Genomic DNA, 144,179 nt, shown 5'->3' with positions numbered 1-144,179 from the left:
ACACACACACACACACACACACACACACACACACACACACACACACACACACACACACACACACACACACACACACACACACACACACACACACACACACACACACACACACACTCTGCTCCACAGGTTCAGACTGAAGCTAGTGTGCAGTGCGATCTCAACCAGCTATTTTCTGAACACATCCAAGATAACCTACTTATTTGACTTATTCAGCACAGATTGTTTGTATCATGTTTTAGAAAGCAACATGTGACCCTCCCAGATCAGATTAGTGCTCATAAAAGGAAACATTAAAGACCCTATCTGTGTTGTGTAAATCTTGATCTTTAAAGACTTGAGACAAAAGAGCACAAGCTTCCTCCCTCAGGACAGCAGAGCTCAAACAAAACTCAAAATATTCAGACACACAGAAACAAACACGTACGGGTTGACAGCAATTGGATTCAAAGGAACTATTTTCCAATAAAGGTCAAAGCAGCAATTACATTCACACAATGATGTCTTTTCCGCGCTGAGCAGTTTGACCTCTGCTCGTACAGAGGCACCAGTGTGTGTTTGAAAGAGGTTGAGTTGTTGCTCTTTCACGGCTGAGACGCAGAGATCAGTCAAACATGCACATGACGACTGAAAGGTCAATATGCAAGTGAGCTTCCAGTAAATCCCCTACTTATGTGTGTGTGTGTGTGTGTGTGTGTGTGTGTGTGTTTAACAGGTGTAAAACTGTGTCAAACTTCACATCTGAAATGGTTTGATCTGGTGGATGTTTGGTTGCCTCGAGTGTAAAAAGATTATTGTGAATTTACTGAAATAAAATTAACTTTTTGTTGTCCAATCAGAAGCAGGGTTTATTTGAACTGAATGGTCTTATAATTTTCCTTACTTATTGTGGTAGTCTGTTGATTGAAAACTGAAGCCAATGTTTAAGTGCAAAAAAACTGCAGTTCCTCAAGTGCCCACTGCACGCTCAAAGTGATTGAGTCAGTCCCTCACTTTACAGCATTAATAAACATGTTGACAGTCAGGTTCAGAAAACGAGAAAATTGTGTGTGTGTGTGTGTGTGTGAGGGAGAGTGTGTGTGTACATGTTTTACTTGTATTAAGTCTAAAGTTATGGAGCTTGATCTCTCACAGCCTCTGGTGGATCATGCTGGCTTTCCGCTATAAATCAACACAGCCAATAAGTCACCAAACTTCCCCTCTCAGCCGTGCCCTTGTTCTTGGTGGTGTTTTTGCATCCAAAAGTAAGATGGTTTTATGTGTGGTCTGGTGTACACAATCTATGATTGAGCACAAATAACCAGCGCATCCACGAGACACTTGATACATCATGCAATACATTGCTCCGAGAGGCACATTTTAGTTAGCCTTTTATTTGTCGCTTTTGTTGCTTTTTTCCTGTTGAACCAAACTCGTACTTAACTGTAACGAGGTACAACCTGAACTGGGACCTCTGTGAGCTGTCACACCCCTTTAGAGGTGAAGAATGTTGTTGGCTTCTCAATGGAGAGATCACAGCGGAGGGTAGTGATGAGAAGACTGGTTATTCATTCTATCTGTCAGTGTTGGATGCTCACTTGAATGAGAAGCAATGAAATATTGATATATTGAAAATATGTTTATCAACCTGATTGAGGATGCCACATAACAAACGTGGCAACCATGTCACCGAGAGTCCCCACCAGTGGGTCTCTTTAACACCTTACACCAGGCATGGGCAAACTACGGCCCGCGGACCATATACGGCCCGGTGGGCTTTTTAATCCGGCCCGCCGAACTTGTCCAAATTATATTATTATTAAATAAAATTTTATTATAATTAAACCTCGTTCGTTTTCCCCTGTAATGCCCGCGTTTCCCCAATAGATGGTGCACTTCAGAGTGTGGTGTATTACGCTCTTCTTCACTTTTTCGCTTTGCCCTATGAACCCGTATGAGCCCTTCTGGAAAAATGAGCGGATCAAAGAAAAGAAAAGTGGACAGTGAATGCCGAGTGTTTAATACAGAGTGGACAACTAAATATTTTTTCACTGAAGTCCGATCAAAGGCTGTATGCCTGATATGCCAAGAAACTGTCGCAGTTAAGAGTACAGTATCAGCCGTCACTTTGCTACGAAGCATGCTAACTACGCTAGCAAGCAGTCCCCGCAAGAACGGGCGGCTGCGGCTCAGAGGTTGAAGGATAATTTACAGACTCAGCAACATTTTTTTCACCAACAAACTGCGATTCAAGAGTCAACTACCAAGGCAAGTTTTTTGCTGGCATTCAAATTAGCAAAGGCTAGCAAGCCTTTCTCCGAAGGCGAGTTTTTAAAAGAATGCGTGGTAGAGACAGCAGGTCTCTTGTGTCCGGAGAGCCAAGGCCAGTTTGAAAAAATCAGTTTATCACACAGGACTGTGACTCGCCGTGTGGAACTGATTGATGAAGATATAGCCAGCAAATTAAACAAAAAGGCTGATTCCTTTAAGTTATATTCACTGGCGCTGGATGAAAGTAATGACGTGAAAGACACTGCTCAGCTCCTCATTTTTATCCGAGGGATTAATGACAGTTTTGAGATAACGGAGGAGTTTTTGACCATGGAGTCCCTGAAAGGAAAAACGCGAGGAGAGGACTTGTATAACCAGGTGTCTGCTGTCATCCAGAGAATGAAGCTACCTTGGAGTAAACTTGCCAGTGTCACAACGGATGGATCGCCAAATTTAACTGGAAAACATGTTGGTCTGCTGAAAAGAATCCAGGATAAAGTGAAAGAGGAAAACCCTGACCAGGATGTTATTTTCCTTCACTGCATCATCCATCAGGAATCTCTGTGTAAGTCTGTATTGCAGCTTAATCATGTCGTGAATCCAGTTGTAAAACTTGTTAACTTTATACGAGCAAGGGGACTTCAGCATCGTCAGTTTATTATGTTCCTGGAGGAAACTGATGCGGATCATCAGGACTTACTGTACCACTCTCGTGTCCGCTGGTTAAGTTTGGGCAAAGTGTTTCAACGAGTGTGGGAGCTGAAAGAGGAGATCAGCGTATTTTTGGAGTTAATGGGGAAATCCGACAAATTTTCTGAGCTAAGCGATATACCTACGTATGTGAGCAGACATTCAGCGTCATGAACATCAACAAAGCCCCTCACAGATCCAAGTTAACTGACCAACACCTCGGATCTATCCTGAGAATTACCACTACAAAACTAACTCCAGACTTTAATGCACTGGCAAAAAAGGGAGATCAACAACACTGTTCCCACTGAAACTGAACGTGAGTTTCTCTACTGTGTTTATTAAAATGTAATTTAATTAAATTAATGCATTTGGAAATCAATTTGTACAATGAGCCTTGCATATTCATGCTTTGCTACCTGTTAAAGGCCAAATCCTTTCATGTAATGGCTTTTACATGTCATTTATATTAGTTCACACAAACACTCCATCCATCTGTTCCTGGCCCGGCCCCTCTGTCAAATTTTAGAACCCATTGTGGCCCGCGAGTCAAAAAGTTTGCCCACCCCTGCCTTACACAGTCATCCCTTCTGCATGAGGCATTTTAAAATAATAGCTTTAGTGATAAAATGACATAGGAAATGATAACAGGCCTCCCGAAAGAGGTCTATTTACCAAGAAAATGCTGAACTGAAACAAAACAGCATTAAAGGAAAAAAATCTTTTGAGATAATAAAAGAAAAGCCCTTTAAATGTTCTCTCTGTAGGATAAAGGTCAGATTTGTTATGTTCTTGTTCCTACTGCTGCTACCCACACACACACACACACACAGAGATGCAAACATTAGATCAGTGAAACAATATTGATCTTTATCCTTCCCACTCTGCACTCTCAAAAGTCTACATTGTACATGTGTAAGTACTAGAGCTTGTTTTGACCCTTCTCATACTGGTGTTAATTTACAGTAAATTACAACACAGACACCCCCTCTCTCACACACACGCACACACACACACACACACACACACACACACACACACACACACACACACACACACACACACACACACACACACACACACACACACACACACACACACACACACACACACACACACACACACACACACACACACACACACACACACACACACACACACACACACACACACACACACACACACACACACACACACACACACACACACACACACACACACACACACACACACACACACACAGAGTCACTCCCGGGTTGGATTCTTGTGTTCATGGGGAGAAGCTGTAATGGGAGGCATGCATCACCATTCATGGTATTAAGATCTCATTCCAGCGTTAATCTACTTATAAGTGAGTCTCTCTATATCTCTCTTCTTGCAGCCTGCTAAGATCAGAATGACATAAAACTTTTCTACTGACTTATGACTCCTTTGTAGGCAGACTGTAAAAGACAAATCAGCTGAGCATGGGCAACACTAAGGGCATGCTATAAACTACTTGAAAGTTTAAAGTATGCCTATAATTTTAAATGTCCATCCAGTATCTTCTGCTTATCCGAGATCAGGTCGTGGTGGCAGCAAGCGAAGTAAGTCAACCTACACTTCCTTCTACCCACCAACGTTTTCCAGCTCCTCCTCTGGGATTTCAAGGCTCTTCCAGGCCAGACGAGATATATAATCCCTCTAGCAAACTCTGGGTCTACTCTGGGGTCTCCTCCAAGTTGGGCGTACCCTGAAAAACAGGCAGGCGTCCTAATCAGATGCCCAAACCACCTCAACTGACTTCTCTCGAAGCGAAGGAATAGCGGCTGTAGTCCGAGCTCCCCCCAAATGTCTGAATTTAAAAAGTGTTTCCAAATGATCTACATGTTCAAAGTGACACAGTGCAGTTCTAGTTGTTCGATGTAAGACAGGAGACATCCAACAAACATCACCTCACCACACTTTTGTGGAAGGTCTGGCATGTCATGGTAAAAATGTGTTCCTTAAATAGAATTTGGACTTTGATTCAGGATCTACATTCTTCTCAGTGTGCATACACAGGAACAGACAAGTTTACAGTCCAGTTACAACTATAAAATCAAGGATTTCTCTGTCTTTGATAACTGAAAATATCTGATGTAATGTAAGCACTCAATAACAAAATGTAACGTAGTTTTAGTCATTCATTTAGATATTTTAATGTAAACATTGTAATAAAATTCTACATATTGTACCTTTAATGTCAAGGAGGCAACATTATAAAATTAATGAAACTAGTGGAATACTAATACCAATACTATTGTACTAGAGTGTTTAAGTGCTTGAAAGGCCTAATGCAGTACTAACAGGTAACCATGCCTGATGTGTGTGGGGGGGGGGGGGGTTTCTCCTTTAATTAGAACCCAGCTCAAGAGCGCCATAAAACATGGCAAGAATAACTTTTTTCAGACTAGCAGAAATCTCCTTAAAAACTCAGGAGTTTCTCCTGCCAGACCACCTAGTAATTTTTCCGCAGCAAGTCCAAGTGGGCTGATGTGAGAATGCGGCAGAATATTCTCTGGAGAATTCACCTTGAGCCAATAGGAGGAGGAGTGACGTTTCTATACTGTTACTGCTGCACGGTTTAAAGAGTGTCTGCACGCGACCACTACGATCTCAGTGCACGTAATTAAATGTAATTAAACGTAATGTAATGAACATCCCTTACGCCTGTGATGACAAGGCTTTCCATAGGTGCCTGCTGTCTGCCTAACAGCTGACAGTAATTAATCAATTATTATTTATTCATCATTAAGAGCATGAGAAAGAGTCCTGTCTGACAGGGTCAACCCAGTCCCCACATGCTCTCTGAGTGTGTGAGCGTTGGGAGGCGGGGTGCTCCGCTGAGTGAAAGGAGCAGTGTGCCACAGACTTCTTTGCTTGATAAATATTAGCAAAGGAATTAAAGACAAGGAGCACCGTATTTAACTGCACAGAGAAATGTCATCATTATTGCGACACACCCCTACCTGTTGGTATATTTCAGCTGAATAAACCCCTGCCATTCTATATGCTCTGTAACAAAACTAAACTGAACTGCAGCTCACATCTGTATCCTGGAAAGTGTCAACATGGTGGAGAGGGGCTTTGCTAACCAAGGAAAAAGGTACGTCAGCCTTTTTAAATTCTATTTTTGTATTCATGAAGTGTTTCTGTCAGGAAGAAAGGTGCTGTAAATGGTTAACAAAGCATCTCAGAGGGGCACTGGTGTGGCTCATTGGTAGAGTGGTTACAGCACAGCACTGGTCACAGGCTTGACTCTTGATCCCAATGATATTTGGTGGATATCATCCCCCACTCTCTCTCCCCACATTGTCCATCATTCTATACAACAGAGGCCAAAAAGCCCCCCAAAAATCTTGAAGAAGTCATCCCAGTTTCTAAAGTGAAAAGGAGCAAGTTGAATGTGTTATCAGTGAAACATATGGAGAGCCTTTGATTATGCTTCACAACCTATGCTGCTAATCATCATCATCATCATCATAATAATAATAATACGTTTAAACGATAAAAACTGCTTTTATGTTATTGTACATCAACTTTCATGCACAAACATCTTGACAGAACAACATCATATAAATCACCTTCAAAATGTTAAAAAAAAAAAAAGAAGCCTAAACAGCTCAAAACAAGAGCGTGTGTCAGTATTATATCATCCTGGGTTTCAAATAATTTCATGTATTAAATATTCAGGTATGAATAATGAGGCTAATCATTTTATTGTGTTTTCTTAGAATGGCTAAAGAAATGATGATCAAGATCTTAAATAGTTCCAAGAACCGTCATTTATTTTGATTTAAGGTTTTTGTTTTGTTCAGCTGTTCTGTTTCCAGAGCTAACGATAATCCAAGGTTTGGAAAATGCCTCCTTATCAAAACGTTTACTCATGTAAAGGTTAATATACTTGGGTCATGAAAGTTGTGTATCATTGGCTTAACGATTCTTGTTATATTGTGAATTTTATGTTTATCATTTGATCTCATATAATGATTATATGTAATTTCTTCTCCATCAACACGCTCCACAGTGTCCCTCTCGGGTGGAGAACAGTTGATGTTTTGAAACTCTCAACTAAGAGATGGTGCAAATCTTCCAGACGTGTCCTCATCTGTTCCATCCTGGTCAATTCGTTGTTTTTTTTTTTCCTCTACACAAAGATACAGGATATTTATATACCATTTAAAAGACCAATACCATCTGATGAAGATTTTACAAATCAGGGCATCTTACCGTCATCAGGAGTGACGACCTTGACGAGTTCAAAAGCTCCAGAGACCACAACTGAGCCCCAAACACCGGTTCCTTATAAAGCTCGAGGACCCTACTGGGTGGAGTATCCCCATGAGTACCACTTCACCATAAATGAGCCGAACAAATGTGAGCTGCAAAAACCCTTTCTCGTGCTGATGGTTCCTGTAGCACCACGCAACAGGTTGCACCGCAACATCATCCGCAGTACCTGGGGAAATGAAAGGCTGGTCCTGGGTAAAGTGGTTACGCTGTTCTTTGTTCTGGGGCAGCACATCGGGGAGGAAGCGGAACAGATCCAGAAGCAGCTGCTGGAGGAGAGCGAAAAGCATCACGATCTTATCCAGGGCAACTTCATGGACTGCTACAACAACCTGACTATCAAGACCATGGTGATGATGGAGTGGCTGAACTTGCAGTGCCCTAACATCTCCTACGCCATGAAGATCGATTCTGACATGTTTCTTAATGTGCCCAAACTCATCAGCATGCTTTTAAATGCTCCAAAGACAAACTACATGACTGGAAGTGTGATAATAGGAGCCCGTGTCTTCAGGGACAGAGAATCTAAATGGTTCCTACCAGAGTCTTCATACCCCGATCCATATTTCCCACCCTATGCTAATGGCGTGGGCTACGTTTTTACTCAGGACCTCCCTAAAAAGTTGGTGGAGGCCTCCAGACATGTTAAAGCCTTGTTCCTTGAAGATGTGTATATAGGGATGTGTATGCTGCACTTGAAACTCCACTTCACTAACCCCCCAGTTCCGACTTATTTTCATACTGGTGATTTGAATTACAGTCGCTGTGGATACTCCAGGCTGATATACACCCAGACAAGTGATCTCATGGATCGTATATGGATTTGGAAAGACTTTAAAAAACCTGGATCATACTGCTGATCCCGTACACAGCATACGACAGCAAACAAACAGCATTATGTGGATAACTTTTGCCATTGTTGGATTTGTTTAAAGGTCACATATTATTCAAAATACACTTTACCATGTTGTTCTAACACTAACATGTGTTCCTAGTCTGTCTACAAGCCCCCAATGATGAGAAAAGTCCATCCACTCTGTCTTTTGCCTGCCTCACTATTCAGAAAATGTGTGCTCAAACAGGCCGTTTGGAGATTTTTTCCCCTCATGACATCATAAAGGGCAATGACCCCTCCCCACATGGGTGACACTCCCACAGCTAGGTGTTTGTTCTTCTCTCTGAGTCTGCTCTATCACTGTAAACATTCGAGCATGGGGCGAGAAAGCCCAAGCCACCCAAGCCCTTCCAGAAACAGCTCATATTACATTTAAAGGTACAGACACAGAAACAGCCTGTTCTGAGCAGGGCTGAAATAGAGGAGTTTATAGGCATGATCAAATACAGGATCAGAGTGGATTTAGAACAAGAAATTTCACAGACATGTTTTGGGAAACTCTGACACTTATTTAGACTGGTTGAAAAGCAGGATAATATGTGACCTTTAATGGGAAACAGGAAATATCAAACACTTACAACAATATCAATCAAAAATCATTAATCAATTAACCAATCCTTCCATTCGATACATTTCTTTATCATAGCCAGAATCATAACAAAAGCTATCTCAGGCACTTTACATAATGAAAAACAGGAATTAGCATAAGTGCAGCAGCCTTTGCAGCACCATCACACCTTAAACTTCTTTTTCTGTCCTAAAACTTCGACACTCTGGGAGCATTTAACACGCTAATTTAGGGGCTAACCCCCGTCACTTTAACTCATCAGCAGCAAATTCAGACAGCTTAAACCATACATTGTTCCTGCTATGTCTAACAACTCCTAATCGCTCTGTTGCTCCAGTTCTGACGAAAAAGTAACACATCAGACTCCCAGCTGGAAAAAAAGGAATGCCACAAGACTTTTAAAGCGTACCTTGCTTATCATAGGAGAACAGTAGTGCACAAGCACTTGAAGAAAGGGCACGTCAGATGTCCTTTCAAAATCATCTTTGACATTAAACCTCACAGTCTAAAGTTACAGCCATGCAGTGATCTGCTCTCTGCCTTTACTTGATCAGATTTTTTTCTCCTATCTTGGGGTTTTTGCCTCCTTTGTCTTGCTTTAGTGTGATGGACCAGTGTGTCAAAAAACATCTAAAAAAACGTGTGGAGTATTAAGAAGTCTGATTGCATGGGCGATGAACACAGCTAAGAAGTGATTTAAAAGCTCACCAACAAGTTTTAAAGGTCAAACAGCGCTGCTCCACAAACTTTATTTTAAGTAAACATTGATACAAGACTTCAGTCTGCATCAGAACCCAGATATGGTCCCACTTGATAACTTATCTCAAGTCTTTATCAAAGGTGACATTTGATTGGTAGTTATTAAATAGCTCTGTCATGGTAATTGTCACTGTTGGTGTATATATATCACTTCAACTTGTATAAAGAGGTTATCACTGTATTAGTTAGAAGACAATGTTTCTGTAATATTGAAGGAATGGTCCAACTCTACAACTCTTTAATAAAGCACTTTCCATACATAAAAGCACAAAGCCCAAAGTGCTTCACAAAAGAACCGACAGGAAATAAAAAACAGATACTGACAACAATATATCAAATTCTAAAAGACTAAAAACAAAAAAGACGGTAATAAATTAATTAAAACATGAAAAGTGAATACAGTAGGAAATAATTAAGTGTAAAAACAATGGACAAATGTTGACCAAGGCTATTAAACTACTCTAAATTAAAATATTTTTTAAAGCACCCAGTGAGTTTGCCGTTTTAATGTCCAAAGGCAGTGAGTTTACATTTTTGGAGCATAAAAACAGAAAGCTCTCTCCTCAGTGCTTCTGTGGGGAACATGTAAAAGGGAAGAATTTGAGGACTTTAGAGATCTTACTGGAACATACTGTAAAAGGAAAGAAGATCATTAATGTATGGAGGAGCAAGGCCGTGTGAAGCTTAAAAAAACTTTAAATCAATTCTAAAAGAAACAGGGAACCAGTGCAGAGTTTTTAAAAGTGGGGTTATGTGATTGGGTGACTGTTTTCTTCTTAAGACCCTGATAGCAGCATTTTGAATGAGTTGTATTTTTCAGAGATTGTTTTTTTTATTGTTTCTTGTGAAAAGCTTTTGAACCCAGGATTGAAACAGTTTGGTTGGGGTCTAAAGCACATGTAGAAGTTTTCATCCTGCTCACTACACCGCCAAAGGCATCTTCTGTCGTCAACAGAAAAGATGACATTGTGGCTGGGAGCTGAAGGGCCGGGAGATCCCAAGGAGTATGGAGAGGCCACATTCAGTGTGATATCTCTAACAGAGACAACTTTTTATTTTGAAAAACTGAGCAAATTCTTCACATTTAAGCATTGAGTTATTATTGAAACTTTGAACTAGTAATGGTTTGGATTTAAAAGTCTGACAATTGGGTCTGACAGGGCAGCTGTGGCTCAGTTGGTAGAGTTGTCGCCTCTCAACCAGAAGGTTGAGGGTTCAATCCCCAGCTGAGCAACATGTCTGATGTGTCCTTGGGCAAGACACTTAACCCTGCATTGCTCCCGCTGCTTCGGTAGCGATGTATGAATGGATTAGTGTTGTACTTACTCTCTGATGTACGTCGCTTTGGATAAAAGCGTCTGCCAAGTGAATTGTAACTATTGTAATTGTAATTGTGGAAAAAACCACTTTGGGTTTATTTTGAATTTCTACACTGAGCTTTGAGAAATGGCGTTGGCTCTCTTTCCTGACTGCTTGACCTTTGAAGTGTGCTCTTCCTCCATCACCTCTCAGCTTCACCACAGTTTCTTTGGAGTTCACAGATCACAGTGGTTTTCCGTGGTAGTTTGTGGATTGATGCTTTTCGTGATTTGTGCAGGAGCGACTGTGTCTCGTGAGAAAAAATCATTAACAAGGACATCAAGTGAGCTGGATGTGGCTCATTAATCATCATCATTAATTGTGTCTGCTAACAATAAAAGTGTCTGTGCAGACATTAAAAGCAGATAAATGCAAAAATGATCAGAGACAGGAACATAGTAAAGTGTGTTTCGTTGAATTAGATGTATTTTGAGAATCCTGTTTTTTTTTTTTTTTTAAGCAGGTCAGTCAGGTTGTCGGGGAGAGTAGCCTTTTCTTTTGATTCATCTTTTCTCCGGTTTTTCTGATGTCTGTATTTTCTTTCTTTTTTTAACTTTATTTGAGGTAAGGTAGTTTGGGGTTTTTGACTTAGATGTTATGTTTATTATTTTTCAGGTACTCTCCCTGAAGTTTGATTCATTTTCTGTTTATTGTTAATAAATAACTTATTGTGGACTGGAAACTTGTTGAATTGAGCCTCATCATTTGGAGAGAGGAAGGAGAGGGCCAATTTTATGCTATGACTGGTTTTCCCTAGACTGGTCGTAACAATATCAACGCCTTTAGTAATCAATCAATAAAGGCTATTATCCTGTGGGTGGCTCCCTGTACATGAATGTGATAAAGACAAGCCGTAAGATTGAGAAAACCGTGAGTGATAAGAACAATAATAATAATAATAATAATAATAATAATAATAATAATAATAAATTGGTTTTAAATAGTGCTTTTCTAGGAACTCAAAGACGCTTTGCAGGAAGTTAGCATCAGTGGACCTGAGTGTGCCAGTGGAGGAGCTCAGACAGGTAGGGGGGAGCCAGGTTGTGTAGGGCTTTGTAAGCGAGGATGGGGAGAAGTTTAAAATCCTCAAATGCAGTTATAACATGATAGCAAAAGTTGCTATCATGTTTCATGCTACCAGAAATGGTGAGTACATGTGTTCTGAAAACCATTGGCAGGTATTCAAATGTATGATCTGCAGTTTAAACAACTAGAATAAATATTTGCAATTCCACGCCCTCTTCTGTTTTGTCTATTTGAATATGAAAGGGTTAAACGAGGTGGAGTAGAGGTCAATTAAAAAGTAAATGTCAGTAAAAAGAAAAAGTTAAGATCATATTCAATAAGAAAATCATTGATGTGAAAAGTTTTGTTTGAGAGGGATTTGATGTTAAAGCGCCATCTTAATGTCCATATGCTGCCTGTACCTGGCTGTCTTAGGGTAACTGCTATAATTTGTGCTGCAGAAGCATCACAAGGACTCCACTGGTTGCGACATAGAAAATAAAAAACAGCAGGAGGGGGGGGCATATACGCTCGTCTGTAGGTTGAGTGGAAACTAAAGGAGAAGAGGCGGGACTTTCAGGTGGCATTGATTGAGCGGTAAACAGTCAATCACGTGCCTGAGTTTGCACAGCATGCTGCAGATTTGCAGCCAGCGCCTGCGTGCACGGATAGTTTGGGTGAAGGCCTTTCTTCTTTTTCAAAAGGACACACAATTCCAGGATAGATTAACATTGTCAATAAAAGCCACATTATGCGCCGTGCACACAGATAATATTCAGGAATGGAGATGAAAGAAACGGCAGAAACGAGAGCCAGAGCCGGGACCTATGGTTGGATGAGAATGAGACAGACTTCCCGCTGTGCTTCAGTAAATTAAAAAGACAGTTAAAATCAGATGTTCCAACGTGGACTTTTATCCTGCAGAGTGAGGAGGAGGGCAGAATGTCCAGGAGCTTATTGGGAACGTCGGGATAATTCACAGCAGCACCAGGAAAACACTGAGTAATGTGTTCAAGAAACGCATATAATTGATTATGGAGTCCCCGATAATCAGAGTTGAGGGGACGAAAGTAGTGTAGGGGGTAGTAGTTTGGACATTTTCAAAAGAAAATGGAGGGTGGGGAGGTCTGTAAGGGCTGCTGGACAACTCCGACCTGTTTGTCTTGGATTGATATGTGAAACAGACTCTGGTCATGGTGGTGAAGCAATCTTGTTATAATTTCTAACTCAAACGTAACACATTCATCTTATAATCATATCCAGGAACATACATTATAAGGGACACACACACACACATCTGATTGATCATAAAAGATAAAAGAAAGCTGTCTTCCTGTTCTAATTACTTTAAATTAAATCAATCCCAAGAAAAACAAAAAGTACCATATTAGTCATAGAGTTCTTTCAAACAACTGTGATGCATCTGCTGTGGCACAGTCAAATAAACATCACAACTCCCCGAAAAGGAACACAAACATTTTGTCTTATTTTTCCCTTTAAAACCTCAAGAAGAGAAACGTCTGTGGGGTTAACAACACAACTCTTAAATGTCAGTGTTCCCTCCAACACCCTGGGCTCAATGTTTGAACAGCTAGAGGGAAGATTTCTGTGGCTTTTTCTCCAAACAAACATCAGTGTCTCTCAAAAGCTTAGCTAATGACATTAAAGATCCAAGGAGACTAATCCAGAGCCACCACGAGGTTCACATGTGTGAAAAATTGGCTAAAAAAGGCAAATCATCAAAGCATCAGCGAAAATCAATACTGGTATCGTTTTTTCGTTGGGTATCATCAGTGGTTCCTTTGAAAGCTAACAAAGAAACAACTAATTTCTTTGTGTAATGTTAGCAGAGCGACTTTAGATATGGCCATGTTTATCTGACTTAAATATCTGAGAAACACTGCTGCGTGGATGACCATGGAGTCTTTTGCAAAAATATTTGATCTTCAGATGGTAATCCCTAATGACTTTCGTGTTACCATGACGTTTGTGGTTTGAACAAAATGACATGATGATGTGTATCAGGTCTGTCTGATCATGCCGGAACTTTACCCACTTGCCAATTCATGGAATCTGATCGTTATCTATTCTGCCTATTCCTTGACGGTCAGGGGGGCTGGATCTGATCCAAGCTGTCACTGGGCCAGAGGCAGAGTACAAGCAGGCACAGGGAGAAATATGAAAGTACACAAAGAGAGGCCCCAGCAAGCTTGGAAGTTATACAAAACCTCCTTACACTGAAGTGAAAGTGCCAACCACTGTAGCACCATGCCGCCCACAAGCACAATCATTCAGTCATATAACTAATGTAACTATTTAGATCAGTTTTTTCATTGGTCTTTGCAAAACAAATGGCTCACCCAAAGCTCCTGTGAGGAACTTTTGGTTTACATTGATTTTGGCGCGGAACACATTTTGCTCTTCTGGTGATGTCAAAGTGGGATTCTGGTAAAAAAAAAAAAATTCCCTCCCCTTCCCAGATATTTCCACCCATGGACTCCACCCCCAGCCTAGAGAAAAACTTTTGCGCAGGTCTGCCATTTTTATTCTTGCTAGCGAAGGAGTGATGTCTACCAGGAAAACTCGGAAAAAAAGGGGGGGCTCATTACATTTAAAGAGACACACACACCAAAACGGAGCGTTCTGAGAGAGCTGGTTTATACAGGGTCACAAACCTCCTCTGGTGCTTGATTCATGTTATATTTTGACCAAAGCACAGCACAGATGTTTCATTTAGACCACAGGAGACTGTTTGAAAAGGTGGAAAAGTGGGATAATATGTCCTCTTTAACTCAGCAGGTATATTTTGTGTTTTATGCTACCTAAAACGGTAAATAAAAGGTTAAAATATGACCATATTACACAAAAAGACCAGCTGTCAAATCAAGGTTTAAAAACTCTTGGTAAACAAGGTAAATGGTAAACAAGTTTGTCTTGTGCTTGGTTCTTGTGAGCATGTTAGCATGCAGATATTACCATTTCAATGCAAACCTATAAGATTTATATAGCTGCTGGTACGAGTGCAGATTCCTGTTCTTGTTTACTTTAATGATATTTTATTAAATAAAGCTCACTCTGTGCCACATACCAGAATAAGAAAAAAAACTTCCAATTTGAAGCAATAAATTCCTCTGCGTGCTACACTAATTGGAAAATAAGAAATCTTCTACCATTGCATCTGAAGCCGCAGCCTCCCTCTGCAGTGTATCTGACTCAGCCAAACCTCGGTCAAATATAACCTTGTTTATTACATCATCCACGTGTAGATTTTGGGATGTGATATGCACAGCTCATAGCTTGCAAATAAACAAAAGCAGCAGATATTGTCTGTATTTGTCTAAAGCAACAAACTACTATTATTCCGCGATTGCTGGAAGAACTAAAGACTTGTTTGCTGCATGAGGCTCCACCCCAGGGACACAGAAGACAGGAATTGCAGTAATCCATCATATTGAGGAGTAATATGAGGCTGATAATTGGTTTACATTTCTTAAATAGTAACATGCTCTGTTTTGCTTTTAGTGGATTTCAACTTGGCCAAAAGATAAATCACAACAAGATAAGAGGAAAAATGGATTGTAGGATTTAAAGAAGCTGTGATGATTGTGGGAACATCTGGAAAAGTTGTTTCTCTATAAGCAAAAGTAATGGTCTGATGACTTACAGAAGAGAATGTTTAAAGAGAGTGACAGGGAGGATCTGCTCTGTGACACATTGCATGCACTAAGCTCTGTCACCATGTGAAGCCTATCATGTGGTGAGTTTTACTGCTGGGAGAATGAACAGTGTAAAAATTCAGTTTGAATCGGTTGGATTACTGTGATGGTCTCACTAAAGGGCAAGAATCAAGAGAGGAGGATGGATGATAAAGATTGAATCAGGAGAAGTTACAGTTTCCCCGTTAGAGAATCCTTCATAACGATCTCTTCCCAACATGTTAACACTGAAGTGAACTTACTTTTCCTCTGTGCCCTCCCCCGCCCCTCCCCCGCCCCCCCCCCGCCCCCCCGGATCAGACTCCGTTATTGTCTTTTGCAAAGATAAGCACTGCTTCGCTGGTGATCCTGACCCCGTCTGAGGTGAAAGTGTGTGCTTAAATGGATTCATTCGTTGATGATGCTGTGAGGTGGCCACATGTCAAATAAACACAGCCGCTCCTCTTGGAAAAGGAGGAAAACAGCAGAGGCAGTTAAGATTCATCTTTTCGTCCAGAAGGGAGGGAGAGAAGAAGAAATAATATACGCATCAGGGAGGCTGTTGGGTAATATCTCTATGGTGAGAGAGTCCAAAGACGGTTGAAGAAAAGCAAAGAGTGCAGGAGTTCATGTGCGGAGGAGAGGATGGGGAGAGGCTTGTGCAAGTCTTGCAGACAGTTATAACCACTGTGGACGAGCTTTATAGGGTCAAATGGATAAATAACATCTGTTAAACAGCTGTTAAATGTTACTCAAGCACAACACGAATACCATATCATGTGAGAGCTGATAACACCAACATAACTTTCTAGTCCCAGTTTTGTCCATTTTCTGAGTTTTCCTGCTCCTGTGCAATCTGACATGTGTTTGTACTCTCTGCAGCTTTGCATGCCAGCCAACAGCACCCTTTCTTGTGCAATATGTGGAATATTTCAGCTGGCACACCAAAATCTGCTAAGAAGAAGAAGAACAACAACAACACATGTATCCAAGCAACAGCAAAATATTTCAGATATGTCACACTTCTCTCTCTCTCTTTTCTTCTCTCTCTGAGTTTGAGAAACAATCAGCAGGTTCTCTCCTAATTAGCCATGTGTCTTCTCTAACTTGGGAATATTTGCCCTTCTGAAAAAAATTGGAAGACCTTTTTACACTCTATACACACACATAGGAGTGTATTGTGTTGACGTCAAGAAGGTCCCGGTGCTAAAAGAAGTATTTTATCACAGGAGGACCGAGACGGAAAGAGTGAATAGAAGATGGCCTGAGGGGGAATACATGCACACACTGAGCTGCGTCCATGGGTTCAGGGTTAGCCCGAGGGTTGCAGTGTAGCCGTGTCATCTATGTGTCAGAGGCACACAGACTCCTGTTTTTGCCTCTAAACAGAGGAGAAATCAAACCCTGGAGATGGTTAGAGGCAGGGTTAGAGGAAAAGACAGTAGAGGGGAGAATGTGGAGAGACAGGGTGACGATAAAAGGGGAGTGAAAAAAAAATGAAGGAGAAAAAGAAGAAGCAACAGGACACAACTGACTCCGATCTGTGTAACAAAGCTGTTCTGTCAACAGTATCAGCACTACATTGGTGTGAAAGAACCCAATAATTAAAACATGTCAAGGTGTATTTATGAGTATAAATGTGCCCCAAGTTTGTTGAGCATTCCTGGATCATCTAGTTGCAAACAGTCCTCCAGCTTGTCAGATTGTCTAACATGACTGAGGTACCACACCTGACACCTGAATTAGCCACATTCTGATCATTTCTGCAACTTTCAGAAAATAACAATCTGACATTCAGGTCCACTTTTTTCAAGCTCTCTTCTTTCCGTCTTTACACAACATTTTCTGGTTTCTTTCATGTATGCAACATGCCTTTCAGGAAAGACTGTGTGTACGTTGTTATCTGCATACACTCTTAGAAATTCCCCCTGTAAAAAAACGGTAAACAACTGGCAGTAGGGTTGCCAGGAAGTTACTGTAAAATTAACGGTATATTGCTGTAGCTGAAATTTACAGTTTGCTACTGTTTTTATAAATAGAGCAAAAAGCTGTGATTTTAAACCTCAACAGGAACATACTGTTGAGAAGATTAGCAGTTTATTACCGTTTATTTACAATTCTTCATAAGAGGTATATTTGCAGATTTTTACTGTGAATTCTAGCAAAATACTACACCTTGCTGTTAATTCATTTCCTTCTAGCAAAATTTACACAATATATTTATTTTTCTAAACCTAGTGATTTGATAAATTACTCCTTGCATGTCATGTTATAAACACCATGTTTTAATGTGATAAATAAACATGGCCTTTGAAACTGCAACTTAAAATGTTAAGACAAATAATAAATCTTCAAAGTGTCTTCTCAAACCATGTCTGTCTTTATTGAAATTGACAAACTTAAAAAAACATTTTTGTAAATAGAAATAAATAAAATAAATGACCCTTACGAACATGAAAGTTAGGTTAAATAGGCAAGAATTTAAAAAATAAAAATACTTTAATATTTACTTTAAGGCATCTAACAGAGGCCAATTCCAAAGCAATTTATATAAAGTGCAAAACATTTAAATTCAAGTATCAGCAACAACAAGCCGTTATCTTAGTAAGTAAAGAAGTGCTTCCACAGAGGCTGCCATGTTTTATATCTATGGGTTTTCAGTTGGATGCAGTCTGCAACCTCACAGTATCCACAGCATTTTCCATCCAACTGAAAACCCATAGATATAAAACATGGCAGCCTCTTTGGAAGAGGACCCACTCCCTATATGCAGATATAAAGGGCTCCTTTTAAAGTAACGAAAACACAATGATTCACATGGTATTATACACTAAAACAGACTTATGAATAATATATTGCACTTCTGCCACGTCTGTACCGCAATGTGCCAGCACAGCTTACACACTGCACCTTTAGGTACTGTATGTATTAAGTATCGCTGCTGTCGTGCCAAAACCTTCTGCAAAAAGGTAAACTTTTCAAGGTTTAACAAAAACTGCCAAATTTTAAATTTGTTATATTGGGTTTTTAAGGAGTTTGATGGTTCTTAGGATCATCAAACTTTCTCATAACATAGAGAATAACTTAAAACTTAAATTCTACTCAAAACACTAAAATAACAAAACAAAAAAGTTGGTTTAGGCCTGACAACAGTAGTCTGTTTCAAGTGTTGCTGTCTAAGAACATTAGAACACAAACAATAAATATCAAAAAATGTGGTTGTAAAAAAAATTGTATCAACTATAAACTTAAGTATCTCCAACAAGTAAATTGACACGACAAAACGTTTGGCCCTTCAAAGAGTTCCAGAGAGTTGAAAGATTTAAGTCTTTTTTAGTGCAATTTTCATTCATTTTCAGGTTTTATTAAGACCTAAGAACTATTTAACTCATTATATTAGTCAAATTATCGACTTCAACTTCAAAAAGTATGACTTCATCTCTTCACATCAAAAAGTTTGGACAGCTCTCTAACTGACTTAAAAGTGGAGCCAGCCAAGAGAACATCAACTAGGCTATGTGCTATGAAAGGGGTTCATGAAGTAAGGATGCTTCAGAGGAACCATTTAGCCCACTGAGGTTTGCCCGATTTGACTTAGATCTGGGTGTTCATACTGCACAGTCATCTCTCTGTTTCTCAAGTTTCCCAGCATAATTACATTGCATTTAAATTATTGACGCTCCGTGCTGTTATTGTGTATGTGTGTGTGTGTGTGTGTGTGTGTGTGTGTGCGTGCGTGTGTCTGTTTGTTTGTGTGTGTACCCCGCCGGGGTATGAATTGAATTGTGGTTATTAAATTGAGTCTGAACCAAATCGTGGATTTGGAGAATCGTTACTCTCCTACATATAAGGTTACTGTTTAAAACTTCGTTGAAGAAAATAAGCATGTCAATAGGCTCAGGGGTGAGATGTGAGCGCAGTCTGGTTACAGTCAGTCCAGGGGCAGAAAACAGCTGCTCTGAAGTAACTGAAGTTGCAATGTGCAGAGGTTTGCCAGACTTTGATACCAAGGTCTGATAAATCAAATTTCATGTGATTGACGAAAGTCTTAAACATCATAATCGATCATCAATTAATCATTCCCATCCCTAATTTAAGCATCTAACCTTTGAATGAACTCCAGGGTGGCTGCCGCACCATCGTCATACTGTAGATTAAATATATAAAATGTGGAAAAGAGAGCAGCTAGCCCGGAGACGAAAGATGGCTGGATGCCTTCGCAGATTATGTGCCCCTCGATGCTGATCATCCAGCCGTGACTGCAGTGACCTGGTGGTTCGCCTGAAACTTGACAAAAAAAAGTAAGAGCAACCACGCTCTTAATCAACCTCTTGTTTAGCTTAAGCAAACACACTCTTCTAATTGTGGAAACAGGATAGGAGACACTGTATGCAGTGAGAGGAGAGCAAGAACGCTGCCATCATTGATACAATACTCACAAGGCTACAAGTGAGGGGCTTAGCCCTTAGTTTAGGCTATAACAGTAGTGAGCTGATCGCAAAAGATGAAAAAGGAAACGACACGAGATGACACAACACAGATAAAATACATTCTGCTGTCACATCATTTGTCTTAATTGTCTAAATTGGTATAAATACTTGACCCGAGTTTGAGCGAGAGGAAAGATATCTAGAGCTAATGTGGTCAGAGGATGAAATAGGACTAACACAATAACAGTTTTTTAATGTGTTTTGAAGTGATGAAATGTTAAGAAAAACACTTGGTGAATTACAAGAAACACTTTAGTGGCTCATCTAAACATAAAAAGAATAAGAATATTTCATACATACCACGGAGTATCAGTCGAGGAGTTGCGGGAAGTGGGAGGGTTCTCTCCATATCAGCTGCTGATTCCTAGGACAGTTCAAATTGTAAATAATTTTATGATTGGTAGTTTGAAAATAAGTTTTTATACAGTATGACAAGGACAAAATAAACAGTAGCAAAAAATGCAAAAATTATTCTCTATATTGTATTATTGATACTATTATCAGTGTGTCCCTTTTTGAATAAAGAAAGAGGAGGCCTGTATTGCTTTTCAGGGCAATCTTTGGCATCATAAAGAATAATAAACAGAAAAAGTAACTTACATTTGCAATTAGGATCAACCCTTCTGAATGCTCAGAGAAGTGAGCCATCAAAAGCTGGATCACACAGAATGACAGCTCAAGGTTTGGACCAGGTTACGGTCACATGCCGATCTACCCTTAGTTACTTAGCGCCCATCTGTCAATCATGTCAGCTATACGCACCTAACTATGGATAACACATATCGTTCACACAATCCAAACAGAGCCATTAAAAAAACATTCAGCCCTGTACACTGTGTGCCCGTGATGACAATAACTAATCAGACCTATTTGGTTTTATTTACAAGGCTATGAACAACACACACAATAAATGCTGCAAGAACGGCCTTTTTGGAGGTTGCCGCTTTTTATTAATATGTCTCAACTCATTGCAGACCCATATAACAACCCCTACCAACGTTTGAAATTACAAGAAAATGTTTTGTGGGGTTTTCCCATTTAGCAATTGTTAAGATCAAGCTAATGTTAGCTGGCAAATAATTTACTCACTGTGTGTGCCTGCAGTGTTTGTGTGTCATTTCAAACTCTAGCTAATACTAATCTTACAAATGACTTCAAACTTAGTAAGTGATGGTTTTTGTCTATTCTAACTAGCAAAGCAGGAAGGCACTCACCTGTTTATTGTCAGGATGGAGATGGATGACAGTCTGGCAAAGCCAACTCCACTGTCCTTTCAACCATGTGGTCTCAGCTTCTTTTTCCCAAAATGCAATGCAAAAAATACGAGAAATTACTGTTTTCTTTCCTTCACGCAATAATACAGTAAAATATTGTTATAAACCGTTATAATACAGGGTTGTCCTGTATTTAAACATAACAGGATTTTACCGTTGAAAATTCCTTGTAAATTTACAGCAATTCCTTAGAGTGTATCTTAATCATTTCCCCAAGCATTTTATTTTCTGTAAATGGACTTGAGCTTGTATAGCACATTTCTTCTTACTACTCAAAGCACTTTTAACACCACAGGTCACACCTACTCATTCACACACTGATGGTAGAGGTTGCTATGTAAAGTGTCCATCAGTGTCAGCTAACCCATTAATACACATTCACAAGCAATTTGGGATTAAGTGTAGAGGTGAGAAAACATGATTTATATCAAGATTCTTATCCTCTGAGATTTCAAAAAGATTCATGACTTCCAAAAATCAATTTTCTTTGGCTAATCAGTCACTCCCTGCTAAGAGCTAATGCTAGCTCTTTAACTCAGTAGAATGCCAAATGGAGCATCAATAAATTCAGCCAGTCTCACAGATGACTGGAGTAGATCCTGATTCAAAAATAGACTTTGAATCATGAATCATTCATCCAGAATCGTTTTGAATCGAAAATATTTTCTGGATTGAATCGTGACCCCAGGAATCAAAATCGAATCGTGAGACACCCAAAGATTCCCAGCCCTAGTCAAGTGTATTGCCCAAGGACAAGACAGACATGTGGCTGAAGCTGAACGAACCCTCTACCACTGATCCATAGCCGCCCCCTCCCCTTCCTCTTAGCTCCCCTTAGATGGTGAGTTAAAAGTTTTAAAAATAAAATGTGAAATAACAGTCAGTTGGCTTGCTTTGTAAGCACTGTCAAGGTGGTACCATAACCAGCCCCCCAAGCTTCCCTAATTCCCCTTAGTGATTTAAAGCTTTAATGATCTGACATTTAAGACTCTTGTAAATGATTCTGTTAGATTTTTGTCAGGTGTAGTTGTCTGGCCTTACATGTTGTGTTGTGTCTTCTTGTTTTGTGGTGTTCTGATTTTTGTTCTCAGGTATCTGATGAACAAGAGATTTTAAAATAAGAGCTCTGGGAAACACCTTGACGACATTTACTTACAAAATGCCTTAATGTAATGATTTTAATACACTGTAAAACCTGCATAAGTCATTCCCAGAAGAATTTCCCTGCAGCTCTACTGTCTTTGAAAAAGTGACTTAACAGCCCTTTGAATTAAACAGACGAGTGCAGCAGCAGATGAGGGAGTGAAATGAGCGAGTGAAACAAGCTGTAAATCTCACTGTGATGTTCAAATAAAGTACAGAACTCCGTGAAAAGTCCAGGATCAGAGGGAATCTGGAGTTCAAAAGAATTTAAATATTAATTTGATAGGAACAGAAGCTCCTTTTTTTCAGAGGAACTTCAATATGCAAATCCAGTTTGTAAGAAGGATCCGGTAGAAATGAAAGGACAAAGAAGACACTTGAGGAGAAACGGAAAGAACAAAAGATTGATGGAGAGAAGAAAGGACTGCAGCAGGAGGAGCTGCTTTTATAGATGTAATAAAGAGGCAGCTAATTACTCTCCATCAGCCCAACATCCAGTTCACAGACCTGCGGGGCAGAGGCCATTTAGTGGGTCAGACTCTGAGAGGACAGACACACACAAGATATATATATATGTGTGTTACTACGTACCTGTGGGCACTATTCAGCTGTAAAGTCAGTACTTCCTGCTTCTAACAGAGTCACATCTGAGGTGGCATTGTGTGTTCAGTAAGGTGCCCTCTCGTTGACACTGAGGGAAATGAATTCCCGCTTGTTCAAAACAAGTCGGCCCATTGTTTCTGTTGAAGTGGGATATGTGAAGACGCTTTTCTGCTGTTAAAGAAAAAAGATTTAAAAGGATTCAGGGAGGGGGGATGGGGTTGGGGGGAGTGGTAATCCTCATGTTACCAATTGAGGCCAAGTGCTCCCATAAAAATGATAGACGATGTTGAAAAGGAACAGTGAACACCTCGTTGCTTTATATTTTCTGTTTGGGACATTAATCGCTGTCAGACAAGAGCGTTAAGAGTCTGTCAGTAATATAAAGGAGAGTTTAACATTAGTTTCAGTGACAGCTACATTATTCACCCACTGATGACAGGGCTTCTTTGGAGGTCTCTAGAGGGGTCACAAGAACAGATGAAGCACTGAAAAGTTTGGAAAGTAACTTGAATAATATAATCAACAAAATCTAATATTTCTTCACTGCTATGCAACGAGAGTCATTGTTAGGACAGGAAAGGCATGTTTTTGTTATTGTATAAAAGAATACTATGAAACTTTTCTGGGCAGCATTCCTTTACAGCAGCATTACAAAATCAGCTGACTCGGTGAATAATAAACTGGATTAAATGTTAAGTAATAGATCAAATATGATTGACACATTAGGAAATGGAGGTCACAAAGACTTCAGCTTTGACTTGAACATAACAGAAAAAAGAAGACAGAAAATCATAAAATTGTAACAAGCCTTCAGAAAATCTAATTTGATAGTTTTAAGAGATGGATTCATGATGTTGGGTCCACTTAGATTTGATTTGTACTGACAAAGGGACCAGCCACTGACACGTTCTCATATTTATTCTATTTGAGACATCAGATTTTATCCAGCATTTGGAGAGTGGTGGGCACTAACATTGGACCCAGAATGTACATAAATTATATGAATACGTTTTTGCGCGTCTTTTACAATAACTACGAAAATGTAGATGTCAAACTTGACCATTTTTCTCCCACAGAACTCAAACTGTGTCCATCTTCCCCACTACAACTAAGGATCCTAATTCACTCATTTTAACACGTCGAGTGCCACCATCGATTCACGCACTGCTAAGTACGCATTACTGTCCAACAGTGTTCCTGAAAACATAAAAAACTGAGGTCTTGATACTGGAGGAACCTTATCAAATATCTGAAAGGTTTTCAGAAGTCTTTTAGTGCTATATATTTACTTCACAGGGTCTTATTACTTTTAGCTAAATATATAACACTTCATACGGTTACATTTGTCCAAACTCATTTAGATCTCTTTAACACACAAAGTCTTGTTAATTTCCTGTTTTCATTTGGAGTTTGGTGGGGGGTTTCTAACTTTTCATGTGATAAGTTTTATTCTTGAGTCATAAAAGAGGAAATTTCACTCTTTGTTCGAGGCTACAGTAAGTCAGTCATGTAGGGCTCGAGTGTTTGACGCTATTTGCCTCCGGGTCTTGAACCTGAGCCAGACGACTGACTCTGTGCTCGCACTGCTCCTAACATCTGAGGCGTGATATTGTGATCGCATGTAGAAGATTTCACAGTTTCAGACATGAACATAGCTGCAAGCGGTAGAAAAGGGAGAGGGGGAACACATGCTCAAATGATGATAATGTTGTTTGAGGACAAAAGAGTAGAGGGAAACTTTGGGATGAACATTTGGGTTGTAGAAAAAGTGAAAAATAAATGTGGAATAGAATGAACTTATGATGGAGAGGACATTATTACCAAAACAAGACAACTTTTTACTTATTAAAAGGGGCCCTTACATAAGAAGCCTATTGACGAAAAAAAGCACAAGTGGAAAAAGTGATAAGGCAATACTTCAGTCACTTGACCAACGTTAATCTGTTTCCAAACTCAATTCTGTAGTGACAAAGAGGTTGTATGACCTCAGATGTTTCCAGTTATAAATGATTTACTCTCTTCAAAAACGGAATACTTCTGTGGGCTACAAAAGTAGGCTTGGAAAAACTAGTATATGAAAGCTCTCTTTGAGGAACTTTTTAGAGCTTTCAGTTGTATATCTCGCCTTCATCAAGCAGCAGAAATGACCATGTAGTAATGGATATCTTTCAGTTCTTCATTAATTAATCATAAATGATATACTGCTGTGATTTGCATTTTTTACTACTGGTTCCTTAATGTGAGGGTAGTTTTGTTTGAGGTTTGATGCTGCAGTTGTTAGTAAACCTGAACACACTCTGAGCACACTCTATTACTGCTATATTTATTTTCTATAAAACAAAACTGTGACAACGGCAGATCCTGTCTTAAATTCTTTTTGAAGTTGACTTGACTTACGCTTGTATAGCGCTTTTCTAGTGTTCTGACTACTCAAAGCGCCTTTACACCGCAGGTCACACCTACACATTCACACACTGACGGCATTTCTTTCCCCGTCTCTGTTGTTGAGTTGCAGTCTTTGGCAGACACAGATACATTTGAAGGCATATGATTGGTGAGCAAAAAAGGGCATCTGAATCTGTCAAACTAAATATGTTGCAGACTAGATTCAAGTTCAATAACGGTATATAGTATTGATTACATTGCTCCCAATATGTGTCAGGCAGTTGTTTTCAAGGTTTATTATCTGGCTACCTGTGGTTAATCTGAGATTTGATGTTGTATATAACGTGAGTGCGCTAGCTGTCATCCTCTCTCTCTTACTCCCCCAGTTACTGTGATCTCATGTACGTGGGAATCTAGAACATAAAAGTGTCCAACACGCACTTGAATAGTTTTTGTCCGTACTACAGGCGGTGTTTATTTTAAGCACATTATATGTCTTGTGTAATTTAAACGATAATTTAAATTTTTTACGCACAGTGGCATTTTCTCCCGGAAACCAAGGAAAGCCAGGCCTAACCAGTTTCAGACTGATTTATTAATATTAATTTATATTGAATTAAACACTATGTGTCACAGTTTAGGTGTTTCTTCTCTGCTGCCATCTCTGATATTATCCATTTCTAATTTTACGAGTGAAACAGCACCCATATATGTGTTACGTGGTCTATGTTTTGTGAAACTTACCTGGCTGTGAACCAACGCTTCTGTCACGTCTCCGAGGAAACCAGTGGAAGTTGGCGTTCCTTGGTGGGGAAAAAAAAAAATCAAGAATTAACCAATGAGATGAGGCTATGGTCATGCCACAGCCAAAGAGTGATTAGTCAAGGTTCTGCCAAGAGACGCCAGCGGTCCCTGGGCTTCACACCAATCAAATCAAATCAAAGCATTGCATCAACGTGACTGAAATAAATGACAGGAGACCCTCAGGCCGCCGTTATTAGCAAGTGTACTAATGGAGGAAGGAGATATAGAGTTTACAGTAAAAAGATGACTTTACTAAACTCTAACACTAAAGCAAAATCACTGGAATACTAAACTGCTGCTAACGTTTAGCAAAGCCAGCTAGCCACTCTGTAAGGTTAATAAAGATGACGTTTCCTCACCATGAACGACAGAAGAGTATCTCTCTTTAAATAGGGTGAGTGATACACTTCCCCTTCTCTCTCTGTCTGTGGCTTAACTGTCGACTAAACTGCTCATTTGGCTATGTGTGCATTGTTTTGATTTGGTTATATCACTTAATTTGTGTTAATATGAATTTACCGGCTTGGTTTAATCAGTTTAGTGAAATAGTTATAAGTTAGTGGTTTATAGCCTCTGCAGTTGCGTATAGGTAACTGGGTTGGTAGTTTTAAGGCCATGCTGTAAGATGGATATTCATCCCCTATATGTAACCTGCTGAGAGAGAGAGAGAGAGAAAGAGACAGCTTGTCTGGGTAAGCCTATCTGGTGTGTTTCAGTTCTGCATAGCACATCTGGCTACGACAGAGAGAAACAAACATGTTACAAGTAAAAAGCCCCAATGAAAAAGACTACACACAGACACACACTCCCTGTTCTCAGATCTGGTCGTAAAGAAGTCTCTGCAGTTTTAGTGGCTACAATACAAAGATAAACATCTCTGTGTCTTGAACTCTTACGCTGAAGTGCACACGCAGAAACCGTACGAAAAACACACGAAGCTTCCCTATTACAGGTTCTTAAGAGTTCCACTGAGATGTTAATCTGTCAGCACAGAAACACATCTGGAGCTGAGCGCTGTCTGGCCTGAGAGCAACTCCCAGGGAAGATCAACAAAGGGCCAGTACAGGTGCTGTATAGACTGTGCCAGAGACACATTTAAGGTCACTAAATTACAATAGGTAAAATCATCTATCACATTCATTTTATGATAAATGACTGAAAATACTCACCATCATCAGGAAGTCCTGAGTGAATAAACCTTATGTATGGTTAAAAAAAAGGGGCAGATGAAAGAAACCTCCCTCTGTGAAAAGAACCAACGGGTTGAGGAAAGATGTTAAAGATAACAAATACCAGTGGTTTGTAGTAAAAGCTATGTGCCACTTTGATCATGGGACAATTAGTCAAACAAAACAGATCAAAAGTAATTCATTGTCTGTTAAGAATATGTAAAAAAAAAAAAAATCATGTTTAAAAGTTGTTGAGTACTTTATGTTTAGTGTTTCCTTGTTTTGGCAAATCTCTGGTACATTTTCATTGTTAAAGGAGAAATATGTACGATATCTAATTAATTAAATCATAATAGACCTTATTATATCAGCAGACATTAAGGAAACATGCTTTGTTGAAGTGCTGGCTCCTCTGGCAACAATGCAGCAGCCAGTATGTCCTCCTTCATTTTCTATTCTGATGCGGAATGGTCTATTTTTGTTTTGACCCGAGATGTAGGCAGTCTTAAGACACCCCCACGCGGCCCTTTTGCCCCTCACCCTTCAGTTTGCCAGGCAAACGGCAAACCAATGGTGTTCCAGCGATGGAGGTGGGAAAGCAAACAGATATAACTGATTCTTCCCAACCTAAATAGCCTTTTTATAATAAGCTCCATGGCTAGAAACGTGGTGAAACTAGGATAAATATCGGAGATGCTTTTAAAAAATGGAGAGGTTGGAGCGCAGAAAGGTTCCGATGTAGAGCTAGCTAAACACTGAAGCTTCAGTGTCAACGACACGGCAACCAGCATGCACATGTACTCTAGGGAGGCTGAAGTGGAGGGACACAGCTATCTCCAATGTTTTGAATTTGGACTGTAGTGCCCATTTTAAACATTAGGTGTCAGAGTTACATATTGCTCCTTTAAGTGATCACAAATGCAACAAACAGTTTCCTAAATAGGTTGTGTAAGTTGTGTTCTGAGCAGCCTAGCAGTGTTTCTCTCCCTTTAGAGTCTGGTGTCAGTTCTTGGGTCCACCTCTTTGGTTTGGACTGAATTATTGAAACATTGTGGTTGATTGATAAAATGTACAAAAATTAATGGTCCTTAGAGTATGCAGTTGCACATCGTACAAGCCCATCGTACACAACAAAAGTTGTGTCACGGCACTTCCAACCGTCTTGAAAGTGACCCTTAAGTCTGTTTTAAAGTCTGTTTTAAATTTACCTTAATTCTGAATATTTGCTTATATTATTTGTCATATGTTACAAGAAAAACGTAAAAACAATGGAAATGATTCAAGTTCTGGTATAGACCTGGAAATTGTAGATTTAGATTTCTCCCCATTGCCATTTTTTAAATTAAGTTGATAATGGATCCAGCCACTTCTTGATTTTGATAGGTCAGTGAGGGAGAAGCTACATTGAAGAACGTGGCTCTAGTCCAAAGGTTGAACTATTTTCAGGGCTTTTTTGCACTAAGGATATCCACTGTGGAAACACTTAACTGCATAGATTTGAACTGAAAGTAGGTGCTACCAGCGCAAAAAAACACCATTAGACACAGACCCATAGTTAGACAACTTGATACTTACTCTGAAGCACATATACCAAGCCAAGGCTTTGTTTTTTATGTATGTGTTAGTCAAATCAGAGACACTATGATTGGGTTATTTACGACTTAAAAGTTATTTTTTCATGTGTCCCTCCAAATCAGGTTTGCTGACAATAACAAGAAAATCTTCTGTCTGGCAAAGACAGACAGCAGCACAGACACAAAGTTTAATTAGTCAGGGACTGTTGTGTCTTCTGCATCTGTCATTGTAGTCTCCCATCAGTAAGTTACAGTTTAGCTAACACAAGTTCAGTTTTCTACAGTTTAACTCCACATTGACGGCCTGATAAGGTCCATTTGATAGGACTATTGCGGGTGCAGATTGGATGAAATGGCTTATTATCAAATGTTTTACAGAAGGGAACACCAGCAGGGTCAAACTAAAATATTTCAATGAGATAAATTAAACAGCGATACTCAACAACTTGAGTAATGAATTACACTAAGGGGAGAAACTTCATCAGAAAAAACAAGAAATAAACCTGAACGTATCCCTGAATACCCCCAAAAAACCCTTATATACTCTGTGAAGTGATTAATGGTTGTATCCTTTATCTAAATAACTGGCACTGTGATGAACACTAAATGACTTGTGAACATCCCGTCTGCCTTCCCGGGTCTTCCCCACCCTCCAATCCTCCTCTATTTCAGAGGAGGAGGAGGGGTTGGAGGGCAGGGATCAACTCAGCAGATTCTTCAGACTGGGAACACTGAGACTCAGTACTGGAGAGGAGTGAACCACAGGAGGAGCAGACTGGAGCCTCTGGATCAGACGGGTCTGGAGCTTTTTCCTTTTGACCGATTATATAGCTGCTATTTGAGATGACTGGAAGGTCACTGCAGGACCAGAAACCATTAAGTTTGGGAATTTCCTCTTTCCAAAGAGCAAGACAGTTACTGGGAAGGTTTGATCCAAGAGGGACAAATATTGGAGGATTTTTACCTCAGTAAAGAGTTAGGTAAGTACCAGTTTTAACAGCAGGATTTACAGAAGATCTTTGACTTACTAAGGGACTGTATACTAATTGCTGAATTTGTTTTTTAAATCAAAATCATATTAAATGTGTTGACTACCCTAGCTAACTTACTGCATCTGGAAGTTGAAGTTATTGTTTCATGCGACTGTTTGAGTAACTTATTGACTTTATTGCAAAGGAATGCTTTAATAAATCTAATAAAAGATTCTCTACTGAACTCCCAGAAAGGTTAGACTTTACTATCTTTATAATATTTTGCCCATTTTTGACCCCTCTCCCTCAAATCATTTCTGTCACTAAACTTAAATTTGAAGTTTTCTGCAGGGTGTGTTTGCTGATCTTATTTATGAGTCTTTAGCGAGTTCAGAAATGACAGCTGAGAAAACTTAATTCACATCAACAAATCATGCAGACTACTAAACTGCACGACAGTGAGGTGATTTGTATTTTCACATGGGTTTGGAACAGACCTAAATACAGTATTCTCTCTCAATTTGTGCTTCAGCAGCTCTCAAAGCGGATAATTTCAGTCAACCTTTTTGAATAAAAGCCATAAATATTCCAAGATGAAGACTCATACATTCAGCATGGGAATACTCCTCTTGGTGGGCCACATCCTTGTAGCCAGTGGGCAACCAGAGCCAGTGCAGCAATCTCCCCAGGACCCTCAGAGTATCACCCAGAGACTTGGACTCGTAGAGCGGGATGTGCAGGGTCCAGTGAGGCCGAACATCACGATGCCCCGTCGCCGGCTTCCTCCAATGTGCACCGGACCCACAGAAATCAGAGACACCTTCAAGTACATCAACACGGTGGTGTCCTGCCTAGTGTTTGTCGTGGGTATTATCGGTAATTCAACTCTGCTGAGGATCATTTATAAGGATAAATGCATGAGAAACGGACCAAACATCCTGATCGGCAGCTTGGCTCTCGGAGACCTGCTGCACATCATCATTGGCATACCCATTAATGTTTACAAGGTGAGTAAACTATTTGAAAAAAGTAAATAAAAAGTTATGTTTTTATAACTTCATGGTGAGGCTAAAAGTGCATGGTTATTTTTGTTTTAATGTTTCACAGGCATAATCCAGCATCCAAATTCTTACAAAAAACATCATCTACTAATTTGAGTAGTAGAAAGAAGTATAAACATTGGCAATTAATGTGGCATGTACCTACGTCAGTAACCGATGATGTGTATTTGCTGTTTCGCACCAATTGAATGCTTGCTAGCTTGTATACCTAACTGATGATTGAAAACTAAGAGAATAGTTTTTAGTGGGCAAGAAGTTCCCTCTTGGACTAACTTTGATTTGTTTTCATGGTCAAACGTGAAAGAAAATGTCGGCAGTATCAAAGTCTTAGAGCGTCTCTCAGAAAGTTCAGCGACAGGCAGTTTGTAAGAAATGTTCCAGTGTCACTTCAAGAGGAGGGACCACAGATAGCAATTTAAATACACAGAATTCCACAGCTGATTTGAAAAACAGATTCAAACAATTACAAAGAACTGATCAAATAAACATCAGGCCTGATTTTCACTCGCCTAGCCCTGATGGTTTCTAAAACTTAAAGGCTAATTATGGTCTCTTTGGTCAAACCAACTTTCCATTTCAGGTCAATTCAAAACTCTTTTTTTCAATAATGTTGGATATGATATTCCTTATTTTTTATTTTAAATAGAACAAATTTCTAAGCTCTAATACTCTAAGACCTAATATTCTTTACACACACACACACACACACACACACACACACACACACACACACACACACACACACACACACACACACACACACACACACACACACACACACACACACACACACACACACACACACACACACACACACACACACACACACACACACACACACACACACAGTTATACCACAAGTGCACATGCAAGCACAGACACACACATTTCAGTAGGGATCTAATATTTTTTTTTTTACCTGTTATTACTTTCCTGATCCGGATCCTGAGCCTCTTTTTATCCCCTGACTCTGCCGGCATGTTATAATTTCTTGGGCTTATTGTGTGTGTGTGTGTGTGTGTGTGTGTGTGTGTGTGTGTGTGTGTGTGTGTGTGTGTGTGTGTGTGTGTGTGTGTGTGTGTGTGTGTGTGTGTGTGTGGGGGTGGGTGTGAGTGTGGGGGTGGGTGTTGTGCAGAGACAGAGTTTCTGTGTATTTTGGTAAGGGGGCAAGCATGTAAAAACAACTGGTCCTGGCTGCATACCAGAGCAGAGACAGGAGAGAGAGAGAGAGAGAGAGAGAGAGAGGGTGGTATGGAGAGAAACAGGGCTACATATGACTTCAATTGAACAGGCTACACATTGGACTTTACCGTCAGAGGCAGACATTCATATAGGTTAAGCAGAGTTTTTGTTGTTCTAAGAAGAGCTACTTTAGCGCTCTGGGTTGAGCTGTATAGAAGTCGAAAAGAGGTCTCACTATGGTTTTTTTTTTTAAGAGAGGTGAAAAAAGTACTGGATATTAACAGAAAACAATCAGTTCAGGTTCATGCTTATCTGGATGCCTGACGCTGGGAAAAGAAACAAACACGGGGCCAGACGATTTGCTCCACTCCCTGTCATGGATTAACTCAGTCATCACCTGTTTCTCTCTCTCTCTCTCTCAGCTCCTGGCAGAGGACTGGCCTTTCGGAGTGACTCTGTGCAAGCTGGTGCCGTTCGTCCAGAAGGCCTCAGTGGGGATCACAGTGCTGAGTTTGTGTGCTCTGAGTATTGACAGGTAAACTCGACAGGCCACAACCAATGAACGACAGCTTTCCTGTCATGTTAGCTCCAGTTTGCTTGTCAGGGATTACAGAAACATTATGGAGGGCTTGACTTTTTGACCTGACCTTTAACCTCCTTCCTTTTTGCTTATTTTTACATTGTTATCTGCTTACTGATGTGTTGATCAACCATTGCTGCTGTGCCTTAGATTGTCTGGAGATGACTGTTAACTTTAAGTTCGGAATAAGAAGGAAACGCATGATTTTTTTTACAAACATGATTATTTTCATGTTCACTGTCTTCACATGTTCATGTATACCTTTATAGCCTATAGGAACATAACACTAGCCAATAAGGAAGCAACCTGATTGAAACAGGAAGCACAACTGACATAACCATGGCGACGACAGCAAACGCAAATCATAAAGTTAGTTGGATAACCATAGCAACGACAGCAAACGCAAAGCTTAAAGTTAGGTGGGCGTTGGAAATTGACGCGCATGATGATTAGTGGCAACAACAAAAACACACAATTGAACTGACAAGGAAAGGTGATTGACTGACATTGCAACCACAATGAATGTACCAGCTAGCTAAAAGCTACTGTAGCCATATTTAGCTTGATCATCATCGTTCGTTTACTCAGTCTCGTTTGACCACACGAGATTAGGAGTTTTGAGAGTCGAGACTCTGCTTGTTAGGGAATGAATCTGTTAGTGTGTGGTGTGCTGAGTTGGTGGTCTCGATGCACACCACACACCATGAGAACAAAACTGTGAAATCTGTCATTACTTGTCTTCATGTGTGACGTCTCTCAAATTTTCAAAACTTAAAAGTCTTTAAGTGTGTGCCAGGCTTAAGCTAACTGTCGTACCAAATCTTGAAATTATTACTGAACTGACATGAGAGTGGTATTAATCTTCTCTCTCTAAAAAAATCCATTTGTTTTTTTTTCAAAACATCGAACCATTCCAATACATTTTGCTCACTTATCGACTGGCTGCTGTGTTGCTGGATGTTCCAGGTATCGTGCCGTGGCCTCGTGGAGCCGCATCAAAGGGATCGGCATACCAAAGTGGATGGCTATTGAAATAGCGCTCATATGGATATTATCCATCATCTTAGCTGTTCCAGAGGCAATAGCCTTCGACATGATCACCATGGACTACAAAGGAGAACACTTGAGGATTTGTTTACTACACCCCATGCAGAAATCGGGCTTCATGAGGGTGAGCTGTGACACACATGTGACACACACATGACACTGAACACTGTTCTCTGTTCAGAGAAATATGGTGATGCAGATGTTAGCAGACATACTCCTATATTATGCATAAATAAGACAATGCTAAACATTAAAGCACACACAGTCAGATTCCTACTGTGAAAGCTTCCTGGATCAGGGTTAGACAGATACCCTTCAGAATAAAAAACATTGCAATTGCTGGAGTTATCACTCTTTACTGACAGAAAAACAACTGCCCATCTGTGTGTACTATACAGTCACATGTCTTCCATCAACCGTAAAACAAAGAATTGAACAGTTTTAACTCCACTGAGATTCTATGATGAATGGACTTTTAAGTCAACCTGTCTGAATTGCAGAGACACTCTGGAGCCCCTCGCTCCAGTCCAGACTACACTGGGAATACTCTCCACTAAATTACTCCGACATGTTTCACCTTTCACTGAACACTCTCTCCTACAGATGTTTCTGCATAATCCAGTGCTGTTCTTGGCTTTCTCTCTGTGTAGTTTTATAAAACAGCGAAGGATTGGTGGCTGTTCAGCGTGTATTTCTGCCTGCCTTTGGCCATCACTGCCGTTTTCTACACCCTGATGACCTGTGAGATGCTGAGGAAGAAGAACGGCGTCCAGATCGCTCTCAGTGACCACCTCAAACAGGTTAAATCATGGCTTTCATCATTTTTTATTCTACTGTTCTTTTTCTTAAAAGAGATGGCCTCCTTACTGAGCAGTTGAATTTAAAACTCAATTTGACTTACCAAACACAAAAATGAGTCACAAGAGCTATAAAATGTACAGTTAAGACTTTACTACCTACTTAGGTTTGGCCTAAAGCAACATGACACTCTGACTAAATTTGTTTTTATTTGCAGAGAAACTTTGATTAAAAAAAGTACCCAATGAAACAAGATTCATTTGTGTCAAATGTAATAAGGTTAAAATCTGTTGGCAGATTCTATTGCAGTAATTTATTTATTTGTGTGTTTGCGTGTGTTAAGAGGAGGGAGGTGGCTAAGACTGTCTTCTGTCTGGTTCTGGTCTTCGCTCTGTGCTGGCTGCCGCTTCACCTCAGTCGTATCCTGAAGCTCACTATCTATGATGAGAAAGATCCAAACCGCTGTGAACTGCTCAGGTATGGGGGGAAAAAATGAACGTCCAGCAGTACAAAACAAAAATCTAAGCTAGAATAGAAGAAGTTTGAAAACACGACGAACCATACTGCAGGACAGGAAAGGCAGAAGACTAATTCTTCTCTGTGACTTTTTTTTTTAAGTTTCTTTTTGGTGTTGGACTACATTGGCATCAACATGGCATCTGTCAACTCCTGCATCAACCCAATAGCCCTCTACATGGTCAGCAAGCGCTTCAAAAGCTGCTTCAGGGTAAGAAGAAGAATCCATAGATTATACATGGAATGCCAAAAACAAGCTTTTTTGAAAAGCCGGGCATTTTGGAAATGAAATGTATTTGCTCTATTGATCAGTTTAATTTACATAAGATTAATATGGGGGGGGGGGGAGTCCATCCCACTGTGACATCACAAGGAGAGCAAATTTGAAACAGAGCATTTCTCTCTGTGTTGTAAGACTTATGCAGACCACAAACAAAGGACTGGATGGATTTATTTCACATTTTGTGGGTCGGTAGACACTCAGGTTACCCAGATATATGTTCAAACACACAGTGAAAGTGGATTTTTCTCAATATGTCCCCTTTAATCAGTTTAAGAATATACATAACAGTCAGTGCATATATTGTTTTTGTGCAATTTGACTGTATGTTGGGCAGGCCCAGTAAGTTAACTGTCTGTTGACTCCAGCTCCATAGTGAACATTCAGACATCGGAGTTTCATCAATAGTTTTTGTCCATATTTTCAAAATGTTCTTTTATAAAGTTGTGAATGCTTAAAAACACTGTTATGTTTCATCAGTCTGTGCCACAAAAACGTATACCACTTCTCTTACTTCTGCAGTCCTGCCTGTGCTGCTGGTGCCTTACAGCCGAGATGCTGATGGGTGACAAGCAGTTGTGCAAGATGAAAGTCACCGAACGAGCCTCCGACCAGAGCAACTCGCGTTTGACCAACAAGTCCACCACTGCCTGAGGAGAGGCCTCGGAGTGAGATTGGATGCCAAAAGTAAAAGATGCAAAATATTGAAGTATGGATGAATGAATGGGGACAAGTGCCCATTCTTGATTCATCTAGAATCTTCTGCAGTTTTTTCCCCTGATTGCAACAGTGCAAACTGTCAGTGTCTGAAAGCACTATGGCACCAGCAAGCGTGCCTGTTTAATGCGTCTTCCCCCTCCTCACTAAAGATATGAACGAGAGAAACGTTGTCAGAAAATAGCTGCAGACCTACAGCTGACATGGAGTTGGATGTCTTGTGATTTAGCATGCTAGCTAGCGTGTGTTTGATGGTGATACTCAGAGTGTTCATGTGAGAATGCGAGAGCATTTTTTGCAAGTGTTTGTATTTTAGCTGTGCATAAAAAAGAGCTGAAATACACACAAATCTAAACTCAACCTCTATTCGTGGCAGTTTTCATAGGAAACTCTTTAGAAGGAACATAGAAAATAGTTATTATTATTTAACAGCTTTTATATTAACCCTGTACAGATGTGATATTTTTTCTTTCATCGTGAATGGCCTGGCTCAGTACAGTGAAGGAATACTAATCTGAAATTAGGCTGAGCTAATGTTCGCTGATTGCAGTCTCTCTTAGCTGCCTTTCTCTGAGGATTGTCAGAGAAACCTTGATTTTTTCTTTACATTGTTTTGAAATTTTACTGGGTTTGAATATCTGAACTTTAAAGAAAATTACAGCCTTTCACTGTGTTACAGGAAAAACTGATTGCTGATTTTGCAAGTTTCGACCAATGTTACGCTCCCTGCTAGGGGTTGGAGTCACCAGAGTCAACGCGATACGATATTATCGCGATACTCGAGACACGATTCTATTGCAATTTGACGATTTGCTGAGAATTGTGATACAATATATTGCTTTTAAGCTTTTTAACTGCATATTATTTCCACTACACTTAACTAAATCAAGAACTGTTTTGTAAAGTAAGAAAACATTCTTAGTCTATTCATCTCACTTACACAATGTGAGTCGAGCCCACAGACTGACCAACACTGTGATCAAAGTAAAACCCCGTAAAGGCTGCATGCACCTCACAATCTGAACTGTTGGTACTTCAGTCTAATCAAACTTTAACATGAATTCTTAACAATGCAACTTGTTCAAATACATTTGTGCAACCCCTTCAGCAGTTAAAAATGTAAAAAGCATATCTAAAATATCATATTAAAAATATGAGTATTTGGCCGCCATGAGACAATATAATATCACCACACAAAATATCGCACTACTATATTGTAGCGATTTTACCTCCAATCTCTACTCCCTGCTATCTTTGACGCTCTAAAACAGTAGTTGCTGGTGGCAGCCAATATTTATATTATTATTGTGTAGGCTCTTATATTTGGAGAAGAAACAATATTTTTTTTGGTGTCATGGTATGTGAGAAGTCCATTGATCAACATCCTCAATGATAACTGATAACACTTTGCAGTCAGTGTTGGAGGATTCCTCAAACTGGCATTGGTCAATATTACTCATTAAATTTAGTATGTATGTATGTAAAAATGGATTGACTATTTCTTCATACTTGATTACTCTTAGACTGTTTTTAGTGCCTTTACATGTATTGTCTACATACCATTTTACCACTTATTATTGAACTACTGATGATGTATGATTTCAGCTGTATGACTATTAAGCTATTGTTTACTGTTCAATTCTGGGCCTGTTATTGAGGCTTTTTATATGCTGCTGTGACATATTTGCTATGAATGATCTTATGACGACCTCTGACATTTGCTGATATGACAGTAGGAAGGGGTCTCTTTTTGCATTAATAAATAAAATGCTGAAGAACTTATAAATGGTGTTCATTTATAGAGAAAAGCATCGACTGTCTTGTATAGGCTTTTTTTTGGTTCGAGTGACTAAGTGTGTGTGTTTGATTGTGTGAAGACCAACAAGGACAAAGAAGGAGGACAGTTATGCTCAACCCCAAGTGACTGCCGATGATGTGTGTGTTAGGGAGTATGGCCTTGCATAAAGTGTGGAGGCAGGCGGTATCATGTGATGTTGAATGCTACCACAGAACATTACTGTGATCTCTCCATTTGTACCACACATGCACACGAACACTCACACACACACACAGCTTTGACCTGGGAATGTTCCTTCAGGCTAAATCAGTGTCACGCATGTCACATTAGCTGTCAAAGAAGCTCTCTGTCCTGTGATCTCTCACCACTCGTTCTCCACTCATCTCTTCATGCCTTCTTCTTGTTTTCACTCTCTTGTTTTTCTGCCTGTGATTCCTTGTTTTCTTTACCTCTTCTCTAACCTTGTTCCCCCTGCCCTTTCTGTCTACATTCCTATCTCCACTCCTCCCCATAACCCCTCTGCCTCTGTTCCTCCATTACACTTTCAAACAATGCAACGTGGTTAGACATTAAATCAAACCCACCGGCGCTTAGAGCAGACATAAGTGAAATAAATCACATTCTGTACATTCCTGCCTAAACTGTCTCATATTCTACGCCCAACTCCAAACTGATGGATCCGCTTGTGAAAACTGGCGTCAGCCCTCCGCTGATGTGATGGATTATTCTCTAAAATCACAGCTATGAAAAAAATCCGTCATAGAAAAGTTGCGAAGGGAGTTCTTGTTCTGCAGGGAGCTACTAACCGACCTGTCTATAAATCAAAGAGTAATTAGCTCAGGGTCAATTTAGAATCTCATATTTTGCTCTACAAAATGTGTGTTTGGAATAATAATCATTCATTGGCACAGGCATCCCTGATTTAATTATGGTAATTTATGAAGCATTAAGAACTTTCATAATCGATCACAGAGTTCATCCTAATACAGATTCAGTAATGTGCATTAAAGGCACAGTTCAACACTTTGGGAAATACAATAATTTACTTTTTAGCAAATATTTATTTAATTAACTAATAATTATTTGATCAGGTTTATACCATTGTTATGTATGTACGATAAAAATGTTCTCACCCCCAACTCATCAAATTCTGAAGCTTTGCTGTCCCACAAGTACCACTCCCGTGTCAGTTTTACACACAAAGTGCCCTATAGTCACTATAATGTAATTACAGTTAAGGATTTAAGGAAAAAGATATTGATTTAGATTCAAATAAGTACAAAAGTACATGCAAAATCCACCATGTTTTACTAACACTATCCCTAGTTTGTCCACAAACCCCTCAATTATGACAGAAGTCCATCCTCTCCGTCTTTTGACTGTCCTACTTTTCAGAAAATGTGTGCTCTAAAAGGCCGTTTGGAGATTTTGCCTTCATGACATCACAAAGGGCAGTAACCCCTCCTCAGGGTGGGTGACACTCCCACAGCTAGGTGTTTGTTCTGCCCTCTGAGTCTGCCTTCTTACTGTGAACAATAAGACATGGAGCGAGAAAGCCCGAGCTACCAAAGCCCTTCCAGAGGGGCGTGGTCAGACACAGCTCATTTACATTTAAAGCTACAGACACAGAAACAGTCTGTTCTGAGCAGGGCTGAAATAGAGGGGACATGTTTTGAGGAACTCTGAGACATATTTAAACTTGAAAAGAAGGAGAATATATGTGACCTTTAAAGACTGCACTTTATGTAACTTACACACGCTATGTGACCAAAAAAAAGGACACTTTCCATAGCAGCATCAGAGTATGAGTGGGTAGGTGTGGTCTGCAGTGTTAAAGGGCTTTTACTCTTTTAACTTTTTAACTTAAATCACTGTTTGAAAGTGATAGGATACAATAGGAAACGTGGTAAAAGCCACGCTTTTTGTAGTGTAAGCCATAGATACTTACATGTAGCTGCCTGAGTGAATGTCTAGGAAGGTGGGAGGTCTATCCAGCAGGGTTTTTACCTTCAAATAATGTCAAATAATAACTTCTTGTCTCTAGTTACAAAATAAATCAGACAGTCTTCTTTATTACCTTTAAATCTCAAAAGTAAAGATGAATATTCACATTGTAATATTACAGTTTTCTCATACTTTTGATATTTAGCAATAAAAGTATTTGATTGTCTTAAAATAATCTGTATGGGCAGAACCTTAATCCCACTCTTTATTTATGTTGTTTTTGTGAACTTTTTTACATCAGCTCATTCAGCAAAGATAACTTATGACCGAAATACGCTTTTGGACATAAAGAGACTGGTCAAAAACACAGTTTCCAACGATGACCAGTGGTTGCCGGTCGAACTCCTGCGTAACACAACACAGGACGGGAACAATGGCCGAAGGAGGAAAAAGCACCGCGGAAGACGAGGTGGTGTCCGAAACAGGCTAAGAACTCAGGCCCACTGCCCACTCCTGCCAAGCATCCTTCTTGCCAACGTCCAGTCCCTGGATAACAAGATGGATGATCTGAGGGGTCGGGTAAAATACCAATGGGACATGAGGGACTGTAACATCATCTGCCTGACGGAAACATGGCTCACTCCTGTGGTGCATGGATCAAGCCATCATGCCATCGGACTCGTTCTCTGTGTTTCGCAAGGACAGGACGGAGGAATCTGGCAAGTCAAAGGGTGGAGGGGGTTGTTTTATGACCAACAACAGCTGGTGTAACCCACAGAACATTAAAACTCTCTCCCACTCCTGCTCGCCACATCTGGAGCACCTAACCATCCTGTGCCGTCCATTTCACCTCCCCCGGGAATTCACTTCGGTCATCTCTACATCTGTTTACATTCCACCACAAGCGGACACGGACACAGCTTTATCGGACCTGCATGACGTGCTGTGCCGGCACCAAAACAAACATCCGAACGCTGCCCTCATCGTGGCTGGGGATTTTAACAAGGCGAACCAGAAGAAAGTTATGCCAAACTTTTTCCAACACGTCACTTGCTCCACCAGGGGCAACAATACACTGGATCACTGCTACACGCCATTCAAAGAGGGCTACAAGGCGACTTCCCTGCCCCCACTGGGTAAATTAGACCATTCCGCCATTTACCTTTTGCCAAGGTACAAACAGACGATTGTATGTGAAAAGGTGGTGACGAGGCAGGTAAGGCGCTGGAACGACCAATCAGAGGCTACGCTGCGAGACGCTCTGGATGACATCGACTGGGGCATGTTCCAATCCAGCTCGAGTGACGCAGACGAGTTTACGGAAGTTGTGACGGACTTCATAGCAAAGCTGGTAGACGACGCCGTTCCCATGGTGTCTGTCTGGAATTTCCCGAACCAGAAGCCATGGGTGGATAAATCTATCCGCACCGCTGTGAACGAACGGACCGCTTCATACAACTCGTCACTTCTCACCGACAGGACGGAGGAATACAAAGCGGCATCTTACAGACTGAGACAAGCAGTGAAAGACGCCAAGCGGAGGTACAGGGACAAAGTGGAATCACAGCAGCGTGATTCAAGGAGCTTGTGGCAAGGACTGCAGACAATTACTGACTACAGGAAAAGAGCCCATGTCTTTGTGAGAGCAGACGCTGCTCTGGCTGACGAACTTAATGACTTTGATTAATGAATGCGATTCGAGGCTAGCGCTAGCACCGCTAACGTTAGCATGCCAATTGATGCAGCCAGCAGGATCTCCGAGGCCGGAGCGGCACACTCGCACCCGCTCACTGTGTCAGAGCACGACATGAGGAGGACACTGAAAAAGGTAAACACCAGGAAGGCTGCCGGGCCAGATGGTATTTCTGGCAGAGTGCTGAAGTCCTGTGCCGACCTGTTAGCTCCAGTGTTCACCACCATCTTCAACCTCTCCCTGAGTCAGTCTGTGGTCCCCACATGCCTGAAAAAAAGCCATTATTGTCCCTGTACCAAAGAATGCCTCTCCAGCTTGCCTTAATGACTATCGCCCAGTAGCACTCACCTCAGAAGTGATGAAGTGCTTTGAGAGACTCATCAAGATGCAAATCTGCTCTTTGCTCCCTGAGTCTCTGGAGGGTGGACATTTCTGAGGATTTAACATGGACAACCCACATAGACAGTCAGGTGAAGAGGGCAAGGCAGCGCTTCTATCACCTCAGACAGCTGAGGAAATTCAAAGTCTCTGTGAAGGTCCTGAAGACTTTTTATTCCGGAGCGGTGGAGAGTGTGCTGACTGGAAACATCACCCAGTGGTACGGGAACAGCACTGTACGTGACTGAAGAGCCCTGCAGAGGGTGCTGAAGTCAGCAGAGCGTACCATGGGTACAACACTCCCCACCCTCCAGGACATCTTCACAAGGAGGAGCACAGCCAGGGCAAAGAGGATCATGAGTGATCCCCACCACACAGGTAACGGACTGTTTACATGGCTACCCTCTGGCAGGCGCCTTCGACACATCAAGGCGAACACAGAAAGACTCAGGAAGAGCTTCTTTCCTCAGGCTGTCCGGACTGTTAACTCCACTCTCCTCAGTTAAAAACAAAACAGAACTGTGACTACATGATACACACACACCACACATTCCAATCTGCACATTGCACTTTGACACCCTGGACACTTTACACTGTTTACATTATTCTATATTTTATATTTTGTTCATTCAAATAATTCTTTTTTTAATTTTTACATTATATTCTATTTTACTGGACCCTGGACACCCTGGACACTTTACACACTGACACTTTACACTGTTTACATTACTCTATATTTTATATTTTGTACATTCAAATAATATATATATATTTTTTTTTACATTATATTCTATTTTACTATATATATGTGTATTAGTAATTTGAGTGTTATTGCATGGCCTTGCGGAACAGTCTTTACATTTCACTGCACATCTGTATGAGCATGTGACAAATAAAAATCTTGAATCTTTAGTTGATATTAGGGCCTGACGGATATAGGATTTTTGGGGCCAATACCGATACCGAAAAATCAGATACCGATATATTGGCCGATATCTTTCTTAGATATAAGTTCGATCTGTAGAGATAGATAGATTTAGATAAACACATTTATTGTGTTGATTCCTCAAATGCAGTTATCGAACACTTGTAGAAAAGATAGACAGTATAACTTGGAGAAATGGTCACTCAACTGGAAAGTAACTGCGCATGTACATGAATCACCACTTGACACTCTGGAGTGATAATGCTATAATGTTATAATCCATATAGCACACTCTGCTGGTGAAAGACAGCTGCTAGTGTAAAACAACTCAAATGAAATTATATTAGACTGGTAAACAAGTCCAGTAATATTGGCGCATATCTGCAATAAAATTAAGCATTAAAGATAGTCACTGGATATGTTAATATTGGCCAATAAATCAGTCGGGCTCTAGTTGATATGTTTATATGACTTGTAATCTGAGCACAGAAATAAAACATCTCCAACTAAAAGTGTTTGATTCTTCTTCCCAGCGTGTGAATTTTGTGGATTCAGAGGCAGCAAATGGAAACCTGCAGCAGATTGATGCCATGAGTTTAATTAACTCAAGTAACCTTTTGATAGACTTATGATGTTTGCCTGGCTGAGATCTTTCTCACACTCAACAATCTCTGTAGACTTGTTCCTTATTAGATTCAGTGAACTTTCGGCAGGACACTGAGGCTGTGAACTCTTGTCAATAAATACAGATACACACTCTCTCTCAAAACACAAATACTCTGTTGTCTGTTCTGGAATCTGGATTAGAAAGTTTTTACGTTGGACAGATCAGTTTAAACCTGACCACTTTCTGCTCTCGTACTTCTCGAACTAATGTTTTTTTTAAATGTACAATTCACCATTTCACATATTTTCCCAACATGTGCAGCAGACATGTGCCAGCACTCTACAAAGTATTAACAGAAGTTGCATGAACATGATGTTTGACTTAACTTTAAAACATTTCAGACGCAGTTGTTGCTCTTTTTCTTTATCTTTCAGCGAATACCAAAATACTCATGCATGCCAAACAGCTCTGTTTGAGGCTTAAGTATGCAAATATATGACACATTTAGCTTTCTCTGTTATCCAGTAACTTCTTTTACCTTTTGGGCTGTCATTACTTTCTTTTGATCTCATATGAAAACACTGTGCCTGACAGAAATGTATTAATTAAAAGCACATGCACATATCTTGATGCACAGGGCTTGCATCTTCTTAGTGTTACAATATTTATTCTGGATGGAAAGCACAAGCAGAGAAGCTTTCAGCCTGGCATTGCTTCTACTAACATTTGGAAAGAACAATGAAAATATGCTTTTATTATGAGTGTGAAAGTCTGTGTGTGTTTTGCCTGTGTGTAGTGGAGCCATGGACATACTTCAAGGGGGAAAAAAAATGTTGAACCAAACTCAAACTGAAATCATCACGTTTTCTAGGAGAACTAAACTGAAGGTATGCGAGCTGGAATCTCTGTGTCAGTGAAAGTGTGGGTTTTTTGTTGACATCAAGATTTAATTTGATTTCACACTTCAAGGAATGCTTGATAGATGACACAAAAAGCAGTTCATCACTTTTACTTTCCCACGAGTATAAAGGCATACAGTCAGAAACACACACACAAACACACTCAGGGCAGGTATAGAGGAGGAAACAGACGGTGAGCAGACTCGGCCAGCACAAGGAATTCATCAGACTGATAATATGGAAATTATTTCTTTCATCCATTTGACTCTCAGATCTGCATCAGAAGACATTTAAACCTTGTGTCACAGTCCTACACGGTTAATTTACCTCCTCCATTACTTTTCTGCAAAAGTGATGACAAATCTTTGGGTCCAGATTGCATAAAAACAAGGATTTATCAGCCACAGACACATGTGCTGTGAGTCTGTGTGAGACAAATACTGCTGCTACAAATAATTATTATTTATTTTGGTTTCACTTCATGTTGTCATTTTCATGATAAAAGGTCAGGAAAAATAAAAGGCCCTTCTGTGGTTTCCAAAAGCACATGGTGATGTTTGCAAAATTAACATTTAATCCGAACAGAACAATTTGAGTGAACATAAAAGACCAAGAAAGAAAATCTGTTTTTGTTCATGCAAAATAATTATGAAGTCAAAATGATTGTAGATGAATAGTTTCTTCAAATCCAAACTAAAGGACTATAAATATTATGTGGCTGGTGAAAGGGGAACACAATCTGTGCCCCATGTTTAACAAAGTAAAGACAGCATTATTAATGTTTCCTTTGAGCCTCTCTGCATGCTGCAAAACCATCACAACATGTCAACAATAATGAAATCCGTAAAAAAAACGTATTCATATCGCTGTAGCGCTGGTAGCTGAGCGGACGCCCCATGTACAGAGGCTGTAGTCCACAAAGCGGGCAGCCTGGGTTCAAATTCGACCTGCGGCTCCTTTCCTGCATGTAGTTCCCCACTCTTTAGCCGTTTTCTCATATGCACTATGGGAACATTTCTAGATAATTACAGGAGGACTGCTCCAGAGATTCTCACAACCTAGCTGTTCACATATGCTCCTCACAGCGGGGGACTATCCCTGTCAGACGGGAGGGAGGGAGGGAGGGGGGGGGGGATTACCTGAGGTAAGATGTAAAAAAAACAACACGGAAGTAGCAGACGAAGCAACAGAGTCCACTACACAACGTTATAATGAGAATATTTGCCTTTATATCAATGCTATGTATAGTCCAACGGAATGACAACATCCACAAAAGAGGAGAACAACATTTCTATATACTTGCAGGTGATCAATAATGTGTCAGTAACCGTCACTTATTACATTACAATGAAAGTCAGCTCTTTTTTTTCTGTCAAAACATTATGGGGAGTGAACCTTGTTTTTCAGCCAAACCAGCACATTCTTGAAGCTGCCTGCTGTTGCAGAAATAAGGAGACTCAAAACTGGAGGAATGAATTGGGTGGGGGTCGCTTGATTTATTCTTCCTCATCAGGTCAAATCCTCCCCCTGTTCTGGGTTGTAAAACAGTATACAAGAAGTAGTATGAAGAAAATGTTGCTTCTTGTAATATGAAATCCTCACAGCACAAGCTTGTAGTGTATATGGCAATAGTTATATATCTCTATAACATACAACATATCTATTTTCCCCTGCTAGTGTCTTTTTATGGATCATTTCACACTCTTCAGTGTGGCTAAATCTTTTACAGCAGCAGAGTTTTCTCAAGAAACTTGCTACATATTCATGTATGAGAAAACATGTGATGGTTGTACACAACAGGCTGCTTTATTTTATTGTAGAAGTTCACAGAGTGGTTTGTTACATAACCATGACAGCAGTGACAGAATACAGAGACCCTCGACTTCATGGAAGAGTCGAAGATTTCCGAGAAACCGTTCACACAGCCTGCACCAGCCTTCAGAGATTTTACTGAACCACAATCTGGTGGTCGTGTGTATTCTCCATGGGCTGTTTATTAAAAAGAGAGAGGGGGGGGGGGGCATTAAGGGTTACTCCCACTTGTTGTTTAGGGTGCTGGTGCAGAGCTTGGCCACTAGGGAGCATCAGGGACTGGATTAAGACAGAGTTGTGTTTAACTTCATGCACATGTCACCCTGTTAGTCAAGTGTGTAAGCCATTTTTTTCATAAATCTTTAATGATTTTGACCACATTTTTATCTCTATTATATAAGGTAATGTGATCATAAGCCTTGTATTGTAATGGTAAATGTACATTGTATCAAATAATGCTGTAAAATCCTTTCATTTGATTAACCTATTGATTAAATGTGATATCCAGTGAGGTCATCACACGTCTGCTGGTCGTCCATCCTCACACAAACCACTGTGCTGTTTGCAGACCTGTGGCTCGGCTCTCTGCTGCTTTACATTGCAAATACACCCGTGTTTACATTTGCTCCGCACTGACAATGGTCACTATGGGTTACTTGACTCACAACACAGGTAACCAATCAGAACCCACGTGGTGTGGGGGTGGGGTGGAGGTGAGGAGGAGGTGGTATGAAAAAAAGAGGAAGCAATAACTGACAAGGGCTGACGGGAAGAAGAAAAAAAAAACTCATGCCGATCCTCACTGATCCAAAGTCTGTTTCAGAGTTGTCTGTGTGATTGAAGATTCACAAACAGAAACTGATCCCAGGTCTGTGAGCACATGAGGGTTCTCGTGTTTGCCAAAAAGGGATGAGAACAATTTCCATTCCACTTGTGGATCCACCAGGCAGCTACAGACACGAGATATAAACACAAGGTAAGACTCCACTTATTCTTATTCTATAACAGGACTACTACTACTCTCTCTCTCTATATATATATATATTCACATCAAGAACACTACAACAAAAGAAATGTAAGCTGCTCTCATTGTTTCTGTGCGGTGCATGACATGTGCTGAAGGGAAAGTGAAAGTATATTTCAGAGTGTAAGTTGTAAGTTTGTGAGCACGGCTGTTTGACGCAGTTTAACCACTCGGTAGGACGGTAAAAAGTAGCCTACCTGTGTTTGATTTAATGTAAATGACAGTTAAAAAGCAAGACAGCTTTATATTATAGCATACTTCAAACACAGAGGCAAATCAAAGTGCTTTACTAAGGTATGGAAAAAAAGGGATTAGACATTTAAAGCACTGTAGAATAGAATGAGTGATACAAATGAATAAGATCATGTAACACATTTTAAAAGTTTTTTTTTTTTTTACATACACACATGAACACCAAAAAAGGTTTCAAACCAAAGGTGTGTTGTGACCACCTCAGCCATTCCATGATTTCCCAATCTCCTTTACTCCCTATACACACACGCACACACACATAAAAAACACACAAAACCATACGCACACCCGCCATATTTCACTGTGTTCATTTAACAAGGCCCGGTTACCCCAAGCAACAAGAGGGGCTTATCAGCTGCTCCCGCACTTACTGTTATCAGCCTGGCCTAGTTCACACATACACACTCTCTGCCCCTTTCTGTCAAACACACTCTCTCTCTCTCTCTCTCTGTATCTCGCTCGCTCTCAAACACACAAACACACACAAACTCTGGAATGAATGTTATGGGGGCTTATCAGTGTCCTTCGGGGCCTGGCAGCCACTTCACAGACTCAGATCGCAGCACTGAGGCCGCAGAGACAAACCTATGTGAGCAGAGTGCTGATGAACACAGGCTGTGTGCTGTCAGAGACGCTCTCTATAGAAGCTGCAGGCTGCAGGGCACGCTCACAATGAACATACACACTCACAATAAAGATACACACACACACACACACACACACAGGGCACAATGACTGCCAGAGTTGGCTACCACTCAAAGCATGAAAACAGCACAAATACAGATGTTTTTTTTTTTTTGGGGGGGGGGGGGGGGCTGTGATATCACTTCAGCAAACTCCAATCATCTTTTTTTTTTACTGCTATAAAACACAAAGCGCACCCCAACATGTTTTCTGCTACACATATGGAATCGTAAATAAACATGGCAGCGTGCCACTCTGACATCCAGAGCCGGATTTTCAGGTTAGGATGTGGGAAGTAGCTGTTCATTATAAGTATAATATGCTTAACCTGTACTACAACTTCAAAACAGATGTTGGAGGAGGGATTAACAGAGTAAATATTAAAAGAGAAATCAGTAACTAGTTCAAAGTAACTATGAGTTAGACTCACATATTTCTCTCCATGGGAGCAAATAAAGCTTATATTCTCTCAGTCGAGAGGGAATTTTATTTTTCAAAGGGCAGGCAGATAAATGTAAATTGCATGTTTTGTCCGTCCAATTCAAACTTAGCAGTGAAACGATCAATGATTGGACATAAAATAAAATATGGATCTAATGATTAATGATACTATAGAAACAAAATAGAAGCCTTTATCAGATGCACAACCAATATTTACATTTATTTGACCTTTTTATCAAGAGTATGTTTTTTTGGCTTAAATAGTTCAATTGTAAATTATCAAATGTTTTATTGTATGTTCTTTTAATATGACATAAATGCATCTGATTGTTCTCAATGGATCTGTTATATTATCTCATATCGATTTTAGGCCCCTGAATCCAGTCAAAGTTGTATCATGTCATACATTCATCTTACAATTTGGAAAGAGGATTGAGATTTACACCCCTACTCACTTAAAAGACAAAACATCTGCAAATATTGTAAATATATGAAAACTTTTGAAAGTTGCAGTTTTTCAGTTTTGTGTATGCAGAACATTACTTCCGCCTCGCAAACTTTAAAGTCTTACACTCCTTTAAGATAAGATAAGATAATCCTTTATTTATCCCACAATGGGGAAATTTACATTGTTTGAGAAGTTAGTTAGTCATTGTCAAGTAGTCATAGTCAAGTTAGTCATTGTCTTTGAGAAGTTAACTGTCTTCTGTAATTCCATTCATACATCAGTCGTTGAGCTCCAAACAAACTGCAAACATCAGAGGAAGCGAGAATGAGCGAGACATGCAGAGCTGGCAGAGAAGTTGGCAGCATTCTGGTGCAGGAACTCAGGAAGCGGTGCCTCCTAACTGAGCTGTGCTTCCTGCTTGATAACTGACCCAAACATGTTGTGCCTCAAATACACACGCATATAAAGGAGAAGAAGCACACACACACACACACTCTCTGAATACTGTGGGACGATGAGACGGTTTTTACCAAACTGAGGATTAAAATGTTGGAGCTTAATTATTTTATTTAATTGTTTGGAAGACATGTCGATGTTATCATTTAACTGACTGAAGCAAAAGGTGAAGGCAGATTTGAATTCTCAACACAGAGGAGTTGAAGGTGAGTGCCACAGAACCAACAGAGTTTACAACTTAAATTTGACAGATGTGAGTGGGAGGCCTATGTAAAGCAGCAACAGAAGGGGTTACATTTACTACACGGCTAGCTAAGTTAATTTAAGAGATATAAGGGGAAACTGAGCAGGACTGCTCGGAGGAAAAGAGGAAAATCAAACGACTTAAGAGTGAGTAGGGAAGTGGTTTGTAGTTTTGTTCTCAATGTTCCCTCCAAACTCATGTGGCAAGGAATGTGCTCACCCCTGAAACCTTGAATGTTGTGCAAAGACGTGATGTTTCAAGTTCAATACCAGCTGCCTCCCCACTTCTTGTACGATACACACACCCACACACACACACACAGCTAGGGCAGGCACACATTGCAGTGCAAACGCTTCCTTCCTGTTGCTCGTTTGGCCTCTTTTAGAAGCAAGATAAGAGCGAGAAAAAAAAATAGATTCTACATAAAAGAAGTAAGATAGCTAATATGCTGTTTTCTTTGAGACTGATTGAAATGCTGTATTTGGACATTTTATTAAATGGTCTATCGGGTAATCACCTGAGTCTTTGCCGGTGTGGGGCTTTCACCGTGTCTCTTAATCTCTCAAACTCCCCCCACCAACCACCACTACTTCACCATTTGTTCTCTCTTCTGTGTTTGGCAGGTTCAGTCAGACCACAGGACAGTTTAGCAGCCCCCACTTCCTCATCGAGAGCAAGTGAACACGAGTTTCCTGCAACGCCTCTGTGTCTCTGGTCAATTATTTTACTCACATCACTCCGCTGCTGTTGAGCTGTGCTGCATGGGAAAAGACCGGCTTCATCTTCACCTGGACCAAGCTCTTCAGTCATCAAAACTGCATCCGTCTGGACAAAAACAAAGGACGCAAGAGTAGTTTGGTTATTCAGATGAAAGCTGTGATGATGTTTTCAAACAGTTAAAGTCGGTTGCGGGTTCAAGATATTCAGCCATGCTGCAGCAGTCAGAGCTCATCTTTGACTTTGCCAGTGATCATGTCAACATGTCACAGGTAAGCTCATGTCAAACAGTGACAAGCTTGCATGTAGAGTAATCTGACCAATTGTAATCGGATTTCATCTATTGTTTTTTTGTGTTTTGCAGTTGATGGGTTACTCGGATTACCCTGCGGTGATTGTGGAACAGGTTCCCCTCCCACACCAGCTCTTGTATGCAGGTTTAGCGTGTGAACAGATACAGACAGAGCAGGACCACCAGCAGCTGCTCAAAGGTCAGTGAACACAGCACTCACTCACACACACACACACACACACACACACACACACGTAGTACAAGTTTCATCTGTCACGTTCACATTTCATACATGAAGCTCACCTGCCGACTAGCAGTCTCTATAATTCTTATTCAGCTGCCTAACCCTTGTCAGTTCTCCACTAAATTAAGTCATTATCAGGTAACAAAGGCCTTGACCTACGCATGCGCAGTCGCAACCCTCGCACATGGATGGACCACCCTCGGCAAATATTCAGGAAGTGAAACAAAACATTCCTGGCTTGTGTCTGGGAAAGAGAGTTAATGAATCATATAAGGATGTAGACGTGGTCATCCCGGGCTACAGCACATTTGCTATGGCTTGTTCATCACCAGTTCTGGCCATTAAAAGTAAGTTTTACCGCTGATTCGGGTTGTTTTTGTCCGACATTATTGTTGTTGTTGTAGAAGTTGGGGGCATGGCGAGGTTCGTCCAACCTAAGCTAACGGTTACTGCAAAAAAAGCAGCACTTGCGGACAGTTTTGGACATTTACATTAAAACCACAGCCGTGTTGAGGACAATAACTTACCTGCTGTGTTTCTTTAGCAATGTCTGATTGTTTTAAGTGTTTGTTTTACTGGGTTTGAAGGCGGCAGAGAGTGTTGGAGCTGGGGACAGCACTGGGCTGTAAGCTAGCAGATGTTCTGTACTCTCCGCCGCACAACCTCTCCCCATCACATAAATACATGCGCCAAAACAATACGCGTCCCTCTTATAATAGTTTACCTATGGATGTGTTTGTCCTTAAATGTGATCTATTTAATAACCAACACAGCTGCTGCCCTTTATGTATGTGTGGGCATAACATACATCAAAGCAGTGAAACATAATAATCAAATATTAGTTGTTGTTGTTGTTGTTTTTCTTTAGATAAAAATGTGAATTAATTAAGTTGAATAGGTGGAGTGAAAAAGTAGGCCCTGGGGCAAGGACAAATCTCGATTTTTTTTTAACTGCTTCTCAATCTTTTGAAATAATTCAAGGGTTAGTAGTTAAAAAAAATGCATTTCTCTTTATAAAAAAAGTCAAGCAGTATTCAGTGGGTTTCTGGAGAAATTGTTGATTAGCTAATTTTCGGTATCGAGTACATTAACAGCCACTAACCTGTGATTTTTCAGCCAATGTTTCAACTGTTGTAGTCCCACTTCACTGTCATACAGTTTGTGATAAACGTGAATGAATGCTAGTCTGCAATATGTTTGAAGATCCTTAATAATAGGATCACAAATCAAATCAATCAAATACAATATCCATTAAATATCAGTTCAATGATCTTAAAGATATTAATTTGTTTTAAATTTGCACATCTGCATCATTATTCCCCTGCGAACGACAGGTGGATAATGTCAAGCCACCAAGTAAAACCCTTATCATTTAAGCCTTCTAATACTCTTCTCTTTCTCCAATATTAACTCCCCTCTCTGGAGTAAATTGATAATAGTTTAAGAGTATTTTAGGGAATTTTATAGAAAAGTGGTCATCGGACAAAGCACATGCCACCTCCAAACAATGCTGTTCTTTAAAATACTTTAAAATACAAACCTGGAAACTCACAGAGAAACTGTATTTGCATGTGTGCTAGAGTAACTTTTAAACCCTTAAACATGACAAATATGGCACTTGCACTTCAAACAAAAATATAAAAGGGTCTATGGTTTTTCTTCCTATTATTTAAAGTATTGTAAGTGTTGTCTTTTCCTTTTAATGTCTAGAAGAGTTCTGTAATAGAGTTCAGTATGAGCAAAATCCTCTTAAAGTTGTTTGTTAAGTTTGTATAGATGTCACTGTTTGTATTAAAATGGCCTATGACATTGTTTTTTGTAATTACAGGTCTCTGAATTGAGTTGAATTGAAGTTATATATTAACAGAAATACAATAATAAACTGATAGGCTAATTTTTATTACGTCAGTTTCTACCGGTCTAAAATAAAGCTTCATGAATACAAACCCAGGTAAACCTGCTGATATAAAGGCCTAGACTCTGCACCTTGTCACTTCAGCTTTGAACAGCACATTATTAAGGTTATTAGTATATTATGTATTACAGATTGACCGTTACTCTATCACTATGACCCATGAGTTTATTTTTGCTGCCTCTTATACATTTTAGCAACAGTTTTCCCTGTGAGATCAATGTTGAACAAGTCCAGGAAAGCCTTTCCCGTCTATTCTACTCACTGAGGGGTTACTTTCTGACGGAGCTGTGGCAGCAAGTGGAGAAAGATTTGGAACGTCTTTAACTTGTCTCTTAAATTTCTTCCATTTTCAAGACGGGTTTCGTTGGGGATCACAGCGGAGCGAGGGCAATGTGGATGCAATTATTATTAATTTAAATCATTACCGTCTACAAAATGACAAGAAAATAATGCCTGCTAAACCTTAAAACATGCCTTGATAAAATATAAATTATTTTTAAGGATGACAAAAATGGTTGTTTGTCTAGTCCACTAGTCTATCAAACGGTTGAGATTTCTACTCTGTGATTATTTTAATGTCCTCTTACTCATGCCATCCTCCTCCACCCGCTGTACGTTTTTTTAATGTTTGTGCCCCTCTCCTCTGGTGTTTGTAGTGGAGCCATGTGAAAGTGGAGAGGAAGAAACCATGGAGACACTTGTTGCTGCTGACTCCCTTCTCAACATGGACTGCCCTGACTCCCTCTCACTGGAGCAACACTACTGTAAGCACAAACACACACACACATGCTCCTCACATGCACACTATCAGAGTGAAGATGTCCTGGTAACCCCCCCCCCCCCCCTCTCTGCGGTTTGATTCAGGACATGTCTGACTGCGAGCTGTTATTTTTAGACGTGGTGGTCAGAGTGCTGTTCTCTTTCATTACATCTGTTTATTCCCTCCTGCAGCCCAGACCTTCCTGCCATCACTGGGTGATGTTATCACTACGCCTGTTACCCAGGTGACCGTGTCAGCAGAGGGGATTGTGGGAGCATTTGACCAGCCACAATGGCACTCGCTGCACACAGGGAAGCCTGTGTCACAGCTGCAGTCCAGAAAAAGAGGTCAGTCACTTTCTGGGTTATAAATCATGTTTAGAGTTCCTGTTTATGAAATATTGTATAAGATGCCTTTCTTCCTCTACTACTCAGGGAGAAAAGCTCGACATAGAAGGGCAGAGTCTCCCACACCAGACATCACAGTGAAAAAGGATAAATACAACAAAGGTAATGTCACAAAAACAAATGGACATGCACCTCATTATCTCGATGTGATGGCTATTTGATACGACCTGGTATCATTTCAACTTTTAGAACGCTGTGCTCGATGTGCCCTCAGAGTAACATAAAGGCTGCTACTGTGAAACATGCGCGAGAAAATGAAACGATTGTCTCAATTGACCTCTCTCAAGTACATGTTGTACTCGAGATACTAAGATCACAGGATAGATTCATGATGCCTTAACCATGACATGTAAACACATGAAACATTGTGAATGCTGATATTTGACAAAGTGGTTCATCTCTTCGTTGCTCCCGTCCTGTAAATGCTTGGGTAGTGTTAGTTTGCTAATGAAGACCACGGCTATTCAGCAGCGTGTTGTTAATCCCCTCTTCAGAAACTAAGATGGTGGCAGTGTTGACAGGCACTAATAATAACACTAATAATAACTATATAGAAATAGTCCAAATCCTTGTAATGGTTTTGTTTGTTTAGGTAGGTCCTGTATAGCCATCAGAATTCATTTCAGTCTGGTTCGTCGTCAGTTAAAAACTCCTAATGATACTTTCTGGAATATTTTGAATATTATTTTCAAGTGAGATATTTTTTATAAATACTTTTCTCCTCAAATTATGAGAAACAGAGGCAATAAATCAAAAGATAAATAAAAGTTGAAACAACAGCACAAATCAAGAAGTCTGGATTTTTGGACGTGAAGAGGTGACCCATGGAAATACATTAAAACACATTTTGAAAAAAAGTGGGGTAACAAGTTGTACTGTGAAATAAGGAGAATTCCAGGACTCAAGTGTGTGACGATGCTTTTTATTTATTAATGTCCATGTTAAGTTTTGCTGAGCTTGAACATCTACACCTGTTTTGAAATAAAATAGAAGGCAGTTTGCTATTCAAAGGGCAATACGCTGTTAGCAGTCAGTGGCAGCAGCATAGTCAGGTTTTAGACTGGCACTTTATTAACAAAGGTTGTGATCAACTTTGATGTCACTAAGGTCCAGGACTCAGTAGTTATGTCCAAAATGAAAAAAAATGGTGCTATCTGTAAGGTCCCCTCTCTCTCTCTCTCTCTCTCTCTCTCTCTCTCTCTCTCTCTCTCTCTCTCTCTCTCTCTCTCTCTCCCCCCATGTGGTCAGGTGTGCGTGAGCTGCTGTGGTTTTGTAGCCACTTTGTGTTTGTTTTTATCAAAAGTTTATCAAAATTAAGATTCCAAAGAAACAGCTAAAAAAAAGAGACCATTCTTCATGGTCTTCTTCATTGCATGGACTGTCCTGTCTGACAGAATGTTTCACACAGAAATCAATCACTTTCTGAATTCTGATTACGTTTTTAACTGTTTTTAACTGTTTTATCTACACACGGTAGGCTACTTGTTTACAGCTACAGAAATTCTGCAGTGCTGTGATATAACAGAAACAGGTTTGCATATGTATTTAGATGGTGTTAGGGGCCGTATGCACATTGGAACTGGTTAAAGGAAGAGATCTGCATTCTGCATTACCTTTATTTGTAAATTTGTACGCTTGAACACTGATTGAAAGTGTACCTCTGTTTGTGCGATGCTAATCACATCCCTGTTCAATGCCTTTGTCAGATTTCCTAAGTTAGGAAGCATAATTTGTTTTCTGAAAAATGTGTTTGTGAAACAGAGGAGAGAACATGATTAAAGTCAGTGTGCATAGCAGGGGGCGAGTGTTTGATAGGGACAACAAGGCTTCAAAAGCAAAATAAGTTCTAAAAAACATTACTAGTGCAGCCAGAGAGACACAAACAACTTCTCATTCTGTCTTTGATAACTTTGAAACCTCCTGCTGTTCTCCAGCAGTACATGGCTCATTCTTTAAATGTGCCGTCATGTTTGGAGAGAAATCACTTTCACATTACTATCCAGTGTTTGTGTTCGACGAAAGTCCTCTTCCTAAAATATCCTTTCCTTACAGACAGATGAAACCTTGAATGCCTTGGATAGAGGAATCACAGGGGATCAGTTACATATGTGACGCACCTTTTTCTAAAAGTTCCTTTTTCCTCATGTTTCCTGTGTTTGTGTTTCAGGAGGAAACACACTGTACCTGTGGCAGTTCCTGATGGAGTTGTTGCAGGACCGACAAGTCTGCCCCCGCTACATTAAATGGACAAATGCCAACGCAGGAATCTTCAAGCTGGTCAACTCTAAAGCAGTGGCCAGGCTGTGGGGCAAACACAAGAACAAGCCAGACATGAATTATGAGACAATGGGCCGAGCACTCAGGTACTACAGGAAGACTTCGACTCAACAATGTCAACATCATAACATGGTCATGTCTTTTCAATGAGTCTAGATCCATGGTTTTGCAATTTTAACGTTTTACCTTTGGGCTCATGCAGGTACTACTACCAGAGAGGAATATTGAATAAGGTTGAAGGCCAGCGTCTTGTCTACCAGTTCACCTCTCTGCCCAAAGACATGATTTATATCATAGATGGAGAAGGCACCAAAGAAGAAGAAGATGACGAAAATGACGACATCAGTGGCCATGACGATGGTGTGAGCGATAACTCTGATGACAGCACGATACCTTCCAGTGACCAGTCAGTCGAGGAGGAAGATTCACACCCACCACAAAAGAAGATGTTAACCTCCTCTGTCAGAGCCCCGGCCACCCAGCGGAGCAGACCTTCTCACAGACCCTCTGCCCAGAGGGACACCGTCCTGCGGCCCACCAACGCCAGCCTGATCCAGGAGCAGCATTTGCCCATTGTGTCTGCTGAGATGCTGCGGACCTTCCAGAATTTGCAGAAGGTCCAGTCCCTGCAGCCTAGGGGTCACGCCTCCGTCTTTCAGACAGCTCAGCTGCTGGGGAGTCTGTGTGAGCAACAGGCTGCAGCAGAGGGCTCTGTGGAAGGTCAGGATGAGACGTCACAGCCGGGACAGAAAACCTCACAGGTGGAGACTCCACAGCTGGTGCCGCTGACCAGCTCTGACCAATGAAAAAAGACCAAAACCAACTACCCCCAAACACACACACATACACACACAGACACTCCACTCACTCAGGACCAGTTACAGAGCCGATCTTTGCTGTGGCTGCACACCAGGGTCTTTATATCGGAAGTCTGTAAAGCCTGATTTACGCTCTTTTGTTGAATCTATGCAGAGCCTACGCTAATCATGCAACATATAATTAAGTTGTTGATTGAAGGAAATTTAAAACAAAATACTTTTGGCGGGAAAAAAAATCTATATTTTTATTGGTTCTAGTCCTTTAATGTAAGGATTAGCTACTTCTTGTCAGCTCAATGGAAAGGCTTTGGGGTTTGATCTGCTGGTTTCACAAACAAAGCAAGTAGAGTCATCATTTTGAGATCTGGGACATCGTGATGAGCACTTATACATCTTTCTGACAATTAAGGTTCCAAATAATTATTCTAATCATCGTACAAACGTCTGTAACATCAAAGCACCAGTGAGGAACTTTCAGTCTGTGTTGAATTTGGTGGCACCTGTAGACAAGGCGGTATGTCTTATTTCTTTGCTTATCTTGTCTTTTACATACCGGTATGTAGGGAGTGTTTTCTGACTTAAATTTCATCCTGCTGTTTTTCAACAGTCAAATGTAAAACCCATTGTTTCTTTGCAGTGGAAAAAGTATTTAAAAAAAAAAAAAAAGGCTTTCTTCAGCCTTTTCTTAAAACTTGTCTGACACCTTCCCCTGGCTGCGGTTATGTGGATTAAGAATAACTCTATAGAAATAGTCCATCTTGTTGCAGACAGTCTCGTTTTCACATGCAGCTCAAAAAAAGGGCATCAATATAAGTCACAAGCAGTTAAAACCTCCACACAGGGTCTTTTTTTAAAAGTTATTTTTGGGGACTTTTTACCATTATTAAATACTTACACTGAAACGACTGCAACATGGTAAATATGCACACATTATACACATGTAAATATTAAGACTGGCCATCACTATTCAAGTTTTAGCTCCATGTTGAATCCTACAGACTATGCCAGCTATTAGAACGGTAATTTCAATACAGTTCCCTATTTAGTTCTCATGTGAAGCTGCCAAGTTGACCAGTGACGGTCATAGAAGTCTGTGTTATAGTTACATCCCTCTTTAAGGTGTAGGCTGCTGCGTTGATTCAACACAAAAGTGTATATGTATCAGGACAAAGAAAAGGAGTATTGATCCAGGATGATTTTTTGAGAAGTTGTAGCAAAAGTCATTCTAGATCACTGCACCCCCCCGATGTGTAAATAAGCAGGAAATTGACAAGAAACCAAAATCTCAAACCGTTTACTTTCTAAGGCAGACTTTAAAAGCTCTTGTCCTTTATCTCAGCCTTAAGTTCTCTACTGCCATTAACTAAACACCAAAGAGGACAGACATGCACTGGAACCTACTGCCTCACTGCACCTTCTGCAGACACTCCCTCTGCCTGCACTTCACCCCCAGCGTCGTGAAGCGAATCTTTCTGCTCACCACACTGTGCCCTTGTTTTCTCTGCCCTCACTCTCGCGGTCTCCCACTCTGTATCTCTGTTTTACCATCGCACGCTGAATCATTCCTCTGCCTTGAAAACAGCTTTGCACTAATGTTTACCTCTGCTGTATGTTTCTTCTCTTAAGTGCCTGAAGCTGTCATCCATCCTGTCCCTGCTTCCTCTGTGTCTGTAATCATGAGGTTATTGAGGGAAAACATTCCATATTATTACTGTTTTTTTTATTTGTTCGGATTACTGAATATGTTTGTGTTGTGAAATGTTGAAAACAAGGGATCACTGTTCTTTTTAAATAGTACTTTGGCACTGCTGCTGTTGTTTATAGTTTGTGTTTCTACACAGTGGACCTGTCTTTTGTTGACAATCACCAGTGAATTTGGTTTTGTAGCCTTTTATTGAGCTACTGTCGAGTATATTCCTTCTATTTAGCCTCTCTGCTATGCACACAATCTGTTCAGTTATGACACATGTATAAATGCATATATGGACCTCTGAAGCCTTGATATCTCTATGTGTTGTGTGTTATATACTGGTTATCTGTGATCATGCTTGACTTTGTGCCTTATTGCCATTTTCTCCCTCAGGTTTGTAAAAATGTTGTCGTCTACTATATGCAAGGCTGAAAACAGCTTTTCTTCTATAATGAAGTCGTGCTAGCTTAGTTATGTTAGCTTAGCCTCACAAATCCAGCCCAAAGAGCTCACCTCACTCCAAAAGAAGACTGTGCCTGTATGATTTAGGCTGGCTTTTGTGACGCTAAACTTTAAGATTTGTGCCTTTACATTGGAGCCCTATGAAAAACTGATTTCACTTCACTCCAGAGTAAGCCCTTTTTTTTTCCACTCCTCTCACTTTGCATCCTCTGGAGGTCTCTTGATACTGTAAGTTTTGCTGATATGGATTTGTAAATGTGAAGCAGATGGAGAGGTGGACTTTCTGTTGCTTTATTTTGGTCTGTTTGCTTTTGTGCAGTCTGGAAATATTAAAAAAGACATGAAATGGTCAATATATAAGAAATAAACTTAATTTTATCATTTCATCTTTACTCTTTGCTTCACCCACCACTTGTAGTTCACCAGTATCTTTTGGGTTAAATCAATCCAACACATTTAACAAGTAGTGTACTTAAGTAATACTTTGGTATTTTTTCTGTAAGTTTATTTAACTTTAACGTTTTACTAAATACATATGAAAGAGCCCTGAGATCATTTCTGTTGTGATTTGGTCCCATACGAGTAAAAAAATTACTTTACTACATCAAGTGCCAACCTTTACCAAATAAGATATATCAGGTAATGCAGCAATAATTACAATTTAGTTGGCATAGAATCAGTCATTCTGCTTCAGTACTTACATTTCTAGACATTCAGAGTATTTTGAGTATTTCTACACTGGGGTTCCACTGCTCTGGCTTAGTCTTCCAGTCACTGCAACTCTATACCAGCAGACTGTATACATTCAGTATAACAGTAGTAAAAACAGATGCGTATGTGGCATCCATTGATATATCCAGACACTGATTGACAGTAAGGGTGTTTTATACTTCACTGCCCTTTTTTGACAGCTATGGTAGCTAATTAATTTGCAAACGGGAATAAGCTTATACATATTTAAATAATGGTTTACATTAAACTTCTAAAAAAAAATGTGTTTAGCCTCACAAAAATATTGCCCACAATAGTAGAATAGTCCTTTAGTTTATTTCATATACTGTTGATATTAATGGCCAAAGCCTGAGTGACATCACTTGTACTGCAGGGGGACTTTGGAAATGCTGTCTCACTTCAGCCAACCTAACATTAGAGCTGGAGCTGTCGATGAACTGCAGGATAATGCACTTTCACGTTGGCTTCCTTTTTGTAACACCAGACGATGCCGCTTAGTTTATTTATATCATAATAATGCAAAAGTATTTTCAAGGTGAGTTATTCAACGTTATACAATACAGTATGCATTATGTATAAAATATGTATTATTTATGTGTATATGTGTTAAATATATAAAACATATGTGAGAAAGCTGTCCTGCTGTGACTCCTCCAGGTCGGCAGGTGGCGCTGTGGCAGTGTGAGCGAACTGTGGCTGCTGACGCTATCACGTTTCAACAGTCTGCCCACCTTGCTAGAACTTTCCTGCCAGCACAAACATTGAGCCCATCTGCAGCAACACCATGGCAACCGAACGGCAAGTGCACGACTTTTACAAGATGTATCGTAATTATGTTTTACTACATTGTTTTAAAACAAAATGTTGACGGCTGGTCTCTTCTGTCGCTTCAGCAGCTTCTCCGACAGCTTCATAGACGAAGACCCACAGAAAGCTCTGGAGGTAAACATTAGCCTTACTTTCTTATAAACAAACAGAACATGCGACTTTTACAAATACATGGTTTGTCTTTCAGGTTACCACAATAACCTTTAATTATTCTGACCGGCTTTTAAGTGAAGTCACTGATTTTGAAACTGAAAGTAGCTAACCAAAGAAGCTAACGTTTCCTGTTAGCATTACTTTGAATGATAAGTTACAGCTCCCTTAACAAGTTAGCAGTGTTTACATTATCCTGACTTACTAACTATTTAATCCAGCACTAGTCTGTCATGTTTTTACAAGTTAACGTGCTGATAAACACTCGTTGTTTAGCCTACATGTCAACCTGTTAGCATGACAAACATTTAGTTCAATATGTGACTAATTCAAATGTGACATGGGTTAGGGTAACTTATGTTTACAAGTTTATTATCCTTACAACATTTTTATAACACTTTCCTTCTTGTAATTGATAATGGAGACTGAATTATTAACACTATTACAACTGTATTTGCAGGTCACGTTTAATATCCTGTTATTAATGATACAGCTACAAGTTTATTTGTTGAATAGAGGACACAATTAATCTTATTGTTTCTTTATTATTAAACGTTTGGTAGTGACAATATAACACAGACTAGAGTTTAAAGTAATACAAAGAAAAGGTTTAGCGATGTTGTGAACAGAAAATGACATTTGTATTACCAACATTACTTTGAAAGCCCTGCAAATCTTTGTCATTATGTCATAGCTTCTATGGTTGAGAAAGGAGAGGTGAGTCAGGAAATGTAGTTGAGTGCTGGGGTAAAAAAAAATAACAGTATCAGGAGAGATAACATGTTACAAACACAGTAACTGTGTTTCACAAACATGCAGAACAGCAGAAAGACGGGGATTGTTTGTTAAGCTTGTATTTTATTTATGTTTATCTAAAGAACAACGCATCATTCCTACACTGAACAATGTTATCACATATCATAAGATTTCCTCACCTTATCTCATCTCATCTCTATTCACGTTATCTCATCTCTATTCACGTTATCTCATCTCTATTCACGTTATCTCATCTCTATTCACGTTATCCTCATCTCTATTCCTCCAGGCACTAAATGAAGCATTGCAAGGAGAGTCGGACAACGCTGAGTGGTTCTGTCAGCGAGCCTATGCCCACATACTTCTCAGAAACTACAGCTGTAAGTCTACATACAGATGGTATTTTTTTAAAGTTTATTTTGGGGATTTTTATGCCTCTATTAAAGAGGACATATGATCCCCATTTTCCACCTTTTCAAACAGTCCCCTGTGGTCTAAATGAAACATCTGTGCTGTGCTTTGCTCAAAATAAAACATGAATCAAGCACCAGAGGAGGTTTGTGACCCTGTACAAACCAGCTCTCTCAGAACGCTCCGTTTTGGTGTGTGTGTCTTTAAATGTAATGAGCCCCCCCTGAGTTTTCCCTGTAGACATCACTCCTCTGTGGCAAGACTAAAAATGGCAGACCTGCGCAAAAGTTTTGCTCAAGGCTGGGAATGGAGTCCATGGGTGGAGATACCAGGGGAGGGTATTTTTTTTTTTACCAGAATCAAACTTGTGAGCACAAGCTGAGAAAATCTGAAACGGAGCATTTTTCTGTGTTGTAAGACTTATGCAGACCACAAACAAAGGACTGGATGGGTTTATTTCACATTTTGTGGGTCAGTAGACACTCAGGTTACCCAGATATATGTTCAAAAACACTGTAAAAGTGGATTTTTCATAATATGTCCACTTTAAGATAGAGTGGGGAATGACATGCAGGAAAGGAGCCATAGGTCAGATTTGAACCTTTGTTGCCCACCTAGAGGACATGGGGCGCACTCACTAACCACAATGCTACCAGCACCTTTACCCACATATGTTTGATCTAACAGAATGGGGTTTTATAGATTATTTTGAATGATTGCACTTTTTGTAGAAAATAGAAATATCCTAAGATTCTATTTAAAACTTAATTTTCTTTCTTCTTCTTTATTAACCACCCACAATAAATGAGTCGAAGAAATACAGTCCAGACAGTAGAAATAGCATCTCCTGGATGTCTTTGATTAAATATGGGGTCTTATTTAGCATTCACTGGAATATATTAGGGGGGCATTAATGTTTTCTCAGTGATACAGTAGGATGAATGTGTTATGAGGATCATTGTGTTGTCTTCTGTCCTCAGGTGCTGCTGATGATGCCAAAATAGCCCAGCAGCTCCAACCAAACCTCCCTCTTGCTTTCATCCGAACAGGGTGTGTACTATGATATGATAATGAAAATAAGGGATAGTCACACACATACAGCTTTTTGTTTATGTGCTCGACCAAATGACTGCCCCCCCCCCCCCCCCCCCCCCAAAAAAAAAAAAAAAAAAAATTAAGTTGAAGTAAAGCACATTGTCTTTGGGGCCCGAGTTTTTGTGTCCTTGTCAGAGTTTGTTAACAGGACTTTCTGTAGTTTTGACACATTTGCAGACGCATTTGAACCCACATTTCAGAGAGTTCTGTTCTATGAAGTCAGACTTTTCTCTCCTGGAGGGATTAAGCTAACGTACCAGAGTTGTTAAACTTCCTTAAAGGGCCCACAATCCAGATTTTGGGGTCACTTCAATTTGAACATGATTATCTAATTTAAGTGTATGTGGCATGTTTTTCTCTCCCACCTGCAGAATAGCAGAATACCACCTGAACCACTTTGAGTCGGCACACGCAGCTTTCACGCAGGGACACCAACTGGATGGTGAGTGCAACTTATTTTGGCCTTGAGTAAAAACTTTCCATCAACCCACTCTCTACCAACCACCAGCAGTGTCCAGCAGTGCCCTGTCTGCTTCACTCTCCTCACTGCATTCACAGTGCTAAAGCTGTATCACCAAGCCTTAGGACTAAAATACAATGCAGTAAGAAATCACAGTGATGCTGATAGGTTTTCAATTAGCGAGTCCCTGGAACCCACGAGTGGTGATTTGAGTGAGTCCCTGGAAAATCAAAATAAACTAGTAATTCTAGTACTTATAATAGAAGACAAGACAATTGTCACATTTAAGCCCGTGTTAGAAGAATAAAATATTGCTGTGTTCAACCTCAAATTCAGTATAACATAAAAAGACCGTTAAAAGAAATGTGTTTAAAATAAAAATGGGTCTGTGGGTACTTCCCCAGGAAATATTGAGAGTGAAACACTTTGATTCTTGTATATTTTTAGACTTTAGACTTCACTGTTTCCATGTGCTTTTCACAGCCTTGTTTCTGTCCAACAGACAATACCCACCAAATAATAATACATAGTATACATATACAAAACACGGTGTACAAAACAAAAAATGTCAAACAGGAATCAAAAGTTCCCACTCTGGTCTGTTCAGCGATACCTTTTGTTCAGGGCAGCTATAACAGCAGGGATACGGCTTTTCCCAAGGTGAGCCATTCTGCACCTCAGTGCTCTGTACCTCCATCCTGAGGGGAGTGGAGTGAGGTGGGTGTTCAGTGGGTGTGTGATGTTCTGTTAGGTTTGGTGTGGGGAGACCAATTATTCTGGCGGCTGTGGTTGTGATGCGTATTTTAAGTACCAATTTTTCATGAAATAATTTCTAAGTTTGTAAAGGGATACTTTTCTCATTGAAATATTAAGTATCATCTTTTCCACGGTGGTCTGATGTAAGACGGAGACAAGTTGACTGAAGGTCACGTTTCAGAATAATGAATAATCTGGATTTTAGACGGAACAAGGGGATTTAATTTCTATATGGTTATTACTGCTGGTAACATTTTTTTTAGTTGATTTACCATAAAAAGACTATATGCCCTTTTGAATACCACCTCCAGTCCTGAAAACATTTTTTAAAACGTTGATCTGTTTCCATGACAGACCTGTTGAACAAATCTTGGTTTAACAGTTATGAACTCTTACATCCTCGTCTATCTCTGCCTCGGTCACTGCTTGTGGCAACATGTTTCAACTGTGATTCATTCAGCTTACTATCAGTGTTCTTCTATAATTCATCTGCATGTCAAAGCATGCTTGATAAAAACATGCTGTAAATAAGGAGTGCGGGTGCTGAGTATTAAATAAAGAATAATTAATACTCTGATTGTGCTGCAGAAAAAGAGAGAGGGACAGAGAGCATGTGGACATAAGTGTGGTTATAAAGCCGTGTGTTACCTTGTATAACTCTCAGGTCAAAATGTTTATGAAATCCAATGCAGTCTTATAAAGATGTTTTGGGGCTTTTTGCCTTTTACTGATAGGACAGTGGATAGAGTATGTGGGAAAGGAGCAGCGGGTTGGCCGTCCGCTTGAAGGACTAAAAACCGTTAGGCCATTAGAGTTGTCTCATATGAACAGGTCCTCCGTAAGCTGAACTTGCATTCAGAAATCTGGGTTTAAATTTTTCATTTAGGAAAAAAAACGTTTAGTTGGGATGCCCTTAGCTGCAGGGCTCTTCACAGAAAACGTTCCACTTTTGATTACGATACAGCGCCGCCACCACCACATCGACGTTATGCAGTTAGAAATGGAAAAACTCACCAAGTGCAGTCCTTGGAAAACCATCTTCTTCAAGAAAACCCACGTCAAATTTGAAGAGGGCTGGAGGCGGTGTGAAATTTGACAGGGGTGGCCACCTAGTGATTTTGTTTGCAGTAAAAACCCTGTTTTAAAATGAGTTTGTTGTTCAATGTATCGTTCTGTGTGGAAAAGTTGAGGTGTGTCCCTCGGATGCATTGATTGTGACTGTACTGCATCATTTTAAAATGTAATGCTTCAGAGAATCAGGACCCAGCAACATCATGGTTTTGATTTCTCTGTCATTTTGTCAGTTTCATTTGGCAAACGCATACCTGTCTTCAATAGAAGTGGAGAAAAAATGGTTTTATGTTCTAATCAAGATTCATATTTTCTGAGATTTTAAATCAATTCATAACTTCCAAAAATATATTTTTTGGCTAATCAGTCACTCCCTGCTAAGTGCATTGAAACAAAATAATGTGTAATAGGGTTACATGACAAAAATATGACATTTTCTCCCCAGAAAAATTCAAAAGTCACTGTGAAATCAAAATCTGCTGGAAAAACTATCGTTGGCCAATATTCCCAACCAACTTCTTTGAAAGAGATTTTTCAGGATTGCATGGAGATGAGATACTCTTAACGGTCAGACCAAACAATCGGAACAAAAAGTTTAAGACAGTTTCTGTTTTGCCCACTGATTCCATTTTTTCCTTGCGACGTCATGGCAGTGACATCAGAGTGTTGTTCTTTGACTCAAACTTTCCCAACATGTTTATATAACGAGAGACCTTGTTGACCTTGTTGTTCATTATTGTTAACACATTTTTTTTTTAAGATTTATTTTTGGGCTTTTTGTGCCTTTAATGGAGAGATAGGACAGTAGATAGAGTCGGAAATCAGGGAGAGAGAGAGAGTGGGGAATGACATGCGGGAAAGAAGCCACAGGTGGGATGTGAACCCGGGCCGCCCCAGTGTTTCCCCAAGGTTTACACCATTAAGGGGGTGGGGACAAGCCGACACGACGACACAAACACTTGAAGGAATCTTGGTGTTCATGTGTTACTTTTAATGACAGCTGTCCTTTTCTATCGGAAAGGTATCCTTAAATGACTTATTTCCCTGATTTCTGACTCTATCCACTATCCTATCTCTACAATAAAGATACAAAAAGCCCAAAAATACATCTTTAAAAAAAAAAAAAACTTTTTTTTATTTTTATTTTATTTTTTTTATACTTGACCTTTAGGGACATGCACAGCGCTGCGCTCCTCCACTGGCTAAACTGTTCCTGTTTAGTGCCGCCCCCCCCAATATAATGGTAGAGGAAACACTGCGCCCGCTTGAGACGACAGCCTCCATACATGGGGCGCGCGCACTAACCACTGTGCCACCAGCGCCCCATTGTCAACACATTTGATGCTTTACCCAATTGTTTTTGTTGTAATGGCCATTGTTGCTGCATGGCTTCATATTTAGGCGTGTTACTACCTTCTGTAGACGCAGCGTGCGAAGAAGGCTGAAGAGGCTTAAGGATTAAGACCACATTTGTATTTGTTAAGTAAGCAGATGGAAACAGTTAGGCTGGCAGGAACAGAAACATGTTGTCTTTTTTATGACCACATGGTGTTGAGACAGGTCAACCTGAGTGATGGATATCTTACTGTTTTTTTTTTTTTAACCCAACAGTGACTGTCACAAGCTCGGAGCTGTAGAGCTGCTCATTTGCTCTGTGTTTGGGTGGGAAACAAAGGTTTGATCTGTTAAATGTCACCAAACATGCTAAGATACTCAGTTAAAGGCAGGGTTGGTCATTTTTGAAAACTAGTATGAGTTTGAAAGTAGCATTCCCTCAGTGCCCTGTCTACACCCACCCCCTCCCCTCTGTGCTCCCTCAAAAGCCACGCCCCTCACTTACATGCACAAGCGCCGTTGCACCAGAATGCGGACTTCAGCTCATCTCTTGCATTGTGTAGAAACTACGTCGTCTCATGTCTCATTAAGCGGTAAATAAACTCACAGGATAAACTCAGTCATCGCTGTTGTGCTTTCAGTGTGGGCTAGTGCACGTAAGGGGTAGAGAACGAGAGAACGAGCAGTGAGACAGGGAGGCGTGATTGGTTCACCAGATTGGTACCTCGTGGCAGACATTGGTTGACGTTTTTACAGGCTTACAACTGCTACAGGTTTTCTTCGTTCCTTTTTCAGAGAACATGAGTTATTAATGTCTGTCAGGACCTAAAGACAATTTCAACCAAAATCTTAAAAAGTTTATCTGGAGAAAATGACCAACCCTGCCTTTAAGGTCAGTTTGTCACGCCTACAATGACAGAGTTTCTGGGACTTTAAATCAAATAGTATCTTTATTTAGTGAGTGATTATGGAAGTAGTAGTACAGCAACACGATGTGGAAATAACTTTTAGTGCATTACAAATATTTACTAGCTTCAAGAGAGTGTTAATGAAATAATCATAAATGGTTGCTTTGTTTTGATCTTGAGGTATATATATACATTTAAATGATTGATTGATTATTAATCATGTAACAAGAGCTTCACTTTTTTAATCATTATTTTTGTTAATACTTAAATTGGTTTAACAGTGAAAAAGACAAGAGAGACAAGTGGAGCCAGCGTGAGGGTTAACGAGTTAATGCTGAAGAATAATGTATATACGTTTTCTACACATTCAGAGTTACAGAGAAGCTGATTTAACGTTGTGAAAGACGTGCTTTAAGTACTTTTAGGAGGGTTGACCCTATAGGGCTCTAATGGTGGCTGAAAGATGCCAGAGTGTTCAGAATCACATCGGTGGGAGAGTGGAGCGAAAAGTAGATCGACTCAGGGTCTGAAATCTATCTGTGTTATATTTTTCTTTATTTTATTTTTCTTTATTTTTTTAAAGCATAATATCACAGTATATTATACACCATCGATACGTGTCCTTGTCCAGTCTTTCATATAGGTCTTAGTGCATAAACATCAAAAGAGCCAATCGAGATCTGTCCTGTGTGTCACCCCTCAGTGCTGAATAAATCTTTCAGACTTTCATTATCCAGGTGAATAAATCCATTACTCTTACATCCAGAGTGCTCTCTTTACATACCAACATGTCTATATTCACCATGGCTACACTTATATAATACATACCAATGTGTCCACTTCAACTTTCTACCTTCTAACTTTTTTTCAGATGCTCTTCCTGTAAAAGTGTGCCCAGGTGTATTTACAACCACCTCAGTGTATTAGCTGACCATTTATGCATACAGTATAGAATGTATATGTAATCAACCTGTGAACGATACCTATGTACTAGTCGATAAACTAGTGAACGGTCTGCACTCACTCTCTACCACAGGTTCATGTTGCTAGTACTGCCTGACACATGCTCTGTGTCTCTGCTTCAATACAATGATTGAGGTGTAATGTGTTAAATATGAATCTCCTCATGAGGTTGTTTAAGTTGTTTTGAGCTGCCAGCTGCTGACAAAGAGGCAAGCCGTCTCTCTCTCTCTCTCTCTCTCTCTCTCTCTCTCTCTCTCTCTCTCTCTCGAAAAAGATTTGAAGTTCTTCAAATGTTTCAGTGTCATTGTTCGAGTCATATCAAATACCGTATTTTCTTTTCACATTGGAATTAAATTCATTCATTGTGATCATTGAGTTTGAGTTTCTTTTTACTCTGTACAATGTTTATGAAGAGATGTATGAAATAAAAAAAATTTCTAGTGGATCTCCTTTGTGCTTCAAGTACAACCCAAGGTGATGTTTAATAGACGAGTCATTAATAGATGAGTCATCTCTGCTTTAAAATCAAACCTATTAGGAGAATATCTTCAGCTTTCTCCAGCACTTAGTCAAACCACGTTAAACATTTTCATGATGTTTCAATTAAACGTTTTTACATCATTTACTGTATACTACTTCTATTTCTTCTTCTTTAAAAGCAGAATGAAAGAAAAATGTTTTTTTCTGTGTGTTTTCTACAGGGTCTGAAAAGTCCTTTGAGATCTGGATCAAGCGCTGTGAGGAGATGATGGGGGGTAAGTGACTGAACTGAGACTTCCATCGTAGTCGTTATATTATTGTTAGAATTTAGAGCTGATATTGCTTTCAATGTTAGGATTAAACAAAAATCAAATCGCTCAAATGTTTTGTGTTTCTCACACAGTGTTGCTTACGTCTGTCTCTTGTGACAAAAATGTTTTTGGACTTCATGAACCCTTACCATTCCTCGCTGTCTAGTTTAAAATCTTTCCTCTATCATCAAACACTAAACTAAACGTCTCAGCCAGGGAGCTGATCAGTCCGTCTGATCAAACAAATGAGCTTGCGCACATCCATGAGTTCACAGTGTGTGTGTGCGTGCTCACAGTCTTAGGGTGTTTAGGCAGAGCTGCTTATTCCAATAAAAGATGCATGCTATGTCTGGGCGCTGTGTTTCTGTCTGCCGCTGATGCTGGGGCCCTCTGGATCATCTCAAGTAAACAAGAGCATGAGTTTTGACAAACACGCTTCACACCCTCGTGCACACGTTCTCCCAGGGGCCGTATGATTCATCAGAGTTAACGCTACTGATGTTTGAAAGCTCCTGATGAGACCTAGCCCCCTTCATAGCCTGCGCTCAGACAGCATCCAGACACACACACACACACACACACACACACAAACACACCAGGGTTTACATAGCCCCTCCCTCTAAAACTTGAAAATACCCTACTTGAGCTTGCTAACACCGGGAGCAGTCGCTGAGTGTTTCTTCTGGTGACAGTGTGTTTACCACTAACCCACAACACTCACACAAAGACACAAACAAAGACACACACAAACCTGGTTATTCCATCACATGTGGCACCCTGCCTGTTTACAAATACACAAACACAGACACACACAGTCTGCTCCCCCTCCACTCTATTTGAAACGCGACCTCGTTAAGATGACATTAACACGCCTCCCATCAGCGCATCTCTCTCTCTCTGATAAACTCAGTAAATAATGCATGGTATCATGCTGGATGCTTACTGGGGCTCACAGGGCTTTTACTGGGCGTGGATGGACCAGTATACAAACTGGTGGCAAAGATGGAGAGTGTGTGTGTGCGTCTATGTTGAGGCACATAATTTATTTTCTGACAAGTGTGTGTCTGTTTAAAAGTTTGCATCTGTTTTAAACCCTTGTAATCATAATATTTTAGAGACTAGACCTCAGTCCAGGCTGCCTCAGGTGTGTATGAAAAATTTCCTACAACTCAATCAGATTTCTCTTTTCTCTTTTCAGAGCGGACACAGTTCTGCAGCGGCAACGAGGTGAGCCCCTCTGCATGGCCACATGGGGGCAGTAGAGAGCTTCTGCCATGTGTATGCTCCTGCTTTAAAAAAAGGAAGACTGACTGAGCTTCTTTTGTGTGTTTTTTGTGTCTTCTTCTCACTTTCTTTATTTTTCTTTCATCCCTGTGCATTATCACCTCATCATCCTCTCTAATTGTTATTCTTACTCGGGCGCTGAATGACCTGGCAGACACCTGCGGTTCCACCTGTGAAGTAAGTACATTAATATAAATCGGTTTTATTTTCACCATGTCTGTCTTACTTATTGCACCAGCATAAAGATTAAACATCCTGTAAAAACAACCATCGCAGACGATGAGCTGATTTTTATTCATACAATTAAACTCTGTATACTGTATTCATTACTTTAGTGATGAATACAGAAAAAATAAGACTGCCAACTGCTTGATCAGTTTTGTTTTTGTGTCCTGCAGACACGACTGGTACCAAACAGAGTCTCAAGTCATCGTCACAGTCATGGTTAAAAACGTTCCCAAGGATGGTGTGTGTGCCAACTTCATGGAAAAAGAGGTATAAACACACATGAATGCACAGTTCAACTGAAGTCACTCTGGGTTTTTTTCTATATCGTGGTTTTTGTGTGGAACAGAGATGGGATTCGCTTTTGGGCGTTTCCTCAGGGGGGCCCATTAGATGGGTCTCATACACACAGACATACACCCCCTCCCCATGGACCCATCTATGCCTCCAGTGGTGCCTTGTTAACATTGCCCCCAAAGTACAGATCTAAGAGCAATTTACCCTCCCCAGCTTCTCCAACCTCCTAATTGTCTGTAGATAGAAGACATAACTGATCTCGGATCAGCTTCAGAGCCCTCCAGGGACGACCTCCTTTCTTTCTTTTTTCCTCTTTTCCTTTGTCTCCTTCCACTTGTCTTTTTCTCTCTCAGAGGGGTAACTGCAGGGCACCCCAGGGAACGGCTTTGTCTTTCCTAATAGAATAACAAACTGAGTTTACCCCATTTCAAAAGAAAGAGTTCACTCTCTCCGTATCACACAGCCACTCGTTAGGCTCCTTCTGTGGTGGAAAGTACAGATAAGTTCATGTATTTTTTACTAGGTCAGTATATACAAAAGAAATTAAAGATGAAAGGCAGTGGTTCCAGTTCTATTCCCTGGTGACTGAGTGTGTGTACCTACAGATGGTGCAGGAATTCAACTGGAAATGAATTTTAAGTCTTGGATGGTTTTGGGAAATTGCCAAAAAGCTACTGTATCTAACTTTCTAAGCTTTTATCCCTGATGTTCTACTTCCAACATACGTTTGGAGCCAAATTAGAAAAGTCCAGTTTTAGCGAGATGGTAGGTGTTGAATCTCAGAAAATTACATTGTGAAATGATGAACTGTGCAGGCAAGGCGAGTGTTTCTTCAGGTGGGCAGGTTTAAGTGGTTTTGCCATCTGATGTGTGTGTAACGAGTGTGAGGCTTTGGGCCCCAGCCCAGGACATGTCCCTCTAACCAACAAGATCCCACACATCCACACGGCCCCAGTGAGTGACAGGCGGTTAGGAGCTGTCTGACCCCTCCACCACCGGTCACCGTGTGGCTGCAGGGGACAGAGCGAGGATACTCCTGGCTGCCACAGCAGCCACATCAGATCACTTTCCTCATAGCTGACACCTTCACCCCATCACTACTGATCTTTCTTTGTGCGGTTAAATGAATTTAATCTATATTAATGCTGCAGCTTCAACACAGGCAGTGATAAATCTGTATCTAAAATAGAACAATGCTGAATTCACATGAATTGAGGCAGGCAGAGAGCGAAACAGATGTCATTTTAGTGGACAAAAGCAGGACAGAAAACGAGGTGAGGCTCAGGAAAGCAGGAGAGAAAGGGAAAACAAACTGGATCTGGAATAGGGATGTTTCTAGAGACTAACTTCTCTTGTTGATTAAACTGATATTGAAATTCAGACTAGTCGACCTGTCTAATGGGACGAACCACTCAGACATCAGTCAAAATTGAGCACAATTTATTTACACGGCTAAAATCATTTTGCATGAAGTCTATTTAAGAAACAGTTCATCACATTCTGCAAAAACAAAATTGACGGTTCTTGGAAATACTTCTGAAATGTGTGACATTAAGCGGCTTGCATTACTCCGCGGGCAAACCATGTCACATTGGTTTTCTGAGTGCCGCTAACATAAGCAGTGCTAGCACCCCCAGGTTACGGTCCTCCTGCAGGTTAAAGTCCACATGTTGTATCCCAGTTTAACCTGCCGCAGCTTCTACTACCTGATGCTGTTAGTCTATTTTGCTGACCTACTGTACATGATCCAGGCAGCGTAGCGGGAAGAACAGGCCCATTAACCAGAGCTACAGCCCCTGCTAGTGGCGGGTGTCTGCGTTACAGTTAAGACGCAACATTTAACCAGCATCGTGGGACTATGGGAAAAAATGTTAATAATTAGTCAAACCAGCTAGTAATTCTGGTGCCGGCTGTATTAAAAGTCTGTATAAATTACGATCTGAAAGTACACTTTAGTAATAGTTATGGAACAAACTTGATTAGGACTCTCTTACTTATTTTTGTGTTTTTCTAGTTGATTTCTACCAAATGAATGCCACCCAGCAGGGGCTAATCTCTAACTTCTAATGTCTGTGATCTCTTCAGCTCTCTGCCTCGATAGGGCTGACATCAGGGGAGAACTACGACCTCAGCTTCCATCTCCTCCACCCCATCGTCCCCCACCAGAGCAGCTTCAAGATCCTCAGCACCAAGGTACCACACTCTGTATCAGCTCATGTAGTGAGTCAACATGCATTTGAGATGATTGGACGTGCTGTTTGTCAGACACCGTACTGTGGTTCATTACGCACACATGAGGCGGAAACAAACTGTGAATGCTTTCAACAATAGTTATATTGAATGTCCCACTGTGCACTTAAAGGCACAGAAAAGAAATGCTATGTCAGAGCAGGCAGAACAGAACAAGCTGGCTTTTTTCTTTTTAACTGGGCTCAGAGTTCTAGATGACAAAATGACGTCAAACACAAAGACAACAAAGCTGTGAGCATACAGTAAATCATAGTCATGTCATTTCCAGATTGTCTGAGGACAAAGATGTGTATTCAGGTCAAGGTAAAGTGAGGGAATATGTTACTTCTTCTGCATTGAAAACAAAGTGTATTGACAGACGATATTGTGTAACCAGTTTATGCACGTACGCTAATACTAGATGGTGTTTTTCAGATGTTTTTTTTCCTCTGCAGCGAGCCATGCTGTAGTGGAATATAAAAACTGTTTACCACTTTAATACGTTTCTGTCACTGAAAAACATAAACACGGAAGAAACAACATTTTTGGGTCACAGAAGCGCTTCGACTAAGTTTTTGAAAGTCAATGGAAAGTCACAGAATTTTCCCTCATAATCAGCGAGAACACTGTGTGTAGCCTCGGCGTCCTGGTAGTCGCTCTCAACAATAAAGAAGCAGACTATAAAACGTGTCAGGGGACATCTTTTATGTCCCTATAAAGAAAATATGATGTAGTAATGTCACACATTGGAGAGATGCAGGTGCTTCTCTGACTCTGCTTTACATCTCTGAACTCCAGTCTCTGCAGAACATCAAATATTCTCTCTGAATTCGGGATAGTGTTGTCCCGACAGCTGAGTGTTGATTCTTTTTTGATGTGAATAAACTTCAGATTTTAAATGTTGGATGATTTAAAAAAAAAGGCAAAGAAGAAAAGGGTTCAGGAGAGTTAAAGCAGCTAACGGTGTGTGTGACTGATCATTACTTGGGTTAGCTTTTTTGAGATTAACATCATAATCTCTTCAATAATTTAAAGCAGTATAAAGTCGGCTGTCACTACCCATAATTCCTTAATGCTGCTAAAGCTCACTGTAGCTGGAGTAGAACTGAGAAAATCCACTCTGGCTGTATACAGTGCGGCTCCTGTGGAGACGTTAGCGCGGTTCAGATGAGCAGCTAACAGGAGATTCAAACATCTGCACAAATCCTCCCACACACACACACACACACACACACACACACACACACATTTATCAGGGCCGTGCTCGCAGAGAGTTCCTCTGCTCAGTTTAAGGTGATTATGGGCCTAATGAGTAGGAAGGGCACTTTTTTTTTTTTTTTTACTAAGGACTAATTAGTGTGTATTCTGGATGATGTGGGCTAATGAGTGTGCTGGCTGAGTGTGTGCTGATTCAAGGTTGAGACCACTGTCAGGTTTTAGCTTCAGCGGATCAAGAGGCAGGTTTCTGTGCGAGATGTTTTTTATTTTTGGGGGAAGAATTGGTTTTAATGGCATTGATCCGATCCTGTCTTCCAATACAACATTACCTTGGATCCACTGTATTCATTTAAAATATTATAATGGTTGTTAATCAGAGAATAACAAGGACAAGAATCCAACTGCAATTATTCTGACAGATACAGTAATTGTTGTATGAATCATGGGAAAATGTGATTTCTTTCAAAAGATTTTTATTTTCTCTGAATTTCTGTCATCACAATTATGTCACATTTGTTTGGGTTCTTAAACTATAATTGTCCTCTTCCATCTGGAAAGCAAAATGTTTAGGCTCTGACTTCTCTGCAGAATTTGATCATAATTATAAATCAAATGTTTCTTTGATCATCTGATCTCGCACTCTGACACTCTGCTATTTCCAAAATAAAATTCTAATCAATTCAGCAGCTCTCATTTTATGTGGAAACTCAGTGGCACTAATATTACAACATGTATACATGTATATTGACTTAGGCGCATAGAAATTGAAGAACAGATGTGACAAAACACAGAAGCCTACATCCAGTGTCTGCACAGTATGGCATTAAGAAAAACTGCCAATGAGTCCCAGCCTCAGAGCATCCTTATGTCCTGTTCTGCAACCAGATGCAGGAGATGATTCTTTTGACCTTTTGAGGTCAGTGGACTTGGACTTGTACAGCACTTTCTTTGTTTCCTACATTGCTCAAAGCTGCTTTGACACTATATGTCACATTTACACCACATATTCACACACTCATGGAGAGGGCGCTACATAATGTGCCCATCATGATTAACTGATATTATGACAAGTCAGGTAAAACTACGACATAAAATGCCTCAGTAGAAATTCAGGGTCCAATGTCTTGTCCAAGGACTCTTCATCACATGGCTTCAGGTGCTTGGAATCGATCCCCCAACCTTCCGGTTGAGAGACATCCGACTCTCCCACTTAACCACAGCTGCCCCTTTATCTAAAACAAATACATAATACACACTATAATAGCGAGAATTTTCATTTTTAAAAACAAAAAGCAAGAGTCTCAGTATTTTGCTTCTTCACATCGTTGATTTGTAGGTGACATCATCATGTTTCTTTTAATGCAGTGAAAAAAATGAGCTAGTTGGCCCAGATGAATGTTTTCCTCAATCTGTTTAAATTAATCGTGATGGTCATTAGTATAAACAACAACAACAAAACATTATTGCTGGAGCATAATTTAGAAAGCTAGGGTTAAAAGCATTTACAGATATTCCAAGAATCAACATCGCATTTAGAAATAATATGAATTGAGATCTTTTTCTGTTACAGTGGAAACTATTAAAGCCTTTGCAATCTGATGATTAATATGAAAGTATATATACAAACATCAAACAAGTTTCACATTTGAGGGGCATCAAGTGGATAAAGAAACTCCAAAGATATAAATCACAACACGCCAATTAAATGAAATCGCAGAAAGAAGTGTAGGTACTTACTTACTCTCTCTAATGTGGACTTAAAAGTGTTAGACGGTTGCAATAACTTTCTTCAGTTTATTTGGCACAGGGGGAATGAAAAAGGCAGCTCTGGACCACAGGTGCAGGAAGTCTTCACTCTAAAGTGCCTCAGTAGCAAAAAAAATTTGATATGTGATTATTAGCGTTGTATAACCTGACGTCTACATCATGTGCATTTTGTCCACGGGCTATACAGTGCCGAACAGAGTCTGACCTGCACACAAACTGCCCCCTCTCAAAACAGCACTCACTCTCACTCACTGCCTCGCTTTTCCATGGCAACAGCAGACACTGCATACCAGAGGTGCACGTGGGCTGCAGCTTAAACAAGGGCTCAGTCTTACAGAGACCACAGCTGAGGATGGTCTTAGACTATGTTTCATCTATCTACAGCCTCTGCTTTCTTCCACATTTACCTTCTTATCTTTGTGTTTTCAATCTTTTACATCAGACACATAAACACACACACACACACACACAATCTCTGTATCTCTTGCTGTCCTGCACTCAAACATACACACACACACACACACACACACACACACACACCTTTCTTTACAGAGTGTGCAAACCCTCCTCTCCTCCCACAAAGCCCTGACTGTTCCCTGGTCCACTGGGCTCCTCTGGTACACATGGCCCCTACACACCCACACACACACACACACCATGAAGCTCATAAGCCCTCACTGTTAGGTGCTTTAGAGATGTTTTGAACCTTTAAATGTTGCAGCTAACTCTTCTAAAAGTCATCAGGTGAAATGTGTGTGCATACTGAGAGAGACCCCGACAAACCCAGCCGCCTGTCGGTGCGTGTCTCATTTACATATTTTGGAGCCGTTTCATTTTTCTGAAGCCAAGAAGCCACTGGGGGGAAAAACATTCAAATGAACAACGGCATCAGCAAATCAACTTTCTCCAGATTGGCATGCATCCCTAATGAGCGTTTAGAAAAAAAATTGCATTGCCCTCGGAGCTGTTGATTCCCAACCAACATCAGTGTGTCTGTGTGTGTGTGTAATAGGCTGCCCTGCACTCTGCGCTCCACAATGTTTACGCTTCATCTCCTCGCTGTCTTTAAAGACAACTTAGCAGGGGGAAGCTAAGCTGTCCAAGAGCGCACACACACACTCACACACACAATTGCAGAGGCTGAACAGTAATCTTTCGACACACTGTGTCATTTTCTCAAAGTATTTGCTGTGTGTGCGTGCTTGTGTGAGTGTCGTCTGTAGCACATTATCGTCAGTGCGACCTCCTCCTGTCCTCCCCAACGACAGACATTCCGACCGCAGGGGTCACCGCGACAACGGGGAGCCAATTACACACCAGTGTGTTTGATCAGAACAGACGGCTGACGAGCACACACTCAGAGGCGTGCGCGCAAACACACTCAATGCAATTCGATCAACACTCGCTCGTTCATTCAGCTCCGAACTCATCTCTCTTTGGAAAATAGCTTAAGTGGCGTCTCCGCTCTTTAATTTGCACGCCTGTCAACGTCTAAGAATGTTTATATTTATTTCATTTCTGCATCTTTCAGGCCTTGTTTGTATTGAAATCTGCAATATCTTGGGGAGAAAAAGGGAAGAAGATGCCGGTTTAGGAGTTGTGGCAGTTAGGAGCAGGAGGGGGTCGATGGGTACAAACGCATGTGACAAGCGACACGGGACCCCGGTGCCCCTCTGTAAATAGCGTGTGTGTGTGCGTCTACATGTGTGTTTGTGTGTGTGCTGTGCAGATTGTATGGTCCAGCCCCTGGGGTCCTGTGGGTGGTGGCCCCTGTATGTGGCTCTGCTGTCACATCCCTTCACGAGCCGTTGCCTCGCCTGTCACACACACAGAAACGCATACAGAGAGACACACACACGGCGCCTGGCCTGCCATATCCCTTAAAAGCCAGGAAACACAGATGTGGCAGCAGATTAATGTTGTATGGCTCAGGAGCACGCATACAAGAACGCACACACAATTTGACACACACATAGCGGATCCTCGAGTTCTGCTGTGTTTCACACCACACAAACGTTAAAGTCAATTAAGGGCTTCTGCAGAAATGGCTGCTAATTCACAGATAACATTAAATTAGTTTTGTCAAAAATATTTGGTCCTTTTTTGTCCTTAAACAATTACAATCAATTCTTAACATAACTGTCAGACAGGCTGTCAACAGGCTGCCTTGTTAAAACTGAAAAATGATACTCGACAAGCTGGATATCTGGACTAACATTAGTTAAAGATAACATCAGTACATGCGAGGGTAAACAAAAAATCCATAAACACATGAAAGAAGACAGGCATATCAGTCTGACTGGCAGTTAGCAGTATATGTCTGCAGTAAGGGCAGGTTTGGTAAATCCACATTTAGATCAGTACTGAAGTCTTCAAAGAGAGTCTGAGACCCCTAACAGAGCTCAAAGCAGCACCTCGGCCAACGCTGCAGGTGCACCTGTCAAAAAAAAAAAAAAAGTGATTTGACACACCAACGGGAGCTGCCTCAGAAAATCAATGTGAGCCAGTTTAACAAATACAAACAGTCACAATGCATGATCAGAGTTTATAATAGATGAGCAAAGAAAGCAGTCATTGGGTGTGTGAGGCGTGGTATACCCTGAATAGATCACCAGTCAATCACTGGGTTGACACATGGAGATAGTCAACCATTCACTCTCACATTAACACCTACAGACAATTAGAGTCGCCAATCATCCTCGTGAGTCTGGGCTGGGTGAGGAAGCCGGAGAGCCAGGAGGCAACCCACATAAAACATGGCACACAGAAAAGCACCTGTCTGTTCAGGGAATCTAACCAGGAACCTTCTTGCTGTCTAGCAACAGTGGTAACTATTGCATCAGCATGCAGCGCCATGCACACTGCAGCTACTCTATTAAACGTCACATCGTCATTGCATTTTTGAACTCTTTATCAAACATGGTAGATTTTCCTTTAATAGTTCGGTCGTAGCGATACGTGATCCAGTTCATTCGGACATGTTCACATAGGCGGTTAGAGACCACTTTAGGTCTTTTGTTCCCCTGACCACACCTGGCATCAGAGCTGGATGTGATCATGTATGATATGTTGTACTTAAAACTAGTAACCCACTAGTAGTGTGGCGCTATGGTGAATTCTTTTAAATATCAGTCAATCTGCTCCCTGGTTTCTTTTTTAATGGTGTTGTTCTTTGAGTGTCAGAAAGCAGTAAAACATGTGTTAATATCTCACAGCTCTAAAGGACTTATTCAGAGTAATGTTTTTACATAACCGTGGCCCAGGTCTTATGGCAAAGGCTTGTGGGGGAGGGATGTCCGATTTAAATTAACAGAGAATCAGGCTGTATGCACAAACTTGCAAAAAATAAAAGTTTGGTGACACATTCCTCTGAAGGCTGAATGTGAATTATTCGGGCTGTAACCTGTATTCTCAGCAGAGATCTGCTTTTTTTAGTCTCTCAGCCCGTCGCAGTGCAAGCCAAAAAGTTAATTTCGGACACTGCACAGATGCCTCGCTGTGCACAAGGCCCTTTGTGGGGCAGAAAGCGCTGACACACACCTAAGTGATCTATCAGTATGCCGCTACTCGCACTCACTCGTCACGTTGGTGGCGAAGGCAGCAGCGATCACACTGTCTCTTACTTCCCTCAATCTGCTCCCCTCACTCACATTTCACTCTCTGCCTCTTCCTCTCTCACCTTGTCGTCCTCCTGGTTTCTTTCCTCTTCTCCGCTCGCACCTTCATAAATTAATCATCACATCGCCAAGCAGAGCAGAAATGTTCCTTAATTGCACCAACATAACCAGCGCTGTCTTTCACATGCACACATATCAAACGCACATGCCGTTAATGGGTGGTAGGGGGTGAATATGAGGAGGAGGAGGAGGAGGAGGAGGGGGTTGGCATGGCGCTACAGCTTGCGTGTCGCTGGTATGTGCGCTGTCAATGCAGCTCAGTGTTAAAAGTGTCCACGTCCTCTCTCCCCTCATTGTTTTTCCTGCTCTCCCATGTTCTCCTGGTGTAATGATTTGGATCAGACACTGCTGTGTGGAATTAGGATCTCCCTCCTCTCCTTCCCATCCCTCTCTCCCGCGCGCTCCGTCTCTCACACTGGCCCTCTGGCTGACAGGCATCTCATTAGTGCAGTATGTCTGTCAGTGAGGTTCGAGATTGAGCTGTGCCCCCGCATATCCCTGATGTCTCACACACACACACATGCACACACACAGGCTGGGTTGACAGGCAGTCTTTCTCTCTGGCCTCAATAATGATCTGATGTCCTGTACTTTTAACATGTCACTGTAATGGATGCGTTATTTTTGTCGCACGCCTAAAAGAAGCCCGTTTTGCTAAACATTGTTATCTCCCTTGTTTCCTCTCCTCTTCCTCCCCCCCTCTCCTTCCCTCTCCTTATCACTCTTCATCTGTCAGGTGGAGTTCAAGATGAAGAAGACAGATGCCATCAGATGGGAGAAGCTGGAGGGAGAAGGACAGGAGTCCAACATCAAACACTTCAATCCAAGTCAGTCTACAGATTCGGCATTTTACGCTCCTCTCCTCTCCCACCACCACCAACCATCCCCCTGTCTCTGCTCTCATCTCTCCCTCAGCCTCTTCTTCTTCTTCATTTCTGCTTTTTCTCTCGCTCTGCAAAGATCAATATGAGCTCCTGTGTTTGTCTGTTCACGCTGAAATGAGAGTGGGCAGTGAAGCCCTGCTGGAGTCTTTCATTAGTCTGACGGTGAAAGTAGGCAAAGAGAGGGAAAGGTATGACGGCGAAATATGACTCAGTGTTTTAGCCCACACAGTCCCATTACTGACAGGATTAATTACTTATGTAAGTGTGTGTGGAGGGGGAGTGAAAGTTAAGTGGGCAGCCAAAAATCTCCAGCTAGTGTTTATAAGAGCATGCTCATAACTCGGGCTGCCGTTACATTCAAACACGATATCTGACATCTGATTTTCTGGGATCACATCGCCGTTTATGTCCAAGCTTGGCCTGAATATGTCTGCAGCACGTCTGCTGCTGTACTTATGTAAATCTGCGTCTGGATTACATTTCCCCGCTCTCCTTCTCCATCTCTTGTTGGGATTATACAGTGGGCGTATTTCATCCTGAAAATATAGAAATCAAATCATAATGTGATACTTCAGCTTTTCAACTTGGATGATTCAGTTGCAGAGTGAGCGAAAGGAATTCATTTGATGAGACTTGGTGTGATGAGATGATAAAAGTCAGTTATTAAAATTGCTTTCAATTAAAATTACAATTAAAAAGACTCTTTCCACAGAAGAAATTAGCTGTTTCTCTGAGGCTCTTTGCAGGGATCTAAGAGTTCTCTGACTTTTTCTTTCTATTACTGAAACTGTATGAACTTCTCCCCATCAGACCAGTACCCGACATCGTCTCACTACACCCGTAAATGGGACAAGATGGTGGTGGATATCAGCGAGGAGGAGAAAAACGAGAAGCTGGAGGGAGATGCAGCGCTCAACAAGCTCTTCCAGCAGATCTACTGCGACGGCACAGACGAGGTCAAACGAGCCATGAACAAGTCTTTTGTAAGTATTGGTCTCAAGTGACAGTGTTGTATTCCTTGCAATAAATAAAGCACCTGTTTGTTGCCAAGCCATCTCACACCGCCTTTTTTAAAGGAGATCTATTATACTCATTTTCACCGTTAATGATGTCAGTAGTGTTGTGTAGCTCAAAGTCCTCCTTATTTGTCTTATACTGGCGTCAGTAAAATCCCTCATTTCAGCCTCTGCATGGAACTCTTCAGTTCAGCTGCTGTCTCTTTAAGGACCTCCTCCTCACCTGCCCTGTTTCCTCCGATTTGCCAGCTTTGTTTGCAGTCACAGGGAAATTTGAGTGAGCTTCCGGCTGGGCATGTCCTACAGCTCCACTCTGCTACAACTTCTGTGTATCTTGTTTTTAAAAAAATGTTGCAGAGGTTTAATATGAACATCTAACATCGTAACATTAAATGTATCTATTTAAAGATGGATCAGTATAATAGATCTACTTAAACGAGTTTGTTACGTAGCAGCTAGGAGCCATCCTAAAGCCAACTGAATCACCCAAAACAAACCCCATTTTCCTAGCTAACTGCACAAGAGGGACACTGAGTAGAAGTTCATGTTGTGTACTGTTTGTTTTTCACAACACATTCAGAGCCGTTATCACTTGTTCTGTTTTCACTGTTAAAGTCCCCATGAAATGAAAAATACATTTTCACAGTTTTAATCCAGCCTTCCTGCTTTAAATGTTAATTTATTCAAATTCAAATAACTTTATTTATCCGTTAGGAACTTCAGTTGTGTAAAAAAAGCATCAATGCACACACAGCTCACATGACTGACAGCACAGCACAAAAAACAAACCACTCTCTCACACACACACACACACACACACACACACACACACACACACATCACCATCCAAAGAGTCCTGAGTGAGTGAAAATATATTTTAATAAAGCATTACTTGAGTGTTTTTACATCAAAATAACCTTATTTCCACTTCCTGTATAAAGTATCAAATGTCGGTCAACTCGTCCTGCGCTAAGGGGCGTTTACTAATTTATTGACCAATTAATAAATATCATCCCCCAAAACTTAAACCATTCAGTGATGAGGTACAGCTAGATAGGAAAATACCTTTTTATCTGAACTAATCACAAACATTTAGCAACGACAAAGTGTTGTAGTCAAGACCACACTAACCGAGACCAGAGTGCTCCAAGACCGAGACCAAGGCAGGACGAGACAAAGACCATAATTATCACTGAAAAATCATCAACTTGTCACCCTCTTAGACCGTAACACCGGGAAGGTTGCGGCCGAAACCGGGGAAGTTATTTGTTCTTATTGAAAGAGACCTTTTCCTGCTAATCACAGTAATGACATTGAAAAATAACCAATCAGTGGTCTTGACTGGTCTTGATTTAAAATCCGGAGTCCTCCTAGTCCGAGACAAGACTGAGAACTTCATAAAGGCATCACAAGACCGGTCTTGAGACCAAGACCGAATTTGAATACTACAGTATTTAATAATGATTGTACTGAAGTTATTACAACATTTCTTAAAAAAGTGTAACCCCAAGTGTATCCCCAGCATTTAGTGTGTAAACCAGACTTGAGCTGGTCTGAAGGTATTCTGAGAGGTTTTTCGTTGCTGTTCAGTAGTTTTCCAGTAGGACTGTCCTCTCGTTGCCTTTTTGCCTCTGCCTACATCCCATCTCTTTCCTCCTCCATTTGAACAAGTTACTCATCTGTAAATCTAAAACATACAGTCAACCATCAAAGTGAAATGAGTCACAGTCGTCACTCCTCTGGAGGGCCGGCCATTGTACTTTATTTTAGAAAATCAGATTGCAAACAAAGTCTCTTCAGCCTGCCCACAATCTGAACTGACAGCAGCCCACAGATGCAAACAAGTTCATTTGGGACATCACAGCTGTTTCAACATACATTGTTTACCTGAATTGTGTTACATTTGCCACCATTATGATAATAAGATTCATGCTAAAAAAAATCTTCTTTTCATTTATTTAAAGCACAAACAAGTCTGTAAACAACTGTGAAGCTGCATATTTTTATGTCCATGCTCATAATAGTGAGTAAAAGGAATATAACACATGCAGCAGTGACAGCTTGTCGATTTAATGAGCTTCTGAAAGAGTGCCTTTATGTGTACGGAGAGATGTGTGTAAGACTGAGTGACTGCAGCTAAATGTTTATTGATGATTGGGTGAATCAGCAATCAGTGTTGGTTGGGATCCATGATGTTGGGGAAAAAAGGCATGGACAAGTGGAGGGACAAATTGTGGAGAGACATTTTGGAATAATGAAAGGTTTCACAAATGGACCTGTGTGTCACTGAGCTATATGCAGGAGGGGGGCCCAATGGAGAACTTAAATTCTGGCAGTAGATGTATCTATAAGAAGGCAAACATGTGCAGGAAGACCTGGATACTTAAAGTTCTGTCTTTTTAAGCAAACAGTCAGTGATGCGATCGACTGTTTAAAGACAGCAAGATGACTTTTTTTTTGTCAGAAAACACTATCTCTCTGGAAGGGCGTGGGTGGCTCGGGCTTTCTTGCACCATGCCCTATTGTTTACAGTGAGAAGGCAGACTCAGAGGGCAGATCAAACCCATAACTGTGGGAGTGTCACCCACCTGGGGGAGGGGTTACTGCCCTTTGTGATGTCATGAAGGTAAAGTCTCCAAACAGCATGTTCAAGCACACATTTTCAGGCAAATGTGGAGCAGGAAAAAGATGGAGAGGATGGACTTTTCTCATAATCTGATGGTTTGTAGACAGACTAAGGGCACATGGAAAACCATGGTGAAGTGGATGTTGCATAATATGTGACCTTTTAAAGTAGAAAATCATTAGCACATCTACTCAAGCAGTGGTAAGCATGTAGCTGCATCTTTCACACAAGCGCACTTTGGGATTTCTGTTTTAGATAACAAGATGACCTCAAGGTGAAGAACTGCTGAACACTTATGAAAGGATTTGCTGTCATCTCAGACATCCGACCTAACGCTGACGGTGTTTAAACATTCATGTTGAGTTGTCACTTCTGTGTTTGGAGCAAAAGACATGAAGAGGAGTAAAGGTCAGCTAAAAGGGCAATAAGAACTTTGAAATCTTTGACTTAGAAATACCCCAAAAAATTAGGAAAAAATTGGTTACTGGCCTGGGTAAAAAAAATGAAATCCAGCTTGTTCAGCCGTGTATGCTCAGTGAACAATGCTGAGGTGGACTTGTCTTTTTTTATCTCACCTTAAAAAAAATAAACGTCCCATTACTTTCAATGGCTGATTGTCATGTGGTACCACTGCCAGACGGGGTTAGGGTTAACCCATCTGAAAGCTGTTTGCTACTGTAGCTGCCATTAAATGACAAAAGAAGAAGAAAGCATTAGTGCCAGGTTAAACAACTGTAGCGTAACAGACTGCTAACTAAACAGAAAAATCTTTTACGTAGCGTAAAGGGGATTTCAGGTAGGATGTGGTGGGCGCTGCACGCCGCTGTCGAACCCATTTATTGTTTATGTGAGTCTTGGTGCAACTCTTCCCAGGCTGTAAATTGCTCCCAGCCTGAAGTACACCTGGAACGGGTTGTTACAGTGCTGCAGCTCCTGGACGAACCCAAACTCCCCCAAATCCTGTCGTTCCCTGATGATTTCACAGACTCTTCTTCTTTGCTTGCTCTTCAGCAGGAAAAAGAGCGACCAGGGCGTTCTACTGAATAGTGGACAGATACATTGTGCATCCAAAAAAAAAACTTAACTCAGAGAATGTGTGTGATTAGTTTGCAGATTGATATCTTCATCTGTATAAACAATCCTTAAACCTCATATCATTGTTTGTGTGTACCCACAAGCACACCTGCATACACATACATACTGTATACACAACCAAATTCCAACCCCTCGTTTAACTCCCTGGTGAGTGACCATAAACCCCCACCCATTCCCCAATTAACTTTCCCTTCTGCTGTCAACAGATTCTGAAGGTGAGAGAGCTTCAGACCAAGACCATGAGGTCTTTTCTTTTTTTCCAAGGACAATATAATTGAGCATCTCTTAACTTGAGAAGCGATCTGTTTTACTTTAAATGAAATGATCAATTATACAATCTATTTTACTTAACATTGTTAAGTAGTTTCTAAGGTTAAAAATACCTTGATGGGATACTTAACTGTTAGAATGTTATTGGCATTTTCGGGTATTTGTTAGCATCAAGCAAACAAAGGAAGACCCGGTTCATTTGTGAAGAGAGGAGTCACAAGCAATCATTCTGATTTTATTTGAATTTTGGCCAGTGCCTTTCTAATAGTAATTTTACATGGAGTGTACATCCCTAATAGAAGGTGTTCCATAAAAAGAATTCTATTTGATTAAATCGACTGAAGTTAATTTCCTGTCTGTCTCCTCCCCCCCCCCCCCCCCCCGCAGATGGAGTCAGCTGGTACGGTCCTGAGCACCAACTGGAAAGATGTGGGCAAGAGAAAAGTTGACGTCAGCCCACCGGACGATGCAGAGTTTAAGAAGTACTGAACACCTCCTGTCTCCTCTCTCTTTCTCTCTCTCCTTCTGCTTTTTCCTCTTCCCCCTCCTCTTTCTTCATTTTGGTCCATCTCAGCTTCCCCCTCTCCCCCTCCTCTTCCTCTCAGCAGCTCAAGCCCAATTCACACATACTCCGTGCGCGCCGCGGTCCGTCAGTGCCACGCACTACGTTGTACTTAGCTGCCACTCTAGTCAATCATTGTGTTCACACAGCGCGCGCTGCGGTCCGTCTCCGGAGCGTGCCACCGACGGCACTGCGCTCTGCTCCGTTTCAAATACGCAGCAAGTCTATTTTCGCCGGAGTACGCTGCAGGCACGCGTCAAGCTGGACAGAATATGACAACCCGGACAGGAAGTCAGACAAGGAAACGCACAGAGCATCCGGTCAATTTCAAAATAAAACACAATATACGGACTCGCGATCGTATTTTTCATCACTTTATCAACATTACGTCAAAACAGGAACCGAATTAACAACAATGCATCCTCAGAAAGACAAAGCAACATGTTGTTTGCATGTTTTTCTCTTTATTCACGCGGGAATAGAACTTGTAGTTCTCCTGTGATGTGTCATGGGTGCGCTGACGTCCCAGAAACGGATCCAGTGTGAATGGGCGCGAGCCGTCTGACGGAGCAAAACCGTGGCGCTGACGGACCGCGGCGCGCATGGAGTATTTGTGAATTGGGGGTAAGTTGTGTTGTTTCTCCTGTGTTCTTCTCACTAAGTGCAGGGAGCCTCTGTGTTCCCACTTTCACTCTTTGCCTACTCTCTGCAATAACTAACAGCCAGATGGGGTCATTTAATTTAAATAATCTCTTCTTTTTAAAGGCCCATGGACTCTTAAATGGATTCAGATGTGACTGACAGACGTGAACTTTTTGATCCGGAACATTATTTTTTCGTTCTCCCTTCAGCCTCTCATCATTTTTTCACCGCCCTCCATTCAGGAACATTTCATGTCTTCTGTTTTCACTGCTTGTATAAAAACTGTAAAATTGTTTTCAAAAAAAAAAAAAAAAAAAAACATATGAGAAGTTAGAATGACAAGACTGTGTTTTTTTTTTTTTTTGGTTCATGCAGTCTATTCTGTACACTCAGTAAAAAGTCAACAGCAATACTGACTTGTCTGGAGAGTGTGACACGTCAGCCAGGGGCTTATTACCGCTCGTTCCCTCAGTGTGATTCAAGCTTCAGTGTAAATAAAAGATTTGTTGTTTGGCTCACAAACCTTGTCTCCTGTTTTATGGTTCGTTGTCTCTGGAAAGAGTTTTGGACGGGCCCCAAAGTCTCTGAAGGGATGCATCAGATGCAGAAGCAGCGATATATTATGACGGGCAGCGGTGCTCTGTGATTAGATGCTGAGAGGAATGAAATGTGGCATCGCTGATAGGAGAGCAGGCGGTTCAGATACGGCTGACAGCTGGAGGACATGGTTTACGTATCGGGGTTCGATTGGTTTCCAGCCGAGGAGCCTGGAGTCGCTTGGCCAGCAGGTGACGATGCTGCCCCGAGGTGCAGCTGTGATTTACAGTCACAGATGTGAGAGAGCTGCTCCTCTCCCTCTTCTCCAACCACATGTATGCAGCAGCTGTAACTGTGAAGAGGCGTCCTGCCGAGGCTAGAGAGCATTAATATGGATCAGCCTCCTAACCGCATCATCAAGCCTCTCACACTGAGTTAAGTGTTAAATTCATCTCGCATCGTTTCATCTCTCGTGACGATCAAACACCCGTTTGTGGCTCTGGATGGAACTCTTAGCTTCACAACACTCACACATACACACAAACACACACACACTTCTCCACTATCCCTGACACACACGCACAAACACACCGCCCCCATCCTTACCCCCTACCCCTGCCTCGGGCGGCTCTGTGACATCAAAAGGAGCTAAGCGCTTTGCATCGTGGGTAAGATCTGGGAGCGTGACGGCTACAGAGTCTTTAGTCTCATTAAAGAGTTCTAGAGCTGCAACTCTCACATTAAAGAACTCTGGAAAACTTCTCTGTGCTCATCCCTTTGGAGCAGCTCCCACATGTGACACGTGTGAGGACTGGAAAGTGGCGCCGAGTGGGCGAGAGGAGAGAGAGGCTCTTTCTCAAATTTACAGAATAAAAGTGACAAACATTTATTTACAGAGAGGTTATTGAGTCCACTCGGTCAATAAGAGAGAAAGAGGCTGTTTACTTAAAAAAGTTTTATTCAGTGATATTGCACTTTGAAAAAGATCCTTCAACGCATAAACAAAGAAATGCATTTAGATGAAAATTTGTCCGATAAGCGTACAGTTCATTGTTTTAATGAGAGCTACTCATGGAGGCAACATTGGAAAAAGACAAAATTGCAGAATTAAGGAATAATTCTCACACGAAGTTCAAACAGTCAGTTCTACTGAAGTCAGCGGACTGCTATTAAAGTATGTTTGCAACCTAAACGTGTATTTACATGAAAAGCAAAGAATTAAAGCAAAAGAAAAATAACTTCTATAAATACAAGCTGTTCTGCTCCCCGAAGGTAAATGTGGCATTTTAATATTTGGATTCAATACAGATGTCATTGGCCTGACCTGTTTTATTTTTACCTTTGCGTGTTCTTTTGAGAAGAATCAACATTCTGTATCTTGCACATTGTGCAAGCCAACATCTTCCTCAATTTTTCCCTAATATCCCCTCCCCTGGACCCTGATCCCTCCCTTCTTTCCTCCCTCCACTCCACCATCTCCCAGGTGTTTGCGTCTACACCAGCCCCATAATGCGAGCCACCCACCAGTTGCAGGGCATGATGACTCTGCAGGCCACCCTGCAGCCCTGGTAGTGATACGGCCAGGGATGGTACCCTCCCAGCGGCTCGCAGATCCTCTGGCAGTGGGTGTAACCACGTCTGCACTCATGGCAGCATATGCCCTGGTGGTCCAGCATGGGGTCAATGTTCATGGTGCCCTGTTCCCCCTCCAAGCCTCTCTGAGGGACGACAGAAAAGACGATCTTAGTGTGAACAGTGTTGGATCACATACTGCTAAGTGAAACTGTACGTGTTTAGCAGCGACGAGGGCTCATTTCAAACCAATTAAAAATGGATTTCCGACAGGCGAGATGGGGGAGGAGGGGATCTTGTCAGATGTGGGTTTTTGTTGTCAAATATTTTCTTCTTCAGCCTGCTGCGTGCTGTTTACCCCCCTCAGTGGTTGTCAGGAGTGTGTAGAAGGAGATGTGGGGGATGCTTACGGGGGGGAAGGGGAGGGGGGATTGTGAAAAATAGGGCTCAACATAAGGGTGAGGATGGAGGGCACGGGGGTGTGTATGTATAGGAGTCTGTGTATGCTCAGCAGGGCAAAGGGGCTGAGGGGGAAGAGGGGGGTGTTGGGGAATTATTCATTCTGCCTCAATGCTGAAAGGAAAGCTTTGGACAGCCTCACATGCAGGGGAAACACGGCCACGCATACACTCAGATTTGCAGTGACAATCCGGGCCTCTCCGCCGTGACCCCGGCATCTGCTGCCGCTCACACAGCTGTGAGAAACTCTCTTCTGAAAAATCCCTCTCAGGTAGCCTTCAGATCTAAACGGACAGCCCGGGACGCTGTAAACAAACCAGGAGAGGAGGAATGTGTGTGTTTTTGTGACTCACCTGATAGGGGTTCTCCGGGTTGAACTCTGCCTCCACGTCCTCTTCCTCCTCCCCGGCCACAGCTGCCTGGCGGCGCTGGCGGGAGGCGACAGCCCTCCTCTTCCTCTGGCCGCCTGCACACATCACATTCTCAGTATATGACAGCAGACCAAATTTAGGAGCGCAGTGGCACTAATGTGGCTCAGCTCCTGATTGCACTGCTGTTTCTCTGGCAGCATTTTTGAAGTCCTCAGATGAAGGAGAATAAAAATTGTGTTTTCAGAACTTTTGACCTCAGTATGCTAAAAATTGTACTCTCGGTAGCTCGGAAACTTCAAAAGGGCTTCTGCTTTTCTTTTTTGAGACTGTTTTTCCTTCTGTGGCTTAAACAGCTGCGATGTTAAATGGAAATTATTGAGACCGTTTGACCTGCATCCTCTGTGTTTTGTAAAAAACAAAAAACAAAAACAAACTCTATAGCCTTGAAATATCAGCTTAATTTTTTTCACAAGCTGTCTGGTTTCTTACTGGTTGAGTAGGTGGGACGGAGCCAGAAGATTGGCAGATCTCCACACAGGTCCTTTATCTTACTGCTGAGGAAAGCCGAGTCCGAGAGGGGAGCGTCAGCCGCCACCCAGATCAGATCGTCCTCAAATTTGGCCGGCATCACCTCGTCCTCCTTCAGGGGTAAGAAAGTGAGAAAAACAAACATCACAACAAAACATCAGAAGAAGTACCCGGCTGCTGGCGGCGTATCATCACACTTGTTTATGGATCTTGTTACCAGCGTCTCCCTTTAAATAGCCCACAGTGTTTGCATCTTGTCCGAGTCTAATCTGCATTAATGCTGCGCTGTTAATGCTCCTTACAACAACATAAAATCAAGTAGTAAAAAGAAGCCCCAGAGGCTTTAGTATACAGATTCTCCTTGCACTAACGGTTAACTGTATACACAATGTCAGGACTCATCAGGATCTGAAGGGGAGGAGAGATTGGATGGCCTAAATTTGCAGGTTTCTGCAGAGAAACTAATGAGGTTTTCAGAGGAGAGGCAGTGTAAACATACAGACTCTGAATCCACAGCCTGCAGGTAAAAAGGGGAATTCTGCAGGGAGGATTTTACCCAGAGGCATTTGTTCCTGCGGGCCGCTCTGCACTCACCACACATGTTAAGGGAATGTTATCCTCCAACCTTTCCGATTTTTTCTTTTTTCCAGCTCAAATGATTTGCTGCAGGGACAAATAAAAGTGAGGTCCTTCTCCACCGCTCCAACGATAAGAGTTTCTGACCCACTCTCTTGCTGGATGTGTGTGTGTGTGTGTGCTTGCGTGCTTATCTAACCCATATTTGCCATCACTCTAAATTATAGCAAATGACCAGCCTGCAGCAACCATTATAACAACATCTCCCTGTCTCCACACACACACAAACTCTCTCTCTCAAACACACACACACTCAGCCGATCCTGAACCAAACGATCATTTATGAGGCAAAAAGAGGCAATAACACAAACACACAGAAAAGAGCAAACGTGAAATAAATGATCCTTTATGAGGCGGAGAGAGGCAATAAGAGCAGCCCTGCGTGATAATTAATTGTGTTTGTGTGTACGTGTGTGTGTGTGTGTGTACGTTCATGATGCTGATTCTGGTGAAGTGGATTTATGTGGATGTGAGGCTTATGCAGAGCTAAATGATTTTAATTATCACGCAGCCTCAATTGAACAATCACTGGCCGGGTGGTTGGTGTGTTGTGATAGCAGACCACACACACACACACACACACACACACACACACACACACACACACACACACACACACACACACACACACACACACACACACACACACACACACACACACACACACACACACACGGTTTATTCAGTCCACCAAGCTGTTAAATGATGGGAACCCACACATAAAAATCACTTAGGTGTTACTCGTAGATTATCAGCTGCAGTGATTCATCCAAACAGCTTCTTATGAAAAGTGGAACCTTAAAGTGTATCTCCAAATGTAACAAATAAAGCAGCGCAGTAACACATTTGCAATTGCTTAAGAATATTTTACACAGGGTTTATAAGGTGCGACAAGACGCTCTCTCGGTTGCCAATTACAAATGTATTTATTTTTGCTTTGAAGATCTGCAATCTACAGTTTTTGCTAATAATTATGTTTGGTTGCCAGTTTTGAATTGTCTGATAAAACATTACTAGGGAATACTATCCTCAAACAGTCTATACTGCCCACTAACCCAACTGTCAGAATGCTGTTAACAACATGTTAAATGGGGTCACATGACCTCCTCAGACACTTGTTTCACGTCCCAGCTGCGTTGGACCAGCTAGCACCGAGCTAGAAGTCAACATCACAACTGCAATACACATTAATTTGTTACTAATACAGCAACGTTGTCATTTCAATATAATTCAAAATTAACAACATCCATCCATTATCTATAGCAATTTTCCCGTTCAGGTTGGCGGGGTGGGTGGAGCCGAACCCAGCTGCCATTGGGCGAGAGGCAGGGTTACATCCTGGACTGTTCACCAGTCAACCACAAGGCTGACATATAGAGACAGACAACCAGCCACACTCACATTAACGCCTACGGGCAATTTTAGTCGCCAATTGCCCTAATGAGCATGTCTTTAGACTGTGGGAGGAAGCCGGAGTACCCGGAGAGAACCATCACACACACGGGGGGAACATGCATACTCCATACAATGAGGCCCTTTTCTGACAGGGATTCGAAACAGGAACCTCCTCACTGTGGGACAACAGTGCTTACCACTGCACAACCATGCAGCCCCTAAATTTACAACACATTAAAGTTTGTTTGCTTTTATTTGTACACCACTTGTCTGGCTGGCAAGCTCAATCATTGGATAGTCTGAGGCCGCAATGCATTTTGGGGCGGTTTAGTATGACCAGTGTGCTCCCATATAATGCATACAAAAACCTGACCAGTCAAGTATACATCAGGCCATTTGTCACATACCCAAAATTGTATACTCTGATTTCCCATCTTACAACATAGTCAATGTGACGCCATATTTAGCATGAATAGCATGAAAGTATGAAAGTATCCTCACAGAGTCAACTTATTACGTGCTTGGCTATTGTTAGTGACATAACAATGATCAATGTCTTATTAACCAACATTTAAATGAAATATTGTGACATCCTGCAGCGCTAAATCCGTCCAGCCTAGTCCCGATAACACAAAGAGCTAAATAGCACTAGTTAGCCAGTATAATTAGCTAAATGCTAGCATTATAATGCTAACATGCTAATGTAACAATAGGCTCAACTGTCTTCATGCTAATCTTTTATTTGAACAAAGCTGACAAAGTTTGGAGGTCAGGATATGTAAGTTTGTCGGATATGTTTTGTAAACTTGCATCCAGGACGTAGGAAGTAAAAAATGTCGACTTCATGATGACCAAAGTTGTTGAGATCAATAATGTGTAAACATTACAGGCAATTACATGTTACAGGCAATTGTGTGTTTTCTAATGTGTTTTTTAATGTGCCTTTACTTTATTTTTTGTCTTTTCTGTGATGTTAGAGACAGATACAGATAGAGCTGCTGTTATGCAAGACAACATTTCACACTTGGTTTGACCATAAAGTTTCATCATCGTTTTATGGCGGTCCATCCAATAGTTGTTAAGAGCAGAGTGGAGAACGAACAGACAGACATTGCCTCTCCCTGGAGCCACACTTAAAGCTCCTCTCCAAACAGGAACTCGGCCAAACATAATGTGCAGCCATTGTCACGGCTTCTGCTTTTATTTCCACAGTTCTCTGCCTGCTGTGGGGATGAGTGCATGGAGCTAAATTCTACCAAAGCTTAGGAGATACACAATGCAAGTTTGATGAACTTTACCAGGTGCCGTTGTTGACCATTTAACTACTGCGACTGTATTGGCCGATATATCTGAGCACGTATGAGTATTTTGGATGGGGGACAATGTTCTCAGGGAGATACAGTCACTGGTTAGAAATGAAGCCGTTAAACACGCAGTTGCTCATTATATGGCAGCAATAACAATATCACACAGCAAGTACAGGGACATAATGGAAAGATAATACAAGATAGCGGAGAAATAATGGATCATGATGTGCACAGCTGAGTGGAAATTGAAAAACTAGGACGTTTAAGTGAGCTGGACCTCCTAGTTTGTAGACACTGAATACACAAGGAAGAACAAGAGCTGCATGATCTTCTTTAAGGAGTGGGTCATATTTTAACACGAATCATTCCCTCATGTGTCATCAATGAATGCACACTGTTTTAATATAAACACAGTCATCTACCTCGTGTAAAGTAGCCAGTCGGTTAAATAATGATGTAACTTATTGTAATGTTAAATTCATCATCTTCTTCACTCATCAACGTTGCACATTGTCTTATGTAGACTTGCATATATTGATTTGATAGTTTCCTATTTCATTTTAAAGGCTTGTACATACAGAGCAAAGTACACTGGAGTCAAATCCCTTGTGTCCGCATACCTGTCCAGTGTAAATGCTAAGCTAAGCTGCTAACAGTAACTTTATATTGACCATACAGATGTGAATGTAGCATCATTATTATCATCTAATTCTTATAAATGATGTTTTTGAAGCAGATTTCCCAAAAATGTCAAACACTGTCTCTTTAAATGTTCCGGTTATATGTAACACGGTTCATTGGAAAGTGCTGGAGCGTCTCAAGTTCCTGCAGTATAAAGAGGCTATTGATGAACGCCCTGAAAAGTAAATTCCAGCCTGCTTTCTTAAGACATTCAAGACGAACAGGATGAACCCACCAAGTCGAATGTCATGGAGTCCTTGTTGAGGGCCTCCACGTCAGGCAGACGGGCCTTCACCTGCGTCTTAATGTAGCACTTCTCTCCTCCTGCAAACCGGATCCCTGTGATCCCCTGGAGAGGGGGATAGGACAAACAGAGAGCTGGAAGTTAAAACTCTTCATCACCAGTCAAGTTGGTTTGAAGTAATACATGCGTAAATTAAATGTAATATCTCTGCTTATTCTGTCACATGTAACAGGCAGTGCTGCATTTTAGTAATGTGATTACTCTCAAAAGGATTTTCACACATGAACTCCACTCCTGAAAATATCACAACATTTTAGAGTTGAGCAGCATGTGCTAAAGCAAACTGCTACATTTTTCACCCCAATTTTATACAAACATTTTCCTGTCAGCCTCCCAATAACATTTCCGCAAGAAGCCAGGGTGAGCGGATGTGTGTATGCACCGGATAATACTCAGTCAAATCCACCTTGAGCGGGCGGGGTGATGATGTTTACATCATGTGAATGGTTGCTTCATACTTCTTCCTGCTCACCTTTTATTTACCACTATTTTGTTGATACATCTAATTTAAGCAACATTGATATAAAGGCAGAAACTGTCATCTTAGCATACAACTTTGTTGTTTGTCCGCCATCTTCCACCGTTACTTCAACAATGTCCTTTTAAAAAAAAAATTTTTTTTTCTTTAGCTGATTTTTGCCTTTATTAGGTAGGACAGTTGAATAGACAGGAAATGTTGGGCAGAGAGAGTGCATGCAGCAAAGGGTTGAGGTCAGATTTGAAACCCACGGGTGCTGCGACGAGGACTATAGCCTCCTTACATGGGGCGCACGTCATAACCGCTCTGTTATCAGTGCCACAGCAGTGTCCTTTTAACATCTCCCAATGTGATGAGGGGCCTGTGGAAAAGGAGAACTCAGGGAAATGTCTGTGGCTGAAATCTTCAGGACTACATGTGTGACTAAAGGTCAATATTTCAATAGTTAAAAAGACAAAATCCCCAAATCCCTGCCTCACTCGTCTGATTGGCCTGATTGGGGTTCTTTAATTAAAGATCAAAAACCACCCGTCTGAATGTAATGAAAATTGGGGGCACCATGCATCCTGACACTGATTGGCCCAAAGGGAGATCTCATGTTCAATTGCTCTTAATTTATCGGCTGCTACAGCGAGCCAATCTGCCCACGAGGCTCTTTAGAGTTTCAACAGATCTGATAGAGTTCTTCTGTGACGCTCCGTCGTGCTCTGACAGAGCTGATCAGTGTGTTAGGGTTCAGGCTGAAAGTCATCTGTAGATCTTAGCTAAAAGATGGTTAATAGAAAACATTCAAAAGCACATTAATATATTAAAGTATGTGAACAAATATGCACAACCTCATTGTCATGTGAAGTAAAAACAATAATGATGACAGTTTCTCTGGTCCTCCAGGAGTACTGTATTCTAGATTTACAGGAGGAGTTGAGGTGTGTAATGTAAGTTGTGTGGGTGTCATGTTGAAGCTATTTAGTGCTTGATAATTAAATGCTGACTGCCTAAAGGTACTTTTTGTAAAGGGTATTTTATTTTTAAAAAATACGGTTCTGATCTGTTTAAATGATTCATCAAGTCAAGACGAAGCCAAACCATGAAATAAAGTATTAAGAGGTAAAGTAGCAGCAGACTGGATGCTTTCAAACTAATTTGAAGGTCACATTTTACACTCCTACAGTCGGGGAAAAGTCATCTTTGAATGTTCCTTTGAGGCTTTTTAGTAGTGCTGGGAGTCTGATCATCTCAGAGCACATCATTGAAGCCTCAAGCTCCTTGTTTTTACCAATACATAGGGACAAATGGTGTTTAGTTTGGAATGTTGATTCAACCAAAAGTGTGGAAAATGAACTCCTGACCTGTGTTTGTGATTTTTGGTGGGGACATAATGAGATCATGCACATACATAACGTGGAGAGATTGAAACCTGATGACAGAGGTGACGTTGTGGATGAAATCTGGGACTCTTCACTGACATGATGTAGAGGTGAGGACTGGTGTGTGTCTGGTGTGTTGCTTTATCATAAATAATGAAAATGGATCTGTTGTATCTTCTCTAGGGGGGTAACATATTTCTTAAAGAACTGTTGAAATGTTGGTACCAATTTGCATTCTGACTGGTTATTTTAGAATGAGTGTTTCTTCTGATTGTAATGTGCTCACACCTGTCCATGCAGCTGATAACACAGTAATTCATGTGTGAAAAAATCAATATGTTGTTAAATTGTTCCCAATATGCTTAGAATTTGCCATTTTTTACTCTGTTTTCGGTTTTTATTTCACTGCTGATAACAATAACTAACAATTCTTTATTTTTTGAGCCAGTGTTGCCTTTGTTGATAGGACAGCTGAAGAGAGTCATTAGGAAACATTATGGGAGTGGGGGATGACATCCCGACACCTGCTCTACTGACGTAGCTAAACAAGTACCTCTTAATATCTAAATATTTAAAGTAATGTTTATCAACAGTCTTATGCCTGCTCCTCTAAGACCATCAGTTTGTGATTATTTCAGATCAGACTCACGATCTCAAAGTCGTGGACCTCCATGGCCTCGTCAGCGCCGCTCCCCGTGCTGAATCTCTCCATGTTGTTGGCTGAGTCGATCTCCATTGTGCCCTCCTCCACCTTTCCATTGATGCTCATGCTGTAGTGAACGTTGTAGACCTACACACACACACACACACACACACACACACACACACAAATATACAAGCACACACAGAGTTTCAGACTGGCATGTAAGGTATGAGAGTCACCCCACCCCCGCCTTCACTCTTTCAACCCTCCTCCTCCAGTCCCCCCCTCTGACTCTTCCTCATATATTCACCTCTCCTCTTTTCAGGTTTTTCTCTTTCAGACGACACTTTCTTTCAAACTTGTTCAGAAGAAAACAATCTGCAGCTCAGCCTCGACAGAGCCCTTTCATCATGTCTTAATAGCATTTTTCTAACTTCATACTGGAAGAAAAAGACTCAGAAAGCTTCATGTACACTCTCATCTCCTCCACCTCTTGCCCCCAGAGCATCAGCCGGACCCAAGAGCCCCCCCTCCACCACCACTCCACCATCCTCTGCAGGATCCTCAACACACACACACACACACACACACACACACACAAACTCACACACAGCCTACACACACAACGCTTCCATTCACCAAGCAGACTGCACCGTGGGCCTGGAGTGTTTCATTTACATTATACTGTTTGCACACACTGTAAAAACAAGTCCGTCTTTGGAAACTTTCCTCTAGAACCGAGTCGTTTCAAAGCACTTTTACCATTGAGGACTCAAATGTTGCTTCCTCTTCAAAGCAGCTTGTTATATGATTTCTTCCATCAAGTGTCATTATTTTCCTTGTGCTTGAGTGAAAGAGCTTTTCCTTTTTGTTAGTGCCACTTATTTTAGAAGAGTTTCATAACTACAGTGGAACCAAAGGACAGATGGAGCAGATCAGGCTGCATTTGATTCAAGTTTTGATTAAAGCTCCTAGGGGGAGTATAAAAATGATTGGGGTCAGTTTGTAAGAAAAGTGACCACCATTGAACTACTTGAATAAGAACAAACTGGAACACTTCCTCAACATGTCAAAATAGCTTGAGTTAACTTTAGTACAACCAATGTCCATCACCTATGTTATGTTCATAAAAACCTAATAGAGGAACATAAATGTTGTCTTTAAAGGTGCATTTAAAAACCATGTTGCAAGAGATATGTACATTTAAAATAGAAATGTAGCTCTTAACAATATTCCAAAGATGACATAAATTATCAATAAAGGAAAAGAGTTCACTTTTAACAAGCTCATAAAAGTCAGACTATATCTTAAGCTAAGAGAAAATGTATACAAAAAATACCCTCCCCTTTTTCTCTTCCTCTCGTTTCAAGCTATTTGCATACAGTCCCTTGTTTGAACAGATTTTGCAGCGTAAATAAGAGAAACAGTAAAACAAAAATCTTACATGTTTTTCATTGTTGTTCCAGAAGTAAAACGCTCCCACGGCCCCCAGAAGTAGCAGGAGAGCCCCGGCGATCAGCACCGCGATGCCGGCCTTCAGGAGGCGGCCGGTGGCTGCAGGTTTCACGGCAACGGCGGAGTAGGCCTACGGTAAAACAAACAAACCATGAAATATGTACAATTTCACCATGATGTGAAATCATTCAAAAGTAGCTACTGATAAACCAATTACACCCAAGATTATTAAGATAGATTCTGTAGAACTATAAAGTTGCACCGATGTTATTTTATGTCATTTGACCAGCACATGACGGCTCAATAATTGTAGACTTTGACCCATAAGGGACATCTGGCCAACTCAGATGTACCTACTGCTCCCTACAGTATAGATCACTTTATCTCGGGATAATTGAAATGTACTGGGCTGTGTAAAAACTCACCGGGGGCATGAACTGCTGCAGGTCCTCCGGTCCCGCAGAGGCGATCGGTACTTTCTCTAAGCTCCCGGCCATGACTGGATCCAAACACCTGAAGAGACCCCCGTCACTCCACTAACTTCTCTCTCTCTCTCTCTCTCTCGCTCTCTCTCTCTCTCTCTCTCTCTCTCTCAGGAGGAGGATGGACGCACACAGAGGGCAGGTCGTGTTACAAGCTGCTGACACTGCACACGACCCCTTAGAGACTTTTGTAAAATCAAAATCAAATAAAAAGGGAAGAATGTGATCCAAACAATGGGAGCAACCACTTATTTAATCACTGAGAAAAGCATTAATCATGATTTCCATTTGAAGATCACATAAGCTGCTTGTGTAACTTTTATAGAAACCTGATGACAGCCACCGTGGGTTCACTAACATCTATTCAGTAGTGAACACGATGATGAAGGAATTGGCTGCGGGTGTCTGTCCAAAATCACCTTTACGCACACTCCTCCTCTCTCCCTCCAAACCACCTTTTCTCTCTCAATGCCCCCTCAGACGGTTGCAGGTCAAAGGTGACTCTGGTGGAATGTCGCGTGTTTTCTCCAGCTGGTAGACAGTGCACATTTTACATCAATGTGCGCAGGAACAAAACGGCATCTTGTTGGACAGACTTGCCTCTTGTTTCTCTATGTTTGACTCCAGAATTGAATTTCTGTTCTGCAGAAATGCCCTCAATCCGTGAATAATAATGGGGAGATTACGTAAGAGGCGCACCGTGCGCATTTGGCAGATCGACAAAAACATCCTGACAGGAGGATTTGCTCACAAGGACTTCGTGTTCTTTGACAAGAATCACCTGAGTTTGGATGCGTATCAAACGTATCCTCAGTTAAACTTCCTCTCCTGCTTGTAAGCTGTTTGTGGAGACGAGCAGCGGATGCGTCTTTACGCAAGGACATGCTTATCATGTGCGTCTCTTCTTTGTGCACATTTTTGAAGGAAAAATGTATGTTGCACGAACAGAAGCAGATTTTGATTATCTTGCTCTAATCCCGCCAAAAATAAATTTACCAAGTCAGTGAAAATGAGCAAAAGTAAAGATGGCGGGTTTATCTTACTATGCACGGGGAGAAGGAGTGATTTGCTGGAAAACCTTGGCGACTGTTCTGGCATCTCACCAGAAAAAAATCATGTTCTCAAAAGAAAAAACTAACTGACCTTCTCCGGTGGGCTGCAAGGACAGGCTCTCTCTCTGCTGCAATAACAGCGACGCCTGTTGGTTTTTACTCGTTTCTACCTGACTGATGTTCCTGCACAAACATGCTGCTCAGCACACCGGCATCATCTCCTTACACAAACACACAACTCGCCTTTTCAGAACAATATTTCAAAGTTTATTTCTTCTCAGAATACCGCGATGATAAAAAATAATCTGTACAATTACACATTATTGCATTCAAATAAATCCATACATTAGTTATCAACTTGATACATCTTGGGATCACCAGCCCTTTAAACTGCACAGTTTCTGGGGCCATTTTTTAAATAATCAGCGTGCTTAAAGATCAATAATTACAATTTATATTTACATATCTTTCCTTTTTTATTACTTTTATAAAAAATATAATCTCTATATGTACAAAACTTGCATATGATACACTTCATGTCCAGAAAAATGTCTCATAAAGTGATTGAATGGACATCAAATGTGGATTTTACAATCAAAAAGAAACACAGAAATATTAGGAGTTCAACTTTTGGATGCACACTCTCCACAGTTACAAAAGTTACAGTATTGTCATTGTCATTGATCATAAATTAAAACTTTATACATTTCTTTGAGAGTGAGCTCAGGTGTGTGTGTGTGTGTGTGTGTGCGCAGAGTCATTTTTACTCTTCATCGTCAGGGCAGTGTGTTGGGGTTGGGGTGTACACAGGGAGGGTAACCTCACTGATCTCCTGCACCCTCACAGGCCGGGGTGGGGTGACCAGGACGTAGTCGTACTCTCTGTGCAGCACCTTCTCATACACACTCTGCAGGCCCACTGTTTTGGGGATGTGGGCCTGGTAGTAGTTGTCCCTGCGGTTGGGGTCCCGGGGCAGGGACGCAGTCTTGGAGAGGCTGCTAAAGGAGGACAGGGTTGGGGCCGGAGAGGGGGCCGCGTTGGCTCTCACTGCTGAGGGGCTCCAACAGCGATCTGAGTGACCCAGGACTTTACATTCACTGGTGCACGCCCACAGAGCTGGAAGAGAGTAACAAGAGGTGTTAGATTTGGCACCACAGTGACATCATTTTATGCAGCCTGGGTATAGTCATTTCAAATGTGTTTTTCTTACCATTTTGTCCGCCCATGGGAGGAACAACAACTCCATCCTTTTTGAGGTGGGTGTCTGCGCTGACATCACTGTCACTGTCATTGAAGTCACTGTCCCCCTTGCCGCTGTCTTTCCCGCTGAAGGCGGGGTCCCGGGCGGAGATGGTGGTGTAAGAGTTTCCCTTCCAGATGGTGATGGGCCTGACTGCCTCTTTACCGTTCCCATAGCCGGGCAGCGTGGAGTAACCCTGCAGGAGGAGAGAGAGGAGACACGGGTTATAGACTCTGTTGCATGAAAACAAATTGCTACACCTCCCCTCCCCAACCCTCTTTGTTCCCTCAAAGGTGCCTCTTACCTCGTGTTTGTTGCCCCGGAGCTTGCTGTTTGAGTCTGAGTCGTACACACAGGGCACCTCGCTGCCGTCCTCTGAGGCCGAGCACATGTCGATGCCCCCGGGGTGAGCCGAGGTGAACCCTCCGGCCTGGCTGCTGTACGAGTGTCCATCAAACCCTCCCGCTTCTCCCGCACCTGCCGCGTGCAGAGGCAGCAGCGGGTTGTCCCCCACGTGGTTTCTGCCCCTCTCTAGCGTGCCTTTCTCTCCGTAAGAGTCGCTGTCCTCTCCACTCTTGTCCCGTTTGCGTCGGTTGCAGGTGGTGGCGATGAGGATGATGGCAAGCAGCAGGAGGGTGCAGCTCCCCGCCAGCACGACGATAATCACCACGGACAGGTCCCACTGCGCGTGCGTCTCGTCCCCGCTGCCGGCCTGGTACACCGTCCTGTCGCTCGGCGGGGAGCCCGCGATGATGAGAAAGTGGAGCGTGGCGGTGGAGGTGAGCGCGGGCCTCCCGTTGTCGCTCACTGTGACGGTCACGCTCAGGGTTTCGTCCACGTCGTGGCTCAGCACCTGGTTCAGGTAGATCTCCCCCGTGACTTTGTTCACGGAGAACACGGAGGGTTCGCCGGTGGCCAGGCCGTAAGACAGCTCCGAGTTCACGCCCTCATCTGCGTCCCGCGCCTCCACCCGGGTGATGACGTAGCCGCTCGGTGCGTCCCGGGGCAGCAGGACTTCGGCGGAGCCGTTGTTGAGCGGCGGCTGGGTGATGACCGGCGCGTTGTCGTTCTGGTCAGCGACCCGCACATAGACGCTCGCGGTCCCGGACAGGGGTGGGGAGCCCCCGTCACTGGCCGTGATCCGGAGCTCCAGCTGCTTCACCACCTCATAGTTGAAGCTCCGCAGCGCGTACAGAGAGCCGCTGGCGGGGTCCACGGACACGAAGGTGGAGATGGGGGAGCCCATGAAGTATGTGTCCGACAGCTTGTAGCTGACCTTCCCGTTTGACCCGAGGTCCATGTCGCGCGCCACCACTGTTGTGATGTACGCGCCCGGTGCGTTGTTCTCCACCACCGCCACCTCGTACACAGGTTTGCTGAACACCGGCGCGTTGTCGTTCTCGTCCGTCAGCCTGATGGTGTACTGGGTGATGGTCCTGAAGGGGGGCGAGCCTAGATCCTCCGCCACCACCGTCAGGTTATACTCTGGGATTTTCTCCCGGTCTAAAGGGCTCGTGCTCACAATCATGAAGCTGTCCTCGTACGCCTGCTGCAGTCTGAAGTGGTCGTGTCCGTACAGGGTGCAGTGGACCTGCCCGTTAGCGCCAGAGTCTCTGTCCGAGGTGCTGACCAGAGCCACGAAGCTCTCTCTGGCCGCAGCCTCCGTGATGTACGCGATTCCGGCCGTGATGGACGTCATGGGGGTAATGGATATCTCCGGTGCGTTGTCGTTAACGTCCTGCACCTGCACTACGATTTTGCAGATGGCCGGACTCGGGTTCGGACCCAGGTCGGTGGCCTGGACGTCAAACTCATATGTGTTCTTACTTTCAAAGTCAATGGGGCTCTCCAGAGTAAGCCGTCCAGTCTTCCGGTCCACTCTGAAGAGTTGTCGGATCTCTGCGGGCACCTGGTTACCGAACCCGTACACCACCTCCCCATTTGGCCCCTCGTCCGGGTCCTCCGCGTTCAGGTCCAGCAGCAGGGAGCCCACCGGTGCGTCCTCGGGCAGGTCCACGGAGAAGCTGTTCCTGTCGAACACTGGGCTGTTGTCGTTGTAATCTTTCACCTTGATGTTTATGCGCGTGGTTCCGGTGCGGGACGGGTTGCCACCGTCCATGGCAACCAGCTCGAGCGCGTAAGAAGCCTGCGTCTCCCGGTCCAGCTCCTTCATGAGCACCAGCTCCGCATATTTAACCCCGTCGGCCCTGCTCAGCACGTCGATTGAAAAGTGGCTGTTGACGGAGATCTGGTAGCTTTGTATGTAATTCACGCCAACATCATCATCCACGGCGAAGTCCAGCGGGATCCGCGTGCCCACCGCCGTGTTCTCGGAGATCTCCATGCTCGACTCTTTCCGGGGGAACTCGGGGGAGTTGTCGTTGATGTCCTTGACCTCCACCTCCACATGAATGAGTTTGAACTGCTCTTTGGAGAAGCTGACCACGTCAAAGGCGATGAGGCAGTGCAGGATGTGTTTGCAGATCCTCTCTCGGTCTATCCGCTCCCCGATGCTGAGCTGCCCGTCGCTCTCCCTCAGCCGGATGAAAGACGAGTTGAACTGTTTCATCATCCTGAAATTGTTCCTGGAGCCGCCTGAGGAGGAGGCTGAGGAGGAGATGTCCTTGGCCAAGTTTCCAATCACTGTCCCCGGTGCGTCCTCCTCAAATGTCTGATATTTCACCGTCTTCGCCTGTGTGACAGCAGCCAGGCTCGCCAAAGAGACGCACACCAGCACCAACCGCCCGTTCCACCCTTTTCCTCCCATCTTGACACCTTCACTCCAAAATAATATGAAATTCAGCAAACTGTCCGTAATGAGTCCGGTTTAAAGTTTCAACAAAAAGCACCTCTAAAAGTCTCTCCTCTCCACTCTTTGTCCACTCTCCTGCGTGTTTATTTTCTGTATAAGCCAGTAATAAATATTCCATATGTCTCTCAATGCGCACTCTGATGCGCTCCGCTCTCTCTCCTTCTCCCTGTCTCTCTCTCTCTCTCTCTCTCTCTACTGGAGGTGTGCTGCTCTCAGCGCAAGAGGGCTGCAGTGTCTGCAGGAGGGTTTATACGGCGAGGCATGCAAATGAGCCGCACTGTGACCAATCCGGGCTTTAGAGGGGGAAAGGGGGGCTTCAGAAAGACCTCTAAACCCTGTTTAGAGATTCCTGGACTGTGCGCAGAAACTTGGCACCAAATATATGGGCTAAACGCGCGGCTTGATTTAATACTATAGTTTCCGTTGCTTGTTTATGTTCCTCGGGCGGTTAAATGAGTCTGCGCACCGGCGCATGGGGGAGCACTGAGATGCGCAGTGTCCCTGAGCTAGAGGACAAAGCATGTGAATAGAAGTATCTGTTCAGGATGCCATAGGAGTACTCTGAGTGTGAAGAGATTTATGCTTACACACTTTTCGGTTGATTCCCCACGCGCTTGTCCCGCTCTGGAGTAAAAGCAGTCAGAGTGAGGCTGAGCTGTCCCGGTGACCTCCCAACCTCTGATCGAGAAATAACTTCATGCACGCACGGATCTGACGTGATTTGTGCCCTGATCCACTCTCACACACAGATAAGATTTCATATAATGGACTGATGATGGAGCTCACAGAGTGCTGAGGCAGCGTAACACGCAGAATAATAGCAGGAATGTGGTGTAACTGGTGGTAATATCATCATTTTATTCTCATTAATAAATTCCATAAATTTGCTCTGTCTTCTATTATTCATCCCCCTAGTGTGATGTAATCCAGTAATTGTTTGCCTATCAGATCATATCTGGATAGAAAGACTATATCCACTTAAACATTGATTTTATTCTAATTCTGTCTCAGCTCAGATCGGCTCACGAGATGTCTTGTGCACAAGAGAGAGATAGAGGGGATTTTTAATTAAAGCCGTTGTAACGGCCCGGTTTAACACGAGACTTTCCTTGGCCTCGTCTGCCAGAACAGAGGGGCGCAGGTGAAAACGACACACACACACTCACTCACATAGTCCAGCACGTAGCCGTTACAAATGGGATTTGGCTGTAAACGCAGGGGGGATTTATCAGGATTTCAATGGTGAGATTATATCAAAGGCGTATGAAGCCCTCGTTAGCAGCGGAGGGATAATGGCATGGCAGGGTCTCCCTTTTGCAGCCGTCCTTACCGGCATTGTGGCCCCTGAGCCGGTCTATGGGGACCCTCACCCCCGCTGCCTCCGTGCAGGCCTCAGTCTAACTGCAGCATAATGAGGCAGAGCCACATGTAGCCTTTGTAACATCCTTCAATCCCCCTCCTCCCCCAGACCTGCCCCGGTCCCAGCCACGACTCCTTTCATTACAGGGAGATGGGAGATGAATTGGCCCCGACATCAGGGTCCCTCCTATTAAAATACATTTAGAGAGCGGCCGGGGCCCCGTCACGGCTCTTTAAGAGATTTTCTCATTCTTCCCATTGGACTCACTCTCTCTTTCCCTCCCTCCCCCCCTCTCACTTGTTCAGGGGCAACACTTGCCTTGCAGTAGAAGCTAATATCAGTTGGCATGTTCTATAAAGAACCCATCTGCCACAGAAAGTCAGACAGGAGACACCTGAATGGACATCATGTAGTCAAGCAGCTTGCAGAGTTAGACACAGTTAGGCCTGTCCAAAACTATAACAAGACTTCAGTGTGAGATTCATCAAGGACAACACTGGAATAAAAAGTACATGTGGAATAAAATGACTGCTTCTCTCTAATCCTATATAAAAAAGTACATTAGTTGAAACTAATTAGGTTATTCATATTAACAAAAGAATGGGAAAGAAAATACTGGCAAACAGAAAACATAAAGAAAATATTCATTACTTGCACATGATGAAGTTAATGGTCAAAGTTGCAGGATATAAATGTCAATATTTCCTGCTGTATTCACATGTCCCCTCTCCCGGTATTCACATGGAAAAACATACTAGCCAGCTGGCTGCAAAAAAATCCTGGTAGAGTTGAAGTGAAAAATGTGTTCACACCTGCAGTTCACCCCCTAAAAAATTCAGGAAGTATTGGAATTCTGCACAATAGGCTTTCAGACTTATCAGTGTAAAACTACAAACATAGGCCTACATGGTTAATACTGAGACCTCTGGAGGAATCTTTTTCCTTTTTTTTATTTTTTTTTACAAAATAATCATCGCCCTCACAGAACAGTAGTTTTCACACAGTCCCTTACTTACTTTTTAATACCAGAAATGTCATCCAGATCATCTGTAACAAAGACGCCCAATGTCATTGAGAATGGTTCCAGATCAACATGGACAGAAGTGATTGAATACCAACTATTAAGCTCACGTGAACAAATAAAAACTGTATCATTGAATTTCTCTGTACAACAGCTCACCTCATGCAAGCAGAGAACTGTCATCATGATAATATCTGTCTCTCCATACTGTAATCTGTTCTGCACATGTTAAAATTTACAAATTATCCCTGCACTCAAGTTCACTTCATTTGTCTGTCTACTCACCGTTATATTGAATAGTTTCTGCTGATAACATGTCTACACTCATGCACTTTAACTTAACTTAACTTTAACTTTAACTGTTTTTGCACATTTACATTTAATCTTTCCTATTTTAGACTAGTAATGCTTAGTTAAATCCTGGTTGTATATATTCCCATTCTTAGTTTTGATATTTTTAGTGCTTATTTACTTTGTATTTAATATTATATTGTGTTTAGATTTGCTAACATTGTGTTTTTTGCTCATATTGTGTGTTGCATAACCTGCTGCTGTAACGCCATAATTTCCCAGTTTGGGATCAATAAAGTAATTCTAGTCTATTCTATTCTATTATGAATCATAGTAAAGTATAGAAACAAAAGTAGCCTATACTACAAGTCTGTTGTTATGATGGTTATAACTGCTATCAAAGACATTAGCTACTTTTTAGTTTACATGGTGCAAAGTTGCTCTATAGACAGAATAGAATAGAATTACTTTATTGATCTCAAACTGGGAAATTGTGGAAGATCTTAGGATAATGTAAAGATAAGCAACTAACTTAAGTCTGATCTAACATGTCTTTCTTTCCTTCTGTATCGTTGTGAGGAGGTTTGTTCTGCCCAAACTGAACTCTCAGAGGTTTATTAATCCTCAGTGATAATAATCCGGCACTCTGCTGTGAGAATCTCGTGTTGTCATTTCTTTATGTTCACATCAGTCTGACGCTATTCACACTGTCAGCATTCTCTCACTCACTCACTCACACACACACACAATCACAGGGCAATCAAAGGCACATTACACTATATGTTCAGTCTCGCCTCGCGGATTAAAAACTCTGCATGTGCACGTGCGCGCGCATTAGACAAGACAAGGGAGACTTTCTTATACGATGTTTGACGGGCTTTTGCATCCTCACCATCCCCCCTAATGCCAAATCTGTCATGTGAAGGACACACACAGACCTGAAAAAGAAATATAATACTCTCACGTGATCACTGTGTCACTCTCGCCCGTCTGCACGCGAGTTCAACAAAAGCAGAATTAGAGAGAGTCTCCAAAATCCCCTCTATTCTTCACGAGGCATATTAGCATTTTCTTTAACATATATAAATATATCTTTAGAGGACCCCCCCCTCCTCTCCTTTCTTTTCTCTTCTTCTCCATTGTGCGCCCATTTGCTGTAGTGATCGTCGGTTATTTGGGGTCTGAAGCCGCTCGGCCGATCCCTGCCTCTTGTTGGGGCTTATCTCTTTCAGATGGAAATAGGCGATTTGGTCTCTTTTGTCCGCCAGATAAGCGCTGGAAGGAGAGAGAGCAGGCGGGTGAGAAAGGAGGGATGTATAGTGTGTTTGTGTGAGGAAGAGGGGTCTAAGATAATCGATCAGCACCCTCCACCCCCCCTCCCTCCTCTCAGCCAACCTTTGCTTAACTCGCGTGCCATCACAAGCACAGAGCCCTAATTGGTTCCCAGCACTAATTATCCAATTATCGCCTCTCCTCCTGAGCAGCGCACTCCAGGGCTAGTCTGGTCTCTTTAATGGCCTTCTCCTCGACACTATTGATGAAGATGATTAGGACTGAATGCGTCCATCAGCTCCGGAGTGCAACACTCGAGAGACTAGTGTCACGGCCTCTGTTTAGAGGCCTAAAAGAGAAAAATCGCACTTCACTCACACAGGGCTGAAGCGTTCATCCAGCCTGCATTATCCTTGATCTCTTATAGCAAAATGGAAAACATGAAGTGTTGTTCAGGTTAATTAGGCGCTTTTCTTCGGTAAAATAGAGGTTATGTGATGTTAGACAGCTCTTACAGGGTCACAACATTTCACAGTGAAGTACCTTCTTCAGCTGTTTGCTACAGAAAATAGTTTCCGCTACGTTATTTCGAAAGTGCTTCTGTTGTTTTCTCTTAGGGACTGTATAAAAATGAACCCTCATTTTGACATTAGGTTCATATTTTGAGAAAGGTTTTACTGGTTCAAGCTTGTAGACTGATACTTCATCTAGTTTTCTAGTTAGATATATCTTTAAGTGTTGGACTGTTGGTCGGACTAAACAACTACCAGCATCTAAAGACAATACTGTTCAAGTTTTAATGAGGAATTTCTGCTCTTTCCTTACATGTTTTAGTCCACAAAATACAGAAAAAACAACCCATTAACCAAAGGTTGTGTCAGTAATTGTTACATGCAACATTTCCTTTGAACCCTGCACAACATGTTACAGTTATACACATCGGTGTAGTGGTGCCTAAAGAAGTGACTCATCCAGCAGAGGATAAACAGTCTATGTTATTAACACTGACACGCAAGACTTGCTTATTTAGTTAATGTTTACTATCCAATAAGAGAAAAAAAATCAGCATACTACTGAATATTGTCAATCAATTGATGATGTGAATCAGAGGGCATTTAGACGTGGGTATGGAGGCTGAAAACAAGAAAACTCCATAAACCTAGGTATACCCTGCACTACACCACTGACATCCATTGCAAGCCTCTATATAACTTGTATTATCCTTAATCTCTTATAGCAAAATGAAAAACATGATGAAGTGGTGTTCAGGTTAATTAGATGTGTTTCTTTGGTAACATAGCGGCTGTACAACATTTTACAGTGAAGTGCCTTCTTCACAGACAATAGTTTATTTTATGCTAAACCTTATTTAGATGTTGTTTCTGTAATTTTCTCTGAGGGACTGTATGAAAGTTATCAAGGGAGTATAGAGCACAGCTGTTTTACTTTTAAAGCAGCAATCATTTCCCTGGGGTTACCTACAGTATATTTTCATCACATTAAACCAATTATCTGTTGGTTGATCCATCATTTTGACAATTGTTAAATATGAAGGAAGCTTTTGCTGGTTCAAGCTAGCTTTTAGTGTTGTAGTCAAGACCACTCTAACCAAGACCAAGACATACCCGAGACCAGAGCGCTCTGAGACCGAGACAAGACCAAGACATTTAGGGATGGAGTACGAGACAGGACCAAGAGCAAGGCAGGGCGAGACAAGACTACGACCATAAATATCAACTTGTGTGCAGGCCTGTCACTTACTGATTATTGCAACTTGCTCTTCACCTCTCTCAGTACGTCCACCCTTAATCACTTACAATCAGTTCAGAACGCCGCTGCCAGAGTTTTAACAAGGTCAAACAAATGGTCTCACATCATCCCAGTACTTCGCTCCCTCCATTGGCTCCCAGTTACATTCAGAATCCAGTTCAAGATCCTCACTCTAACTTGCAGATCTGTACATGGCCAGGCTCCTGATTATATAGTGGAAATAATTCACCCTTACCAGTCGACTCGGCCCCTCAGGTCAAACTCAAAACAACTGTCCCTGTTCCCCATACTCACCTCAAGACCCGTGGAGCTCGAGCTTTCCAGTCAGTAGCTCCGAGACTTTGGAATGCTCTGCCTGTGTCTTTGTGCTCGGCTGAATCTGTTTGTAATTTCAAAAGTCAACTTAAGACTCTTTAGGCAGGCATTTGGATAACTTTCAGAATCAGTTGATACGCTGTGAACGTACTGTTTCATTCTATTTTGGGAACTGTTTTTTGTTTTTATTTATTTTAACTTTTCATTTTTGTTTATGTGCTCTTATTATTCCGGTAATTCTAACTACATTACTACTGTTTATTGTATTTTATGTCTTTGTAAAGCACTTTGTGGCTAATGTCTGTGAAAAGTGCTATAAATAAAATGTACTTACTTACTTACTTAGATCGTAACAACAGGAAGGTTGCGGCCATAACTGGGGGATACAAATCTTAATGAATTGTGAAAAGTAATTTGTTCTTTTATAAAGAGACATTTTCCTACTAATCACAGTAATGATGTGGAATAATAGCCTGTCAGTGGTGGTCTTGACCACTCTTTATTTAAAATCCGAAGTCTGCCCAGTCTGAGACCGAGACAAGACCGAGTAAAAATTCTTATGATTCCGAGAAGAGACCCTGACCTTCAAAAAGAAGTCTTGAGACTGGTCTTGAGACCAACACCGATTTTGAGTACTACAACACTCCTAGCTTTAGTTTATAGACTCTGATGCTTTTCGTCATTTTTCTTTGAGGTTAAATATAACTCCTGTTGGTTCGACAAATTAACACACCAGGATGGTGCTGTTATGGCAACTATATAGAGAACTATCTATTTTACTACACTTTAATTTTAATCCATGAATGAAAGAAAAGTGTGTACAGCCTCAGAGTAATAACAACATCTGTTAGTGGGCAATGAGACATTTTCTTCAAACCCTGACTACATGTCAAAGTTATACAGCCATATTCAACATCTATTCTACTTGTATTAGTCCTGATCTCTTATAGAAAATGAAAAACATGATGAAGTGGTATTCAGGTTAATTAGGCACTGTTCTTTGGTAAATTAGAGGTTATCTACGTCAAGGTCACAACATTTTACAGTGACGCACCCACTTGAATTGTTTGCTACAGACTATTTGTCTTTATACTATAGATATAAGATACTATAGATCTTTCTGTCACTAACTCTACGGGAATATGAAAGTTACTGAGGCATATAGAGTGAACTGTCCTATATATTTGTTATTGTAACAAAGTCAATTGTAATTGTAACATATTTGTACTTTCCTGTTTTTACCTCTTTCCAGACCTGAACCCATTTATCGGATGGTGGATCCAAAACTTTGATGATACATTTATAGTAAGGAAGTTTTTCTGTGTTCAAAATGTAAACCTTTCTTTGTCTTGTATGTATATTTTGGGTCTTTGGATTGTTGGTCACACAGAACAACACATGAATGAATTGAGGACCTTCGCTCTGGTAAGGTCAAATCTTCTTTTTTTTTCTGTTGCTGTTTTTCCACCACATTATTGCATATAGCTTTAAAAGTTAAATGAAGTTAAATCAAAGGAAAATAAGAAAAATCAGTACATGCAATGTACTCTCACAACATATCACATGACTTGTGCAACAGTTAAACCGTCCACAAACACAAAACAGTTTACCCTCATTTAACAATTATAATTGGGATTTTTGACACTAGATCAATTAGAGTCTCTAATGTGCTCTCCAAGAAAGTCAGGATATCCAGTAACCCCCACCTAATCATTTTCCTACAGTCCCTATTACAATCTCAAATTGTATTATGTTCATTGTGTTCCACTAAAGTGACGTGACTGTCCCATACTGTAGAGTCTATATGCTCAACTTAAGGACTGAATGAATAGAATGCTCTGTTAAACAGTCTATTCTGTATTAAGATGTCAGCAGCAGGAGACCAACAGTCAATATGTAAAGTTGCATCACACAGTGCTGCAGTGAGACACATCTGAATGCAGCAGCAGGCTTGGACTGGCACCAGAACGCCACCAGATTGATAACGTCCAGTTACATTAAACATTTATTCTCTTCCCTCCACCTTTGTTTCTTTTAGTTAACTTCTGCCCCGATCCATCACCCTCCACCCATCTGTCGCTGAGAGCTGCAACACTTTGAATAAATTCCTCCCGACAAACAAAGCGCTTAACATCTCATGAATGCAGCTTTTTACACCGCAGACACAGATTGTGGGGAAACTTTAGGGCCAGAGGAGTAACCAGTGCAAAGAAATCTGTCCCGGGACACTCCCTCCGTGCTTCCACTTCATTACCGGTATTGTGCTCGTGAGCGCGCAATCTGTGCGGCCGTCTCCGCCCGGCCCAGCCAGCTTTCTAATGACTTTCCAATGATGATTTAAAAGCTCGCAGGCTCGATTCCCTCCAAAATAACTCCTCCCACCTCCCCTTTTCATTCCTCCTTTCACTGCTTTTGAATCAGAACCGCTTTTGTTTGGAGCTGTTTCCTTCACTGACACTCTGGATTCAGGAGAGGTCAGGAGGAGCGCACATAAAGATTCACACATCAGGCAGGAATAAAGGGAACATATATGGGGGGGTTACCCGGCCCTGACTCAGTCTAGCAGTAGGAGAAAAGGGGGGAGGGAAGAATAAGAAGCTTGTGTCTTATTTTGTAAAGGAACTTAAAGTTAGCGCGTGAGGTTATGACGCTCGGGGGCGGCGTGTGCGCACACCTGATGGTCGCAGCGCGCCAGATTGTGCCGTGCTGTGGATGAACAGATGGGTGGAGGATGAGTTAATAGAAGCATAGAGAGGGGGAGGGGGGTCGTCTGCGAATCAGTCATGTGAAGTTATGTCTCCCTTTCTTCTCTCTGTCCACGTGCATTTAAGAAAAAAAGTCCCCAGCAAGTTGAGCTGCCTCTCGTGTGTGGAGCTGATGGAGCCAAAGTCAGGTGGATGCAGCAATAAGTGCCTGTGATAATTCATCAATCAATGTGGCTTTATCTGAGACATATTGGAAATCTATAGGGTAGACTTTTACAGGGCAAAATGGTTCAATCACATCTTGACTGTGATGAGAAATGTGTTGTCCTGCCAACACAGCAGTAACAGACACACACTGAATCACTGCATTAAGGATGGATAAACAGCTAAACCGTGAGCGTTATATCCATGTTTATGTAAGAGTCTTAAAGAAAAACTATTTTGTTAACTTTGTAACAGCAGCTCCAGAGACAGATCCGCCCTATCACACTCAGTTATTTATAGCTGACACGTGAGACAGTCAAAAAAAAAGCAGCTCTGAGAAAGTTCTGTTCACACAGTTCATAGAGCGAGGCTTTAATGTCAGACAGCCAGGCAAACTTCTGTCTAGACTGAAATATCTCAATAATTAGGTACTAGATGGATTGCTGTGAATTTTAAGACATTAATGTTCCTGAGAGGATGAAGCCCTTTGCATCCTTTGACATTTACTCTAATATGAGATCTACATGTTGGAATACTTTATTAGGTTTTTCATTATGAAGAAACAATACAAGCTATGCCCTCTGAAAGTCTCCTAATGCAATACTTATACAACTGACAAGAAGGTAAGACAGAAAAAAAAGGAAAAATGCACATCCAGACATCTCACCCATGAAACCTGCTCGTTGATATTAACTTGAGTCACTTTATAAGTTACAGTAAGTCCATAGTTTCTAAAGGTAATGTTTCGTTCTCAATAAAGGTTGTCAAATCCTCTCTTCACATACAGTTATTTTCTCTTCTCTGATGTCCACCTTGATGTACGTATAAAGCGGGGAATCTGACTTCCAGGCGCAATAAATTAACTGGACTCAGTCAGAGCTGTGTCAATACATTTAACAGAACATTTCTTTGTTTCCCAAGAGACTAAACTGTGAATCTAGTAGGATGTGGGGCGGCTGTGGCTCAGTGGTAGAGTCGGCCGTCTCCTAATCATATGGTCGGGGTTTCGAGCCCCAGCTCCTGCAACCCCACGTCTGATGTGTCCTTGGGCAAGACACTTTACCCAAAGTTGCTCCCACTTCCGGTCGGTGGCGTATAAGTGTGTATGAAATGGATAAGTAAATACTCTTTATACTTTCCAGCAACCTCTGCCATCAGTGTGTGAATGGGTAGGTGTGACCTGCTGTGTAAAAGTGCTTTGAGTAGTCAGACGAGAAAAGAGCTATACAAGCTCGAGTTCATTTCCATATACCATGTGTCCACAGCTTTAGACATTGTTTCATGTAGATCATACCTAAAAGTTGTAATATTTGTACATTTCCATGTACAGTGGAGCCCTCCACATCTGGAGCACAGAGTTATATCTGAGGGGTTAGGGTGGTCTTGAAGAAAACGGTCATTGATAAGTTTGAATCTGGCATTTATAAAGATGGACATTCTTCCATTGATCAGACCATTTCTACACCTAATCATATTCCCACCTCTCTATCAATCAATCAATCAATCAATCAATCAATAAATCAATAAATCTGTAAAGTGTATATTTTGCTAATGAACTCTCTTGAACCTTGGTTAATGTGAAGGACCTCTTCCACTTTTGTCAGTCTACATTTTGTTTTTAATTAGAAATTCTCTGTATGTAACCACTGAGGCGATTGTTTGGTTCAGATATTCATGGTGCCCAGAAGACAAGTCCTCATAGATTCAGTTGCTCCTGGACTTTTTCAAAAGCACCGCTGTCAATCATTTGACTGAAAGAGGTGCTGGTTTAGCTCATTGGTGCATGTCATCCCACATCTGTTTGTTTCATTTTGTAACACAGTCACAGTTTGGTTAGGTCAAGACATCCAAACTTCTCTGTTAGGTTTAGAAATGTTCACATTCTGGGCTTTAATGATGCATCAGTCATGATTCTGTTGTTCCTTTTTGTTCTCACAGGGGACACATGGCCTCCTGGGTGAAGAAGAAGAGAAACGGCTTCACTAAGACACTCAAAGAGTTGAAAACTGCATGTGCTGCAACATCCCACAAACCATGTCAATCTGGGTAAATATCTGTATTTTAAAGTAGTCCAGTGCCAAAGTACCACCTGTCAGGGACCATTGGTGTCAACATATCCTCAGCTCAAAGGCCCACTCATTTGCTTAGAATTTAGCAGCGTGTGAGTTTTATTTTGCTTCCTCACTGTATATTTTCACTGATCTAGGCTGGCACACTTACAATACACAATACAAAAAAAATGACATTACTCGGTCTTCTTTATCCTGATCAGAGACAATAAATGCTCGTGATGAGTTCAAAGATTTTCATCTGGAGTCAAACAAACAAACAAAGTAGTCGTCTTTTCTTCTGCTGTGTGTGCATAAAGCGTTTTACTTTTATGCGACTGTTCATTATCATGCAATCAAACTTCGACAGACTTGGTTCCCATGATGAGTAAAAACATTGGGAGGCTTATTAGCTCTTTAACTTTAAGCAGTAACCCACTAACCTACTTTATAGACTGTGTGAGTCACACAAGACAATCACTGAGTGCATTAGCAGCCAAGGTGGAAACGCTTCTTTTTCTATTTGATAGGCAACAGAACTCCCACTCTCACTTACTTTGTAATTCCTCTCTCTTATCTCCTCTCCCACTCCTCTTCCATCTGACTTTTTTTTCCTTATTTCCCTTTCTATTTCTTCACATTTCCGTGCTGTGGCTCTATTTAGAGCACGGCACAGGGCTGTATTAATGTGAGTAAAGAGGATTGCACAGGTAACACCGGTCCAGCTGGCACTAAACTCGGCGGTGCAGCTCCTCTCTCACAGAGCATTAAAGCTCCCCTGTTTATGGAGTCACCCTCCATAAATAACACTATATCATTCCCTTTGAACGTTACAGCACATGCTCCATATAAAACAACGCAAAATATGAGGGGACACCATGCACACCCATGCATACATACACAAACAACACACTGCTTTATTCACTCACTGTGTCCTCTCTGCAACACTTTGAAGGGAAGGCATTGTTTTCCCCTGGGAGAAAAACAACCGCAGAAGACAAATAACAATATTCAACAAATTGTCTATATGCACCAAAATGCCTCGGACCAAAAAAAAAAAAAAAAAAGCTTAAGGATCTCTGCTCGCACTATAGAGCTAATCAATATTTCAGCAGGCCGACCCTGATTGTTCATGCAGGCCATGAGAGGGCTAATGAGGCAGAGCTGCAAAGACAATGTTCTCACCAAAGTAGGCTATCTGCTAAAGGACAAAATTATCCTTCACATCTGCCAGATCAGTCACGCTCCGCTCAGGATGAGAAGCTACCAAAGTAAACCACTCGAGACCTTCAGCATGACAGCTTACGGGGAGTCATACCTGAGTGAGAGAGCACAGATTTGGTTTTCTCTCTGATCTGCTGTGTCACAGTCCTCACACCTCATATGCTGTTTGTTGTCATCACACTTTGAAAAGCACTTTATGTGGGGATTGTGGTATGCAAATAGATTACACCTGATGGGTGACACCAAGTTATGAGGTTTAAATCAAAATGTAGGCAGCCACAACAGGCTCTTTGAATGCTACATTCAAAGTCAGGGGTTCAGGAAAGCAGATACTGCTTCTGGTTTAGTTTAGCCTCAAGTTTGTATTTTATTTCAGTCCTCTTTTAGGATACACTAATATAATTATAAAAAAAGACATATTAAGGGAACAACTTTTACTTATAAGGAGGGCAGCCGTTCTGTGGCTGCGTCAGGGATTTGTTTTGTGTACATCGTGTGCATTAGAATTAGAAATAAAGTGAACTTTCATGATTCAGTTACAACATGTTTTTCTGCAACAAACTGCCATTAAATTATTAAATATTAACATTCATGTTATTTCCACTTCAGCTTACTCCAGTCTTTTCACCAGTCCTGTTTAGAAATACCAACTTATTCTTAGAATTTTTAAAAGAGTAATGCAAGGTTTAGCAAAACCAAGCTAACAAAGGAGAGTTCCAACATATACAAGCTGTCAACTTTATTACCCACAATGCAAATAAACAGCAGACAATTCTATTGTAGATTGGACTATTTTAGCCGATGATACCGACCAAGCAGAAACCTCCAGGACTGAAAAATAAAGCCCATTGTGAAAGTGCAGTTCCTCAAATTGCCACTTGAAGCTGGCTCCAAAAGATAGTCAATCCCCATTTATCTTAATGATAACATGCCAAACTTTGTAGCAGAATAAAAAAAGGTTTACAGCCTGCAAAAAACAACAGTGAAGCTTCAGTTACTGCTACATTGCAACCTGCACCGACTGTAGGGAGGAAGGGGCGAGGGTAGACAGCTCTCTCCAATGGTTTAAATTTGCACTGCAGTACCAATTTTAAACACTAGGTGTCAGTTATATATTGCTCCTTTAACCCATTTTGTTTCATTCATATGCCCCCAACACCAAACCCAAAGTTGTGCACGCAAGCAAAAGGTTTGCAACATTCCATGAAAGAAATAGACAAGTCTTTGCCAAAGTCCTGGATGATATGTTGCAGAATATTCCTTCGTGCCCATGCCCGACCAAACTTGGTTTGTAAAAAATCGCCTTCCATTTTTTTGATACCGGCTGGCTGTTTTTTATTGCCCTTCTTTCTCCTGTATCAAATTACTGTATACATCTCCCCCAGCATCCGTTTTGACAAATAGCCATCACTCAAAATACTTCAATCTACAGGGGGAAACAATAGGGTTTCCCTTTGAGTCCACTCCTCTTCCCTGTTCTTACAGAGCCACTTGCAATATCAATCTGTACAGACGAGAGAATACGGAGGATATGTAGGGGGGGGATCGAGCATTAGGTCTATCTCTATGCAGATGATTTACTCCTATATGTTTCCAAACCAGCCTCATCCCTACCAGAAGCCCTCTCTGTATTAACATCTCCTCTTTGTTTCCATAACAAATTGAATCCAATTTTGTTTGAAGCATTGACTTAAACTGTTTTATTAATTATCTGATGAATTAGCCATGGTGACTGTATTACAGTATTACTTTAACAGTTTGCTGAACCCTTCTGTCTCTTCAGCTCCAGTCTCTCTAAATGTGGTCACTTCTGCCTACATGAATATCAAAATGCTAATGACAAGGTTTCAAAACAGCACTCTACAAATCTTTGGTTGACTTCCTGTTGGCTATATGCACTTTTTATATACTGTCTATGATGCACACACTCTTTTTCCATGTCCACACATCCGCCTTTTTGTAAATTATAAAACTTGTAGCCTTCAATCCCAACCAATGCTGACTCAATGTAACTTGAGGCAGCGTCAGTTGATTCCATCTATTTGCAAGATTTCACAAAACTCCCTCTGGAGCCACAAAAGGCTTCATCCAACAGTTTTCACATATGCAGTAGAACTCCCCAAGACATGAGAACAGGCTTTGATGTAAACGGAGTTCCTCCTAAAGATATACTGTATTATACTGAGATACAGGAGCGAATAAGTTGTGCACACTAACACTATTATGTTATTTTGACATGTCATTATGCAGTGCTAACCCTGAGGAGGGTCTCGTTTTTTGTTTACATCTTTAACCTCTTTCACTACCAAAATAATATTCATGCAACCCCAAAATGTGAAGTTCAATCTTTGATCCCACATCTGCGCTTCACCCAGAGAACCTTTTTGTCTTCATGCTTGTTTTAAGAAACACTTTACTAAAAAAGAAGCAAGGCTGCAGGACTAAAAAAAATGAAGGTCTAAAGTTATAAAAAGCCGTTAGCGTGCTTCAGCTTGTGTCTCCATGGCCATCAAAAGAGGAAAAAAAGCAAAGTAAACACAGAGACCCTTGCAGGCACACTAACACACACAGCAGGCATAACCCAATTATCTTTGCTCACAATAAATGAGGAATAGTCAAATTAGTATCGGGTCTGGAAATACGTTCATACACGAGAATATACAAAGTGGAAGAAAACATCCTCAGTCACAATTCCTCACAGACCCTCGACACAAAGCCAAATGTAGGCTATTTCATAAAACTACAACCCTGTGTCATCAAAGTGCTCCCTGCGGAGGCGTTATTCTTGATCGCTCCTCCCGTCTAAGCGCCCTATTTCTCCACATAGTCATCTTTGTTTGCAACACTTGTCTAGCGTCACCGAGAGGAAAAAACCCGCGCTCGATTCATCTTAACAGTTTGTGTGTCACTGGGGGAAAAAATGGGTGAAACTTAAAAAAATTCAGGCTTTGTTGCCAGAGAACAGAAGGCTGACAAAGTTTTATAGAGGCAGCCATGAAGTTCTGCCTCATTAGATAGAATAGCTGTTCTATATTCAGGGTCTCTGTGGGGCTAACAAACCCAATGAGTGGGCCAAACTCGGTTCGTTCCGCCAGAGCTAGAGCCCTTTTGTTTGTGTTCGGTGGGTGGGGTTGTCAGGGGTCGTTCAAAAACCTGGATTTCACCACAGCTGAGCAGACTTTGTGAGAGGGAGAGAGAACAAAATGGACTACATATGAAAACCCTGCAGGATTTGAAGTTCCACAGCTTGTCCTTAAATGATTTAATCCATTTGTAACATCACAACACCGACACAGATTGATATCTAACAAAAAAGAGAGAAGTACTACAGGTGTTATATCTCACGCCGTCGCACAAAGGAAGCACAACTCTTCCGCTGGAGCTTCAGGGTTCAAAAGCAATGACTGACAACTTTGTCAGAGGACTTCAGACAACTCACTAACAGACAAGTCGTTTTAAAAGTGATGTGTCAAAAGATCAAGATAAACTTGATAGTTTGGGAACAGAGCACCTTCAATTTATCATCATGTAAAAAATCTGCCTTGTGATAAACCTACTTACCAGATACACTACTCCACCTGAATGCTAATGTTACTCTGATGGACGTTTAAAACACAAAAGCTTGTGGTGTTTTCACACATACTCAAACTCCTAAAAAGGTATCTGTGTGAGCTGCATGTCTGAACGCAAGCAGACAATTTATTTTCACCTCGTCTCTGACCGTTTTTTTCCTGCCAGCCCCCTAGAGAATGTTACACATTAAGTTGGGTGAACAGATGTGTTCACACCAAGCAGCAACATCTGCGGTTAAATCAAGCAAAAAAACTGCAGTTCCTCGAGTGACCTCCAGGGTGACCCCAGGAGGTCACAAACACACTCATTCACAAAGGCCTATTTTTAAAGTAGAAATTGAGATCTGGTTCAAATAACTAATTTACATGCCATTTTCAAATCAACAGATAGGCCTACAACTCGTGTCTTTATTATTACAAACTGTGCCGGGTATCTGCCTGATGGGCAGACGCATTGTAGCTGTTTGCCAGGAGGTCTTAAGACCCGCCTCGGTTCCAGCTTTCTTTTTTTCAAGAAAACATTTCCAATATGGCGTCTGCCATCAGTGGGCTTAAAAAGTCTGCTTCAGAAACCAGTGGGTAATATCCCTATAAGGCTATACGTCCATGTTTGGACCTATACAGTCTATAGTGTGACAGGTAATATGCAGTGAAAATCACCCCAAGTGAGCGGCGATGGTGACGGTTATACCACGAGAGTGGTGAATGGCTGGTGCAATCATCGTGCACGTAATGAGACTATAGGTTATGTCAATATTGTTTGTACAGCCTGTTTACACTGTACAACCTGCCACACTGTTGTTTTACTTTAATCATGAAAATGTGTTACCTTTTTGTCAAATACAGGCCGCCGTATGCTGTCACCTCTGATAATGTGTGGTGTCTTTCAGTTCTAAAGGTCAGGCCTCTTTCAAAGGTCCATGGTGAAGCAGAACACATTACATGTTGTCAAGTTTGAGACAAACTAACAAATACAGCCCTCATATTCTGTATTTAATTTTGAATATAGAACCCAGTGTATGCTGAGAAGTCCTTTTTAATAAGACATTTCTTATCATTTAAATAATGGTAATAATACAGCTTGAATAACTTGAATTTTAATTATTTTTGCTAAATTAAACCCACCCTTTCAACTATATCCAGTTCACACAGCGTTCATGCAGCTGTAACAATATGATCGGAAGGATTAAGTGAGAGTACACAGAATGTAGCAGTGTGTTTCTTTCTCACATATATCTATATTTTTAAGAGTGGCACTAAGTCCAGCAGGCACAGAGGCTGAATATTTAAATCCACAGCCTGAGTTTAAGGACACATCTCGGAGTTGTCCTCCTAAAAAAGATTAGAGGATTAGGAAACCATCTTCAAGTTTGTGTTTCATGTCTGTGTCCCAGATTCACACTCAGATCGTTTGATTGCACAGAGAAGCCACACAGCTTTGGGCCCAGTTCATGGAGAGGAATGTGCACAGTGTCATTATTTCCATCTCTCTATGTAGCAATCATTAATTACAGGCGGTGTTTCATTGATAACCTAATTGGCTTAATGTGTATTCAGGTTGGAGCTCATTAGGGGCTAATAATGCAAATGTAATACAGGCTATTAGAGGTGTTTAGCACGCTTGTGTCTGAAGTGGAGGGTATTTGTTGGGCAGATGGACGCAGCTCCGGGGCTGCCCTCACCCCTGACCCCCCACAGATGTCCCAAACCCAGGCCCAGCTCCGTCACGAAGCGGTGGAAAATCACTAACACACCGGAACCGACTTGTCAATACACGGGACAATTAGACGCGATGGAGCGCGAGCTCTGGCTGCGCGGCGGCGCTCGCTGCTGCGTCAAACACGCGGTGATGAAAGAGAGAGGGAGGCCATGCGGGGCTTTTCTGTGCAGCCTGTTTGACCGATGGCTCTGCTCTGAATAGGGCTCTGGTGGTCATACATAAATTAAGAGGTTAAGTGAGCCATCAGGAACAAATGTTTGCATTTATTAACCAAGAATAAAAGCTCCCAGCGGTGAACCACAGTCAGGGTTTCCCTTCAGGGTGAATTCTTTAGTGAGGGACTGAAATTACCGTCAATTGAAGCTATAAGCGAGTCTATATCTGTATCAATCATGTCAAATTACCCTCCACACAGACAGACTCTTGTTATTTCTTAATAGACAATGATGCTGCAGCACCATAACACCAAATAAGAAACTTACCCCGCCAACCTGAGCCACTATGTCGGCTACTATACACTATTTACATAATTAAGGCACACACAGTGTTAGAAATGGACATCCAGGAATCCCATGCAGATGCAAAAATGTTCAAATAACTTGAAGGCGACTTCATTAAGACATCAGAGAGCGGTGCTGCTCCTCAGGCTCGTTAAACAGAACAAACAGCGTTCACATGTGAGCAGGGATCCCGCAGGAATGCGTGAGGCAGGTGTAAATTTAAACTGTTAATGAGCCGCATCAAAAGCATCAAAGGCGCGTCGTGCTGAGCCATTTTACCATTAGTCCATACTAGACAAAAGCCATCAGAGAGTTTTCCTCGCTAAACGGTGCAGAATGGGTCCGAGCAGCGGGAGTTTTATTGTGGATGTAAACCCCCGCGGACTGCAGCAGGCTAACCAGACAACTCTTCACGTTAGACTCTAACGAGACAGATGAAGCCTCAGCTATTGGACAGAGGGCTGCATGGTGATGTTGATCAGGGAAACATCGATATCAGTATGAAGAAATATTTGAACATCTTGTGAATATCTTCCTGTAAGTCATTGTGATGCATACAACTTTTCTTGACATTGTCTGGTGATTCTCAATTTTGAGAAGGGGTGCCTTATGAAATAAGAAAGAATAGGCTTAATATCAAAACGTGTTCATTTACTTAAAGTTAAAAAAGTACTTTTCTCAACAAACATGGCCTGAAGTTTAGAGATGTAAACAAACATTTAAAACCTATTGTGCTATTGTGAACTGTCTAAATAGTGTCTTATTCTGAATATTGACCCCCTATTGACCCCATTTTTAAGAATTTAACTTTTAACACTGTATTATTTATTTATGTGATGCTGTTTGCCTAAAGAGTCATCGAGCATTACTTTGTTGTTACCATGACAATACAAACACTTTTACAAGCTCAACATATTTATCAAACAAGATGTGCAACCGAAATAAAATGTCATACAACCACAAGTGAAACAGACATAATACAGAGCACAGACCTGTACAGAGACATGGTGAGGGGGACTTCTTTAGTAGTGCATAAGAAGTAGTAAAAGATCGGTTACAAAATGGTTAAAAAAGTATCTTCAAGTATTTAATCAACTGTAATCAAACTGCACTCTGTTAGTCAACATTGCGTATGAAGAATGAAGAAAGAGTATTATGTCTTATGTTTGAGTGATAAATAAAAGATCACATACTGTTAGAGTCAAAGTTGGAGGATGTATTCAGGTATACCTTACCTTCAGTCAATGGCAATACTACATTGAAAATGTTACTTAGTAAAATAATGGATGTAATTATAAAGAAACAGTTTGACAGTTTGAGAAATAATCTTATTTTCTTCCTGCTGAGAGTTAGATGAGGAGATTGATCCTCCTCTCATGGCTCTAAGGCTACAATAAATATAAAGACAGCTAGTTTAGTTTAGCATATAAAGACACAGGAGCAGCTGACCTGGCTCTAGAGGTAAATATTTGTATGCATATCTAAAGGTCACTTATAAACATTTTGTAATGTCTTATATTTGTCATATCAACCTTGCTGTTTTACAGGGTCTTGAGTTCTGGGGTAACGCATGGCTATGACCTGTTCTCATCGACTGAGAGTCCAGCATTCAACCGATAGTAAAAGGTAAAGAGTTTGTTTTACATTTCAGTTTTTGTATGGATTTAGCAGACGATACAATCTGTAAATCAACCAGCCTAGACTCTGGCAGGTGGATGTTTTTACCTTAGGAAAAACAGATCCTCTCTTTTCTCCCTGTTTTCAGCATACACTGTATAAAACATGGACGTAGGCTCAGTAACGTCACTCCTTGGTTTTTGAAGATGTGTTACGATGGCCAACAATGGTGGCGCCTTATTGGAAATGCTTAATCCAACTCACTTTTTTTTAAACAGGCAAAGAAGTGAAGTTGGGGCAGGCAATATACATATTTTGGTTGCTGAAACACTGATGTAGCTCCATATGGTTAGCATGTTCCAAATATGTAGCCTAAACAACACAAAGAAACCGCCTGTGCAGATTTTACTGATAAACAAATCAGAGAGTTACAGAGAACTAAACCGTTTTTTTTTAGTTTTTTTTTAAAGTAGCCAGCTGGGGATGGGGGGACTTCTTGGCTTTTGCAGTCAGCCTTACGTGGACACTCAAGGAGCTGCAGTTTTTTGCACTTCCACATTGACTTACTTTTTAAACACTGCTTGCTTTGCAGTCTTAATGCTAAGCTAATTTCGGCTGATGTGCTGCTGGCAGTAGCTCATAGAAACATGGGTGTTGTCTCAGTAAGGTCACCCACTGGTTTCTCAAGTTAACTTTTGAAGCTCATCAGTTGCAAGTCCCATAATGAAAACACTGTCTCAAACTAACTTTTGGTGAAAAGAGTAAGACGCAAAGAGGGTGAACTGGTGGGAGTGGGCCTTGAGCCTTACTGTCAAACAGCTACAAAGAGTATGAGTCTGTCAGATCATCCACGCACCTTATGTAATAACTCAAACAGCTTCACACATGTTTATCTCTACTGTAAAAACTGACATTTTAATATGGGGTGTGTATGGGACTTCCTGGTCTTTTGGAGCCAGTCTCAAGTGGACACTCGAGTCCACTGCACTATCATCTTTCTCTAATACAAAGAAGCATATCACCAACTATACCTTTAATGTGTTATATAGTTTGATCATAACAATCCATTACATTTATAAAATGCTCATATCTTTGTAGGCCTATAAAATATCCATTTGTAAATAACGAGATGCAAGATATATTTAGGGGAGTACAAACTATTTCTCCTCTGAATGGTTCTGCGAGTCATGTATTAGAACAACATAAAGGCAGTAACTTTCCGACCCAATTTACAACTTCCAAATGCATTTAAACTGGGAAGATTACACCAATTTCCAGATTGAAACAGGTCAAGGGATATTATTAACTTGCATTTTGTATAAAGAAATACTATTTTGTAAATGAAGGGGTCTCTGGTAAACCCTGAAACTTTATGAAGAATAAAAGAAGGCATACCTCCCGGAGCCACTTCCTTGATGAAGCACAGGAGAAACTAACTTGGAGTAATAATGGGTTATGTTTTCATCTGAGTGAAATTGACATCATTTATCACTTGTGAACCAGAAAATACACTTTTATCTAATCCTCTACTATATTGCCATAGTGACCTTTTCCACTTTATGTCCTACATCAGTGTGAATTCACAGATGCACGGGAACGGAAACTTTTCTATCTAGTTTCTGGCAATGGAAACGAGTAGTGAACGCTCACTAATACACTGCAAAGTGTCCTGAGGCATAGGAATAACATATTTGAATGATGAAATCCAGCACGATTCCCTTTTGTCAGGCAAATTCCCTTAAATCCTTGCATCTCAGCAGGCATGTAGAGGTGGGCTTTGAGAAATTAGGTGTATGTGTGTGTCTCCCTCAGGGTTGATCTGAGGTTTGCGTGTGCAGTATATCTGTGCTTGCTGTAGAGTGTAATGTGTGTGCGTGCCGTAAAATAAAAGGCAGATTATTCAAATGAGCTCATGTGACCAACTTGAGGGACGACGACGGCACCTCACGCAGTTTTAATGTGGAGCTCTTCCAGTGTTTTACAAACCAGAGTTCCATCAGGACTGAGGAGAAATGTCTAAACCATCAGACGAGTCAACAGGCCTTATGTGAGGAGATATAGACAGTTCAGCCCAGCTCAATCTTCTCTGCAGGATAAAGCCAGTAAAATACCTGACACCAATGTACCGATGGCTGGTGACTGTATATCCCATCCAAATGTATTTATAAAGCACAAGAACAAAAGATGACCAAAGTGAGATACAATCAAGTATAAAAAACTTTTAAAAAAAAGATGAAAGCCATCTCCCATGCCAAAAGCCAAGGAATAAAAGTGTGTTCAAATGTGCGACAGACCCTAAACAAGCTAACAAGCCAGGTCAGATTAAGTGCTAAAATATCAATAATATAACAAGAATTTCACTCACAGAATAAAACTGGTGCACAGACTTCCTGCATAGTCTGGAACAAGGCTTTTCAAAGTGGGGTTGTGACCCCCAGAGGCCCCCAGGGGGCGCTAGGGGGGTGCAAAGACATTTTAACAGTTGTGACAATTACATTTTAATATGGCCTCTTTGATGTTACTAATCACTGCATATAAAAATCTATGTGTTCTTTTTGCAGACCAATCTTCTAATTGAAAAGAGAACACACACACCACATGTAGCCAATCAGAATCGAGCAGCCGCTATGAGTGAGAGCTATATCAGAGAGTTGCTGTACCACTGAAAACTGGCTTCACACATCTTTTTAAGATGGAAAGATTTTTTACTAAATGGCCAACCCTTACGCCAAACCCCAACTCAATTTTGACTATGTTAAATACTGTTAAGAAGGAAATAACAAAGACTCTTTTGAGACATTCTGCTAGAGAGGGTTTCCCACCATATGTTAATGCTATAAGGGGGCTGATGTGACGCATAAGTAGCAGACGGCTAGCAGTGTTTGCAAGCCAGTCAGCACCAACACCCATATCAACAAGAGTTGACATAATTGAATGTTACATGTAGATGTATATACCAAGTTCCATTTGTAATGGATAGCAAAATTAGATATAGAGACCAAAACAGTTTTTTTGTACATGGCTGTAAAAGTGTTGAAATCTGCTCTGAAGTTGGTCTTTTTAATATGGGATCTGATGGGCGGTGACTCATTTTTGGAACCGGCCCATTGTGGCTACTCAAAGAACTGCAGTTTCTGGAACTTCTGTTTTGACTTCAGTCAAGTGTGTGGCCCACTTCTGCCCTTCAGAGGCTCGATAGGTGACGACCAGAGCGTGACACACAGAAATGTCTGCTGTATGTGTGGACTGTCAGAAGGATAACATAAAGAGGGGGACGTCTCCTTCGTCTCTCCTTCTCCTCCTCTTCTATCCTCGCTTTCTTTTTCCTCTTTCGGCTTGTCACTCATTTCTCCTCCGTAGGACAGCGAAGGTGGCATGCCTCCTAAGCATGGCCTACTTTCTCTCATTCTCTCACACAGAATGGAAATGAGCTCAACTTATTTCTTCGCGAACGTCTGTCTGATTTTAATTAACATCACAGTGGTTGTGATGAAAAAAAAGAAGCCCTCGCTCCGTCTATATCTTACAGCGACGGGATCCAGCATCCGCCTTCTGTGTGAGACCGTGTGCGCGTGTATGTGTGACAAAGACAGTGAGCTCAAATCCATTATTTAAGTGTATGCCCACAAGCTGCACGCTGCAACACTGATTTCAACACGCTCCTCTCAGGTCTCACATGAACACACACTCATCCTGCTGCTGTATTTTTAATTGTTAATTGTGTTCTCCCTCCCCCAAACACACTGTATCGCACAAAGTACAGTGGAGTGTATGTGTGTGCAGCGCGGCCTTCTCCCTTTCTCTCCTCCTCTGTGTGTTTGTCGTACGGCACACAGAGGGTATTTATAGCATATTCTGTCAGACAATGTGCTGCATTTGTGTGTATTCATTTGGAAATAATAACATTGACAACTGCTTGAGAGATGGAGGGGCTGAGAGAGGGAGAGCGTGTTCCCACTAACGAGCTGTATTGTGCTCCAGGCGATGTGTATGATAGCTTCAAGCCGCTGTATGTGTGTGTGTCTGTGTATGTGTGTACTTATAGCAGCTGAGGGATCTTAACTGTCTCTTATTGTTTCTAATTCTTATGTGCCACTCTCCTCTGTTTTCCTAACTTCTCTTGTTTCCCTTTATTATCCTTTCCTATCACCTCTCCTTTCCTCATTTCCTCATTTCCCATATCCTTTCTTCTTTTCTCCCCCAACTCTTCTCTACTTTCTTCATATGTCCTCTCATTTCTTTTCTCTACTCTCTTCCAAAATATCCATATCCTCCTCTGAAACATACTTTCTTTCTCCTTCCTCAGTTCCTATCTACTATCCTTTCCTTCTACCCTCTACTTGTCTCCTTTCCTCCCCTTTCTTCCTTTAATCTCCTTCCATCCTATTTTGTCCCTTTTTTCCTATCTTCCTGCCCTATCCTTTCCTTATCTCCTCCTGACTCAATTCCTATTCACTTCTCCCAAATGTCTTCCTCCTTGACTGGTCTCTCCTTGCACTACATTTTGTCTTCTTTCCTCTCCTCTCCTCTCCTCTCCTCTCCTCTCCTCTCCTCTCCTCTCCCTCTCCTCTCCTCTCCTCTCCTACTTCTAGTCCCCCTTATTTAATCTATTTTCTTCCATCTACGTCCCCCCTCCTTTGTTCCTTACTCTTCTTCTTCCTCTCCTTCCTCCCTTTCCTTTCTTGTATCCTTTCCCTTCTAATCTCTCCCAGTCTCCTCTCCTTCTATATATCATTCTCTCCTTCCCTCTCCTTACCTGAATCTCCTCTGATGTCCTTCTGTCTTTTCCTTTCCCACTATTCAATTGTCCCTTCTTTTCTCATGTCTTGCTGACCTTTGACCTTACCTCTCCTTTCCTTCTTTGCGTCCTATCGCCTCTTCTCACTTCCCCCTCATTTCAAAACTGTTTCCCTGTCTCCTTGTCTACTAGTCTTCTTTCTTTTTTCAACCACCTCCTTTCTTTTCTGTCATCTTATCTCACCTCTTACCTCCCCCTATTTCACTTTCTGTGCTTCTCTTCTATCTTCTCTCCTTTTATTCCTCCCTTCCAATCTTCTATCCTTGCCTTCTTCTCTCACTCCTCTCCTTTCCTCTCCTCCTCTCCTTCTCTTTCTTTATCTCTTTTCTCCTCTTTCATCCTTTCCCCTCTTCCTATGCCTCCTTTTATTAGTCTTTTCCTGTCTTCTTTTCTTCTTTTCTTCTTTCCTCTACACTCTTTCTTTCTCACCTTCTTTCCACTTCTTTTGTCTCTTGCTTCCTTAACTTTCTTCCTTTCTATCCCCTCCTCCTTCTCCCAATAGTCTTGTCCCCTCTCCCCTTTCCCTTCCTAATCTCCTTCCCTTCCTACCTTCCTCCCTCATCTTTTCCATCATTTTTCACACTTAGAAGCAGATTTTGGTTCTTTTCCTCCTCAAACCTTCATTGTTTGGAGCCTGATGCATTATCCATCTCTATTCCACTTTGTTCACTGTACTTCACTCCAAGTAGCTGCAGCTCATGAGCAACACACACACGCACTCGCACGCACAAACACTCATGTGCCGACATGCAGTGCCACGATCCCATTAGCTTTAATATTTCAGCAGCGTCATAGCATTTGACTGTGGCCTTGTCAGTGCCTGCTCTCAGGGGACGCAGATCCTGGATCAGCCAACCCGCCCTCACCCTCCAACATCGGTGGCAGGACTCAGCTGACCTCCAACACTGTCCCCAACATTCCCAAGAGTCCCCCAAATAGCCCCCTCCCCCCACCATCTCCGCCGCTACAGCTCCCATCTCGAGGGAGGAGCAGGACGAGGGGAGGAAAAAAGGAGGGCGAGAGCAAAGGAATGCAGAGGAAGAGTCCGTGGGAGGGGGCGAGGGAATGAAAGTAAGATGAGCAGAGAGGTTGTGTGGGTGGGCTATGGGGTGCTGATTAGGCCCTTGGTTTGAAGTGCTCAGCAGCTTACCCTCATGGCGTGCACTTACACACACACACACACACATTGTCTCACCCTGTCTTTATGACTCATTCAGTATTACAAAGGCTTCAGAAGTGTGCAGTGAGGACAGTACGCCACGTTTACACATTCTGTTAGAAACTGGCTGCTCTTTGAGGTGGAATATTTCCCTTTTGTTCTGAAATTCATGCCTGTGATCAATTGGATGGAGAGGTCTCCAGCATAATAGAGCTCTGTGTGTGTATGTGTGACTGTTTTTATCTGCGTGTGTCCATCTGTGTGTGAAGAATCAGACAGAACTTTGTGATATGGCTTTGTGCTCACCTGAGGCATAAAAAACCTTCATCACAGCATGCAGGGACCGCACAATGATCTCACTCGGCTACGTTCATTTTTTCATCATCTGACCAGCTTTAGGATGGCTGATGTGTGAGGACACACACATTTACACACACACACACACACGCACACACGCACACAAACACACATACACAAAACCAAACAGCATAAGCTATGTCCTGTGAGTTATAACTCATGCATGATCACTAAATGGAAACATTTGTTATCCCCGCAACAATGCTGCCGGAGGAGCTGAAAATTTTATGGCTCCCTTGGCCCCCCAACAAAAGCCCCACCCAGACACACAAACACAAACACACACACACACACACACACACACACACACACACATACACACTATGACACACACAGAAGCTGCCACACGTTGGAGCTCACAGGTCATCCTCCTGTGAATAAACACCCAAAGAGGATGCATCGAGGCATAAACAACCAAACACACACACCTCCTTTCTTAAACCTTCATTAAACATTAAAACTAGGGCGGGTACAAACACACACACACACACCTGCCTGCACACATGGGGGCCTTCACGCCTTGATAAATGTGCACTTATGAAACATTAACACAAATATATCCCTATTGTCTTCCTATGAAATATTCAGCCTCTTGTTCAGACTGATACATGTTTTTTATCCTCGATTCACGTGAAACCAAACCTTCGCCTGTGGCTGAGGCTTCAGGGCCGGTCTGCCACCTCCACACTGACAAATGTCATGCTGTGTCCCCATGTTGTTTAATCTGCTGTTAAAAAGCCTCAAAGTTTGACCTACTTGTGGACAAACCCAGACACGTTCCAGTTCATGCTTTCAGAAAAGAGCTGTAACAGTGGCTTTGCATGTTTCATTCTGTTCACTACAAAAAGGGAAAAAAAACATAAATGAATCTGTAAATGAAGTTTTGTTGTTTGTCCAGAATGAGCAACGTAACTTTAAGATTCAACATTTTGTGAAAGCTAAGACTTAGGTTACACCCTTACATGTTTGAGCCAAATGTTAACAAAAGCATGCTAACATGCTCATTATGATATTGTTTACAGGAAGATGCTTTTTAGATATAATGGTAACCATGGTTACCATCTTATTTAAATGTGAGCATGCTCACATTTCTAATTAGCACTATTAAGAGCCCATTTAAAGCTTTAAAGACACTGGAATGAAAAAAAAAGAAAATCCTGTGGTGGACATAAAATAAATATTACCAATATCCAATATTTCCCTTAAAAAACTGATTAAACTTAATGCTGTCATTTAAGATATGATCAGGGATAATCACAGGTGGGAGGATGTGAATCATAAATGTCCAAATGAAGCTGAATATTTTCAGATTTTATTCCTTCCATGAAGAATACTCCATAAAAACACTTTTAATGATGCAACATTTGAGAAGGCTATAAAGCTATAGAGGGTTTCTGTCACTAGCTACATGCTAACACATGCTCATAATGTCATTGTTACATGCTTGCTTGATATCATGTACTGTTAGCATGGTAACACTTTTTAATCAGAGCAAAAAAAAGATTATAACCTGATGGAAATATCGGATGTTTTACAAGTATTTGACCATAAACAATAGTTACAGGACAGTGTGAAATATATAGCAAGTCAACAATCCATCCTGTTGAGGGCGTCATGTAAAAAAAGATCAAGAAAAAACATCCAATATTTCGGTCAAAACCATGAAAGTCAACTGCATGATGTTCCAAGAGGAAATGTCACAGGTCTTCAGACGAGGATGCGTCCTCTGGAAACCTTGATTGTCTTTGTTGATGACCATAAAAGTTAATTCATCTATGCAGAGAATGAATGAAATATTTAAGACCCACTACATAAGCAAAAGTAAAAACTTTCAGAGTCATATCTTTCACCATTTCAAGTTAAAATTGATCCGACTCAATTCATCCTTTTTGCATTTGTCAGAGGAAGCTTGTTGTTTATGAGGCCCCAAAACTCACATTTTGGAAGTTGGTGAAACCTTGGAAAAAAAGGCACCAAAGAAAGTTTTTAAATTACCTGAGAAAATATGGGTGACAAAATGTTCCCTGTAATAGCTTACCTTTTCTCAAGCTGTTAAGCCTTTGCAAGCTGGATTCTATTTAAAATGAATGAAAAACAACAGCTGTGTCAGGGAAGGGAGGAAATTAATCTGAAATCTTACAGTAAACTTTGGGAAATGATGAGCAGGAACACAAAGTGCTGCACACACAAACTAGAGTGAAAATGAGCTTTAACATTTCAGAGAAGATATACTGTAGACAGACAGACAGACAGACATATGGATAGATATTGTTTGTTGCTAAGTAACATGAAATTAGATGGCATTAGTAACATTGTTGTAGAGAAAAACACTCTCAGACAGAAACACAAAGCAGCACATTGAAGAATAGCTCGGCAAAGAATAGAGAGAGAGGGAGAGGTTGAGTAAATGCTTGGACACACACATACACACACACACACACACAACACAATCACCCACACACACACACACACACACACACACACACACACACACACACACCCTGAATCATCATTGGAAAATCATTAGAAATCTGGCAAAGTAGAAGCGCACAGATTGAGGGACAAACCCCCCATTCAAATGCACACAAAGACAACCCTGCATACACACATCAACACACTCACAGAGAGGCAGCCGAGTGGAAGGGAAGAGGGGCGGGTTCAACGTTATACTGCTGCACACATACACACACACACAGAGCTCGAACCTCACAAACAACCTTCCATCCTTCCTCGCCCGCCCGCCCTCCTCTGTCGACATTTATTGCTCCTTCTGTGTGAATGTCTCCCAGTTTCATTCACATGTCGGCCATTGTGGGTGTTTGGGTGTGTGCGCGTGCATGCATGAGTGTGTATGCGTAGCTGTGAATGAGAGCTACATTAGTGATTCATTTGTGTGTAGTTAACCATTGTGGAGAGAGAGCAACTTTTTATTCGTCTGAACCCAACCCTGACCATATGGCAGCGACTCCTCTTCCTCCCCTCCACTTCTTCCTCCTCCTCCTCCTTTGCCTCTCCCTCTGGACTTCACACCTTCTCTTCCCTACACTTCTCCTCCTTCACCCACAGTTCATCTGTTCACCTTCCCTTGCTCGTCCTCCTCTCGCACTTTCTGCTAAGTAGAAGTTCCCTCCCTGCCTGCTTCTTTGAGCTGACTTTTGGAAAAGCTGCGGTGCAGCTTGTGCACGCCTGCATGTGTGAGTGTGCAATGCATAAGTGTGTGTTTGTGTGTGTGTCTGTGTGTGTGTGTGTGTGTGTGTGTGTGTGTGTGTGTGTGTGTGTGTGTGTGTGTGTGTCTCTGTGTGTGAGTGTGCATTGTAGGTCGACGGGGACAGGCCTCTTTGGCTGTCAGCTACTATCAGCCCTCTCGTGTGCCAGTAATGTTGTGTATTGTCCGAACACATCACCAGAGGAGCATCTGAGACGTCCATTAAAGTTCAAAGCAATTTATCACCATCCTCCTCCTCCTCTTCTTCCTCTCCTCGTCTCCCGTCATCCCTCACTCCCTCCTCCTTCTCCCCTAACGCGCTGTCACTATCTCCTCCTTCTCTTCTCCTCCTTCTTCCAGTCTCACTCCTCTGAATCCATCCAACACATCCCTGTTTTTCTGGAATTAAAATTCAAATAGGATTAATCGGTTGGAGTTTAAATTTTTGGCTAAAGCATGTTGTAGAAGGTGTAAAATGTAAATATTTCCAAAATAATGATAAAAAAATAAAGTGGAAGCCCCCCACCTCTCTCTCTCTTTCACTCTCTTATTCTGTCTTGTGTGTCTGTCTCTTCCTCTGTCTGTCACACTCACTAAAGCATGATGCCCTTGACATCTTGAGTGTGATTTGTGACAAGCTGGAGCTCCTGAAGGCTTTGAGCGTGTGCGTCCGAGTCTGTGTGTGTGTGTGTGTGTGTGTGTGTGTGTGTGTGTGTGTGTGTGTGTGTGTGTGTGTGTGTGTGACAGGAGCCAGCCCTGGAGGTATGATAACTTTAGACGGCAAGTTTAAATATTAAACTGGCCTTAAGAACTGACAGCTCTCTAACACCCGTTCAACAGCCGTTCAACATGCAAACACTCGCCCACATGTGTTCCAGCCTTGACAGTAAGTAGCTTTCCTCCACGTACATACATAACTGCGTGGATACAGTGTGTGTGCTAATGCATATGTGCCTCTGTTTGTGTGTGTGTGTGTGTGTGTGTGTGTGTGTGTGCGCGTGTGTGTGTGTGTGTGCGTGTGTTTTTTGTGTACGCGACACAAGGTTGGATTTGGACTTGTTTTTAATCAGTGGGATTTTGCAAATGGCCTCGGGCTTCTCCCAGGGACTAATTAGTGATGTGACTTCGGAGTAATAAATAAACACATGCACAGGCACACACACACACACACACACACACATAGCAATGCGGCATCTGAACACAAAAAAGAACAAAGCAGAGCGAGTTAGAGGAGAGTAAGGATTTACAGATCAGATGGAGAAAGCGTACATTTACAAGAGAAGTAAACAAACCAGCTGATGGTGCCTGATCCACACTGTTGCTGCTGTGTTTTCACCCCAATTTCTTCCTTTCTCCCTTCTTTGCGCCTTAACAGTGTATTATTGTCGACTTTTCACTTTCTATTTCTCTCCCCCGTCACACACACACACACACACACTGAGACTCCACTATTTAATGTGTTGACAGCCTGCGCCCAAGTGAGAGCAGAAGGTTGACGGCCTAAGAGAATTCCTCCGGCTTTTCCACACTGCACCTTAATGCACACACACAAACACACACACATTCTGGCTGTGTAAACCAGAGAGATTAGCAGCTCATTACCATACCACAGGGGGGTACACACTGGGGACTGTGTGTTACTGTGTATATATGTGTGTGTGTGTGTGTGTGTGTGTGTGTGCCAGCACACCTCAGAGCATTGTCTTCTGGTCATAACAACAACTGTTCCATTATTTGTGTGTGTGTGTGTGTGTGTGTCTGTCTGTGTGTGTGTGTGTGTGTGTGAGTGTGTGCATGCCAGATTGAAAGTGTCTTTAATCAGGAGGACAGGAAAAACAGGCCACAGAGAATTACTGAATATGTTTTCATCGCAGAGACAATTATCAGATTAAACAAATTCACCTCGTTAAGCGCCTAATCCATCCGTCCAATCAGCAGGCAGGAAGGAGGCAGCGGCACCTGCTCCTGACCTCCGACAGATGTGGAGATGTGGAGATGATCCACTTTCAGAGCCGCTGAGCAGGATTCGTGGGAGGATTGTTTCATCTGTTTGAAGTCCTGCATTTGGCATGAAAAGGGGAATATAACCCAGTTTGCAAACTGAACTTCGCGGTTGTTTGGAGAGTAGATTGAGCTCGTCACTCTTTCCAAACAAAGTTCTGATTTGTTTTCATACAGTAGATCCACTCTCTTGTGCTTCATCACAGGCACAGTTAGGTTCACTTGGGTATTTTGCTGTCTGTTCCCAAAAATTGGGGACAGAATTTATTCAAGGTTCCCAAGCCACATTTGTTTGGACAGGACAGGGAAATGAGCCAGCATCCCTTTGTTGTACAGCCACTTTGACTTTTGAGCTGCAAGTTTGTATGGCTAAAGCTTCTCTGTGCGACTGCCCTTTGGCACAGTGTTGCTTTAGAGCCAATCAATCAATCTTTATTTTTGGGGCACTATTTTATAACAAATGTTATCATAATAAACTTTACAAAAAGAGCAGGTCTCTTATTTTCAGGAGTGCATACATTAAAACAGCTATGAAAATAAAGTTTTCCACAAATGACGCTCCTAGTTCCTTAAAAATAGGATGACCATCAGTCTTTCTTGAGGGGAACATGAGAAATGAAGGTAAACTATTAAAAAAGTGTTTTGCTAAAAATGACAAATTTCAAATATATTTATAATTTAGGCAAAAATAGCTGTATTAAATGTCATTGTGGTCTACTAAATTAGACAGAAGAAAAATAGAAAAATCAACCTAATGATAATGCTTGACAGAAAGAAGTTGGATCACTAAAATGTATTAAATAGTTTTTCAGATATTTCAGTCTAGACCGATGTGGTGGACCAACCATCTGGCCAACAATTGAATCCCTAGAGCTGACATGTCGTCAAACTGATAAAAGGTAAACCACTAAGCCCTGGTTTGTTTCAATCCTGATGGTTATGACCAACTGGGTACCCCTACAGTCTCAGGTGCCGGTCAGTTGCCGGGACATACACTGACAAAATAAATCAATAAACCATGGCACACAGAAAGTTACTTTACTGTCACTTCATTATGAGCTAACAAGGCGTTTCGCCCTGTAGCTTCCTCAGGTTCACCCAGCATAATCACATAGGCATACACAGGTGTGTTAAATACATATGATCACTTGACCAATCATCACAATATAGATTATTCCGGGTCATAGCCTCAAACAAGAACTATAGTGTGCATCAGTCAACATGACATAATTCACATCATCCACTTAGTATATCAAAAAGTACATTTTCGGGGTGGTGGTGGCGCAGTGGTGGTGGCGCAGTGGTTAGTGCGCGCACCTCATGTATGGAGGCTGCAGTCTTCCAAGCTGGCAGCCCGGGTTCCAATCCGACCTGTGGCTCCTTTACCGAACGTCTTTCCCTACTCTCTTTCCCTACTTTCCCTGCTTTCCCACTCTATCCACTGTCCTATCTCTACAATAAAAGCCCAAAAATAAATATTTTAAAACATTACATTTACAAATACGGAGCATTAAACACAATAACATATTTATAAGAATAACAAGAAACATACCAATTCATGTAAATATATTGATCAGTCATTTTTACTAAGGCTTACTGAATCTAATGAACTGAATGCAAAAAAATAGTAGAACTCAATACTGCAGCTGTCCCTGTCCAACTAAACAGGAAGATGGGAGTGTCAACTCTCCCTATGGGTCCACATTACCTGTAAAAGAAACAGGATATAATATTTAGTCTCACCAGCAACAGTATAATCCAGTGCTTCATTGAGTCCATGTGGTTCAGTTGTATTCAGTTCATAGAAAATGCCTCCATTAAAAGCTGGTTTAATCAAATCTCCCCTTCTAAGTTTAGGCCTCACTCTTTCAATGCCAATGAACTGGAGGGTAGTAGCAGACCCATGGACATTTCTTTAGCCTTAGTTTCATAGTCATCATCTTTACTACATATTCTTCTCATTCTTACAAACTGACCATAATGAATGTTATTGACCATATGGCAGGGATGGACACTTGTTGAGTGTAAGATCATGTTTCTGTCTGATTATTATTAATATATATATATTTTTAATAGATGTCTCCAATCTCCTGTTCTCATTCGCAGAGATCAACAAATCCAGGAACTTGATTTTTTGTTCTCATTTAACAGTTTCAGCTTCAGTTTGATGTTCTTTTGGAGTCAGAGTAGTCACTCGTGTTTCAGGTAGCTTTGGTTGGGTCGAGAGAAAAGAGGCTGAATGCACTGACCAAATCGAAATCATTGAACCCTTATAGATAAAATTCAGTATTGCATGTTGTCTGCAAACAAATGTTAATAATGAACAATGATGAACAAATTATACATTGTTGCATTTTCCCATTGGGTCGTTTTGTTTTAACATTGAAATATTGTGAAGTGTGTCTAAGCACACATCAACACACAGCTCTCCGTAGGTCATTACATCACAGCCTCCTTTCCCCGATGCAAAGGTAAAACAAATGCCATGCGTGCAAGTCTCACTTTGCATTGTGGGACGCCTCCAAGAAGCTTGTTAGCTAGTTATCACACTAACAAAATGAATCATTGGCTGATTTGGAACAGCAAGGAGGACAAATATCTCATCGACACTCAGGCAGATGAACATATTAGTCAAATGTTTGAGACCATTCACAAAAGTACAAACTTGTGAATCGGTGATTTGGGGGGCTTTCAATGCTCTGTTTTAGTTTAACGTGTGACCCAGTGGTTCTGAGCCGAATGCCTCCACAGTTGTTGACAACAGCTGTTAAAAAACAAAAAATTATTTGCTACATTTTCATTAAATATACTGCATATCTGATGCGTGATGAATTATAACAAAGAGGAATTTTGTGAGTACTCTTACTTTTGCCATGCAGCTGAAGTTGGCCAGTGAACATCTTCACTTTTTAAACCGTAACACCTGTTAGCAGTGTCTGCAGAGAAACATGTAAAAGGTTTGAGACCAGCTTTTCAAAAGTGGAGGTTCAAGTGATGAGAAGGACAAATGTCCACTGGTTCAACGAGCTGGACAAAATTCTTAGAACTAAACAAGTTGTTGAATCAGTTGATGTTGTCGAGTCCTGTGATGCTCTGCTCATGTTGAATACGATGGAGACAGTGAGTAACGTTAGCCTATCGCTTTTATTTATGTTGATTATCAGTTGAAATCGAAAATGCCTATTACAGCTAACTGTGATTGCTGTGTTCACACATGTCCAAAAGAACTGGTCCAAGGGGGAAACGCCCCCTTGTTTTGAAACAACTTCGTCAAACGCTCCAGGTGTGAAAACACCTGTTGTCCCTGGCTACAAACTAGTGCACAGAAATTAAATCCGTCGCTCACACAGATTCTCCTCATGATGGGCGATGCGTTCCAAGTTTGAAAAGTCAGTGACTTCCTATCTTTAGCCACCAAATTTATTTATAGCTACAATTTAAAATAAGATCATAGTGTTGATCAACCCATGCAAACCAGCATCGGCCACCCTGCCTCAGGCATAGCCGTATAAACTGCCCACAGAGCAGAACAGATCGTTAGCTGTAATTACAGCTGTGCCAGATCATCAACGTATGACAATAAACTGCTTCAAATTGACAACCCTCCAACATGCTCACACCAGCATGAAGCCAGCAATTGGGGTTTTATTGGCACATAATTAAACATTAACTCTGTGCAAATGATACATGCCTTCATAAAATATAATCATTACATTTAAGACTTGGGGAAAACAAATGTCAATCTGGGCCAATTATGAATCATCCAGGATTTTGTCCGAGACATTTCCTGCAGCCATCAGCTGTTTTCTGTTTCCTGTGCATTAGTGAGACATCACAGAGGACAAACAGACTTGAGACTCATGTTTCTGGCTGCAGGAGACAGCAGGTAACGTTCACAACAACAGACACGTCCCAGGGCAAATCTATTTTAAATGTGACAGTCTGCGTCTCTCTCCTTAAAGACAGAGGAAGTGCAACCTGAAGCCTCGATCGGAATAAAGGCCGCAATTTATTTAGTCTGACACAATGATCACATAAGTAAGTAAATATGTGTGCGTGTGTGTGTGTGTGCTTCACTCCTTCGCAAACGCACACACACCTCTTCACAATCAGAAATCAGAGTCTGGCTGCAGAGAGAAAAGAGAATTCATTAAACTCAGCCACCCACGCTGGGCCACAGAATAGATGGGGGCAGCGAGGGGGGGGGGGGGGGGGGGGGGGGGGGGGGGTGAGAGAGAGAGAAGACTGTGAGAAAAGAGGGAGGAAGATGAGGAAGAGGGATGAAGAGAGAGGGGATGGAGTCCAGTTGGGGGTCAGTTGAACAGAAAAGCTCTTTATGAGCAAAAGGATGAGGGAGAGAGGAGCGTAAAGGAAAAACAGAAAGCCGGTGGAGAGAGGAAAGGAGCCTGACGATGTGTGAGAGAGGTGTTAGATAGGCTCTGCTGCTGAAGAGTTACTGATGGAAGAAAAACTGATATTCTCTTGAATCGCCATTGACTCCAAGCCATAACCTGTACATAAGAAGTAGATGAAGCCTCTTGATTTTAAAGGTGAAGGCAACGTGGAAGTGCATTAAACCTGCATTTTTTCTAATGACCAGCAGGGGGCGACTCCACAGTTCGCAAAGAGATTCCGGATTATAAGAAACAGGATGACAAAATGTTCTTACTTCTCAGTTGATTTATTACCTCAGTAACATTTTTTCTGGCAACAATTATCTGGTCTCAATCACAAGTTTTAAGTCCTTCAATACGACGTGAAAGATTATCCTTTTTTAAGTTTTTAAACAATCAAGGGCAAAGAAGAGCCTGCTTCAGGGTGTGGCTTCTTGAGATCACAGACTGAAAGGGGCATCTCTTGGGAGCTGCTCTCCATCACCGAGTGTGATTGGGCCAGATGAGCTGGAGCTTGCATTTATCTTCAACAATTTCTGCTGCCATGTGTGAATGACCTGGCTTTTTCCACATTGCTTGGCATTTTCCAAAGACTGCATTCTTCTCTTCTGCGGCGATTAGGTTTAACATGTGGCATGCACACCTTCAGCGTGGAGGAAGCTGGTACTGAAGACCGTTATCTTGCTCCGGGATGCTGAATGTGAACAGGTGATTGGTCTGACGCCAACTCCTCAGACTGGCTTTGCTCACCAAACATACTAAATGCTTTAATAAAGTTTGAGCCACTGTTCTTACCACTCTCCCCCCTATTCTGTATTCATCAGGGGCACCTGCTAGGACATCAAAGGTGTGGGACCCTTTCAACCTCAGCAAGCAAGTGCAGTGGATCTCCTCTCCATGGTTTCCTCATCTATCCTCATATATTCTATATTTGCTGGTGCACTGTCCAACAATCTGGTGGCAACATAGCTGACTGAGGTGCGACATCAAAGTCTTCTTCATCTGGTTGGGAGCTCCCTCTATTCTGGTCCGGAGAGTGGGTTTTGAAATTACCTCGTATTGGAGAATCAGTGTCAATGAAAGTTATTTGAGTGCTTCTGCTGTAGTGTTTATTGGCGGTTGACACTGCAGATGTTTCTGGGGTGATATTTTTTCTTTCTTTCTCAGTAGATTAATCTAAAAGAAAATAATTACTAGCAGTCCTTTCCAAAAACATTTTGGATTTGTAACAACTTACTGCAACAGTCTTCAGTTTGATCTGATAAGTGTCCACTAACATTCTGTTTTGCCCAGTTATAAGAAAAGATCTGCTCCACAGGCACATTTGTGCCAGGTAAGCAAATGGCAAAATGGCAGATCAAAGCAATGTTTTTAAATTGAATGTCTCTTGTCTGAGAATGTGCAAACAGCTCCTCCCAGCCCTCATCTGTGGGTTTGGTGTCAGTGTTCCATTCCTTCTCAGAAGATCTCTGGCAGCTTTGAGGTCACATACTGCAGGATGAACTCAACTCTGGAACACAGGGTCCAGGAAAGATACTGTGGCTGTACCAGAGCTCACCTCTAATCCTGTGAAGAGGGCAACACTTCTGTCCACCAGATTCGAAGCTTGATCCAAAGGCAACTTGACTGGTTGAAGATCTTGAAGACGTTTCACCTCGCCTCGAAAAGGCTTCTTCAGTTCTTAACTATCTGGTGGACGGTCATCCCTCCACAGAGGCTTACATTTCTAGCTCTGTCCTCCAGATAGTTTAGAACTGAAGAAGCCTTTCATACGAGAGGTGAAACATCTTCAAGATCTTCAACCACTCCAGTTGCCTTTGGATCAAGCTTGAAATTTACCAGAACCTGGATGACTGAGAACCTACACAGACTCCACCAGCTCTTCCTGGAGATGGGCATGGTATAAATAAATATGACAAACTCTTCTGCCGAGACAGTGATATATAATACTCACTACAGATTGATAACAAAGCGTTCAATGTTACATGGGACTGTGTGCTGCATAAACTACTCTGAGGAGGTCGTTTGTGGTGGCCTTGTTTAGTTCACAAAACACAATGTTTTCTCCTTTCTTCATCTGTCTTCCAAAATGTGTGTACATTAGCTAAAAATTTATCATATAAGCTATATAACTTGAAATATGATGTTTTTGTTTACTTTTGCTAATCAGTCAGGGAAGTGGTGAAATCACTGTGACTTTATGGGAAAATGACCACCTCTTAATGACAAGAACTTAAATTCATTGATACTTACCATTGATCAGATCACCAGGTAAAATCATCATTGAACTTAACAAAGATCAAAACCAGTCCCTGAATAGCAGAGCTTAAACCTCTACAGTTTTTCCGAACAGTAATCTTAATGTCAGCATCACACTCCCATCCTACCTGCTGATGTCTTATATACTTTTGTCTGATGTTTTATTTTTGATGCACTACCAACTAACTAATGGTTGTGACGGTGGACTCGTTTTTCTTGATCATTACAACCCAGAGGAGCACGTGGTTTCTGCTAAGTCTCAGTTAAACTGTAAATAATAAGTTACACTGAGGCTTCATCCTGGCTTAATCTTTAGATTGTTGAAATAATAGCATCATGATGCAGATTTGTAAAACGTAAAGTTGCAAACATTCCCAGGTCTGTCCTCATGGGAAGAAGAAAAATGTTTTAAGAAATTCCAGGAAGTCAGGAAATCCGAACTGATTGGCTTTTTGCAACACAGTGTCAAGGAGTGGATTTTTTTCTTCTCTAGAATGGATTATTCGCTGCATTTGCACATGCAGATATCTGTTTATGGGATCCAGGTTGTCAATATTCGCTCTTATACACCAAAGCCTGCTGATAGGTGATTGGTCAATACTACTTTCACTACTTGCAATACTGCCATTACTACTTGCACTATAAATGGCTACAAACAGATGCCAGAACTCTTTACATGCTGAAATCTAGACCCTGGGGTACAAATTGAATAAAGAATAAAGATTTAAATAGCTTCTGGTAGCGCTTCCCAATCATACAACAAGCATTTACAATAGTTAGCAGGCAAAAGTAATAAGAAGCCACCTTCACAAAGTTCAAAGTCAATGAAGAGCAATGCACTTTTTTACCCTCCACTGTGGGCAAGGTTTAATTTACTATCTATAAAGGCCGTCTCGACACCTTTCATCACACCTGACTGACAGCAGATCAGATAATGTGTTCCCGGTCAGCATGGCTGTGACCTCAGGCCGACCTGTCACTCTTTCTCTTTCTAACCTCTGCTGCTCCGTCCTCATCCGCAGCCTAATCCACACTCTCTAATCTAGTTAACTAGAGCTGTTTCAGAAATGAACTAAAGCCTAATCTAATTCCCACTTAGCACTAATTAAAAGATTATTGACCTCACATCCTATTATCATAATCATTGAGCTTTGGCAAACAGTCAAACAGAAGCCGAAAGGAGTCGATAAAATGACAGCAGCGGACCAGCGCCAGTTACTGTTAGAGATTCTGTGTGTGACAACAGTAAGGGAAGAAGTGTGAAGTTGCTTTTTCTGCCTATAACACACACACACACACACACACACACACACACACACACACACATATATTCCACCTTAAGCCTTTTACTGTCCAGAATGTCAGCAGCCGTCTCCAGCAGCATGGCCTGTCACAGAGAGAGAGAGGAGGTGCGAGTGTGTGTGTGTGCGTGCTTGTGTGTGTGTGTAGGTGTGTGTGTGAGTGTGAGAGAGAGAGAAAGAGAGAGAGAGGGAGAGAGAGGGAGGCTGAGGGACGGAGACGTGCAAGAGGGAGGGGTGTCCTTGAAAGAGGACGGAGGTGTTCAGCTGGAGCTAATGTGACGGAGGAAACAACTGGAGCATACACACTCCCTTTAACACACACACACACACACACACACACACACACACACACACACACAGCACTGTTGCATCAATAACATCCCTTTCCAGGAAAAAAACACAACATTTT

General features: G+C 41.6%; 6 protein-coding genes across 10 annotated transcripts; 4 read left to right on the top strand and 2 right to left on the bottom strand.

Annotated features, from left to right (window-relative positions):
* The first annotated feature begins 6,944 nt into the window (after positions 1 to 6,944).
* On the top strand, positions 6,945 to 8,327 carry LOC132978519 (beta-1,3-galactosyltransferase 1-like). The gene has a single exon (XM_061043723.1). It carries the CDS (start codon positions 6,945 to 6,947, stop codon positions 8,106 to 8,108), a length of 1,164 nt encoding a protein of 387 aa, XP_060899706.1. The 3' UTR covers positions 8,109 to 8,327.
* Positions 8,328 to 29,217: 20,890 nt separating this feature from the next.
* Positions 29,218 to 37,909, top strand: ednrba (endothelin receptor Ba). Its single transcript, XM_061044110.1, has 8 exons — positions 29,218 to 29,951; positions 30,478 to 30,949; positions 32,608 to 32,720; positions 33,732 to 33,936; positions 34,463 to 34,612; positions 34,954 to 35,087; positions 35,229 to 35,337; positions 35,929 to 37,909. Exons 2-8 carry the CDS (start codon positions 30,536 to 30,538, stop codon positions 36,058 to 36,060), a joined length of 1,257 nt encoding a protein of 418 aa, XP_060900093.1. The 5' UTR covers positions 29,218 to 29,951; positions 30,478 to 30,535; the 3' UTR covers positions 36,061 to 37,909.
* Positions 37,910 to 46,925: 9,016 nt separating this feature from the next.
* Positions 46,926 to 59,691, top strand: LOC132978341 (ETS-related transcription factor Elf-1-like). 3 transcript variants are annotated; one of them, XM_061043468.1, is made up of 8 exons: positions 46,926 to 47,155; positions 50,352 to 50,717; positions 50,810 to 50,936; positions 53,553 to 53,660; positions 53,848 to 54,003; positions 54,091 to 54,165; positions 56,231 to 56,426; positions 56,543 to 59,691. In XM_061043468.1, exons 2-8 carry the CDS (start codon positions 50,658 to 50,660, stop codon positions 57,144 to 57,146), a joined length of 1,326 nt encoding a protein of 441 aa, XP_060899451.1. In that variant the 5' UTR covers positions 46,926 to 47,155; positions 50,352 to 50,657; the 3' UTR covers positions 57,147 to 59,691. The 3 variants fall into 3 exon arrangements, with proteins under 3 accessions (XP_060899451.1, XP_060899452.1, XP_060899453.1); XM_061043469.1 differs by lacking the exon at positions 46,926 to 47,155 and adding an exon at positions 49,549 to 49,690; XM_061043470.1 differs by lacking the exons at positions 46,926 to 47,155; positions 50,352 to 50,717; positions 50,810 to 50,936 and adding an exon at positions 50,979 to 51,328.
* Positions 59,692 to 60,699: 1,008 nt separating this feature from the next.
* Positions 60,700 to 87,880, top strand: sugt1 (SGT1 homolog, MIS12 kinetochore complex assembly cochaperone). 3 transcript variants are annotated; one of them, XM_061043487.1, is made up of 14 exons: positions 60,700 to 60,840; positions 60,939 to 60,984; positions 62,066 to 62,156; positions 63,168 to 63,237; positions 63,654 to 63,724; positions 69,477 to 69,530; positions 70,765 to 70,793; positions 71,005 to 71,027; positions 71,249 to 71,345; positions 73,458 to 73,565; positions 81,000 to 81,090; positions 81,958 to 82,130; positions 86,542 to 86,636; positions 87,482 to 87,880. In XM_061043487.1, exons 1-14 carry the CDS (start codon positions 60,827 to 60,829, stop codon positions 87,495 to 87,497), a joined length of 978 nt encoding a protein of 325 aa, XP_060899470.1. In that variant the 5' UTR covers positions 60,700 to 60,826; the 3' UTR covers positions 87,498 to 87,880. The 3 variants fall into 3 exon arrangements, with proteins under 3 accessions (XP_060899470.1, XP_060899469.1, XP_060899471.1); XM_061043486.1 differs by having other exon boundaries at positions 60,727 to 60,840; positions 60,936 to 60,984; XM_061043488.1 differs by lacking the exon at positions 87,482 to 87,880 and having other exon boundaries at positions 60,727 to 60,840; positions 60,936 to 60,984; positions 86,542 to 86,643.
* A 955-nt stretch (positions 87,881 to 88,835) lies between these two features.
* On the bottom strand, positions 88,836 to 99,674 carry LOC132978353 (leukocyte cell-derived chemotaxin 1-like). The gene is made up of 7 exons (XM_061043489.1): positions 99,517 to 99,674; positions 99,081 to 99,221; positions 97,643 to 97,783; positions 95,080 to 95,193; positions 90,787 to 90,937; positions 90,280 to 90,392; positions 88,836 to 89,613 (listed from the first exon to the last, which is right to left on the bottom strand). Exons 1-7 carry the CDS (start codon positions 99,586 to 99,588, stop codon positions 89,389 to 89,391), a joined length of 957 nt encoding a protein of 318 aa, XP_060899472.1. The 5' UTR covers positions 99,589 to 99,674; the 3' UTR covers positions 88,836 to 89,388.
* A 1,187-nt stretch (positions 99,675 to 100,861) lies between these two features.
* LOC132978323 (protocadherin-8-like) lies at positions 100,862 to 105,009 on the bottom strand. Its single transcript, XM_061043434.1, has 3 exons — positions 102,170 to 105,009; positions 101,836 to 102,061; positions 100,862 to 101,741 (listed from the first exon to the last, which is right to left on the bottom strand). Exons 1-3 carry the CDS (start codon positions 104,630 to 104,632, stop codon positions 101,389 to 101,391), a joined length of 3,042 nt encoding a protein of 1,013 aa, XP_060899417.1. The 5' UTR covers positions 104,633 to 105,009; the 3' UTR covers positions 100,862 to 101,388.
* Positions 105,010 to 144,179: the final 39,170 nt, after the last annotated feature.

Source organism: Labrus mixtus, chromosome 8 (genome assembly GCF_963584025.1).
Source record: "Labrus mixtus chromosome 8, fLabMix1.1, whole genome shotgun sequence".
NCBI lineage: Eukaryota > Metazoa > Chordata > Actinopteri > Labriformes > Labridae > Labrus > Labrus mixtus.
Note: the sequence above shows the minus strand (reverse complement) of the source record. Positions and strands in the feature narration are given on the sequence as shown.

Bases quoted from the DNA above. Each gene is read 5' to 3' on its own strand.
- LOC132978519 (XM_061043723.1), top strand. From the start codon at position 6,945: ATGATTATATGTAATTTCTTCTCCATCAACACGCTCCACAGTGTCCCT.
- ednrba (XM_061044110.1), top strand. From the start codon at position 30,536: ATGAAGACTCATACATTCAGCATGGGAATACTCCTCTTGGTGGGCCAC. The intron at 32,721-33,731 runs GTAAACTCGACA...TGGATGTTCCAG, and splicing joins TGTGCTCTGAGTATTGACAG to GTATCGTGCCGTGGCCTCGT. The intron at 34,613-34,953 runs GTTAAATCATGG...GCGTGTGTTAAG, and splicing joins TCAGTGACCACCTCAAACAG to AGGAGGGAGGTGGCTAAGAC.
- LOC132978341 (XM_061043468.1), top strand. From the start codon at position 50,658: ATGCTGCAGCAGTCAGAGCTCATCTTTGACTTTGCCAGTGATCATGTC. The intron at 50,718-50,809 runs GTAAGCTCATGT...TGTGTTTTGCAG, and splicing joins ATCATGTCAACATGTCACAG to TTGATGGGTTACTCGGATTA. The intron at 54,004-54,090 runs GTCAGTCACTTT...TCTACTACTCAG, and splicing joins GCTGCAGTCCAGAAAAAGAG to GGAGAAAAGCTCGACATAGA.
- sugt1 (XM_061043486.1), top strand. The intron at 60,985-62,065 runs GTAAACATTAGC...CTATTCCTCCAG, and splicing joins ACCCACAGAAAGCTCTGGAG to GCACTAAATGAAGCATTGCA. The intron at 73,566-80,999 runs GTACCACACTCT...TTCATCTGTCAG, and splicing joins TCAAGATCCTCAGCACCAAG to GTGGAGTTCAAGATGAAGAA.
- LOC132978353 (XM_061043489.1), bottom strand. From the start codon at position 99,588: ATGGCCGGGAGCTTAGAGAAAGTACCGATCGCCTCTGCGGGACCGGAG. The intron at 90,938-95,079 runs GTGGGTTCATCC...TTACCCCTGAAG, and splicing joins ACTCCATGACATTCGACTTG to GAGGACGAGGTGATGCCGGC. The intron at 90,393-90,786 runs GTAAGAAACCAG...TGATGTGTGCAG, and splicing joins CCGTCCCACCTACTCAACCA to GCGGCCAGAGGAAGAGGAGG.
- LOC132978323 (XM_061043434.1), bottom strand. From the start codon at position 104,632: ATGGGAGGAAAAGGGTGGAACGGGCGGTTGGTGCTGGTGTGCGTCTCT. The intron at 102,062-102,169 runs GTAAGAGGCACC...CTCCTCCTGCAG, and splicing joins TCCGGGGCAACAAACACGAG to GGTTACTCCACGCTGCCCGG. The intron at 101,742-101,835 runs GTAAGAAAAACA...ACTCTCTTCCAG, and splicing joins TCCCATGGGCGGACAAAATG to CTCTGTGGGCGTGCACCAGT.